The sequence below is a fragment of the Dipodomys spectabilis genome, unplaced genomic scaffold (genome assembly GCF_019054845.1).
Source record: "Dipodomys spectabilis isolate Male_0828 unplaced genomic scaffold, ASM1905484v1 ptg000085l, whole genome shotgun sequence".
NCBI classification, from domain to species: Eukaryota; Metazoa; Chordata; class Mammalia; order Rodentia; family Heteromyidae; genus Dipodomys; species Dipodomys spectabilis.
In genome coordinates, this window is record NW_024870762.1 from 7201752 (window position 1) to 7345930 (window position 144179).

Here is a 144179-nt window from a genome sequence, read left to right on the forward strand (position 1 = left end):
TGTGGTGTCCCTTTCCCACCATCTCTTAATTTCTCATATAACTGCAGCCCCAATAAAAGATGTGGGGAATAGCTAATTTTCAGAGATATAGCTGAAACCCCAAACAGCAATATTCAGACAGTAAATAAAGAGAATTTCCTCACTTAGAAATTACCACCATTTAAGAGAGAATGTAGGGCTGGGAATGTGACTTAATGGTAGAGTGCTTGCCTACCACGCATGAAGCCCTAGGTTCAGTTCCTCAGTACCACATAAATAGAAAAAGCCAGAAGTGGCGCTGTGGCTCAAGTGATAGAGTGCTAGCCTTGAGCAAAAGAAGCTCAGGGACTGTGCCCAGGCCTTGAATTCAAGCCCCCAGACTGGCAAAGAAAAAAAAGAGGATGGAAAGTTTTCAGAATTTTTAATTACTTAGAATGGGACACAAAATACCATGTGACACATGGACCAAAATTTAGTTACTTTTTATTATAGATTTGATGTTTTGTTTCCATGACTCAGTACATTGGCTAAAATTAACTGTTGACTGACTCAATGTAGGAACCATAGGTTGCATTCTTATAAAGCGAGGTTCACAAGAGATAGGATAGAAGGGACAAAATATCACATACAACCAGGAAGAAACTAGGAATTTGTGGTTTAATTTTCTTCTTACTGAGAAGTATGGGAAATAACTATTTTATTAAAAAGTTGCTTTGGGAGACTGGGGATAAAATCTCCTTCCTAGGGTCAGCAGTCAACACTGCAGAGATAGAAGTGATCACTTTTTTCTCTCCCTATCAGTGGACAACTTTTTTATTCTGATCATATAACTTCTCTCATATTCTTACCTCATCTTCAGCAGTTCTTGCACAACTCCTTTCCCTGCTGTCTCTCCAATGTCTGTCCAGTGTCACTGGTGTTTGTCTCTTAAAGTCACCAGCACCACTGGCTTGCCTGAACCTTAGATTCTGGTCCACTGTCTCAGGTCAGGAATGTAGATTCTGATTGCATCTGGGATCATTACTGATGCCGAAAATGAAGCAATGAATAAGGTGAAATTATTTTTTGCAGCCTGATGAAAAGCTCACTAGAGCATTCAGTGTATCAGGGGATAGACTCACATTTAAGAACAAATGGGGCCTTTGTGGAAACAAAGGAGAACTTGACTGCATTTTCTTGACTGGGCCATTGGGAGAGTAAATCCCAAAGTGTCAATTAATGTCCTGCAAGGAGCTGTTTGTGTCAGAAACGTTTCCCAGCAATGTCATCTAAATGTTATGTCAGTTTTTCCAAGATGACAATGGATCAATGATCCAACCATCACTGAGCAAAATGCTTTGAGCTATGTGCACTAGAAAGGCAATGGGTTTATTGGGTTACCGAATATTTCTTCCTAATTCCTCATTACAATAAGGGCTCCTGATTTATTTCTTAAAAACCAGCCTTTAATATTTCAAAAGCATATATTAATATTACATATAAGTAGTGTTAAATATTATATGTAATATTATATAGTATATATATGTGTGTTTCATATATATACTATGTATATATATATGTTCTGACTATCCTGGTCCAGAGCTATTTTCTTCTTCGTGATTTTTCTCACATTTCATTTGCCTGCTGTTCTAGGAAGCAGGAATGGTTTCCTCCATTCAATACATATTGTCAGATTCTTCTAGTCTTCTTCAAGGATCCATGCTTTCACTACTATATATGGACTTCCAACAGAATCTATACCACCAGTGTTATATGGTCTTATCTGAAGCCCAGATAGGACCCAGCCTAGTGCTACCTCAAATTCCCTTCAGAACATTCCTGGCCCTGAGCATGGTAATGTACATACAGCCTGCTGAATGTTGATATCCATGGGAAATGTGCTACCATCTGCAAGACCCTGAAGTATATGACATCTCAAACCACACACTTGGCAATACTCTCATATTCATACTCTAGATATAGATGCTGCCCTACTGTGCATGTAATATGGCACTTCTTTTTCTCTCCACAACGTATCTTCTGGTACCACTTACCACCTGTACCCTCTTTATAGATGTATTGCATGTAATGACTTTATCTTTCATGAAATAAAACCACAGGAAATAAAATCTTCAATGCTTGTATTTCCCTATCATCATCTCTTATACACTATACCACAAGGTAAGTAGTAAATAATAGCATCAAGTAGATTGAAAAAATAAATGCAATTATTATTACACATGCCTGTCTAGCACACAATCCTTTATTGCCAAAGAATTCTTTTGAACAACTACTAAGTCAGTGTACCAATCCTTAAGAAATTATCTGAAAATTGAGCAGAAAGAACATATTTCACATCATGTAATAAAATACATGTGATTCTGGTGTAGAATTTTTTAACAACCATACTGTCACCTGTAATTTTAATACTAATACACAGTCACACAATAATATCTACATGAGATAATGAGGTATTTGTTTGACTGTGGTAATAATTTTACTATGCATAATATATCAAATCATAGATATATCAAAGCATCATATTGAGCACTTTAAATATATATATAGTTTTATGTGACTCACAGCTCATACTTCCAAAAATAAAATAAATATAAACAATTTTTGAATTAATACTAATTGACCAAAGAATTATATTAAGAGTTCATTGTACTATATGTCTGAGACAAGCCGAGCGGTCAGATAAGTTGATGTTAGACGAAATGAACCCCAAGATAAGGATTCAAATGTTTTTTCTTTCTTGAGATTGTTTCTAACATATTTATAAGATGATTTCTTTGTTGCTTTGTATGTCCCTCCTCCATGGTATTACCCCTGTTTTCACTGTTGTTGATGTTAGTATAATTTGTGGAGGGGAAGGGAAAAAACAAGTTGTTTAAATAGGGATACAGGTGGACCCATTGCAACAATGAGATGTACAAGACGTTATCAAAATAAGAACTTTATAACTTTGGCGGGGGGTGGGGAGCAGAGGGAGCAGCGGGAGTTGGGGGGGAAGATGGAAAGCAATGGGAAGGGGAAACAAAAGAGGAGGCAACAATGTTTGATAAAAAATGTACTCATTACTTTGACCAAGTAATTGTAACCCCTCTGTACGGTATTTTCACAATTTAAAAAAAGAAAAAAAAAAAAGAGTTTGAACTCTTGGCTTTCTCATAGCTGGAGCTGTACCACTTGAACAATGTCTTCAGTCTGACTTTTTGCTGCTTAATGAGATATGAAGTTTCATATTTAATTAATTTCATAATGAGATATTAATTTTCTGCCTGGGATGACTTGAAAGCTACCTTAACTTACCAGCAGTATTACCAACAAGTCAATTCATATACAAACACTTCAACTTTTATCTGATTATGCAATTGCTGCGAAAGGCATATTCTGTTCCTACAAGGAAGACCTTATTTGAACAATAACTAATGCATAAAAGGGCCTTAGGGCTTGCTTAGCAATCATGACACTCTGAGTTCAAATCTAGTACCATACAAGAAACAGATTTAACAAATGAAGTAAATTAAAAAATACTACATAAGCAAGTAGATGGATGAACAAATCAATAATTTGAGCAGATATCTTTTTGCACTGTCAGAATTTTGAAAAGGTGATTCATCAAGACACATTGAATTCATAAACTGCATTGTTAAATGGAAACTCCTTTGTACAATTACTTAAAGATAATCACATTTTTTAAATACAAAAAACTGATGAGTTAGATCCAGTAAGTTTCTATCTTGAAAACATGTGTTTCACCTAATAATTGTCCCATATGCCTGTACTACATATAGTAGATGGTTAATTCAGTGTGTTTATTGCTTGCTTCTATTATCTTTACCTAACTATAAGGCTTGTCCAATAAGTAAAATCTCTTTTAGCCCAAGTCTTTCCAACATCACTCAGTGTATGGCAAATTCATAATTTTTGGGTTTTCTATATCCATTCAGTCAGTCATTCAGTTTCTTTAAATAGTTATATAAAGGGGTTGTCATTTAAGAAAGCAGTTTGTGAATATAATTTATCTTGATCAATGTCACACCTTTCAACATTCTCACCCATCTCTCCCCATCCACCTCTCCCCTTACTCTTCTTAATTTTGTAGGATGTGTACTCAATTATTGATTGCATTTTCACCCTCTTCTCTCTTCATTTGTTTATCCCTTTCTCCTCAACTCCACCCCACCTCTTTTGAGTCCTTGCTTCCTGATATTTTATTTTGCTGAACTTTGATTTTTGCCTTTTAAAGGAATTGCATCATTTGAGATATCCCTTGAATCTACTATATTTCAGCTAACACATTTGTATACACCTTCATGCCACTGAACACATTATATAATTTTTTAACTGATTTTTAGAAAGACCCAAAAGTTTGTAATACTTTCAAATATTTTTATAATTATCTTTTCTTAATGACAACATACATTAACATATATGCTAATATGTGTAAATGTACACATATATGTGTGTATATATACATATGTGTGCGAGTATCTATATAAGCTTCATTTCATAAAATAGAAATAGGGAACTTTCTAAATAAAAATTGATAGTGATCAAAATTACAGCTAATGAGTACATAAAAATGATACTAGCTTCCAAATTAACCAACAGAAATGGAAATTTTTGAGCTAATGTCATCTATGCTTGATAGTTGTGCACCAAAATTTCAAAGGAGAAGTCATCCACCAAGATTCTCCAGAGAATGGGAGAATGGGCAGAAACTGGGGGAAAGCAAAGGAAAGGGTAACATTGTCCAAAAAATGTACTCATGACCTGATTTATGAAATGGTAACCCTTCTGTACAACACCTTAATAATAACAATAAAATGATTATTTTTAACTGGAGGATATATGACTTGAGTTGCATCTCTCACTCTCGTATAGTTAGTCTCCTTACTGCCTCTCTCACGTCTTTGTTTCTGAGGGTGTAGATGAGAGGGTTGAGGCTAGGTGTGACAACTGTGTAAAACAGGGCAATGAACTTATTTTGATCATAAGAATTTTCTGTTGGAGGCTGGAAATATATGCACATGACTGGAATAAAAAAGAGGGACACCACCATGAGATGGGCTCCACATGTCCGAAAGACTTTCCGAAATCCAGTGGTTGATTGCATCCTCAGTACAGCCCGGGCAATGGCACCATAAGATGTCAGAATGAGAATGAGAGGTACGACAACAAAAACCGAGCTCATGACCATAAGAGTCAGCTCGTTCGCATGGATATCGATGCATGATAATCGCAGTAGTGCTGGAACTTCACAGAAGAAATTATCCACTTGGTGATGACCACACAGGGGCACAGAGAAGGTAAACAAGGAGTGCAGTGCTGACGCAGTGAAACCACTTACCCAGGAGGACAGAGCCAGCAAGTGGCAGAAGCGAGGGTGCATGATGACAGTGTAATGCAAGGGTTTGCACACAGCTGCATAGCGGTCATAAGACATCACCACCAGCAGCACACACTCCGTGCTGCCCAGTGCAAGGAAGAAATAGAGCTGAATCATGCATCTGGCATAGGAAATGGTCTTATCAGGGCCAGAGAGATTGAACAACAGCTGAGGAATGGAGCTGGTGGTGTAACAGAGATCCACAATGGAGAGGTTCGAAAGGAAGAAGTACATGGGAGTGTGGAGGTGGGAATCCAAGTATGCCAGGATGATGATGAACAGGTTGCCTATCAATGTTATCAAATAGAAGATCAAAATGACCACAAAAAGAACTACTTCCAAGTGAGGCCATTTAGAAAATCCCAGTAGAATAAAATAGTCTTCAGAAGTAGCATTGTTTGCAACATCATTCATTTTTTTCCTGTTTCTGAAAAGAAAATCATATATACTTCAAAGGGTGCCCACACATGGTCAAATATTTTCAAGCAGTGGAAGAAAAGGGTATGCCACCGAGCCAGGCACTGGGGGCTCACGCCTGTAATCCTAGCTAGTCTAGAGGTGAGATTTGAATTTCATGGTTTACAGCCAGCCCAGGCAGGAAAATCCATGAGGCCCTTAACTCCAATTAACCACCAAAAAAGTCAGAAGGGGAGCTGTGGCTCAAGTGGTAGAGAGCTAGCCTTGAGCAAAAATGTTCGGAGACAGTGCCTAGGACCTGAGTTTAAGCCCAGGAATAGCAAACACACACACACACACACACACACACACACACACACACACATACACACACACATACACACACACACACACACACACATACAGGAGGTATGCCACTTAAAAAGATAATGCTGTGTGCCTTACAGTAGTAAAATCTTTATCATTTTCTTTCCAAGTCTCATTCAGAAACATGTCTTGTAGCTACTGTAAATTCCTTAACCAGTTCTTTTCATAATCTGCAATCAACATTTAGATATTGGAACAGCAAGGTATTTCATGACTAGAAAGGACAATGTTTTATTAAAACTATTTTATAGGAGTGTTAAATTTATTCTCCTTTTACACTTAGAAGTGATTTTAAATTTGCAATGACAAAGAAAGGAGTGTCTGTAGACTTTATAATTATAGATAGATGGATAAATAGAGAGATGAAAGTTTCCAATGTGAAAAAATGAAATTTGGAATTAACATTCACTGAAAAAAATGAACAGTACTTGAATATAAGAAAAAGTAAAATATCAATTTAGTCATTTTAACATCCTTATTCCAGATAAAAACAATATTCAAATAGAAGTATAAACAGGCATGCACACACACACATATATATACATACTAACTCGGTCATTTTCATGATATAAGCAATGCTAATTAATAGAGAGCAGTTAAGCCTAGAGAAACTAGTTCATCAATGTTTGCAATATTGAATATAATAATATTAATAGTTAATATGAAATGTATTTTTAGAGCTTGAAAAAATGTAGGGAAAGGCAAGAAAAAAATGGGAGGATTTTTGGTTTTTTTGAAGTCCTGGCTATGATATGGACAATCAAACTGAATATATCACTGGGCTGAGACCTGCACAACAGGACTTAAAGATAATTTCTTTTAGAAATGTATATGCCAGCCGGGCACTGGTGGTTCATACCTGTAATCCTAGCTATTCAGGAGGCTGAGATCTGAGGATCGAGCCAGCCCGGGGAAGGAAAGGCCGTGAGACTCTTATCTCCGATAAACCACTCAGAAAACCAGAAGTGGCGCTGTAGCTCAAGTGGTAGAGAATTAGCCTTGAGCTGAAGAACTGAAGGACAGCATGCAGGCTCAGAGTTCAAGCTCCATAACCAACCAAAAAAAAGTATATGTTTCAGGGTAGTGACTGGACCATAAATTCTAACCACAATTTGTACTTTATGTGTTTCAGGATTTGTTGTTTATAATGGAACTTCTAACTTAATATTTACTAATACTAAAAATAATTTAATACATGTGACCATTGTATGTAATCCTATGAGAAATTCATCTTGTCATTATCCTTTTGTAAAAAAAAAAAAAATACACGAATAGTTTGACTTCCATTGCTTATTTTCTACTGTGCATTATCAATCCGTCTTAAGAAAGGTTAAACAAGTTATTTTCTTCAATACAGCAACCCACAATTTAAATATTCCTAAATAGCTGTGTTATGCCAATTGTGCTGTCTTCCTACCATATCCAGATTTTCTTACTGAACTCTGGAACAATATGGGAATAAAATCTCAATGGCAACACACTCACTTTCAGTCTTTTGAGGAAATACATAAAACTCAAACATTATAATTTTGACTCTAAAATGTAAAATGTACGAAAGATGCAAGGAGCTAATTGCAAAATGCCTGAATTCAAATGTTGTGTGTATATTCTCAAACATAGAACCTTTTTTTCCCCTAGTATAGTTGCCTGAACTCATTATTTTAATTGAAAGAAAGTGACAGGTACAATATTTCTTCATCTCTTCTATGATTTGGGTTGTAGAATTCTTCTAGAAATAAGAAATGTTTGTACATTTTTTAGCAATTTGAAAGATAGTAGCTGTCTGCTTAATTATTAAGAATATTCCATAAACTCCTCAGTACTGACCTTCTACTTTGTCCAGGATTCTTGTCATTCCCTCCTGTCTATGATCTCAGAATTTGTAAAATGATGTACAAGCTCTCTGCCTGCTATGCATGCTGCAAACATCAGCCTACTTGCTTTTTTACGCTATTTTTGGAAGCAAATGAATGTAACTATGGAGAGAAGAATATGAAAATGACTGTGACATCATTTCCACAGTTGGGGGAGCTGACATTCTCTAAAAGATGTCCAGAATGATGGGTTACCTCAAAATAGTCAGGACATCAAGTTGTCGAGGCCCCTTTTCCCAGTGCAAGTGAGCCCTTTATAGAAACACAAAGAAGAATGGAAATTTCTTCTCTTGACTGGGGCCTTTGGGAGGGTAATTCCCAAAGTTGCAATTAGCATCCTTCACAATGCTATCCTGTTTAAAATTATTTGATGTTCACAGCATTCAACTATCAGGGACTCACCTTCACTATGGATAGTCTTCCTACTGAGGACCTTGAGCTTACTGTTATCCACCATGGGAAATGTCATTTGACGTTCTCTCCCAGTTCCCAAGCAAGTGGAAGCTCAAATTTACAAGGAAATCCTCTAGAAGGAGGAAAGTATTTGTGAAGAAATGAATTCTGAAACTAACCACGTAGAATACATAAATATTACATAGATTTCCTCCATCAGGAAGTTGTTCTTTGAGAGCTGGCTTATACTGCTTTCCATTCCTGATTGCTCTTATATTTCATTCCAAGTTTATTTCTGCAAAGGTCTAGAAAAGAATCCAAATATCAATCAAAGCATTCACATGTTATATTCATTGATAGTACTTTGAAGTACTACATGATGATTTTTTAAAAAGGATCATATTAAGCTAGGCACCAGTGGATCATACCTATAATCCTAGTTCATCAGAAGGCTGAGACATAAGATCAAGGCTTGAAGCCAACCAGGGAGCACAACCCAAGAGATTCTTATCTTTAACCAGCAAAATGTTGGAAGTAGAGGTGTGGTTGAAGTGTTAGTGAAAAAGGTAAGAAAGAATGTGAGGCCCCGAATTCAAGCCTCAAGCCCCAATGCCAGCACACACACACACACACACACACACACACACACACACACACACACACACACAAATGCATATCATATGGAATGATTAAGTAACACTACTTAATGTAGGCTTCATGTTATATAATACTTTTGTAGTGAGAACACTTAAAAATCTCAATAATGCCAGGCATCAATGGCTCATGGCTACAATTCTAGCTACTCTGGAGGCTGAAATATGAGGTTCATGGTTTGAAGCTAGCCTAGGCAGGAAAGACCAAGAGGCTTTTCGCTAATAAATTACAGAAAAAGCTAGAAGCTGAGCTGTGGCTCCAGAGGTAGAGCAAAAGATGCTCAAGGACTGTGCCCAGGCCCCAAGTTCAATCCACAGGACTGGCAGAAAGAAACCTCAATAACAATTTAGAAATGTAAGTATATATAACACGTATTAGTATTATTAGCTGTTGTCAATAAACTCTTGATGTTATTCCTAACTTTACTCTTTTTCTGTTCTTTTTTATTGCGCTATTCACAAGGCTTGAACTCAGGGCCAGGATGCTGTCCCTGAGCTTTTTTGCTCAAGTCTGGGCTCTACCATTTGAACCACAGCTCTACTTCTGCCATTTTGGTGGCTCATTGGAGATGAGTCTCACATACTTTCTTGCCCAGGCTAACTTTGAACCACAATCCTCAGATCTCAGCCTCCTGAGTAGCTAGGATTACAGGTGTGAGCCATTTGGTGCTCAGCTGATTTGACTTTTTACCATTTGACCAACATCTCACATTCTCTTTATTCCTTTGTTGATGGACACATGGGTTCCTTCCATATGTAGACTACTTGGATAATGCTTCAATGAAGTACAGACATCTGATATCTGTAGTGAATTCTTACATTTTATTTTACTTTGGCATGTATTTTCAATATAAATTGGACTTCCTTCTACTTTAAGCATGCTCCATAGTGTGTGGTTGTTGCCATCTTCCCAGCCTCCGCAAGAGTGTCAGTCTCTATGTCTGCCTTATACAACTGTCTCCTACAGAACACTTCTCTGAGAAAACTAGACTTTCCTTTGATCACCCCGCCCCTCCCTCACTCCCCTGCTACACTATCATGGATGGAATTAAAGGATCACTGCAGCATGCATGCATCACTCCTCAGTTTTAATACAGCTGATAAATTCTTATGGATTTCTCTAAATTGCCTTGTGCAACTGCAGATAGTTTAAGTATTAAGCATTGTTATAGAATGTGTGATTGTTTAGTAACATGGCTGGTGTTTTACATACCATTTTTTGTGGTATATAGAACTGAACTTGATCATATGTGTTATTCCTTTTGTAACTTTATATAAAAGTATCTGAAAACCTTTGAAGAAAATTTAAACATTAAGAATACAGTGAATGTCATTAATTGAAGTGTGCTGCTTTTTTATAAAGTCTTTATACACTTTTTCCTTTTATTACTTAAGATGGTAAAAAGACTTCCTTTCAAACTTATATTAGCATGTGTTGGTTGTACAAAGAGGATTCGCTGTGATATTCTCTGTTCCCTCTATCATGCTCTCTCCCTACTTAAAATAATTTCATCAGTTTCCATTTTTCTATTTGTACACATGTTTATGAGGGACATTGACAAAATTAACCCTCCCTTACTCTCTCCTTTAGTCTTCTCCCTCTAGCTGGTGCAGACTCACGTTTATTTTTGTGTGTATCTGTACCAAGGTTAGAACCCAAAGCCTCATGCTCTTCTTCAGCTTTCTTGCTCATGCTGAGGCTCTGCTACTTTGAGCCATACCTTCAGTCCATCATTTGGCTGGCTAATTGGAGAGGGAGTCTTGCAGACTTTTCAGCCCAGGTTAGCTGTGAACCATCTTCTAGGTATCAGCCTCCTGAGTAGCTCTGAGTAGCTAGAATTTCATATATGAGCCACAGCATCCCACACTTCTCATTGCTTCAAGGACTAGATTCAAGGTACTGAAGTAAGCTAAGCATGCACAGTACATTCTCATGAATGTTGATGTGAATCTGTAGTCAGAAAGTAATTATAATTTATATAAAATATTTAATAATTTTTGTTCTTCTATATATATTGATACAACATTTTGAGGCCACATACTATCTTATGTCTTAAACTTGACTACTAGACTAGATTTACTAGTCAGCTTATAGGAACTCAATGTATTTTAAAGGCTTTGAGTGTAGTAGCCTGAGTATTTACATTTATGTAGGAGAGTTAAAAAGAATGATTAGACAAAGGGTGAACCAGTGCAACTGTGATACCCACTAGACACTATTTTGGAAATGAGCTTTACAACTTGGGGAGGAGGAGAGTTGGGGGGGTGAGAGTGGGGGAAAATGAGAGAGGGAGGTAACACTGAAAAGAAATGTATTTGCTACCTTACAGTAACCTCTCTGTACATAACCTTTACAATAAAAAATGTGTGATTATATTGGAAGAAAGTGGTATAATTTGCCCCCTAAATGCAGAAGTGACAAGCCAAAGAGGAGGAAAAAATAATTTATATACACAAAAAACCAATTAAATATATAAAGTTAAATGTTCTAAATGTCCATAATTACTGTATTTTTGTTGTACATAGACTACTGAGGTTAATAAATGTTTTAGTATATCTCCCATTACTAATTATAAACCTTATCAGAGTAAGAATACACTTCTAAAATGTAAAAGTAATTGAAGAGGGGCCCTAGACAACACATATTACAATGAGAGAACTTATATTATCTCTATAGAACACTTTTATGGGCAGATGAATTCTTTCAGAAGGCAATTTCTAAAAGAGATAAGGACACTGATAACAACCTATATCATAGTAAACATTTTTGTAAGTCATTTCTAGGTTGTTTTGACTAAGCAAGCAAATAATTTTCCTACTAACAATTTCCTACTAACCCTTTCAGGAATTATTATCATTAGTAAATAATGGAGCCTCTTAGAAAAAAAGTATCTGACATATAAAATATCAAATATTAATGCAAAAGTCATATTTCCCATAAAAATTACAACGTCGTGGTAAATCAAAGTCAACAGGATAATCTTTGAAATTCCACTACATCATCACAATCTTTCCACATTTCTCAAAATTTACATAAAATCTTTGAGTCTACGGATCTAAGCCCAAAGCATTACATAGATAATACTGGTTATCAACCTGTTGAAACTAGAATGTTCACAGAAGGGGATTTTTATGCATGAGTCAGGAACAAAGAAGTATACATTGTCACTATTTTAAAACTCTTAATCCTATCCCACTTCCCTATAATATGCTAAAGAACTACTACATGTAATCAATAAAGACACTTTAGGTGGAGGAGGGAAGGGATAGTGGGACAATAACAAGGGAAGGGGTAACAATGACCTACAAGTAATGTGCTCATTGCCTTACTCGTGTACCTGAAACCCCTCTGTACAGCATCTTACAATAATTAAAATTAAAAACAAAATAGACACTTTACACAATTGATATCAACTTTCATCGAAAGAGCTGTAAATTGAAATCATGTGGTACTTATGACAATTACTGTCTCAGGGGCTACCGTCACCCAAGCCAAACACGTTAACGTTTAGATAACAAGACAGAAGATTTGGCAAATGAAATAAAAACTATTTACTATAAAATCCAAATTTATATGGACCCATTCATTCAGTTCTATGTTTCTGATGTCCAAGCATTGGGTTTAATATACAAAGCTTAAGAGCTAAGACAGTTTCTTTGGGGCTTTAGAATAAATTAAATGGATTTACTTTATGTTTACATTCTCTGTATCATAAAGCAGATAAAATATTATTAATGACTTACTTTCCCAGACCCATGTGGTCAACTTGAAGCATAAAGATAATGCTGCTTATATGCACAAAATGTTTTAAGTTAAGAACTATTGAAAGTGGCTCTGTGGTTCAAGTGGCAGAGTGCTTTCCTTGAGCTGGAGCTCAGGGATAGCACCCAGGCCCAGACTTCAAGCCTAAGACTACCCCAAAAAAAAGAAAGAAAGAAAGAAAAAGAAATAAGAACTATCATGTTAATTCATCTTTATGATCTAAGTATTAAAGATTAGAAAACATGGTTCATTCTTTTATTTATTCAAATTCATGACATCACTTCAAAGTTTTCTTCAGCTTTTCAGAGTCCTGGTGAACCCTCATCAGCTTCTTCAGTGCGTCTTTCATGTCCTTATTCCTCAAGGTGTAGATGAGAGGGTTGAGACTTGGAGTGATAATGGTGTAAAAGAGGGTGAGGAACTTGCCCTGGTCCTTGGAGGCACTGTTACCTGGTTGCAGGTACAGGTAGATAATAGCTCCATAAAATATGGACACCACCGTGAGATGAGATCCACAGGTGTTCACTGCTTTGCGCCGTCCTGCCTTTGACTTCATTCTCAACACAGCTTTGGCAATGTAGCCATAGGATATAAGGATAAGGATGAGGGGGGTGAGGACAATGACAATGCCCAAGGCAAAAACAGACATTTCCACCGTGGTGGTGTCTACACACGCTATCTTCACCATGGCCGGCAGCTCACATAGGAAATGATCCAGAATGTTGTTTCCACATCTAGGCAAATTCACAGTGAGACTGCATAATACTACAGAATTGGCCAAACTAATACTCCAGACCATGATAATCATCTTGAGACATAGTTGTGGATTCATGATTATAAAATAATGCAAGGGCTTACAAATGGCTGTAAAACGATCATAGGACATGACAGCCAGAAGAAGACACTCAATGGAACCAAACCACATATAAACATAGAGCTGGATGATACAGCCCACATAGCTGATGGTCTTCTCAGGGCCCCACAGGTTAACCAGCATCTGAGGGACGATGCTGGTTGTGAAACATAGGTCTAGGAAAGATAAATTCCTGAGGAAAAAATACATTGGTGTGTGGAGATGAGAATCCAGGAGAGAGGCCAGAATGATAGCTGTGTTCCCCACCAATGTAATAAAGTAGAAGATGGCGACGACTCCTGACAGGATCATCTCCAGTTTGGGATGGTCAGAGAAGCCAAGCAGAATAAACCCATGTAAATAAGTGTAATTGCACGGTTCCATGATTATCCAGAGCCTAAGCCCTAAAGTGTAAAGAAAGGGAGGAGTTGGGGTTGGAAGAGAAGGAAAAGGAAGAAAGGAAAGAGAAAGAAAGGAGATTGGTAAGAATAGAAGAAGAAGAAAGACAAAGAAAAGATGCAAGAATAATAAATGAGAAGGAACAGAGGGAAAGAAAGAAGGATGAAGAGAGGAAGGGATTGAAGGAGGGAGGGAAGAAGAGAAGCAGTGATTGATGAAGAGAAATATTTTGTCTACCTGAACTATAATTACATGGGGAATATAACTGAAGAAAGAGATAATTTATGTTTAAATTGAAATAAATTATAGACGAAATGGAAGTATTTGTCAAACAATTTATCTGGTGATAGATTTAATATAAATTTTATGTTAATATGTATATTTGTTTATATTATAAATATAATTAATATAATATTAATAAAATTTGGTATAAATATAATAAAACAGAATCTACTTTTCTTCATTCTATTTATAACATCTAAAGAACTTTAAGTCAAATTATAAATATATAGTACTTATCAAACTTGTAAAGTTCATCTTAAACTCAATCTGAATTTCCTCACATATAAATTTGAAAGGCTAAAATTAACCTGGTTCTAAATTGAAATAATTCTAATCTTTCTTATAAAGATAATTAGCTCCATATAATAAAAATTTTTTCATGTTTAGTGCTTTCAACTATAAAATATTTAAATATTAGTTTTTAAATAAAATGTTTTTAATAGTTCACTTATAAAATATTTAATATTTAAAATATTAACCAAATGATTAATATCAAAATAAAGACTGGTTTTCTTTTCCACATATTAGCAATTAGCACTCTAAAAATCCCTGCTTTCTGTCAGAGATCTGACATTCACCCTGAGCACTTTATTTCTCTCATCCTCAATACCTTTCTTGTCATTAAAACTGGCAAATTCACATGCAAAAATGTATCAGTTGTGATCGCATTAAAAATGTCTATTACGGGGCTGGGAAGGTGGCTCAGTGGTAGAGCGCTTGCCTTGCATGCCTGAGGCCCTGGGTTCGATTCCTCAGCACCACATAAGCAAAAAAAGAAAAAAGCCGGAAGTGGCGCTGTGGCTCAAGTGGTAGAGCGCTAGCCTTGAGGTGAAGAGCTGAGGGACAGCGCCCAGACCCAGAGTTCAGGCCCCACGACCGGACCCCCCCAAAAAAAATGTCTGTTACTATTATTCTCATTCAGACCAATAAGCTTCTGGAAATTATTACCATTCCATGGATCTACTATTATGCCTTGAAATTATTACAAGATTCTCTGAAATCAGGCCTTTGTAGGCTTAACACATCAACTGCCTTCCAATTTATTTAACAAATCTTCCTTCTTTGTTTTTGTTTTTTGCCAAACCTGGGTCCTGGGTGATGTCCCTAAGCTTTTGCGCTCAAGGCTAGTGCCACTTGAGACATAGTTCAACTTCCAGCTTTTTGTGATTAATTGGAGATAAGTGTCTCACAGATTTTCCTTCCAAGGCTGGCTTTGAAGTCTCACAGATTTTCCTTCCAAGGCTGGCTTTGAACCACAATTCTGAGTAGCGAGGATTACAGGCATGAACCACCAGCACCTGGCCAAATATTCTAATTTTTAAGGAAGGTTTTTTTTTTTTTTTTTTTGGGGTCCGGTCGTGGGCCCTGGGGCTGGGCGCTCTTCAGCTCTTCAGCTCAAGGCGAGCACTCTACCACTTGAGCCACAGCACCACTTCCGGCTTTTTTTCTTTTTGCTTATGTAATGCTGAGGAATGGAACCCAGGGCCTCAGGCATGCAAGGCAAGCGCTCTACCACTGAGCCACCTTCCCAGCCCTAAGGAAAGTTTTGATTAGCTTCCTTTGAGCTCATTCTTATGACCCATTTTCTTTTACCCTTCTTTCAGCTTTTCAACATGACAATGTCCATTCCAGTCTAACACCCATGAAATTCTTGCTCTTATGGATATTTTCTACTTATGCTTGGACCACTCCTTGCTTAAATAGGGATTCCTGGAACTCTTAATCTCCTTTTTGTCTGATATATTGTATTCTGTAGGCAATCTTGTACAGAACTCCTACAGTTTACCAACAGAAGGTCATATTGAACTTATATGTATCTTATGTCTGTTCTTTAGCAGTATATATATATATATATGAACATAGCATGATGTTCTTGCTTTGCTCATGTATGAAAATGGTGAAAATAAAAAGACCTAGAGTTGGAAATATAGATCAAATAATAAATGCAAGATGTGTAGAACATATTATGCCTCAGTATTCTTTCCTTATCTGAACTATAATGAGATTATAATCATGAACCATATTGATAACTGTTTAACACTATTTCTTTCACACTAGTTTAAAATCTGTAAGAAAACAGAAAATCTACTTTTTGCATTCTATTTATGACACCTAAACAACTATTTTTAATCAAATTATAAATACATAATATATTTTAATAACTGAACATTTAAGCTACACTATGAATAGTGATGAAAATCGCTGAGAGTATAGTTAGCTTTTTAATATTAAAAATGGGTGGTATTTTGTAAAAGTAACTAGTAGAAGGAGATGAATGGGCCAGAAAGATTGTGATTTATACAGATGGTAACAGCAATATTTACTCAGTTTGGTTAAAAAATAAATAACTCCTGAAAGGATTAACAAGCAGATGTATTCAATGGTGGTTCACAGGTACAGTCCCTGTACATATACATTTGTATCTCAGGACTGACAAAATTTTAATAATTAAACAGATGATCAACAACTAATCACAGAATGCAAAATGGTAACTTCTTACCACCTAGGGAAAAATAACATCTAGACAAGTTTCATTCTGTAGTATATAGAGCACCTGTTTTCTACAAGGATTGATCCTATGCTAAGTATTCTTATCACAAGACTAAAAAGGAATGGGAGATCGGGAAGTTTTGGAGGTGATTAATAGCCTATGGCATAAATAGTAGTGATAATTTCACAAGTATTTATTTGCAAATTCACTGAGTCACACACAACAAATATATACAGCTTTCTGTATGTTAATAATGCCTCAATGTGTTTCACAAAAACTAAGAAAATATTTCACTGAGAAATAAAAGGACACCTCTCTTCCTGTATGTAGATTAAGTGCAGAATTGTACTATCATGTCATCTGAATTATATATCTTGATATTATGAATAAATTTCTTTAAATTGCAAACATGTCTCTGAATATATTGGTTGCAATAGCTGTTGTGCTTGATTCACTGGAAGATTTTTCTTAGAATTAGCTATTTAAAAATTATTGAATCTGAGTTCTGCAACCGACCAACTTAGGTACTAAAATATGTTGCAAGCTGCCATGAACCATTACTGTACACATTATATAGTACTGCATAAATTAATTTAATTTTATAGGTCACTTAAAAATAATGAAATTTGAACAATCTAAAAGAACTTTATAATGTCTGAGCAGAAATAAAAATATTTACTTTAATAAAAATGTTAATATATGCAATTGAACTTAACTTCTCAATAAGACAAGACTTTATTTAAAAATTATTATGTAAATCAAAAGAAACATTCTTTTAAAACTGAAATCAGCCTCACACTATTAAGTTCTTAATAGTTCTCATTATCACTCTATCTCCCAAAGATTAATTTTAAAAATTAATTAATTTTAATTAAGTAATTTTAAAAATTCTTCTGACTATCAAAAACTGAAATAATCTTCAAATAATTTTCAGATATATTATAAAATTTAGAAGTGGACCGAGTCCTTCCAAGTGTCATAATCTTCAAGCCTAAACTACTTGCATTCTTCATTTTCAAGCTAATATACGTTTCTGCTGGGTTATTAAAACTGTCAGGAATTACAAATCCAGAAATAGTTCCATATCCTTTTCTTTTTAAAGACAATACATTTACTATTTCTCTCCTGGTCTGTATAAAATGTAGAAATCTACAGTACGTATTCATTCTTAGATTTGAAAGAAAATCAGGAGAATCAGTCCACACAGTTTTAAATTCTTTTCTTTTACTTTCCACATTTTTTTTTTTTTTTACCAACCCAAGCTCACTATTTTCCAAGAGATATTAATGATCAACTTTACCGTAATTCAGAGAGAGTTCCTTTCAGGTCACATTTTTTAACCACTGTAGAATCTAGAGTGTGGAAATATTTCTGGTTAAGCATCTGCTCTCCAGTCTTGTAGCTCTCTTGTTTTCCTGAATTGCTATGGAAAAAGAAGTTTAAGAGGTCTTGTATAGTATGGTGACTATAATTAATGATGGCAGGTTATAGTCTCTAAAAATGTAGAGAACAAGTGGTTGTTAAGTGTTCTTATCACAGAAATAATAACCAGTTGTTACATAGCTAGTTAACACTCATATCTATATATGCATAGATATACATATTTATTCAAAACTTCATACACTATATGACAAATCAAAAATCAAAGGCTTGGCATTAAAATTCTATGTAACCTAAAATAAAATAAAATAAATACAACATTAGCTATCAGCATAAAAATCTGAGGGAAAAAATCTCTTGGACAGGGAAATAAAAAATGTATTTTAAGACATTTTTCTCCAGGTAGTAAATATGTACAAATATTGTTTCTTAAATAAAGTACATTTCCAACATTAGAATGCTAGCATACTAGTCTAAATATGATAATCTTATTTTTAAACACCCAGATTGATTGGAAATGAAAATTTTCTATAGGCAATTATCATTTAAATAAGTTACCTCTATTAGTTACCTCTGATAATCAAGTTCAAAACAGTTGTCTTGGAAAGAGATGTCGTACTTAAAAGTCCTAGACTATAAGTTTGTGATCTTAATGTTTATATTCCTATTCAGTTGTCATGGTGACCAAGAGGTATGATTCAAATACTTCTGTGCCTATGACCTTTTTTTTTTTTTTTTTTTGTCTCAGAGGTCACTATTTAAGTACCAGATCCTGGAGTAAGTACATACTCTGAAAACTTTTATGAATTGGTTGATGATAAGTTATAATAGCTCATTGAATTAAAATTCCAAAACATTTTATTAATTTTTGAATTTTAAATAATGCAAATATTATTTATAATAAATAAACACATAACTAAAAACTGGCTGCCATATGCAAATACATAAAAGCAGACAACTTTACATCATGCTGATTTATAAAATAGATTTAGCTGTTTCCTTCTATATGACAGTAATTAACATCACCCACAGTTTACATATAGTATGAAAGATGGTTAGATTATGGAACCAGAATATCTAGGATAGTATCTTGATGGTTCTAGTAAGCAACTTGGGAAATTCATTCTGTCTTTCAACACCTTAGATTTTTTTTTATCTGGAGTCAAAGTGTAATAAATAAAGATTTAGCCTATAGTTATTTTAGAGGATTTTTTGTTTTTGAAGATTCTTTAATTATGAGTTAAGTTGAACTAGAGTTTGGTTCTATGTAAATGTATAACTTATTGAGCCTAGCTACAGCTAATTAACTTATGAGTTCTTGGGTTTGGGTTTGATTAAAAAATATATATATATATACTTATTTATTTTAAAATATACTTATTAAAATAGCTTAAGGTTTATGGAGAGAGAAGTTCATGAAATTAATAATACATGGTGAAAATTCTGCACATGCATACATAAACATGTACAAAGACAGAGCTAAAATTTATATTCGCATTGACCATGAATACCTTATGGTTAACGATACTGGTATTTCATTTAAGCTCAGCTTATAATTCAGTTGACTGTATTAAGGGTCTAATGGCCATGATGTAAATCATACATCCTCTTATCTGGAAAAATGCCAAACGTGTCACACCACAGCTATGTGTGGTTATAGGCTGTGCACTCACCATTCCATTGACATTTCTTATAGATGAAACTGAGTGGAGATGTCAGGTGACGTGACTCTGGGGTGGGACCCAGACACCAGTTACAGTTAATTTCACATTAGAAATTCCCATACTAGCTGTGGTGGCTCACGCCTGTATTCCTAGCTACTGAGGAGGATGAGATCTGAAGATCGTGATTCCAACCCTCCCCGCCCCCCCTCCCCTACGACAGGAAAGTCTGTGAGACTCATCTCCAATAAACCACCAGAATGCGGGAAGTGGAGCTATGGCTCAAGAGGGAGAACCTCGCCTTGAGCTGAAGCACTCAGGGACAGCACCCAGGCCCACAGTTCAAGCCCCATGGTTTCCCTTATTTGCAATAGCTAGTGTATGTCTGAGACAAGCAGAAACGGTCAGATACGTTGATGTTAGGCGAAATAAACCCCGAGATAAGGACTCAAATGTTTTTTCTTTCTTGCTATTGTTTCTAACATATTTATAAGATGATTTCTTTGTTGCTTTGTATGTCCCCCTCCCCCCACGGTATAACCCCTGCTTTCACTGTATTTGATGTTGGTATAATGTGTGGTGGGGAAAGGAAAAAAACAAATCGTTTAAATAGGGTTACAGGTGGACCCATTGCAACAATGAGATGTACAAGACTCACGTCGAAAAACGAATTTTGTAACTTTGGCGCGGGGGTGGGGGGCGGAAAATGGGAAGGGATAGGAAGGGGAAGCAAAGGAGGAGGCAACAATGCTTGATAAGAAATGTGCTCATTACCTTGCTCATGTAATTGTAACCCCTCTATACGGTATTTTCACACACACACACACACACACACACACACACACACACACACACAAAATCCCACATAGTTCTGGAGAGAGTAAAAAGGCTTACAACTCATATAAGTTGCTGGTTTTTCATAGCATGGTTGGTGGTAATATGCGTGGTGGTGGTGATACGAATGTCGATGAGAAATTATTGAAATGAATGTGCCATGTGTGATTAGTGATCTTTTGTAAAATAATGGACTTAATATGTTGAACAATAGGCACATCATCATTCTGCTCCTATACAAATACCATGTAATACATTATGTAATGTAAATAATGTGATACATATCACTACAAAGAATACTTTATTGTTTGATTAACCATGTTTATTATATAATTGAAATGTACGTTTATTATCATGAATGAGCATTAATCACAATGTATGTGGTGTTGCTGAATTTAATCTGCTAGTTATGCTAACATAGTACATGAGGTTCCTTTATGTGTTCTCATGTAGGAAATGAATGGCATAAATGAAAGTTCCATTCAGTTGGGGTACAGATGGCAGAGAAAATGATTTTTTTCTTGATTGCTCTGGGGAGAAATATTCTCCATTTTGTTATACAAGACTAGTACTGTATAATATACTATAGAGACTCCTCATTTAACAGTTATTTCCAATTAAGCTGGTAAATGACATTAATATAAGGATAAATAAGGATAGGATAATATTGTCTAATAATGATGAAGCATACCTCTCCTGGCTGACCTCCAAACCGTGTGATGTCACAAAGTCAACTATTAGGATTCATAATGAGCTTTGGTAAAGGTGTTGGAATATTAGACTTTATGGCTCTGACAATTCAAGTGTTGGAACAATTGCTGAAATTAAGATTGAGAAAATTAAGAAAATGACATCTAATGTCTTAGGGATAAGTTGTAAAAATGTATAGGAAGTTAGTATATATTGCTGACACCATGAGCTTTAGTACTTTAGAATTTTCACTGGCATATAATTGTATTGGTCTCTTAAAATTCCAGGGCAAATGTGTTATATCTTAATAATTTTTTAAAGAATAGTATTTTTAATTGACTCTATATTTACACTCAGTTGGATATTTACCCTTTTTTATATTTATTCTTTGTTGAGTTGCATATTTGAATGGAGACATAGCTATCATTTACTTGGAAGAACTAATAAGAAAAATAAAATGAATTAATTGTAATAGGTTAGCTATTTTTTTGCATGGGGCTTGAACTTAGCCCTAAGTGCTATCACTTGAGGTCTTTCACTCAAAGCTAGCACCCTACCATTTTGAGCCACAGTACCACTTCTGGTTTTCCGGTGGTTATTTAGAGATGTCTCATGGACTTTCCTACTGGGGCTGGATCAGATCTTAGCCTCCTGAGTAGCTAGGATTACAGGCATGAACCATGAGTGCCCGGACTAATTTTGAACACTGTACACAAAGAGAGGGATAGATAGGAACATAAATTAAAGATAAACTAATTTTTTAAAAGATAAACTAATTTGTATTAAATTAAAATCAATTATTTTTCCTAAGATATTAACAACTTTAGTTGAAAGGCCATTTTATTTATGACAATTTAATATACAACATAGAAACATAGAAACAACATAGAACAACATAGAAAAATATTTTTAACCTTTGAAAACCTCAAAATGAGGCAGGAAACACAAATATTTTAACAAAAATAATAAATCTGTAAATAATTTCTGTAAATATTTCATCTTTCCATAGTACACACAAAAAATTATATCTATATGGAAGAACAATGTTTCTAACAATATAAGACAACGTATAGGAAAGTGGCCCCATAAGATGATAATGAAGCTTCATGATTCCTGTAGTCCTGTGACACTGTAGCTATTAAAGTGTCATGGTGTGGTATAGTATTTGCATGCTGCTCTAAGCAAACCTGTGGTACTGTCAGTTGAATGGAAGCCTGGCACATAAATTATGGGCAGCACATAATGCTTCATAATGATAATAAATGATTATGGTACTTATTTATGTATTTACCCTACTGTACTTTGTATTATTATTTTGAGATGTTCTCCTTGTTTTGAGTTTTACTGTAAAAAATGAAAGTATGCCATGTTCCATTGATTGCAATCAATCTTACACTTGCTGACTGTCCTGTGTCATTCTGTTATATTCTCTGTGCGTTGACTTAAGTTCTTGCTGTGGTATTTATTCAAGGTCGAAGGAGAAATAGGCTGCACAACGAAAGCTCTGTGTGTGGGTACCAAAGGATCAAAGTGTATGTATGGAGACACGATAATGTTGGCCCAATAAGAAAATTAATGATAATTTCTTAGATATTAGCCGCCTTGTTAAATGATACACAACTGTACACAGAATATACAGTAATGAGACTATTTTTAAATTAAGGAGTCACTATTTCATAAGTATATATTGTTTCAGCTGACTTCTGAAAGAGTACAATTAAGTTGGAAGCAATGTGATTGGTTGGTTATTAAGGCTAAGATTAGATCATGAAAGATCTTTGGCTCTTCGATGAGTATTTCAAATCAGTACTACTTCACAATATTTAAGATTTGTGGGCATACAGAATAGTTTTAAATAGCATTTGCCAAGTATTTGCCACAAGTTAGGTAATAGAGAAAGGAGACACTAAAATGGAATCAAATGCAGTTTGGAAGGAGGAATGTGCAGAATGGGCATAGGAGAATCTGAGCTGTCCTTTAAGGCTCAATACCAGACTTGGTACATTCACATGGGAAGACCAACATTAAAATGGCCTATCAGATTTGCCCCATGTTGGGAAGGCATAGCTTGTATCTATAACCTTCTTTGACGAGTCACTGATTATTTGACATGCATTGGTGAGGTGAAGCTGATGCAGATTCTGAAGGAGTGATTATTGAAAGCCAGCTACGAATGGTGCTCCCAGCAACTGGGCACAAGCTCTTCCTGAATGGGGCCGCCCCTAAGCTGTGCACCTCCATGTCCACCTCACCTAATTGGCTGCTCAAATGTGAGACTCTCTACAAAACTCCACTTGCTTTTTTAAAAATAAGGTATGCTATTGGGAGAGAAATATTTATCTCAACTTTTTTTGTTGTTGGTCATGGAGCTTGAACTCAGGGCCTGGGCCCTGTCCCAGAGCTCCTTTGCTCAAGGCTACTGCTCTACCACTTTCAGCCACAGCGCAACTTCCAGTTTTTGAGTGGTTAACTGGAGGTAAAAGTCTCATGGGGACTTTACTGCCTAGCCTGGCTTCAAGCTACAATCTTAAGATCTCAGCCTTCTGAGTAGCTAGGATTACAGGTGTGAACCACCAGGCGCCTGGCTATTTATCTCAACTTTTAAACAAGCAGCCAAATAAATGTAGCTTATCATATATTCTCTGTGTTGTCTTTCTGAAAGCATTCTTTAGAGCCTATTTTATTAACCTCATTGTCTTTTCTACATCTGTTCTTTCCAACTTCCTAAGTGATACACTCGCCATACTCCACAGGACACCAGAATGGGTGGACCTTTGGATACTATATATACATATATGTGTGTGTGTGTGTGTACTATATACATGTGTACATATGTGTATATATGTGCTATATATGTACATGTACATATATGTGTGTTATATACGTATATGTATGTATGCACATAAATGATCTATCTACCATATATCTATGGTATCCATATATGTCAAATATATATGCATATATATTGGCTATACATATTGCACACATATATCTATATCTATAGCATACCCTCATGATGCAGAAAACAAAGTGAACAAAGATGAAGGTTTACATGGTAGAGAAAGTCTAGTTCCTGTTACTTTCTTCTACATGTACAGCATATAAGAGCCAGATAAATTCTCTCAGAGTATAACTTGATCCAGTGAAGGAAGAATAGAATGACCATAGCTTAGGGAAGAGGAAAAGGGGGTCAATAAAAAATAACTACAGATTTATACTAATTCTCAAAGCAAAATGAATTCATAATGGCATCTCTTTTCTTTTGTGAGCAGACAGAATGTGTGATAGTTGTCCCAGGTCAGGAATTCCTTTGGAATAACAACAAAAATTCTGTTTAAACTTTTAGAAGGAATGACAATTGGATAAAAACAAAGATTTTTTTAAATCGAAGTGTTTTGAATTTGATATAATCTGATTCGCATTGCCAGAAAATCACCAATTACAATTACCAACTAAGAGGTTAGAGCTGAGAAAAGAAGCGAGAGAAAAAAACACTTTAGAGAAAACCTAAAATGAGATCTTAAAGGAATTAAAACATCTGTTTCTTTCTTGGATCTTGGATCTGTTATACATTGCTCCATAAAAGAATTATCTAAACTCACTCTTTTCTTTTTTTTTTTTTTGGTCCGGTCATGAGGCCTGAACTCTGGGCCTGGGCACTGTCCCTCAGCTCTTCAGCTCAAGGCTAGTGCTCTACCACTTGAGCCACTTCCGGCTTTTTTCTTTTTGCTTATGTGGTGCTGAGGAATCGAACCCAGGGCCTTGAGCATGCAAGGCAAGCGCTCTACCACTGAGCCACCTTCCCAGCTCTAAACTCACTCTTTTCTGATTAGATTGGATAGTTCTTTTTTCATGTGGATTGGTTTAGCTGACCACGGTTGGGCTCTCTCATATGAACTCATTATGGTCAGTTGAAAGTTTGGTAGGTAGCTGGGTGATCACGAACAGCCTCAAATTCCAGAAGCTTCAAGGTTGTTATATGGGCACCTCTTTCTTTTGTTACTTGTCCTTTCCTGCAGGCCTGTCAATCTCATTCATTCGTTTTAGGGCTTCAAGTGCAGTAAGAGAAGTGACATTAATATGTAGGCTTTCATAAAAGAAATGCAAATCAAAACAACATTGAGATTCCACCTCATCCCCGTTAGAATGGCTATAATCAAGAAATCTGATAACAACAGATACTGGAGGGGATATGGCCAAAAGGGAACCCTACTGCATTGTTGGTGGAAGTGTAAACTTGTTCAATCACTTTGGAAAGCAGTATTGAGATTCCTCAGCAATCCCACTTTTGGGTATTTACCCAAATGATCACAAACAAGGCCATACTAAAGCTACCAGCACAGCTACGTTTATTGCAGCATTATTCACCATAGCTAAGATATGGAACCAACCCAGAGGCCCCTCTACAGATGAATGGATCAAGAAAATGTGGAATTCTATGCCTCCATCAGAAAGAATGACCCCACCCCATTTGTTAGGAAATCAAAAGACTTGGAAAAGTTATATGAAATGAAGTAACTCGGACCCAAAGAAACATGGGTCCCATGGGTTCCCTTATTTGTCATAAGTAGTATATGTCTAGGATAATCTTACCAGACAAGCAGAAAAGGTCAAAAACTATGTACATGTGGCCATATAAGATGATGCTAAGTGAAATGAACCCCAAGATAGGGACACAGAGATGTTTTTTTTTGTCGCTGTTTTTGATTTTAAGATTTTTATGATTTTTTTTTGTTTCTTTTGTATGTTCTTCCCCCTATCGTTTATCCCCTGTTGTCACTGTATTTGATCCCAGTGCCCTGCATCTTGTATATACATTTTTTCTAATTTGGAGAGGGGAAGGGAAATAACAAAATGCTAAAACAAGGACACAGGTTGACTCATTCTAACAATGAGATCTACACGACACTGTTGAAAACAAACTTTTCAACTATGGGAGGGGGGGTGGGCAGGCAGGGGTGGAAGAAATTGAGGGGGTGGGAAGGGAAGGGATAGTAGGGGAAAAACAAAGGACAAAGGAAGGGGTAACAATGCTCAATAGGAAATTACCTTACTCATGTAACTGTAACCCCTCTGTACAGTATCTTTACAATAAAAATATTTTAAAAATATGTAGGCACTATTTAACCCTCCACTTGTCTCACAAATGTTAAGAGTTCATTTGGCATGAACAAGACAGGTGGCCAACCTAGAATAGGATTAGAGCATCTGAGCACACTCAAGAGTAAAGCAAATCCCTAAGCTGATGATGTGGTCACTGAGTAAACAACAAAACTAGAACATTATTTTAAATATTCTCTTCTTTAATATTGCTTTCACTTGAAACTCAGCTGACTGAGGCACATGTTCTCCAGAGGAGAAAGATTCCAAACTATATCAGTCTAAGAGCTGGGAATCTAAGAATATTTCCACTCATGATATTGGCTGCAAAGATTCCATATTTTGCTAACAAGGCATTTCTTTTTTATTTGTTTTTATTAGCATGAAGGAATGGGATCCATTATATTATTTTCATACATGCATCTAATGTACTTTTGTTATATTCAAGCCTCTATTACCCTTATTTTCTTTACTTGTAAAAATGGCTATAGATTTATCATACATAGACTTTTTTATGTTAAGTAACTTACTCTTAGTTTCTTCAGAGTTTTGTTCATGAAAAAACATTAGATTCTGCATCTATTGAAATGATGATATGATTTTGTCCTGGATTGTATTTATATGATAGGTTGTATTTATTGATATTTATATGTTGAACAATCCTTGCATTACTGGTGTAAAAAATATTAATCATGTGTGTGATGATTAATCTTTATATTAATCTTTTAAATATGTTGTTCAATTTGGCTTCAAAGCATTTTATTGAGTTTTGTATCTAAATTTACTAAGGATGTGGGTCTATCATGGATGTTTTATGTGTCTTTATTTTTCTATCAAGGTATTACTGTTTTCATAGAATGAATGTGGAAGCTCTGCATTTCTTTCTATTTTGTGGAATTGTTTGAGGAACAATCATGTTAGTTCTTCCTTGAAGATCTGCTAAAAAAAGAACAAACAAAAAACCAACTTAGTGCTGGTGTCCTGTCCTATGGGTGTTTTTCTAATTGGAAGAATCACGTAATGATTCAATTGTATTTCTCGTTTTATATCAAAGTAGGATTTTGTATCCCTCTGATTAAATTTGTGTATAGAAATGTATCCATTTCTCCTAGATTGTATCCATTAGAGCATAATTTTTGAAAAGATTTCCTAATGTTCTCTGCATTTCACTGGTGTCTATCATAATATCTCATGTCCCATTTCTAACCTTAATAATTTGCATCAACTCTCTTTTACATTTGGTTAGTTTGACTAAGGGTCTTCCAACTTTATCATTTTGAAGACCCTTCTCTGTTTCATTGGTCTTTTGCATGGTTCTTTTGTTAATTTCTTTTCTGGTTATTATTATGCCTTTTCTTCTGTTCTTTTTGATTTTTGGTTGATTTTTTTCTAAGATGCTGATGTGCATCAGTATGTTATTTATTTGATATATATCAGATTTTTTTAAAAAAAATCAGGCACTTACAGCTATTAACTTCCATCCTATGATTGCCTTCACTGTATCCCACAAGCTCTGCTATTTATTTTTTTTCACTTGATTCCTGGATGTTGTTCATTTTTCCCTCTGTTTTTTTTCCAATGGTCAAAAGTACATTTTTTTTGAAATTTTTTTAATTGTGAAAATACTGTACAGAGGGGGTACAATTATAAGGGCAAGATAATGAGTACATTTCTTATCAAGCATTGTAGCCTCCTCCTTTGTTTCCCCTTCCCATCCCTTCCCATCCTTCCCCCCTACCTCCCATCCAATCCTCCTCCCACCCCCCACCAAAGTTGTAAAGTTCGTTTTTCCACATAAGGACTTGTACATCTCATTGTTGCAACCTGTATCCCTATTTAAACGATTTGTTTTTCCCTTCCCCTCCACAAATTATACCAACATCAAATACAGTGAAAGCAGGGGTTATACCATGGGGGAGGGACATACAAAGCAACAAAGAAATCATCTTATAAATATGTTAGAAACAATCGCATGAAAGAAAAAAAACATTTGAATACATATCTTAGGGTTCATTTCACTAACACCAACTTATCTGACCTTTTTTGCTTGACTCAGACATATACTAGTTATTGCAAATAAGGGAAACCATGGGACCTAAGTTTCTTTGGGCCTGGCTTACTTCACTTAAAATAATTTTTTCCAAGTCTTTCCATTTCCTAACAAATGAGGTAATGTCATTCTTTCTGATGGAGGCATAGAATTCCATTGTGTATATATACCACATTTTCTTGATCCATTCATCTACTGAGGGGCATCTGGGTTGGTTCCATTTTAATATTACATATTTCTATGTTTTATAGCTTCTTTTGCTATGTGTTCCCAGATATATTCCATTATTGTTAATATATAAAAATATTTCCTGCATATTTTTGGTATTTGTTAAAATGTACTTTATAGCCTAAAATGTGGTCTATTTTGGGAAAAGTCCCCTGAGCTGCTGAGATATTTGTATATCCCTCATCTGTGAGATGTGCTGTTATGTAGATTCCTCCTTAGACTATTTTCTCTGTTCAATTTAATTCTGAAATACCTTTGTTAAGTTTTTGTCTATATGATCACTTTGCTGATTAGAGTGGGATTTTGAAATCTCCTATAATTCTTGTACCTGGAACTATTTGTATCTTTATACCTTCAGGTTTATTTTCTAATCAACCTAAACAGAAAATTGAACACATCACTGCACTACTTTCTCACGACAGATATTTAAAATGTTGAAATAATAGTATTGTTGTTACATCATGGAGAGAAAAGTAACTGAAATGTTTTATAAACTGCTACATCAGCAGTTTTTACGTAAAATTAAATTCTACTAATAAAATTCTGACTAGTTCCTATGAGATTACTTGACTGCATATTCTCACTGAAGTCTGTAAGTTTGGCACTCTCAAAACAATGGCTTTGAACCCAAATTTGTTCAAAAGTGAATTTGTTTTCCCCTTTCTTTTACCTTAAAAATGCATCATTTTATATGTAGAAGACAGAAAACATATATATTTTTTAAATAATCTGGTAATTGCTTATCCAAATCAATTGAAAATCACTTTGAATTTTGACAACTTATTCTTTTTTCCTGTCCTCTATGTGAAAAATCTTTTCTCCTTAATTCCATGAGTAGTTGCTTTACATTTCTTTATGATGGTTATTCCCTTAAGAAGGAGAGAAGAAAGACAGTAGCATTAGGAATTTGTGTATTGATAGCCACCCTCACTATTTTTTGCAGTATTAAAGCTTTGTTCCATTTGATCATGTAATCTCCCTGAATGAATACGAATAATCTTTACAGATCCAGATATAGAACATTTTTTGTAAAGCCAAAGAAGTAGTTAGGGAAATGTTTTAAGTACTCAATTTTTTTTCTAACAAGGAAGGCAATCTCTAGGGATCTCATTACTTTACAGCCTATATACAGTGACTAATAGTAATGAACTCATTTTCACTATATCCCCAGGGTTTCTGTTATACACTGGAATAGTAGAGCTGTTTAAATATGTTTTATTCCCATGCTCAATATAGCCATTTAAAAGTTTCCAGTGTTTATACTATTTCATCGTGAGATCTCTAGGGTGATATCTCTGGGATGAAAAGAGATAATGAGGAGCTATTTGTTGTACAGGGTAATGTACATATCTTATTCCATGTTTTTTTGGTAAACAGCATTCAGAACACAATCGAACAGTGGGTCATCACTCCAATATAAAGATCAACTTTTAATTCTTGAATTTTTCAATGAAATCAGTATCATCATTTATTCCTTTAAATTGAGAAAGAGGAGAAAGAGTTAGTAGGCACCTCTGAGAAATAGGCCTTAAAATGGGCATTTTCCTGTGATGCATTCCAGAACAATGGACACAGTGATCTTCAGCATATAATTATTCTGCTTACCAGAGTAAGCATCTTTCACGACACAATCTAGGTGACCATGTAAATTATTTACTAAAATAGAACATTTTTACAAGGGGAACATTATTGAAAATATGTGTAAAACTGAATACTGAGAATTTTTAAAATGTACTCACCATGATCATTGCACTTACATGATAGACTAACCTTGTACTGTAGCCAGAACGTATTAAACTGCTCGGGAAAGCTGTTTGAAGATTTCCTCAAGAACTTAACATGGCACTGCCCTATGATCCAGTGATATCATCTCGAGCATTTGTCCAAAGGATTACAAGTCAGGATAGAGTAAAGCCACTTGCACAACCATGTTCATTGATGCACTATTCACTACATCCAAAGCATGGCAACAGCCCAGATGCCTTTCAATTGATGAATGGATCAAGAAAATGTAGTATATCACATTGAGATTCCATCTCACTCCAGTTAGAAAGGGTGTTATCAAGAAAATAAATAGTAAAACAAAGGAGGAGGTAACAATGCTTGATAGGAAATGTTCTTATTACCTTGCTCCTGTAACTGCAACCCCTCTATACAGTATTTTACATTTTAAAAAAGTATAAAAAATTTTAAAAAGAAAATAAATAGTAGATACTGGTGGGGATGTGGCCAGAAAGGAATGCTACTTCACTGTTGGTGGGAACGTAAATTGGTCCAACCAGTCTGGAAAGCAGTATGAAATTTTCTTATGATCCAGCAATCCCACTCCTGGACATTTACTCAAATGATCACAAACAAGGCCACACTAAAGTTACCAGCACAACTATGTTAATTATTTGCCATATTTACCATAGTTCAGATATGATAAATATCAGTATATGAATGGATAGAGAAAATGTGGCATATATACACAATGTAATTCTATGCTTCCATCAGAAAGAATGACATCCCCCCATTCATAAGGAAATGGAAAGACTTGGGGAAAAAATCATATTAAATGAAGTAAGCCAGACCCGAAGAAACATAAGCTCCATGGTTTCCCTTATTTACAATAATTAGTATTATGTCTAGGATACTCTTAGAAGAGGATCACAATAGCTCACTAGCTATGTACATATGACCATATAAAATGATGTTAATCAAAATGAACTCCAAGATATGGAAACAAGAGTATTTGTTTTGTTTTTGTTTTAATGTATTGTGTGAAGTTATTTCTTTTTTCTTTCATTTTTTCCCTTTGGTTTATCCCCTGTTGTCACTGTTTTTGATTTTGCTACCCTGTGTCATATATATATATATATATATATATATATATATATATACGTTTATTTAATTTGGGGAAGAGGAGGGGAATAACAAAATGGTAAGACAAAGGACAAAGGATGAATCAATGCAACAGTGATACTCACAAGACACTATGTTGGAAATGAACTTTACAACTTAGGAGGGGGAGTTGAGGAGAGGGAAAATGGGAGAAAATGAAGGGGGTGGTAACAATGTTTGACAAGAAATGTACTCACTACCTTACTTACGTAACTACAACCTCTCTGTACATCACCCTTACAATAAAAAAGAAAATGTGGTATACATACACAATGGAATTTTACTCATCCATTAGGAAAAATTGGATGGACATGAAAAAATTAAGTAAAGTAAGTCCAGCACAGAAGGACAAAAGAATGCAGGTTCTCTCTCATTTGTGGAAGCAAGATGTAATCTCTAAATATACAAGTAAACACACCAGAATCATATGCTAATGTGCACAAATATATTAGCTGAAGTATATGCAGAAGTAAATTCAAATGGTGTAATTTACTTAGAAAAAGCAACTCAGGATCCAAAAGAATGAATATCAGACGTCTAGTATTTGAGATGGAGGGAGATCAAGAAGAGGAAGGTAGACCAAGGAAGACACAAACTGGGAGAACGCAGTCATAAAATTCAATGTATATCCTGTGAAACTAGGAAAATTGTGGGGTGGGGTTGTACAAGTACTTAAAGGTAATAAAAATATAATTTTTTAAAAAGTTCTAGACTCCTGATCCACAGATGCTGTAAGTTAATAACTTCTTTTTTTGGATCAATGCTTATAGTATGTTGCACATGTATATACAGTCTTGTGTGTATATACATATTATCTGTATACATATACATTGTATTATTTTTCATATTTTATCTGATACATATTTTTTGTTGGTTGTGGGGCCTGAACTCTGGGCCTGGGTGCTGTCCCTCAGCTCTTCAGCTCAAGGCTAGCATTCTATCACTTGAGCCACAGTGCCACTTCCAGCTTTTTGTGCTTATGTGATGCTGAGGAATTGACCCCAGGGCCTCATGCATGCAAGGCAAGTATTCTACCACTGAACCACCTTCTTAGCCCCTGATACATTTTCTTAAATGAAGTTTTTATTTTTTCCCTGACTCAAAATCTCATTGTTCTACTTCAAATATATTATTTGATATTCTACTTGTTCAGATTTGCTGGACTCCTTGGGTGGTAAATCTCTCATTTCACTCATATTTTTAAACTACTGAATTTCCTTTTCTGGCAAAGAACTATCTATCACTACAGGTTCAATGTTTTTAAGAACACTTCTGCATTCTTTGAATCAGAAGCTGGAGCTGTGCGTTTCAATATTTTGTGGAAGTAGCTAAGTTTATTTGGGAATTAAGTAATCATGGGTGGGGTAAATCGCTGAATGCCTTAAATGGACTTTGTCACATTCTGGATTATCATATAGACTTATATATAAGTCTAGCATGGTATTTGGGGACCACTGACAACTTCCCTCAGAAGACTTACAAAATACACAAAATGGTACCAATCACTTGCCATATTGCTTTTTAGTTTCTGATGACTTTCATAAAACTTAGCTTGAGAAGCCATCCAATCACATGATTATGGCACCCAGCCTACAGCCTTGTCCTCTGGAGTTCATCCAGGATCACTGCCTACCAGGAACAGCAGACAGTTATAATCCCTGATGAGGCAATTGCAGAACACAGCAAGGAGATTCACATGATTTTAGATCTATCAAATAGTCTTAGACCATCAAGGAACAAAGAAAGCAAGTCCAGCCAACCTCATCACCTGATCAATGGCCCAAACAAACCAGAAATCAGGCATCAAACTCAACCTACTTGTAGAGATTACCAGGTGTCCCATCAAGAGACTGTAAGGACTAAATGGAGATGATCTATCCCCACAAAATGAATTTGTCTAACAGTACAGTGTCTTTTGAGTTCAATCTCTTGTACTAAACAACAAAAAACAGGAATATTGTACCTGGTAAAGCTATCCTTTAAAACTAGAAGCGAGAAATCCAGGCTCATGCATGTAATCCTAGTTACTAAAGAGGCTGAGATCTGAGGATCATGGTTCAAAGCCAGCTCAAGCAGATAAGTCCCTGTGAAACACTTATCTCCAATTAACCATTCAAAAAGCCAGAAAGTGGGGCTGGGCCTAAAGTGGTAGAGAGCTAGCCTTGAGCAAAAGACAGGGACAGTGCCTAGACCCTGAGTTCAAGCCCTACCACTGACAAAAAAAATAGAAGAGAGATAAAGTATTTTGCAAATAGTGAGAATTTTTCTCACTATTGGATAGGCTTTATATGAAATCATAAACTGATTTCTTCAATGAGAAATGAATGGATACTACCAACATAAAAACTCACCATTTAACAATGTAAAACTTACCAATAACAGCAAGGACATAGTCATAACCAGATTTCTGTAATATTTTAATAAAAATACATAAACTCAATGCTGGTATAAAGTTTTTTAAAGGGAAATAAATAAGACACAAAAAATGTATTGGCTTAACAATGTGAGGGCAAGGAAAGAAGTAAAACTATAGAGACTTGACTGTGATCAAAGTCATCTTACTGTGATCTTAATTAAAATAGTATAACCAGAAGATACTTTATACAAGTCATATTGTAACTAGAAAAGAGACGTTTGAAACAAATTAATATTAAAAGAAAAAGATCAAAGTATATCTACACAAAATGCATCAAATTATAAGAGAAAACAGTAAGAGAGATAGAAAGGAACAGAGGAAAGCCAAGCACCAATGGTTCATGCCTGTAATCCTAGCAACACAAGAGGCTGAAATCTGAGGATGGCCGTTCAAAGCCAGCCCAAGCAGGAAAGTCTGTGAGACTCTCATCTCTAATTAATCACAGAAAATATTGGAGGTGTTGCTATGGCTCAAGTGGTAGAGTACTAGCCTTGAACAAAAGATCTCAGGGACTGTGCCAGGCCCCAGGACTGGCAAAAAAAAAAAAAAGGAATAGAGGAACTACAAAACAAGAAACAACAAAACACCAGTAGTGAGACCTTATCTATGAATGATTACTTTAGAAAGGCTGAGTACATTGACTCATGTCTGTAAAGACATCTACATGGGAAGGCGAAGGGAAAATATAGCAATCTAAGGCCAGTCCTTGGCAAAAGAGAAGATTCTATCCAAAAAGTAACTGAAACAACAAAGAACTAGGAACATGACTCAAGTGGTAGAGTATCTACCATTCTTCAAGCAAGCAGGAAGCCCTGAGCTCAGACCTTAAGAGTTCAAAAAAGTTATATTAGATATTATAGATTCAGTACTCCAATCAAAATACATAGAATGATTGCATAGATAGTTGAAATAGCTAACTGTAGGCTGCCTAGAAGAAACCTAGAAGAGGCTTTAAAGGAACACATAGATTTCAAATAAAATATTTTTTAAAAAGATATCCAATACAAACAGAAACCAAAAAGAGCAAGGATAGCTACACGTAACACAAAATATCCAGTGAGACCTTAGAAAAGACAAAATATGAAGGTGAAAAGACTTGGTCACTATACAATGACTAACATATCAACTCACTAAAGGAATATTTCAATTTTAAGTATGTTTGCATGAAGAGCTTAGGTATCAGTTCACCAAAGGGACATTTCAATTGTAAATACATGGAATATCACTTAAAGAAAATATTAATAGATATTAAAAGAGAGACTGACCACAGCTCAATACCCTACTTTCCACAGACACAAATCCTCCCAATAGGAAATCAATAAAGGAACACTGGATTTGAACTATACTTTAGAATATATGGATTTATCGATCATGTGCATCACACACCATCCATGCACAACAAAACCCATATTCTTCTCAGAGTACATTGTCCAGGACAGATTCTATGTTAGGCTATCAAACAAGTCTTTCAGTAATAAACTTGTACTTAAATTTAAAAGGTAATTAGGAATTTTCAATTGATATAGGTCATCTTTCAAAGAGCACCTTCCATTTTTATATAGAAAGGCTTTTAGTTGGACATAAAACCTTGTAAAAAGAATGTAAAAATGAAAGAAAATAATAAGATATTAAAATATTATCTACATATTGAGATTTTATTATTGCAGTAAAGGAAAACATCATTTTTTACAAAAATATTTCTGTCTTAATAGAGTTGATGCCTCTATCAAAAATACTTTTAACAATTAAAAACCAGATACCAGTGGTTCATGCGTGTAATCCCAGCTACTCAGGAGACTGAGATCTGAGGATTGTGGTTTGAAGCCAGCCTAGGCAGGGAAGTCCATGTGACTCTTTTTTTTTTTTTATTGTAAGAATACCCTACTGAGGAGTTACAATTACTCGGGCAGGCAAGATAACGAGTACATTTCTTATCAAGCATTGTTACCTTGAGACTCTTATCTCCAATGAACCACCAGAAAACAAGAAGTGGAGCTGTTAGTAATCAAAACAGCTTGGTATTGGCATAAGAACAGACCTCAGGCCCAGTGGAATAGAATTGAAAACCCAGAAATGAACCTACAGACCTATAGATATCTAATCTTCGATAAGGGAGCTAAAAAAATAGAATGGAAGAAAGACAGCCTCTTCAGTAAATGGTGCTGGCAAAATTGGTTAACTACATGTAGAAAACTAAAGCTAGATCCTTATATATCACCCTGCACCAGAATCAACTCCAAATGGATCAAAGACCTCGGAGTCAAAGCAGCCACTCTGAAAACATTACAGGATGGAATAGGAGAAACCCTAGGTCTCCTTGGCTCAGGCAGAAATTTTCTGAATAGAGACCAGGAAACACAACAAATCAAAGAAAGGTTGGACAAATGGGATTGCATGAAGTTGCAGAGCTTCTGCATGTCAAAGGACATAGCCAGCAAGATCAATAGAAAGCCCACGGATTGGGAGAAGATCTTCACTAGCCATACAATAGACAAGGGTCTCATATCTAAAATATACTTGGAACTCCAAAAATTAAATCCCCCAACAACAAATCCTCAAAGAAACAACTGCCCAATAAATAAGTGGGCGAAAGACTTAAAGAGAAACTTGTCTGAAGAAGAAAGAAGGATGGCCAATAGACACATGAAGAAATGCTCAACCTCCCTAGCCATAAAAGAAATGCAAATCAAAACAACATTGAGATACCACCTCACTCCAGTTAGAATGGCAAAAATCAAGAACTGTAACAACAACAGATGCTGGAAGGAATGTGGACAGAAGGGAATCTTACTTCATTGTTGGTGGGAATGTAAACTTGTTCAACCACTTTGGAAAGCAGTATGGAGGTTCCTCAAAAGACTTCACATAGAGCTCCCCTATGACCCAGCAATCCCACTTTTGGGCATTTACCCAAATGTTTACAAAAAAGACCACACTAAAGCTACCAGCACAGCTATGTTTATTGCAGCATTATTTACCATAGCTAAGATATGGAACCAACCCAGATGCCCCTCAGTAGATGAATGGATCAAGAATATGTAGTATATATACACAATGGAATTCTATGTCTCCATCAGAAAGAATGGCATTGCCCCATTTGTTAGGAAATGGAAAGACTTGGAAAAAATGATATTAAGTGAAGTAAGCCAGGCCCAAAGAAACATAGGTCCCATGGTTTCTCTTATTTGCAATATCTAGTATAGGTATGAGTCAAGCGGAAAAGGTCAGATAATGTGATGTTAGGAAAATGAACCCTTAGATATGTATTTTAATGTTTTTTCTTTCATGAATTTGTTTCTAATGCATTTATAAGATTATTTCTTTGTTGCTTTGTATGTTCCTCCCCCACAGTATAACCCCTGCTTTCACTATATTTGATGTCAGTATAACTTGTGAAGGAGATGGGGAAAAACAAGTCGTTTAAGGATACAGGTGCACCTGTTGCAACAATGAGAAGTACAAGTTGTCATGTCGAAAACGAGCTTCACAATATTGGCGCGGGGGGTGGGGGGTGGAGAGGGGGAGAGGATTGGGTGGGGGGTGGGGGGGAGGCTGGGAAGGGATGTGAAGGGTAAACAAAGGAGGAGGCTGCAATGCTTGATAAGAAATGTACCCAGTATCCTGCCCATGTAATTGTAACCCCTCTGTACAGTATGTTCACAAAAAAAATAAAATATTAAAAAAAAAGAACTGGAGCTATGACTCAAAGTGATAGAATGCTAGCCTTGAGCAAAAGAGCTCAAGGAAAGTGCCCACACGCTGAGTTCAAGCCCCACCACCAGCAAAAAAGCAAAAAACAAAAAAACCACAAACCTTTAACAATTAAAAAACAGAAATGTAAGTGCTAATTGTATCATAAATGACTCCCAAATGGGGAAATCATATGCAATGCAGTCATTATGTATTCTAAGTTTTCTACTTTGTAGACCATTAATAGGCAATCCAGCATTCAAACCTTAGCCTAATGTAGAATTGAGGCAGAAAATGAAACGATTTGGTACAACTCATGCCTTTCACCATTAATACAACACCCAGCATACAGCTCTTCCTGCCATGGTGACAAAATCCTCACATCAGTGGGAAGATGACATCACACTGAACGTCTGTCGGTGAAGAGTTTTGTGGGAAGGTTGAGCCACGGACAGCTCCTTGAAAGGCATTAATTGTAACTGTGGGATTTATTGTCCCAAAACCCCAGTCCAAAAAAATAAAAAGGCCTATTATTTTCTGTGTTTTTATAAAGGTCCAACTTGCTCTGGGATATTGGATGTAACCCCTGGAGCCTTTTATACCCTAAAGTGTTCCACGTTCTGCTAAAAGCAATCTTTGGGACAAACTCAGGCTTCCTTCGTCTCTGACAATGATGATTTTTCTCTTCACAGCAAGATTTATTACATTAACCAAAATGGCATAAGAAAGCAACTAGCCTGATGTTCTCAGGTTGCATGACAAGCAGAGAACTCACACACTTAAATATGCTGGGGTCATAGACAGAGGAGAAAACAACAGAGAATGTGGACAAAGTGGAAGGTCAGTATCAACACCACACACTCAACTCCTGTACTTCATATCACTCAAAGAGCAGATTTTTAATATTATCATTATAAAAATTAAGTATGCAAAGTGATGATGTTAGTTATCTTGAAATAGTTGTTTCACAGTGTATACATATATCAAGACACCACACGACATTGCACTGTATTCTGTATGTGTATAAAAGTATTACTAGTAATTAAAATTATAATAATCCCATTCGAAATGAATATAGTAAAAATTAGAAAACTGTCTTATTATGATACTATGGAACTATAAGTAAGGGTTAAGCCATTTATTTGCCCTGTAGTGGTTGATTTCAAAGTAGAGAGAAGTACACCTAATAATGTGATTTAAAAGTAGAGAGAAGTACATCTAATAATGTTTTCATTTTCATTTTTCTACCAAGGAGAAAATCAAAGCTTCATTTTTTTTCTACATAGGGTATTTATTCATTTATTTTTGCTAACTTATTTCCCATCTCTTTTTTATAAATAAGAGAATGCTAGAAAACAAATCATATAACAGATGAAGTATCACACTGCCACTTGTTTTAAACTAATATAATCAAGCAGTGCTCACTTCAGCAGCACATACACTAAAATTGGAACGATACAGAGAAGATTAGCATGGCCCCTGCGCAAGGATGACATGCAAATTCGTGAAGCATTCCATTTTTTTTAATGAAATGATGCTAATTGAAATTCCAAGATATGGAAACAAGAGGGTTTTTGTTTTTGTTTTGTTTCGTTTCGTTTCAATGTACTGTGTGAAGTTATTTCTTTTTCTTTTTTCCCCCCTTGTCATTGTTTTTGATTTTGGTACCCTGTGTCTTGTATATATGTTTCTCTGATTTGGGGAAGGATAGGGGAACAACAAAATGGTGAGACAAAGAACAAAGGGTGAACCAATGCAACAGCAATACTCACAAGACACTATGTTGGGAATGAACTCTACAACTTGGGGGGGAGTCTGGGAGGAGGGAAAGTGCAAGAAAACTGAAGGAGGGGGTAACAATGTTTGACTCATGCAACTGTAACCCCTTTGTACATCACCTTGACAATAAAACTAAACTAAAATTTAAAACAGGCAGCTCAAAAAGGGAAGAAAACTATGCTTCATCAGAGAAAGTATACACTACCATTGAAGTTGTTTGTTTGTAGACAGTCCCTTGTGTCTTAGCCTGCCCTTATATCTTCTTTAAGAGGCAAAAATACAATTTTTGACTCTTAAAAATAACCACAAATACAGAAGGTTGGTGTGCTGTGATTATTTTCATCTTTCCTGGATTTTACCAGAATATAACAAAAATGAAGCTGTGGCAGGAGGCGAGAATAATTTGCATGACAAATCCACTTACTGATATTTAAATAGTGAAGTACTATATCACATCGAAAGACTAATGAAAGATTTTTACCTTTCCCATGGAAGATTAAAAACGTACAAGAGAAAATGGGCAATTGAAAGTCATAGTGTCAGTGCACATTTGAATTTCTTCTTTACTTTTTTTTTAACAAAAGAAAATCTAAAAGGTAAATCTGTCATTGAACTTTATACAAAGGTTTGCATATGTTTAATTGATTTAGTATTAATTAATATTTAGTTAAAATCTCCATTATAAGTCACATAAAACCTGAAGTATACAAACTATAAATTCTGGCTCAGAATTTAAGTAATATCTCAACATATATATGTATACATATATATATATATGATTTTATCGTTATGGTAAAAGTGAAGTACAAAGAAGTTAGAGTTATATAAATCAAGTAATGAGTAAATTTTGAGGGAAGGGTTAACACTGTTCAATTACTATTTAAAATTGTGAAAGGTGGCTGGGAAGGTGGCTCAGTGGTAGAGCACTTGCCTTGCATGCCTGAGGCCCTGGGTTCAATTTCTCAGCACCACATAAGCAAAAAAGAAAAAAGCCAGAAGTGGTGCTGTGGCTCAAGTGGTAGAGCGCTAGCCTTGAGCTGAAGAGCTGAGGGACAGCACCCAGGCCCAGAGTTCAGGCCCCACGACCAGACCCAAAAAATAAAATAAAATAAAATTGTGAAAGAATAGGGAATTTTATGGTATAGTTCTTTAATTCCTATTGTCTAGGTCTCTAAGCTCTGTGATATATACTCTTTCAACTCTGGGAACCACAATGTTAGTTCTCTTTTCTTTCCTGTGTCGAAAATTCCTTGTCTTCTCTTGCCTGCCTCCTCCTTTTTCTTACATTCTGTAATAATCACTGTCTTCCATCATTAGCATTAATTTCATTTAACACTGGAAGCTTTGCATCAATGAGTTCTGTGGTCTTTATCATTCTGTAATTATCAGCTTTTGCTCATATAATGGAACTTGATAAATTGATGTATATGTGTATATGTTAGCATGAAATGCTATTTAAAAACAAATTAAAAGCGAAAGGAAAGTTACATATTATATCTACAGAGAGCAAACATGAATGAAACAAAAAAATGACAAAAATTTTACTGCCTTCTGACACACACAGAATTGCATTTCAAAGTGGTATACTTAAAAAACAAAAACCAGATGATCAGTGTTTGACAATTATGGACAGCTTTTTGAAGTTAAGTGATCCTTTCTTCAGATACAGAAGATGATGAATGATGTTGGAAAAAATGCTACTTCTGAAGGCTATTTTATTCTACTGGGATTTTCAAAATGGCCTCAGCTGGAAATAGGTCTCTTTGTGGTCATCTTAATCTTCTACTTGACGACACTAATAGGCAACTTGTTCATTATCCTCCTATCATGTCTAGACACTCATCTCCACACTCCCATGTACTTCTTCCTCTCAAACCTCTCTGCTCTGGATCTCTGCTACACCACCAGCTCCATCCCCCAGTTGCTGTTCAATCTCCAGGGCCCAGACAAGACCATTTCTTATACTGGCTGCATGATTCAGCTCTACTTTGTCCTTGCTCTGGGAAGCACAGAGTGTGTGCTGCTGGTGGTGATGTCCTACGACCGCTATGCAGCTGTGTGCAAACCCTTGCATTACACTGTCCTCATGAACCCTCGCTTCTGCCACTTGCTGGCTCTGTCCTCCTGGGTAAGTGGCTTTGCTGCATCAGCACTGCATTCTTCCTTTACCTTCTGGGTGCCCTTGTGTGGCCATCATCAAGTGGATAACTTCTTCTGTGAAGTCCCAGCATTGCTACAATTATCATGTATCGATACCCACGTGAATGAGCTGACTCTCATGGTCATGAGCTCGGTTTTTGTCGTCGTACCTCTCCTCCTCATTCTGACTTCCTATGGTGCCATTGCCCGGGCTGTACTGAGGATGCAATCAAGCACTGGACTTCAGAAAGTGTTTGGGACATGTGGAGCCCATCTCATGGTGGTGTCTCTCTTTTTTATTCCAGTCATGTGTATCTATCTCCAGCCTCCAACTGAAAACTCCCAAGACAAAGGCAAGTTCATTGCCCTGTTTTACACAGTTGTTACACCTAGCCTCAACCCTCTCATCTACACCCTCAGAAACAAAGATGTGAGAGGGGCAGTAAGGAGGTTAATAGGGTATAAGAATGCGATATGACATGTGTTTCTAACGCATTTATAAGATTATTTCTTTGTTGCTTTGTATGTCCCTCCCCCACAGTGTAACCCCCGCTTTCACTATATTTGATGTCAGTATAACATGTGGAGGAGATGGGGACAAACAAGTCGTTTAAGGATTCAGGTGGACCTGTTGCAACAATGAGAAGTACAAAATGTCATGTCAAAACCAGCTTTACAATGTCAGTGGGGGGGGGGGTATGATTGGGTGGGAGGGTGGGGGGAGGCTGGGAAGGGAGGTGAAGGGTAAACAAAGGAGGAGGCTGCAATGCTTGGTAAGAAATGTATGCATTATCCTGCCCATGTAATTGTAACCCCTCTGTACAGTATGTTCTCAAGTAAAATAAAATAAAATTTAAAAAAAAAAAAAAAAAAAAAGAATGCGACATGACCACATTCTTCAACTGTTGTACAAAGTCTGGTGCAACCTAGAAGAAAATAGCTCTGCTTTTTTGAGATATCTCTGCTTTTTTAAGATTTACGTTTTGGTTAACAAATTAACAAAATTAGTTGAGACTTGAAATTGTTGTTTCTTTTATCAATAATCTTGAAATATTGCTTAAGAATCAATGTTTTATTACTATTTAATTCTTAAATATTTCTGAAATTCCATGGAATGAAGTGTTAACATATATCAGGATCTATGGGGGGGATGTATCATTAGGAAAAGATTTTATTAAAACCACTTGAAAATATATAATATTCTTTGACTCTTTTCAGTATAAATTTATATACTAATTTATGAACCTCCATAGAGAAAGAGGAAGATATTGGAAAGACTTAGCATAAAGGCTTTTTTCCCATCAAGCAGACCTTAAAGTTAGTCCAAAATATCATAATAGACACAAATGGTAAATAGGATGAATGATGTAGTCTATTATATTGTACAAGCATATATGTTAATTCCTTTGGTGAAGAAATAAAGTTTTAAGTAATAAAATTATATAAATAATTTAACCAGTGGGTCTATGTAACTTGTCACATTGAATATTGTAAACAAATACCTATTCAAAGTACATCTCTGTTCATCCTGCTTTTCATGAACTTATGTTTCAATTATTTTATTAGCAATGTCATTTTTGGACATTTTCTCTTTCTCAGATTGCTTGATTCTTGCTAAGATACATGAATATAACACATCTTTTGTCTGAACAGAACAAGGGCAAGATAAGATTGAGGAATTACTGTATATGTATTAATTTGTCACTGGGCACAATGGTAAGAAATTAAAGTTGCTTATGAGAACATTCCAAGAATTTGGGCTGGTCAGTGAAATCAAAAAAATGATAATGGATTTAATTTGCTTTGATTGGCTAGTTAGTAACATATTTCAGCTATCTTAATCCTCTTTTCTTTTCTTTTTTTTTGATGCCAGTCATGAGACTTGAACCCAGGGCCTGTGTGTTGTCCCTAAACTTTCTTCTTTGCTCTCTTGCTGTTTTATAAGTACAGGATCACATTCTGCCCAGATTTTCTCTCTTAGTTGCATCTCTCCAGAGGTTGTAACCTATATATTTCACTTCCACACCGTATAGCATTGACCAGGGTGTTCCAGATAGTTTCAATAGAAAAGCAAGAAGCAGGAATCCTCACCTACCTGGGAATTTTAAGGGAAAGTATTTAGGGTTTTTGGTGGTGGTGGTGGTGGCGGTGTGTTTTTTTTTTTTTTCTACTAATTATTATGGTTGGGCATAATCCTGATAGGTGTCCTTTTCCAGGTCTTGGAATATAACCAAAGCAAAAATATCTAGAGTCTAGATTAAAGACAGGGACTTGTAAGTTCCAGTCATTCCCATCTCTGAAAAAAACATAGCCCCCATGGTCAATGGGTGATGAAGAATCACTGGAGTTGGGCTTGGGGGAAATCAACAAGAAATCTGCACTGGTTATAGCAATAAAGGCTTACTAGTAAGAGAGAAATCTGTAATTTAAAACTGCATATTTTACTATATTATTCTACAATCCAATGGCCATCTACCTTGTGGTAGCATAGGAGAGATACAATTTATGGAAATACAAATGTTGATGGTGTTATTTTTTCGCATCAGGTATAATGTCAGTACATGAAAATCACCTATATGGAAGATGAAAATGAGCAGCTCAAAGACAATGGTAGTTGGGAACACAAAAGCTTCAAGTGCCTTATTATCCACACGGTAGGGTAGAATTCCAATGTGAGAATAATGTGTGTGAGTATACCTTGTCAGCAAGGCAGAGTTTTGTAGATAGCACTTTTCCCATAGGTAGTGACAGTTAAATAAGATTCATTTCATTCTACTGACTCCCAGGAAAGCACTGATAGCAAATCTAGGTAAAAGTAGGTTATGGGGCCACAATATTGAAGGGATGGAGTCTGTGGGGAATCCCACATCTAGTAATGAAAGCATGACCCCCTGCGTGTATGTTTGCACGGGGAGCTGTAAATCTAAGATGAAAGTAAGAAAAGATCCCACTTTCTCTGGAAAATACACTAATATAATATGCCAAAAATCACCAGGAGAGCCAACTCTATGCAAGGATAGTTGGAGGAACACAGATTTTAATGCTATGATACAGGCTTGTTTTTTATATATGTTTTTATTGTAAAAAAAAATACTATACGGAGATGTTACAGTTACATGAGTAAGGTAATGAGTACATTTCCTATTGAGCATTGTTACTTCCTCCTTTGCTTTTCCCCTACCCATCCCTATCCTTCCCACCTCCTCAATTCCTCCTCCTCCACCAAGTTGTTAAGTTCGTCTTCAACATAGTAGCTTGTACATCTCATTGTTACAATGGGTCAGGTTGTTGTTGTTGTTGTTTTAATCCTCTATTATGTTTTTAATCTCTTATGAAGAAACTGAGTGTCTGTGAAGTGGACACAATTTGTAACTTTGAAATGACCATGAGAATAAGTGAACAAGTGAACATCAAACTGGAAATGTCATCGAAGGGACATTAGATAATACAATGTCTGGAAGGCACAATATTTTTGTGCAGCCATTGTTGAATAATTGCTTATCAGACATGTTAAAATTTTACCAGAACAATGTAAACTAGTTCATAGTAAGTGGTTCTCTTTGGGCTAAGTGTTGAATCACAGAGTAGTAGATGAAGATTACATGGACCATATCTGTGACATGTGTGCTGAGTTCTGGAAATAAATACAAAAATGAAAACCCTTACAGTTGATTATTCTAAATGATTATAAGTGATGAGGGGTAAAAAGGTTGTTTTTTATTTTAAATACTTTCAAGTCTAAAGTAAACATTATCAAAAGTAATGTATGATTTCACAAGTATCAGTCTTTAATTAAAATTTACCCTAATGGTACTAACAGCTAAAATGCATGGAATGGCTATGCTCTCAGCTCAGTGAAGAATTTTTACATTTGTTTCATATTGAAGTTTCAATTACTTTCTTTACTTTTACATTAACATGTATTAATGACACAAATTATTGGGGTTTAGTGGGACATTTTAACACACACATATATAATGTACACTGATCACCTGCACAATTTTTGTCCACTCACTCTCTCATTCTTCCAACCTCTAAAAGTCATTATTCTACATGCAGGTAAAGACCACAAATTCTTTCTTACACAAGGAAGGTAAAAACATTGATACATTGAGTTTTTATAGCAAAGAAGACTATGGAAGCTGAAGACAATTTACTGTTATTTCTGTTGCACAGAAAGTACCAGAGCACTCTCTAAAGAGTTAAATTTTATGTGTAATTCTATTTTAACTTAATATGATTTTCCCTACCAAGACTTTCTCTGGTAAAACCTACTATGAATGGACCAAGAAGATGTGGTATATACATGCAATGGAGTTTTATGCTTCCATCAGAAAGAATGGCATGGCCCTATTCATGGAAAGATTTGGAAAAAATTATATTAAGCAAAGTAAGCTAGACCCAAAGAAAAGTGGGTTAAATGGTTTATCTTGGTTAGAATAAGTCTATGATATTTTTTTTTCTTTTTGTCGGTCATGGGGCTTGAACTCTGGGCCTGAATACCATCCCTCAGCTATTCAGCTCAAGGCTAGTGCTTTACCACTTGAGTGACTGTGCCACTTCGGTTTTCTGAGTGGTTTATTGGAGATGAGTCTCATGGACTTTCCTGCCTGGGCCAGCTTTGAACCACGATCCTCAGATCTCAGCCTCCTAAGTAACTAGGATTACAGGCGTGAGCCAACGGCACCTGGCTTTATGATATTCTTAATGGGATTTCAATAACCCAATTGCTAAGTGCATAGGACCACATATAATGAAGTGTATCAACATGAACTCCAAGAATGGGAAACAAGAGATTTGTATTATATACTGCATGTAGTTATTTCTTTTTTTCTGTTTTATTTACAACTCTTTGTGCTGTATATAAATTTTTTCAATCTGTGGAAGGGAAATAGAACCACAGAAACAGCAAGACAAAGGAGGAACTAATGCGACATTGATATTCACTTGAAGCTATGTTGGAAATGAACTTTACAACTTGGGGGTAAGGGAGTAGAAAGGGGTAAGTGGGAGAAAATGAGGGATGGGGTAAAAGTATTTAAAAACAAATGTACTCATTACCTTCCTTATGTAACTGTAACCCCCTGCTCATGACCTTTTCAATAAAAAATTTTAAAAAAATCAATCTACTAGCTGAAATAACAAAATCCTTTATAAAGTCAAGACAATTATTGTATATAGACTATCAATATCAACTTCCCTTAGTAATATATCTTGATGTCTTGAAAAATATAAAAAATACATAAAATGTTTTGAAAATATTAAAATTTTGTTAAAATATTTTGAAGATTTGATAGTTAATTTCTAAGCAAATTTTGAACAGTCTTTAAAGTATTTTCTTCATAATTGAAGAGCTGAATTTAGCCTGATTTTAGGCATATCAGGTAGACATAATTAAAGAACTCAAATTAACCAAGCAAACATATACAGTTTAAGCTAGGTACTAGTGGCTCATGCCTATATTACTAGCTACTCAGGAGGCTAAGATTTAAGAATCACCGATGAAGTCAGGCCTGCCAGGAAAATCCACCAGACTCTTTTATCACCAATTAAGAAGCAAAAAGCCAGAAGTGAAGCTATGACTCAAGCGGTAGAGTGCCAGTCTTAAGTACCAAAGTTTAAGGACAAACCCAGACCCTGAGTTTCAAGACCCAGAATCAGTCTACACACACCCCAAAAAAGAAGTTCAATTTTTTTAAAAAACTTTATACTTTTTCTCATTAGCAACTTATTCCAAGTTTAGCTCTTAATAAAAACTTAAGAAGAAACATTCAGGTATCTCAAGTCAATTCACTCTGTGCCTGGTAATCATAGCCTAAAGCATTTTGCTCAGTGATGATTGAAATTCAAATACTGTTATGTTGGTGTGGCTGCTGACCACATTTCTGAGAAAGAGTTCTAATTAAAACAACGCCTTACATGGCATCATTATTCAACACTTTGGGATTTACTTTACAAATTACCTCGTCAAGGAAATCAAGTCATATACTTTTTAGTTTCCATGAAGGCCCCTTTGGCCCTAAAGAGTCCATCCCCTGATAAGCTAAATGCTCTGATGAATCTCTCCTTTGGGCTAACCACTTTTAAGACTCACACCTCTTCTTTAGAGATGACAATCACAGATTCAGATTCAACTTTCAGATTAAACTTTATTAACTTGATGTGATCAATTAGCCATTTATATTGGTGACTCTAATAAGATCAACCCCAGTGATGAAGTCATCCGCACAGGTGAGGAATAGATAGGAGAAAGAACAAACAGTAATTGCAGACATAACTACTGCCTAAATACAAGGTAAGAATATTGAAGAAGTAATAGGGCCAAGAACAGAAAATATTGCTTAATGATGAAAAAAGTTAAAAATAAGCCACTACTTTCTCCTCACAATGTTCTTTTATTACCCTAAAGAGGTAAAATTATCCACAGCCTCCCAAAACAACTTTGATAAGCATTATTTTCCATACTTTATGTAAGAAGAAAATTAAACCACAAATTCCAAGTTCCTTCTTTATTGCTTCTGGTATTTCCCCCTTATCTCTTATCCCTTTCTAATCTCCTTTTATAAGACTACTAAAGATTCAATAAAGATAACTCACAGTTTATACTTTGTTGTACACAATATACTAAGTCATGGAAACAATTGTCTGTAGAAGTTGAAAATTATATCTGCATGAAAGGAGGAGTTGTAACTCTTTGATCCATACCTCTCATAATGTATTGTTTTCATCAGAATGTTCCCAATTTTTTATACTGAAATACAATCAATTAGCTATTCTGACATCTTTTACAAGAGCTGCATTTATAGAATTGAACAACTAAAAGAACCCCAAAACAGGAAACAATAGGTGGCTCTATTTTTATTTCTTTCTTCTCATGCCTTAGTGTAGCATCATAGAATACATTGGTTCCATAAGGAACTAGAGTCAAAGAATGTAGCAATGCTGGAGTGGGCAGATAATTCAAAGAGAAAAGAGAACATTGAAATGCTGGGTTACTATGCATTGTCACCCATTAACTACAAGACAAAGCCCAGATGAAAAATTAAACACATAAAAGAGAAAAGGAGTCACCTACAAATCATAACTCTTTGTGAAATACGATTTATTTCTAACCAAACAGAAAACACGCTGTGCACAACACATTAAAGTGATAATGTTTATGGATTCAATAAACAGTCTTATTTCTTCTCCAAACATAAGACTAAAATGTATAGTAATTAAGATTTATGCTTAGAATTTCAGTGCTGCGGTTATTGTTCTAGAGAAAAATCTATCATGTAGAAATTACCTTCAGGGCCTGTGTTTAGCTTTCTCAGTCCTGTGATTTATGCACCTCCCTAATATTATCATTACCTTCTCTTGCTTGTCCTCTCTCACACAGCTTTATGTCCTATTTTCTCTCACTGAATTTATTTTATTTTTAAATGTATTTATATTCCCTCATCCTTTAGGAAGAATTTCAAATGTTCTTATTCAGATTCCCATTTTCCATACCATTATTAGTTGCAAGTTACTATGCATGTGGCTATGTGTCTTTTGTTAGTCTTTCTCTACAGTTTATTTTTCAGGTAGAAAAAAAATATTTTTCTGTGAGAGCAAGTAAACAATGCAAATCAAGTTTCTTTCGACTAGGACATCTGTTTAAGGCTAAGTGTTTTCACCTTGCAAAAACAACTTGAACTCACTAAATTTGATGTTTTTCTTAGAGTATTTAAGTCTATATGTCACAATATAGGAATTGCAATTATTATGCTTTTATCATCATATAAGTAATAACAATTTGAAAATTATGAAAAGAAAACAGAGGATACTGATTTGTTAAGAAAAACGCTTTGTTTATTGTCTTCTCTAGCCACTTTTAGTGTTTCTTCAATAGTCATTTACTCAGATTTCACACTAGAGGGAAGGAATTGCACTTAATAGACAATTTTTCTGTAAAAATAAAAATATTTAAATGAAATATAAAATTATTTTGGACTTTCTTTTGTAGCATTTTATTGTGGGGGAAAATCGCAGACTTGCAAAATATAAAAAAATAAAAAGTGCAAAAACACACATTTACACTTCAAGTCTTAGCTTCAATAAATATTATCCTTGAAAAGTTTTATCTGTCTATCTATATATCCATCCATCTATCTATTTTTTATCTAGCTGTTCATCTATTATCCATCTATTTATCTCTATCGATCTAATCTGTCAATATGTGTCTCTACAATCTGTCTACCTACATATCATCTATCTCTATTTCTGGACCATTTGAGAGGAAGTGGAGATGCAATACTTTTTACCATTGGCTAAGTTAGTATTTCTTTTTAAAGAACCAGGATAGTACTTCACATAATCTATGGATAGTTTAAAAAACTTAGGTAAATCAACTTGAGGACAATATTCAGATTTCTCCAATGGTCTAAATAATTTGCAATAGCTTTTTTTTTTTTCAGCTGTGGGATTACACATTTAGTACTTTGTCTTTTGGGCCTCATTTATCCTGGACCAGTCAATGCTTCAGTCCTCACTGCCTTTCCAGATCTTGAGTTTTTGTAGATTATAGGTAAGCTGTTTCTTTTCTCAGTTTGAATTTGGCTGATATTTTTTATTATAATAAATAGACTATGGGGCTGGGAATGTGGCTTAGTGGTAGGGCTTCATGCATGAAGCCCTAGGTTTGATTTTTCAGTACCACATTAACAGAAAAGGCCAGAAGTGGCACTGTGGCTCAGTGGTAGAGAGCTAGCCTTGAGCAAAAGAAGCTCAGGAACAGTGCCTAGACCCTGAGTTCAAGCCCCAGGACTGTCACAAAAAAATAGACTGTGTATTGGGGGCATAAATATCACTTTGGTGATATATCTTTTTGAAAGCATAACATCAGTAGACACAAAAAGTTGGTTTATCTCCACATAGCTGTGGTGACTAGTTAGAGTCCAACAGATTATTCGTCTGTCAAAACAATTCCTTTTCATTTTGTCATTAAACTACATGAATAATCTGCTGCCCATCAAACTTAGTTTGCAAAGCTACTAGTTTTATATCCACTAGTTAGTATGTTTTCTAACTCCATTATCATTTTACCCTTTAAATTTCTAAAGTCTGAAAAAATTCTGTCTCCATCAGTTAGAGAGTCTTATGTTGTTCAGTCAATCCCTGAAATAGTACCTTTTGATTCCCAAATCTCCCTAGAATTGAATGGAAAACACAGCAGAAAATGAATGAGGATGGCAAACATCAATATGACTTCTGAAAGCTACTTCATCCTAAAAGGGTTTTCTAATTGGCCCCACCTGGAAGCAGTTCTCTTTGTGGTCATCTTGATCTTCTACTTGATGACACTGACTGGCAACCTGTTCATCATCATCCTGGCATACCTGGACTCCCACCTCCACACTCCCATGTACTTCTTCCTCTCAAACCTCTCTGTTCTGGATCTCTGCTACACCACCAGCTCCATCCCCCAGTTGCTGTTCAACCTCTGGGGCCCAGACAAGACCATTTCTTATGCTGGTTGCTTGGTCCAACTTTACTTTGTGCTTGCTCTGGGAACCACAGAGTGTGTTTTATTGATGGTGATGTCCTACGACCGCTATGCAGCTGTGTGCAAACCCTTGCATTACACTGTCCTCATGCACCCTCGTTTCTGCCAATTTTTGGCTATGGCTTCCTGGGTATGTGGCTTTACCAACTCAGCACTTCATTCCCTCTTTATTTTGTGGGTACCCCTATGTGGACATCACCAAGTGGATCATTTCTTCTGTGAAGTTCCAGCTCTGCTGCAAATAGCATGTGCAGATATACATGCTAATGAGATGACCCTCATGGTCACAAGTTCAATGTTTGCTCTCATACCACTCATCCTCATTTTCACTTCCTATGGTGCCATTGCCCAGGCTGTACTGAGGATGAAATCAACTACTGGATTTCAGAAAGTTTTTGGGACATGTGGAGCCCATCTCATGGTGGTGTCCCTCTTTTTCATTCCAGCCTTCTGCATATACTTCCAGCCACCCATGGGAAATTCCCAAGACCAAAATAAGTTCATTGCCCTGTTTTATACTGTTGTCACACCTAGCCTCAATCCTTTAATCTACACCCTCAGAAACAAAGATGTCAGAGACGCAGTTAAGAGACTAATGGGACAAGAGTAACCTGTATATCTGTGATATTAAAAGTATAATGGTGCATCTCTTCCCCTATGGTTATCAATCCTCCATTTATCAACTTTCCTTTTACTCAATGAGCAATTATTGTGAATCTATTCTCATAAAGTTCCAAAGATTTTTGGAATGAATATAAGTAAAATGTAGTATAAATACCAAACACTTTTGATGAAATACCACCATTGAATTTTTTCCATATCACTATATAACAGATCCAAAGCTTTTCCTCAAATAAGAATGAGATGAAAGCTTTATTGCAAATTGTGACAAAAAGAATTTTATAATGCCAATGGAAATATGATATTGTCCATTTAGCAATCTCAAAAGACCTAATGACATGCCTGAAATGTTTTGTCCAATTTTGATATTCTTTGTTGAATAGCAATTATTAATAGGAATTTGTTCCATAACGTTTCAGATGCCATTACTATTAGTGAAAATGCAATTGTGTGAATTATTGTAAAACGTATTTGACATATATTATTAGAAATAATCACATTTACCCTTTTCACAAGATATTAAGAAGTATAAATTATAGAAGATAAACACAATGCAGAAATTCTGATATATAGCTTGTCATGCAATAGTTATCACTGATTGCATATAATTATGTGATAGAAATGCTTCAAGGTCCCTACAGCCTAGGGAGACATCTGGAATGCAAGAGATTAATGAAGAGCTACAGTCAGAAATGACTGTAAAGCTAATGGGTTTTTCAAGTAACTATTTGAAAATAATTTGGAAAATTATTTGTGGTAAAGCTATTATGTATGAAAGGTTATTTTTCTTTTTAAGTTTGGTTTAAATTTAGCATTTGTGATAAATAATTATGATATGGTGATCAACTTACAAATTTCCCAAATAAATATATTTTATAAAAGAAATAATTTCACATTTATAATATTTTCAACCATCACTATATGAAATAATGATCTATGTATGTCTCCCTTGGAACTTTCAGGCATATTAATTGCACTGGACTAATGATCAGAGGAAAATGCGATATAAAGTAACATCTTGGCAATGCTTGAATTTTGTCCATAAGTCAAATATCAACAACAGTCTTTAGGGCCTCTAGAATTTAGTTATTGCCTATTCAAGTATTACTTTCTTTTTTTTTTTTTTTTGGTCCGGTCGTGGGCCTGAACTCTGAGCCTGGGCACTGTCCCTCAGCTCTTCAGCTCAAGGCTAGGGCTCTACCACTTGAGCCACAGCACCACTTCCGGCTTTTTCTGCTTATGTGGTGCTGAGGAATCAAACCCAGGGCCTCATGCATGCAAGGCAAGTGCTCTACCACTGAGCCACCTTCCCAGCCCGTCAAATGTTACTTTCTAATTATAAAATAAACCTGCACCCAAAACTGCCCCTCAATGGGTTGCAATTACACTGATGCTGCTCATGTTTTCTCTTTCTGTGTTTGTAACTCTTTCTTTATCTCTACCTTGTCAGGAATAATATGGGGCATATTCTTTTGTCTTGAATGTACTACCAATGAAGACCCAGAAGGTGTGTTTATAGAAGTTTTAGTACTAAGACTACATAGAGTGAAACAGCACATAGTTATAAGCTGTGTAAATATTTAAAATATAACTTATTATATTCATACATCTTTCAATGTGAAAGTTTTAGAGAATTTGTGCAGCATCTTGGTCTTTTACAATCCAAATTTTTCCTGCCAGGTTGATTAAGGTATAATTGACAAAAACTGTATGTATTTATATTGTACAATGTCATGTTTTGATATATATATATATGTATGTAGATATACATTAACTGACTTGAGTAATTTCTTTATAAGTCATTTAATGTTTCTGTCATTTCATTTGCTCATCTTTTTTGTAATAAAAACATTTAAGATCTATTAGTATTGTTTCATGTATATAGTGGCATTAATAATAGTCACCATGTTATTGAATACATCTCAGTAGATCAGCTATTTGCCTGAAACTTTGTATACCTTTACTAATATTTTCCCATATCCATTAAATCTGAATTACCAAGCCCCTATGACAATCACAATTGTGTTTTTTCTGGATCAACAGTTTTAGATTTACATATAAGTGATTACCTGTGCTATTTGTCATTGTCTACAAGCTTAGTTCATTCATATAACATTCTCAAAGTTTGCTATGTTGTCACAAAATCAAGATTCGTTTATTTTTAAAAGTATTCAATTGTGTTTGCATGTATACATGCATGTGTGCATGCATGTATATATGCATATATGTTTTGCATTTTATTTATTCACTCATATATCAATAGGTTTTTCTCTCCATTTCTTAGCTTATTGTGAGTAATTCTTCAATGAATCCAGACCTGAAAACATCTCTTTGACACAATGATCTCAGAAATTAAGGGTGGGAAGGTGACTCAGTGGGAGTGCTTGCCTTGCATGCATGAGGACCTGGGTTCAATTCCTCAACACCACATAAGCAGAAAAAACAGAAGTGGTGCTGTGGCTCAAGTGTTAGAGCACTAGCCTTGAGCTGAAGAGCTGAGGGACAGCACCCAGGCCCAGAGTTCAGGCCCTATGACTGGCAAAAAAGAAATTGAATCTACAAGGTAGATCTATTTTTTAGTTTCTTTTAAGAATTTTCATATTATTTTTCATAATGACTTAATTTTTTACTTTACAGTGGCTTAATAATTTAACAGCAGCTTGCAAGGTTCTGTCTTCTCCACATCCTTGGCAATACTTGTTACCTTTTATTGTTTTTAATAATAGATAGCTTACCAGGTATAAAGAGTAAGGAAATAAGTACTAGAAAGGAAGTAAGGCTGGAATCCAGCTCATGAGGTGGGGGAATGGATTTGGAGCCTGGTCTGTGGGATTCCAGACTAGATATGCATGTGCTATTCTGGATTCAGGTTTTGGGGAAGAAGCCTGGGTTCTAGAGCCAGGGACTGGCCTGTTTTAAGGTTTCTTTTGAGACTGATTGGTACTATGATAGACAACAAGGTCAAATGTACACTTCACTGTCCATTCCCCATTCAGGAAGGTCGTTCTGTCTTTGCTATGTTGACTCTGGCCCTGGAGGAGGGGGTAATTGGTAATGTGAAATGATTCTTCCTATTCTCAGCATGGCTATTCTTATTTCCTTGCTAAACTAGGTACTGGATTCCTACATTGCTGAGAATGAATTTTTTTTCATATGTGGTATATGAAAGTTGTTTGAATTAATGTTTCTGGAGGCATATGAGAGGAAATCCTTCTTTACCTCCTGTTACTCTATTTTTTTTCAATTTAAAACTTCTTGTCTTCTTGTCTTGTCCCTATTTGCTTACAAAACATATAAATTCTTTTCTTCACTTAGATATATTTTTCTTTGGAATGCTCTTATTATAATACATATGGTTTTGAAAAATAGCCACATTTACATGATACCCTTTTCAAGTTATAATAAAAACAGAGATCAGTTGTCATGACTCTCTTGATATTTAATAAGGAAGTATTATTTTTGTTTTGTTTTGCACATTTGTGAGCAGTTACATAATAAGGAATAGGGAAGGTCAGGTGTCATTGAAATAAACAGAAATTTAGTGTGATGATTTTATTGCACTTTCTATCTCAAATTGGGTGATGGAAGGTGCTTATTTTGTTATGTTTAAAAATAAATGCTTCATTGTTAAATATTTAATGATACTATTTTATTTAATTTTATTGTTGGTCCTTGGGTTTGAACTTGGGGCCTGAGCACTGTTCTGGAGCTTTTTTGTTCAAGGGTAGCTCTCTACCACTTGAGCCACAGCTCCTTTTTGGTAGGGTTTTTTGTTTTTGTTTTTGTTTGTTTGTTCGTTCATTTTGGAGATAAGAGTCTCATGGCCTTTCCTGCCCAAACTGGCTTTGCATTGCAATCCTTCCATCTCAGCCTCCAGTGTAACATGGATTACAGGAGTGAGCCACCAGTGCCTGGTTTAGTTATACTTTTTAAAAAGAACAATGGCAGTAAGGTCATATCTCACGCTCAACAAGAGTTCAGTTCTGTGCCCATGATTTTATCTGTAGCCAAATTTGCATTTTCTTCTTCATGTGTTAACTTGAAATTTTCCAGGCCTCATATATACGGATTAAAGAAAAGGTATCATACAGCCTGGGTTTCTGCCACATACAATTTATTTGCATATCATAAATGGGTTAGAACATCACACACCAATTGCTTATATGCTGCACACTTTCCTGCTCAAGCCTAGCCTTATGTGTGACATGTATATTCTATTACATGCCCAACTTAATGATTTTGTAGGTCAAACCACTCATTTTAGTACATGGAGTTCAGTTTGTTACATTGTGAACTAGGTTGGCTTCCGGTTTGTTCAACTGTGGATAGCAAGTAGAAACTCCTTTCCAAGTAGAGAGTGATTATCAGCATAAGCTGTCATTCTCAGATGAGACCTGCACTTTGAATTCTGCATTTAGGTTTTTTATGGGTTGCCAGTATCAGGTGTGGTATTATGTTCTGATGCTTGTCAGCTGTATCCACATTGAAGGATACCTGCCTATGTCACACTCAGATATATAACCAAAGCAACAAACATCTGCTATTCGGTGGGGTTTTTCCAAAGCTATAGCATGTCATAAGTTATGTGCATTAAATGCATTTTGAGTTATGATATTTTCACCTTTTATGTTTTATCAGAATGTCTCACATCATATATTGTGGCGGATCTGTATATTACAGAGAACTTATTCCTCTGATGAGAGTACAAATCAACTATCTGCTACTATATCAGTTGCTATTACCTTGGTGTTTAATTCTTACACCTAAAGGAGAAATTATTACACAATTAGCATGTATCCCATTCAAATATGTGTGGTAGGCAGATGATCATGGCCTGAAATTATCTCTGCTTCTTGACACATACATATAGGTACAATCCTCTCATTTAAAACAAATTATTTTTATTGTAAAATGTTGTACAGAGGGGTTACAGTTACATGAGTAAGGTAATGAGTGCATTTCTTGTCGAGCATTGCTACCCTCTCCTTTGTTTTTCTCCTACTATCCCTTCCCTCAATCCTCTCATTTTGGGTGTGTATAAAACCTGTGACTAGCTTTTAACTAATAGTATATTCAAAACGTGAATGGACTTACATTATTATGTGATGTTAGATTGTCTTTTTCTGGCTTTGATGAAATAAAGAAGTACGTTGGAAGAACCCATGTGGCAAAAAAAAAAAAAATTGAGAACAATCTCCCCTACACACACAAAATGCTAAAAACTAAAGACTTCTAACTAGTAACTTTAATTAAGGGTAAGGTCTTCCTACTAATAAGGTATAAAAAACTGAGTTTGTAATGAGCCTTAAAGAGCTCTTTCCTCAGTTTGCAGCCTTTGTCAACACTTGACAATCGTTTACAGATGAGACCCTGAAGCAAAGGCTGACAGTTGGTCTACAGTTACTATAACCTAATAATCACTTGTTGTTTTGAGAAGAGAAAATGGCAAAAGAGGGGCGAGGGGAGGGAGAGGAGACAAGAAAAGAGACAGAGGAGAGACAAGGAGAAGAGAGGAGAGGAAGAGTAGAAAGGATGAAAAGGATGTATACATACAAATATCCATGGAACTGATATGAAGCAGACACATAGACCAATACAACAAAATAGAGTAAAATTGAATCATTGTCTCACACTGTATACAAAAATTAACTCAAAACAGATTAACATTTGGAAATGAAACAGCAAATAAAAGAGAGATAAAACCGGCATGTCATTAGCCTCCACAATCACATTTAGATAAAATCCCAAAGGAGCACCTAATAAAAGCACAGATTATACAATAGGATTACAATCAGCCAAAAATGTTCTTGATATCCAAATAAAGAATTAACAAAGTGAGGGCAGCCTACACAATGAGACGAAATATTTGTAGAATATACATCTAATATACATCTATATAATATATAGGGAAATGCAAATCTCAATAGCAAAAAAGAAAGAAAAAGAAAAACATTTTAAAGTGAGTAATAAATCTACATGCAAGCCATACAAATGGCCAACAGGCACCAAAAAAAATGCTCAACATCACCAACCATCAGGAAAATCAAAACAACATTGACATCTCCTGATCCAGTAAGTATGGATTTAGGGAAAGTACTCCAAACTAACCCTCCTTTCACTCTGTAGTCCCTAGAAGGTGACTTCCAGTCTCTTGACCTCAACCAAAAGCCAGATATCAAGAAGTCCTCTTGTTACATCCTTGAAGGGGACAATGCAAAATTAAATGACATTATACAGCTGTTTAGAACTGAGTTCTGAAACTGTATTCCAACTGACTAGACCAAGGCATAATATAATCACTCATCAAATGTCACATAATCAAGCATAACTTTAAAGAAATAGGTAAGATCCTGTCAAAAAAAAGGTGTATTACCCCAAAATCAGGAGGTCCCATTCTATATAAGTGAGTATCATTAGGAAATCTCCCCTGTTCCAACACTCTATAAATAGAAGAGGGAGAGAGAGAAAGAAAGAGAGAGAGAGAGAGAGACCTAATATCAACCAGTCCTCTTTTCCTAGCATTTTATTTCCTTGTCCTCAGCTTACAAAGTCCACTATTACTGCCCTTAGATGGTGATGTCATTCTATTCTAGAGAATGGAAGTTTCTCAGGTTCACTAATCACGACTGTTGATAATAAAAGGTGTACAATGAGACAGAGAATAAATCTGTGGAAGAGGAAAGGAGTAAAAGAAAAAATATGTGCCTATGAAATGAAAAAGAATATGCATTCATAGGGTTTTATTATACAAAGGAGTATAAATTATATATCATAGAGGAGGTTATGAGTAGAAGGCACTGTTATTTCTTCTTTTCTATAAATTATTAAATAGTGTAAAGTGTTTCTTTTAATTTTAAGTATCCCTTGACTGTTTCATACTGAAAGATCTCTTTTATTTTCTTCTCTTTTAGGCTGAGTTTATGCCTTCCATTGTCATAACTAGGAATAATAAAGTCTATGGTGAGCTAGTCTAAAGAATTGATGAAATAAGATATTTAAGAAACTTTGATATCAATTCTCCATAATCAATTCTGCAAGCATACTATTTATTTATTGTTCAGTTGTCTTGATTATTTTTAATTGCATCCCATTTGAAGCTAGTATAAACTATGCTGGAAATTTGAATGAGTTTATTTTAGAATACACAACAACAGAGGAGACTTCCACTCAAAATCTATTCAGTGTGTAACTAATTGTACATAAGAAGTAGGATATCCATGGAGAGCTCAGCCCCAAGGAAATTTCTCTACTAACACACCTGGGAGAAGGATAAATGAATGGCCTGTAGGAAAACAATGTCTGAGAGGTGTCAGGAAAAATCTACAAATAGAATACTCACAGGGCACATTCACTGTTTTCTCCCATTGTCTTCCTAACCTGGATGTTTTTGTCCTTTGGCATGTGTGTCAAATGAGAAGATAACATTTGTGAAACTAATCTTAACGATGTCTTTGGACAACAACTTTTCTTTTCTTTTTGAAAGCTAGAAATTGAAAGTATATCCTTTCACAGTTGCTTGTGTGTGAAGAATTTTTTTAATAAGGTAAGAATAAGTGAATGTGTAAGATCATAGAGTGCCTATCTATGTATGTAAGAGGGCAGGCTTTTATTACAAATAAAAATCAATTCATTTCTTCAATCACTACAATGCTAAATGTGCTAGAAACATAAATTGAATACATTGTGTGATGAAAATGAAGTATGACTAAGATACACTAGAATAAACTTGTGAGTGGAGATTCAAAGATGTCAGAAGGAATTGGCTCAGTAGGAATTTATTGAAATGGCTTTAGACATTTGTGTATAAATATAGTCTTGAAGAAATTAGAATGGAAAAATGCATAGAAGATACAAATGTAATGGAATTCAATGGCTGAAAGTATGAAAGATGAGAATATTATGGAAGCAATGAAAGAGATAATGGTATAATTAATACAATTAGTGAGATTAAATGTAAATCTTAATGCATCTCACTGAGAGGCACAAATGCTGTGTCTGCAGGGAAATAAGAGAGGGGAAGGGCTGAGTACCACTCACAGACAAGACTTCACTGAATAAAGCAAATGATAAATAAATAGAATATTTCATCTGCACTAGAGAGATCATTGTCATTGCAATGCAGTTGAGAACATAGATCATGGAATAATTATTTCCTGAAGGATCAAACCCAGAATTGCTCTTTAAAAATATGAAGAATGGCCAGTTATAAAAAGAAAACAATGTAAATACAGCAGAATTAAGTGAACAGATACTTTATAAGGTAGGTAGATTGCAATGTTTAGCAAATTTAAGAATCTAATTTATCCCATCCTTAATACAGAATTTTTCTCCTCACCAAGAACATCAGTTAAAATACTCTTAAAAACTCAACTTGTAGGGAGGGAAGGGAGAGAGGGAGAACAACAAAGGAGGGAATAATAATGCTTAATAGGAAATGTACTCTGTACCTTACTCATGTAACTGTAACCCCTCTGTATAAAATCTTTATAATAAAATAAAATTTAAAAAGAAAAAGTTGTGCTGAAAAATTGAATAATGCCTGCTAAGTGCGTGACTGGAACCAAGCTCTTTCGGGGAACATCCTCACAGTACATATACTTTGGAATCTTGAAACTCTAATCCCATAGGTAGTCTCGGTATCTCACTATTACCTTTAAGGTATTGAATGATTTTTTATATAGAGAGCTCACTAATTTTAGCAAACTATAGGAATTCATAATCGTAAATATTCTAGAGTATGAATGCTAAAATGTTATGTATCCTATGACTTGGGGATGCTTTTGTAGGTGTAAAAAAGCTTCTTGAGTTGCTTGGCCCACAGAATCATTCAGGACTGATTGAAATAATTGTTGCTGTTGCACTATTGACTAGGACAATGCCTAATTTTAGCTGTTGGTGGCTTTGAGGATTTGATGACCTAAAAACAGTGAAACCTCTGCTTTCCTTCCTCAAGAATATAATTTGGTACCATAAAACTACTAATTACTAACATACCTCAAATTTTGGCACATTATGCCATATTAACTTCCCATGTGACTATCCCCAATCATAACAGAAGATAGTGAATATCATGAAAATGCACTTCACCACTGAAAGATAGAACAACATCAAAAAAAAACTGATTACTTCATCTTTCTTTCCTCTATTTACTGCTATAAGTCAGCTACTTGAATTTGTCACTTCAAATGTACTTTCTAAATGAAAACAAGACAAGATGACCTGAAAGTATTGAATTACTTTGATTCAATTTGATCCCAATAATCCTCTGAGGCTGAACTCAGGTACCAATAGTCAGGATCCTGAGACCTAAGATAAAAATGTATTCACGGTTATCACTGACAACGGTTCTAACTCTTCTATTAAAATAAGACTATTAAGACTCTTGATAAATGAAAATTCTTTACATATGGATAAATTAATTCACACGTGACATGAAGAGCAAATGCTCTTTTAAGTAAGTAGTTATGGAAGAAAAAAAGGAAACAAAAACACATTCTTGGTGAAGAAAAATCCTTTTTCTTTGCAGTAACATGTAGCACTTCAATTTCCATGTGAGGAGACAAATGTTAAAATTGTGTGGATTTCTTGCATAATCAAATAATGCTAGAACAGATTTGTTAATCCAAAGTGTACTTATTCCCTATTGAGGTCAAAAGTCTATTCAAGAACATAAATGTAAATAGGATTCTCTTAATTCTCCCAGCTCCAGGTCATCTTTTCCTTGTCTTCCTATTTCTAATCTTGACGCTTCTTCCGTTTTTACTGTTCCTGTAATGTCTTGTAGCCGTTTCCTGAATAGAAACCATCAGGTTCCAAGATTCCATGTTATATCTACTCTTACAAAACACCTAGAGAGAGAATTCGCAATTTTCATTTTAACAAGTTGAATTTTAGGCCAACGAAAATTGGCAGGCCTCTCTTTTTAAGTTTCTCTGTCACAACCACTCGACTTTTCATTGAATCTCTCTCAATTCAAGGAGATAATTATGGCCAAGTTCATTATACAGTTCAGGAAAATCTGTACTTGTTAGCATAAGTATTTTGTATATGCCAGTACTGGGTCTTGATCTCAGAACCATGGCATTGTCCATGGGATTTTTGTTCTTTCTCAAGGCTATCCTTCTACCATTTGAGCATTGTAGCTCTACTTTTGGCTTTTTAGTAATTAATTGGAGATAAGAATCCCATAAGCTTTCCTACCTAGGCTGGCTCTAAACCATGATCCTCACATTTCAGTAGCTAGGGTTACAGGCATGAACCACCAGTGCTAGCAACATAAGTTTGTTTGTGTGTGTGTTTGCTTTTTGTTGACCATGGCCTTTGAACTCAGGGCCTGGGTGCTGTTCCTGAGCTTGCTTGCTTGCTTTTTTTGCTCAAGGCTAGTACTTTGAGCCATAGCTCCACTTCTAGTTTTTCCAGAGGATAATTGGAGTTTCACAGACTTTTCTATGTCTGGCTTCAAATCACAATCCTCATATCTTAGCCCCCTGAGCAGCAAGGATTACAAATGTAAGCCACAGGTGCCAGACAAGAATTTTTCATTTTAATGTTATGAATGGGAATTTGATCTCTGGTGCTAGATTTTTGGATTCTTTTCCCAAGAGTTCATGCAAAATGTATTCTAGATTGACACTCAATGTATCATATGGTTTCTCATTCCTCCCTTGTCTTTCTTAGGTAAAAGAAATTAAAAGAATGTCACTAAGTAATGAAAGCCACCCTGAGGAGTTCATTCTACTTGGCTTTGCTAACCATCCTTGGCTGGAGCTTCCTCTATTTGTTATTCTTCTGATCATATACCCCATGGCCATGATGGGAAACATCGCCATTATAGTGGTATCCAAGGTAGATCCCAGACTCCACAGCCCCATGTATTTCTTTCTCACCAACCTCTCCTTTTTGGACATGTGCTACACCACCAGCATCGTCCCTCAGATGCTCTTTAACCTGGGAACTACTAAGAAGACCATCAGCTACACTGGGTGCATCATTCAGCTGTATGTCTTTCATATAATGGGGGGCACAGAATGTTTGCTCTTGGCTATTATGTCCTTTGACCGCTATGTGGCCATTTGCAGACCTCTACACTACTCCCTCATCATGAACCAGCGCCTCTGCATCCTATTAGTGTCCATTATGTGGCTGACAGGAGTGATCTTTGCTTTCTCAGAAGCCACTCTTACATTGCAGTTGCCCCTGTGTGGTATTAACACGTTGGATCACTTGTTGTGTGAGATTCCAGTTCTGATCAAGACTGCCTGTGGTGAAAAGGAGGTCAATGAGCTCGCACTGTCTGTTGTATGTATTTTTATATTAGCTGTTCCTTTATGCTTGATTCTGGCTTCTTACGCTAGTATTGGACGTGCTGTAGTGAAGATGAAATCTTCTGAAGGAAGGAAAAAGGCTTTTGGGACATGTTCCTCTCATCTCATTGTAGTTTCTTTATTTTATGGCCCAGCCATTAGCATGTACATTCAGCCCCCCTCCTCCATCACAAGGGACCAGCCTAAGTTCATGGCTCTCTTCTATGCAGTGATGACTCCTACCCTCAACCCCTTCATCTACACTCTGAGGAATAAGGATGTGAAGGGAGCATTAGGCAAGCTATTGAAGAGTGTGTTCAAGTTCAAGTGAATATTTATTTATATCAAATTAAGTTATTACACAATTATAGCAAGTTTATATGATAACTCATTCTTGTTTCATAATCTAATCCAATGTTACATATTTTCCCTTGCCAAATTGTCTTATTTCTGATATTTTTATAATCTGATTGAGTATGGATGAGATTCAACTAATTAGCACCAATTTACAAACTACATTGGTGAAAATACAAAAACAAATGACTGCCCTGGTTGATATATATAAATTGAACTAGTAACTGTGTTACATAATAGAAGAAAATAGTAAATATGAATTTGTTAGCTGAAGGTAGTCATCAAAAAACTGTACCACATAAAACAGAACAAATGGATTTCCTATCAGTGTTGTCTTAGAAATATTGCAGCGTCCTTTGGTATTTGGCCAATGTGTGGACAAGATGCCTTTATTTTTTGTTCAGTGTGAAATGTTCTATGTTCATAGTGCTGTTATGAGCTGATCAATCTCAGCTATTCAGGTAGATGCTGTTCTTTTCATTGATGAAAGTGGTGACATTGTATCGTATTCATAAACTTTTTGTTCACTGAGAACATGTTTGTACAACTACTTAATGCTAATTAAAATATACTTTAGAAAAGAATCTGAACTCAGAAAAAATCATTGTTATTATTAGTTGGTTGGTGTCAAATATGTTGTATGCTTAACTAAAGAACATTTTAAATATTCAAGTGAATGGAATGAGAAGTAGGGATGTAGGTCAGTGATGGATTGATCACCTTCCTGAACACTCACAGTGATCCAGATTCAATCCTCATACAACAAAACAAAATGAAAAATAAATACAATGATTAGACTATGGATACAACAACTAAGATTAAATTTTAAGTTTCTTTTAACATCACAAACTTGATTCTTGCAAAGGAATGAGAAAGCAATGAAATGGTACTAATAGTGCATAACTTGGAAAATTTCTCTATGAAAATTGGAACAGCCACAGATTTCTCTTGAAACTGGGAAAGAATCAATATAAGAAAGTAAAACATTGATGTTGTGGAATAGAAGTGACCAAGTTACAGCCATAAGAAATATAGGCACCTTATATGAACACAGGTTTTATCATAACAAATAAGTTATGAAAATTCACTGCAGAATTACACCTAAAACTTTAAAGTTTGCATTGAACTCAGTTCTTTTTTATGAAACCAAAGCCACAAATGTATGTATGATCATGAATGCACATCGTGAAAACATAGACCTTTATTTTTAAAAGTAAAATATTTGTTTTCTAAATGCCTATGGTATGATCATTATTTGAACCAAAGTTGAAAGAAAAATCCTATAACCAAGGACAGAAAAACAGATATATTCTTTGAAAACTACTGTATCAACCCACTTGAGTGTTATGAAAATATGGTTTCTGAAGAGATTTTAATGATATAATGACATTAAAATGGATCAGGAAAATATGGTATATATATATATTCAATGGAGTTCTACTCTTCCATCAAAAAAAGTGATATTGTACCATTCCTAAGGAAATGGAAAAACTTGGAAAAGATTGTATTAAGCAAAGTAAGTCAGACCCAAAGAAACATAGACTGCATGGTCTCCCTCATTTAAGGCAACCAGAATTTGCACATAAATTTAAAGTAAGTACACTGGATAGTAAAAGACAAAAAATTATACTTGGACATGATAAATTATACAGGTCTCTAGACATTCACATAATGACACCAAAGGAGGGCATTCTTAGGAGAGGATCACAAAGGCTCAATAACTATGTGCATTTGATCATACAAAATCATATAAAATGATGTCTATCAAAATGAATTCCAGAAAGATGCTGAGGAAGAGATACTTGGCACTATTACAGGGAAACAAAATATACAACAAAGAACCTAGAAAGTAACAGATGAACTGAATGCACTTTGCATTATGAGTGTGATCCTTTTGGAAACCATGAGCAAAATGTTATGACTTAAGGAGATGTGATTTGGCGTCAAGTTCACAAAAGATAGATTCATGATGATTAACCTTGATTGTCAATTTGATTAGATTGAGAAGTACCTCGATTAGTAAAACAGGTGTTTCGGTATGTCTGTGAGGGTGTTTCCAGAAAGGTTTAAGTAATGGACCCTCTCTGCATGTGGATGTCACAACTGTATAAATTGGAGGCCCAATGTAATAATGGAGGTAAAAGGATAATATTTCTTCGTTCTCCTCCAAGACTTCCATGATGTGGTATGCTCAGCTGTATCCCATACTTTCTACCTTGGTAGCCTGAAACCACCAGGCAAAATAAATCTTTCTTGTTTTTAAAGTTTTCATACCAAGTAATTTGTCATAATGACAAAATAAACCCAACATAGTACTCACTTGATAATCCATTAATATAGAAAATACATAAACGATAAAACCAACTCAATAACAATTGTTAAAATATAATTAAAAGCTGGCAAGGGCCCAGAGTACACTTTCTAAAATATTGACATATAGTCAAAAAATACTTAGAAAAGAAATTCTCCACAGAATAAAACGTTTGATAAACAAGCAGGCATCACACATAGGTCAGAATGACTACAATTCCCCATGTATACCAAGTGAAAATGTTGCGCTGTTTAAATTAGTATCCAGAGGTTGAGAAACTGAAAACATTTAATGAGAGACTTGCTTTCGTCTCAATTCAATTAGGTAAAAACTTGTAGACAAGAAGTATTTCCACAATGAATTATGTCCCAAAGAACTGTCTTTGCCAAATCATTTGGGAGGAGGATAAATGAGTGGTCTGTGTGAAAACAAAACCCAGGAGTTCTCAGCAAGAGTGTACAAATAGCATGGCCACAAAGCAGTGTGTCATTTTCTAGTAATCTTCCTAGTTCATGCTTTTTCCTCTTTGGTACCCTGCATCAACTGGAAAACTAGGAGTTCTGCAGGTTGCTGTTAAATATGCACCTGTAAAGAAAAAGTCTTTTTCTGTAAGTAATTCCTTTTTACTATATAATATTTACAAAAATAGGAAAACTAAAAATACACTTATGGTTAAAGGCTATGCATTCTCAGGAAGGGCAGGGATGGGTAAAGATCATTGTATATGATACATATACAAGAGATGCTAAGCATTGTACTTCACATAGCTTCTGCTAAACTGTGGTAATTCTTCAGTGGCTTTAGAAACAACTAGTCTTATCTTTGTGATTAATCTCTTACCAAGCCTCTTACTTAAATCAACTTTAAAGGTATTTACAATTAACACTACATATCAAAGAGTTTAATTTGGCTAAAATGAAACATGAGCTTTAAATATAACAAAAACAGAGTCACCAGGTGACTGACGATAACAAAAACAGAGTCACCAGATCACTGACCATTTATATCATATCTCTTACCACACCTAATAGTTTATATCTGCTAGTCAAGGTGCAATTGCACTTTAGCATTCTCCAAAATCATCTACTTTTTCTGATCCCACCATACTGTTTGTGAAATAAACTAAAGGCAATGACACTCATGAATGAAAGCCATCCTGAAGAGTTCATTCTACTAGGATTTGCTGACAGACCTTGGCTGGAGCTTCCTCTCTTTGTTATTCTTCTGATAACATACCCCATAGCTATGCTGGGAAACATCATCATCATCCTGGTGTCCAGGTTAGATCCCCGGCTCCACAGCCCCATGTATTTCTTCCTCACCAACCTCTCCTTTCTGGACATGTGTTACACCACCAGCATTGTCCCTCAGATGCTGGTTAACCTGAGAAGTTCTACAAAGACAATAAGCTATACTCGGTGTGTGGTTCAGCTTTATTTCTACAGCATAATGGGAGGCACTGAGTGTCTGCTTTTGGCCATTATGTCTATTGACCGCTACGTGGCCATCTGCAAACCTCTGCGCTACACCCTCATCATGAACCAGCGCCTCTGCATCCTGTTGATGTCCATTGTGTGGCTGACTGGAATTATCTACGCAATTTCTGAAGCTTCCATTACACTCCAGTTGCCAATGTGTGGCACCAATAAACTGGACCACTTGGTGTGTGAGATTCCAGTTCTGATCAAGATTGCCTGCGGCGAAAAGGAGGCGAATGAGCTCGCACTCTCTGTGGCGTGCATTTTTGTATTAGCTGTTCCTCTGTGTTTGGTTCTTTCTTCCTATGCTAGTATTGGACATGCTATACTGAAGATTAATTCTTCTAAAGGAAGGAAAAAGGCCTTTGGGACATGCTCCTCTCATCTCATTGTTGTTTTGTTATTTTATGGCCCAGCCATTAGCATGTACCTTCAACCCCCATCGTCCATCACAAGGGACCAGCCTAAGTTCATGGCTCTCTTCTATGGAGTGGTGACTCCTACCCTCAACCCCTTCATCTACACCCTGAGGAATAAAGATGTCAAGATGGCATTAGGAAAGTTAGTGAGAATAATTTTCCGTTCTAAGTGATATTTGTAGACATCAGATGATACAATTTAAGAATTATAGCAGGCTTATATGTAGGATTCTCCATTAACTCATTCTTGTCTCATAGATCTCATGTGGGTTGTTGTTTCAGAATATTTCATATTTCATCCTCAGTATGATGTTTGGAAAGGACTAGCTAAAATGGATTAGGGTGAGTATTGTCTTGTGAAAATATATTCATTTGTCCATTCTGGTTCTTACCCAGTGAAATTGTAGCTGTTAAGTAATTAAAACTTTGTAATATGAATTATAATGCAAATGAATTACTTCCAGCTAACCATTGTAAAAATAGCATGGCATATGGTCATCATTATAAGATCCTGTCAGATTTGCCAGAGGAACATTCTGTGTCTCTGCAAGTTTAGCCCAAGTCAATAAATGTATCATAGCTACAAACTGGCATTCTGTATGAAGTACTCTAATCTTGCAAATAATTTTGAGTCTTATATGTTTATTGACCTCAGCTATTAATACACATAGCAGATACCATTATATATATACCATTGCTTCTTTAAAAATGTGTTGTATTGGTTCTCATGAGACACTGTTAAAAATGAACCATGCAATCACCTTGACAATAAAAGAAAGATAAATAAGTAAATAAATAAGAAATATACTTGTTACCTGACTTATGCAACTGTAACCCCTCTGTACATTACTTTTATAATAACAATAAAAATTAAATACATTGTAATTAATTACCAAACATTATGTGCTATTTCTGTATTTTTATTTTAACTTTACATCATTAAATATTAATAATAGAAGATACCCTGTGCACATAAGTTTCTTAACATTCTTTCATATACCATAAGCATAAGTCTTTGAATCAATGAGAACATACAGAAACGTTAAAATGATTTGAATCCTGGCACCATTTCCTTGCACAAATTGGAAGAAATTTGATGTGCTTTTTAAATACATGAAATAGTTAATGTATAAAGAAGCTATATTTCTAGAATGAAAAGCAACTTGATTACTTCAGGAAGTTGAGTGCGTTTTAAAAAAATTTGTTTGGATACAAATAATACTCAAAAATGTGTTAATAATGCTATTATATTCATTAGGTAAAATGCTAAGACTTATTTCTAGCTCTGACACTCTGCTTTTTTAATGTATCTCTTCCAAAATATGTGAATTATAGAGAAACCTTTAAGAGGCAATAAAGTCATTGTAGCAACTCTTACTTGGGCTCTCTGAATGCAGGCTGTGAGTCATGAATTGATATTGTGTATACATTACCCACTATTCAGTATTTTGTTATATAGAAGAATACATGGATAAAGACATACTCAGATTTTGTATATCATCACAAATCTTTATATAATTTTTAATATCTTTAAGTAGTTGTACAAAAAATGTTTCCATTCAACATCAGTTTGTGAGTGCAATCCTTGGAATTATCTCACACCACTAAGAATGGCCATCATCAAGAATACAAACAACAATCAATGCTGGCAGGGTGTGAGGGGAAAGAAACCTTAATGTAATGTTGGTGGAAATGTAAACTGGTGCAATTACTTTGGAAAACCATTTGGGCATTCCTCAGAAAACCTTTAGATCTGCCCTATAATTCAATGATACCATTTTGGGGCATATGTTCGAAAGATCACAAGTAAGGATAAAGACATTTGCACACCCATGTTCATTGCTGCATTTTCATTATGGAAACATCCCAGATGATCTTCAGTGATATTATTTCATTTGCAAGGAAATGTATAGACCTGAACAAAATTATGCTAAAAGTAGGTCATCACAAAATGTGTACATAGTTATGAGACCAACTTAGGAACTTCACAATTAATTCAAATTGAAGTTGAATATATATATTAAGATTTCAACATGATGTTGGACAGTGAGAGAAATCAATTCCAAAATAAAAGCAGATTAGTTGGACTTATCTGACATGACTCTTCTTATGATCAAGCTGTAATCAAACCATTGGAAGAAAAGTTCTACGTTATCATGAACTGCAAACCAGATCTTCTCTCTAAAAACTGCTTGTCCTATTGTCAAGAATGTTGGGTTATAATTGTATGGTTAGTTGGGAAAAGACTCTAAAAAACCTTGAATCTAACTGGTTTCTGGATGATATGTGGCTAATTATTAGAAAACATTTTTAAATTGTGGATACAACAAATGTATATGAAATAGAATTTTTGAGATGTTAAATGATGTGATGTATTATTTTCATTAGTTAATGTATCTTTTGTCTACATTAGTCTTTCAAGGTGAAAAGCGAAGTATTTTTAGTCTGCAAGGCAAAATGCACAAGATATGTACTAAAAGTAAGGCCATGCAGACTGGTTACAGTTTTTCTGTCTGCATTCTTAACTGATCCTGTATCCTGAGCTCCTTGGGGAGTATGTTCCTTTCTAGCCTTATAAAATTTACTCATCTTACAGATGTGAGAAAAACCCAGGCCCTATGAAAAATAACTTTAAAAGAATATATAGAAAAATCTCAGTGCAACACACATTGACATCAGAGGTAGTAAACACCTGCTACTAAAATGTCTTATTTTTACTAAACCATCTTCCGTTTCCAGAGTCTGTAAGGTCAGTGTATTCTACCATGAAACTTACTATAGTTCGCTTTTAAGAAGCTCTATGAAGGAAAGGCACATAGGTAGCTGAAAGTGACAGTGTGCTTTACTTTGAAATAAAGCATGGTAGTCCTGGCTCTGCCTTTTCCAAGGAGGTGGTTTACAGCTTTTCTCCTTTTCCCAAGCAAGTATTTCCTAAAGAGCAAATTGGAAACAGTAAAGCATATTTAGCAATTAAAAAATAGACATGATGCAGATATATATTTAGAATGCTTAAGGTAGAAATTAAAACATTTTAACAATGGCTTCCTCCACATTAAAACGTTGTCTGGGCTGCATGACCCAACAATACCCACAAGGCAGGAAGTGTATCCTGTCTCTGAGGGATGACTCAAATAAAGGCATATTTTGATCCAGTGTTTACCAAATTATGATTCTTAGAATTCTACTGCTTTGAATGTGTTCCAAAAGCCACTGAGAAATGGAAATTTGGTAGGAAAACATTACACAAAACACAAGGTAATTAATACATGTCAGGTGTTATTTCAAGAAAGGGAGCTGGTGGCTCATTCCTATAATCCTAGCTATTCAAAAGGCTGAGATCTGAGGATCATGGTCTGAGGCCAGCTCAGGAAGAAAATTCCATGAAACTTTTATGTCCAATTAACCACCAAAAAGCCAGAAGTGCAGTTGTGGTTCAAGTGGTAAATCACTAGCCTTGAGCAAAAAAGTGGGAGGACAGCACACAAGCCTTGAGTTCAAGAACTCAGACAGGCATACACAAAAAATTACAATAGATAGAAACATAGATGAATATTGTCCAAGTATTCTACTATAAAAAGTGGCCATTGTTTTATTTTTATTTTTATATTGTCATCAAAATATGTTTAAACTAAGTTCTCTGTTATTTATGTGCATATTTGGTAGCAGTCATTATGCTTCCAAAGTTATACACATAAAATGAACTTCAGTGAATAGTGATAAGTCACTTAATTAGTTAAGAATTTATTGCAAACTCTAATAACAACAGATGCTGGAGGGGATCTGGACAGAAGGGAACTCTACTGCATTGTTGATGGGAATGTTCAACCACTTTGGAAAGTAGTATGGAGGTTCTTCAAAAGACTCCACATAGAAGTTCCCTATGACCCAGCAATCCCACTTTTGGGCATTTACCCAAATGATCACAAACAAGACCATACTAAAGCTACCAGCACAACTATGTTTATTGCAGCATTATTTACCATAACTAAGATATGGAACCAACCCAGATGCCCCTCAGTAGATGAATGGATCAAGAAAACATGGTATATATACACAATGGAATTCTATGCCTCCATCAGAAAAAAGGACATTGCCCCATTTGTTAGGAAATGGAAAGACTTAGAAAAAATTATACTAAGTGAAGGAAGCCAGGCCCAAAGAAACATAGGTCCCATGGTTTCCCTTATTTGGAATAACTAGTATATGTCTGAGACAAGCAGAAAAGGTCAGATAAGTTGATGTTATGTGAAATGAACCCCAAGATAAGTATTCAAATGTTTTTTTTCTTTCATGAGATTTTTTTCTAACATATTTTCTAACATTTTTCTAATATATGATGATTTCTTTGGTGCTTTGTATGTCCCTCCCCCACGGTATAACCCCTGCTTTCATTTTATTTGATGTTGGTATAATTTGTGGAGGGGAAGGGAAAAAACAAACCGTTTAAATAGGGATACAGGTGGACCCACTGCAACAATGAGATGTACAAGTCGTTATGTTGAAAAACGAACTGTACAACTTTGATGGGGGGTGGGGGGAGGATCAGGTGGGCGTAGGGGGGGGAGTATGGGAAGGGATGGGAAGCGGAAACAAAGAGGACGTAACAATGCTTGATAAGAAATGTACTCGTTCATGTCAAAACCAGCTTTACAATGTCGGTGGGGGGGGTACGATTGGGTGGGGGGGAGGAGGAGGCTGGGAAGGGAGGTGAAGGGTAAACAAAGGAGGAGGCTGCAATGCTTGGTAAGAAATGTATGCATTATCCTGCCCATGTAATTGTAACCCCTCTGTACAGTATGTTCTCAAATAAAATAAAATTAAATTAAACACACACACACACACACACACAAAAAGAAATGTACTCGTTATCTTGCCCATGTAATTGCAACTCCTCTGTACAATATTCTCACAATAAAAAAGAGAAAAGAAAAGATGAACTTTACAACTTTGGCGGTGGCGAGGGGGAGAGGGGGGAGATGGGAAGGGATGGGAATGGGAAACAAAGGAGGAGGAGGCAACAATCCTTGATAAGAAATGCACTCATTACATAGCCCATGTAATTGTAACCCCTTTGTATAGTATTTTCACAATAAAAAAAAAACTAATCATAATAGTAAAAAAAAAAAAAAGAATTTATTGCAAGGTCTGAACACCTTTATTTTCATTTAGGTTGGTATCAGGATTAAATAAAAGATTCTTGAATTCTCATGAATCTGAAACAGAATCTCAGACATGTGACTTCAGGCAGATGTAGGTGTTTTAGAAAGACGTGATAGGGCTCCATTACATAGTTTCAGGAAATCTGGCAATATTAGCTCTATGGGGAAAATTTTAATATAGAGCATTAAGCAAAATAGGAGTGGAAGATGGTGCAATAAATAAAAGAAAAGAAAAAAGCTTTTTTCAGAAGGGAACCCACAGGCACACAAATTGACATTTTTATGTGTATTTTTATTATCTTTAAGAAGTTGTACAAAGGAGTTTCAATACAACATGACAGTTTATGTGTACAAGTCATCTTGATAAATATCACTCTTTTCAACATTTCCCCCTCCCTGCAACCCCACTCAGCCCCTCAATTTTCTTAGTCTAAGATATTCATTAAATATTTTGCATTCTCCTCACTTCCTCTCTTCATTTGGCTACCTATTTCCCCTTGAATTCTCTCTTTCCCTCCCTCTTCCCCACCCTCTCTCTCTGTCTCTCTCTGTCTCTCTGTCTCTCTATCTCTCTCTCTCTCTATCTCTCTCTCTCTCTCACACACACACACACACACACACACACACACACACACACACACACAAAGCACCAGATCCCTGGTGTTAGACTGTTTGTAAGTCTCCCTGAGTCATTACACCATTTGAATTCTCCCCTGTATATACTATAGTTTGGTTAATGTATTTGTGTTCATGTGAGTATGGCTGTTTATGTTTCCTTATATATTTATAAGCTAAATCTAACTTCCACATATGAGAGAAAGCATACATATTTTATCTCTCTGAGCTGACTTACTTAACATAAGTTTGTCCAGGTCTCTCCATTTCCATTTCTTTGTAAATGATGTAATATTTTTTCCAAATGGATGGATAAAGTTCATATGTATATATATATATATATGTATATGAAATCATATTTTCTTGATCTATTTGTCGATTGAATGGCATCTGGGCTCTTTCCATACCTTGGCTGTGGTGAAGTGGCAACAATAAACATGATTGTGAGTGACTTCACTGTATCTTGACTTGTAATCTTTTGGATTATTGCCAAAGACTGGTATTGCTGGATCATATGGTAGTTCCATATTAAGTTTTTTGAGCAATGTCCAAACTGCTTTCCACAGTGGTTGTACCAGCTTACATTCCCATCAGCAGTGTATTAGGATTTCTTTTCCTCCACATCTCTGCCAGCATCTGTTATTGTTTCTATTCTTCATGGTGGCCATTCTTACTCAGTAAGATGGATTCTCAGATTTGCTTTGGCTTGCATTTCCTTTATGGCCAGAGTTGTTGAGCATTTCTTCATGTGTCTACTGGGCATTTTTCCTTTTTCTTCTGAGAACTATTTAGCTAGTTTGTACATTTATTAATTGAGTTGTTGATTCTTTGAAAGTTTAGTTTCTTAAGCTCTTTGTATATTCCAGATACTAGGCCACTGTCTGAGGTATTGTTGGCAAAGATAATCTCCCATTATGTAGGCTGTTTTTCATTAGCTTTTAAATACATCCTTTGCTATAAAGAAACAGGAGAATCACAAGTTCCAGATTATCTTGAGTTATATAAGACTCTCCAAAATAAAATGAACAAACAGGTAGGCTTGGGTGCCTATGGCTTTTGCTTGTAATCCTAGCTATTCAGAAAGCTAAGATATGATTATCATGATTCAAAGCCGGCCTGAGCAGGAAAGTCCATGAGACTCTTATCTCCAAATAGATACAAAATATGGAATTGTGGCTCAAGTAGTAGTGTGCTAATTTCAAGCAAAAAAGCTCAAGGACAGTGCCTAGGCCCTGAATTCAGGACCAGACTAGTGGAAAAACAAAACTAAAAACAAAACAAGAACTGGAGTTGTAGCTGTTATAAAATACTTTTACAAAGCATGAACCAGGCACTGGCTCTGATCCAACCCAATAAATAAACTATCTATTTATAATATTTATTGATAAAAAATCAAATTCTTTTTAAAGTCCATGATAAAAACTATTTTTATTTTATACTGAGTTCACACAAATTAAACAGGAATTTCTGACTATTCAGATTCATATACAGAAATATGTCCAGGTTGTTTTATTTATTAAGTATATGATTCTCTTTTTCACATTGCATGCATTTACACTTAACGATATTTTAAAGAAATATTTAAATATACATCTATACAATTTTTCTTCTTTCTAGTCATTTTAATATTTGTTATATTTAATTAAAATGTGAAAGTGGTACCTATTTATTTGCTAAACATAATTTATAATGCATTCTAAATAAGCAATATGTGTTGGCATTACTCAACTCAATTCTTCTAAAGCATAGAATGCTTCACTAAGCAAACTACCCACATAGTCACAAACTAAACACCTACAGGGAAAGTATAATTTCTCAGTTGACTGATAGGAAGCCAATGAATAGCTTTGATGTCATGATATTTTAAAATGATTAGCCTGAACTTTTGAGATATATTACAGAATTTTTATTAAATATATAGATACCATTTTAATATGTACCAAAAGGAATGGAATTTATGTTTTAATATTTGAAATACTATATGCATTCAGAAGATGGTTACATGCTAATAAACCTTGCCAACCCTAATTAGGAAACATGACTATGACAATTTGAAAGAAAAATGTATTTGATTATAAGACAAGAATGAGTTATTAAAGAACTATAACAAAAATTATTCTGGTAAATAATCGCAAATAATGTCTACTTGGAATGCAAAATGGTGCTCACTAGCTTAATTAACGCCCCCTTCACATCCTTATTCCTCAGGGTGTAGATGAAGGGGTTGAGGGTAGGAGTCACCACTCCATAGAAGAGAGCCATGAACTTGGGCTGCTCCCTTGTGATGGAGGAGGGAGGCTGAAGGTACATGCTAATGGCTGGACCATAAAATAACAAAACGACAATGAGATGAGAGGAGCATGTCCCAAATGCTTTTTTTCTTCCCTCAGAAGATTTGATATTAAGCACAGCATGTCCAATACTAGCATAGGAAGCAAGAATTAGGCATAGAGGAACGGCTAGCATAAAAATGCATACCACAGAGAGGGTGAGCTCATTGGCCTCCTTCTCACCACAGGCAGTCTTGATCAGGACTGGGATCTCACACAACAAATGATCCAGTTGATTGGTGCCACAAAATGGCAACTGTAGTGTAACTGTGGCCTCTGACACAGCATAGGTAATGCCACACAGCCACACAGTGCACACTAACAGGATGCAGAGGCGCTGGTTCATGATGAGGGTGTAGTGCAGAGGTCTGCAGATGGCCATGTAGCGATCAAAAGACATAAGACCCAGGAGCAGACATTCTGTGCCCCCCATCAAGTGGAAGACATAAAGCTGAACCACGCACCCCATGTAGCTGATGGTCTTTTTAGAGCTCCCCAGGTTGAACAGCATCTGAGGGACAATGCTGGTGGTGTAACACATGTCCAGAAAGGAGAGGTTGGTGAGGAAGAAATACATGGGGCTGTGGAGCCGGGGATCTAACCTGGACACCAGAATGATGGCGATGTTTCCCATCATGGCCAAGGGGTATGTTATCAGAAGAATAACGAATAGAGGAAATTCCAGCCAAGGATGATCAGCAAAGCCTAATAGAAAGAATTCTGCAGGGTGGCTTTCATTATTTTCTATCATTCTCTCCAATTTGTCCCACCTATAGTAACGAAGTGACCAAAAGGAAAGTTATAAGTAATAATGAATATAGTTGTGTATTAGTCATCTAATCATAAAAGATCATAATACACTATACTGTGACATATATAAATAAGTAACTGAAGTATGGTAGAGCTCAAATATTATAATTCCAGAGAAAGACAAAGTTAAAGCCCAACAAAATAAGCACCAGGAAATGGGTACTTGCAAAGATGGGAGTGGAGCCATGGGGAGAGGAGTAGACAGATAAGGGTAAGGGGAGGTGGGGATATGGTGGGGAAGGCAGTCAAGAATTCATTGTATATTCTACAAAATTAAGAAAAGGGAAGGAGTGTGTAGAAGGGTGGTGAAAATGTTGAAAGGGGTGACATGATCAAGATGCGTTGTAGTCATAAGCTGCTTAGTTAAATGGCAACCGCTTTGTTGTACTATTTAAAGGTAATAATAAACATATAGTAATATGCAATATCTGGCACCAGACCCTTTTGACACTACAAATTAAAGACTAATCTCTTTAGCAGTAGCCTACCTCTTCTGAAACTAAATTTCTTTCTTTGAATTATAAGGCTGAAAATAACCATATTCTCAAATTATGATAAAAATTCAATGAAAAGTAAAAGTGATTGTATTTTGGAAACCTTATAATAATGATTCACAAATTCATACTGGTATAAAAATCCAAGGAAAAGGCCTATTTAAAGATAGTTGGCTTTCTTTGTTTTTTGGTTTGGGTTTCATTTTTGTTTCTATCATTAGGCATCTGGTAGAGTAGATGTGATATGGGGCATTGAACTAAGAAGGTTTACTTTCAAGAGCAGCAAAGGCATTATGGAAATATGAAGAGCAAAACTACTGAAGTGTCAACGGTCCAAGATGAAAGAACACATAGCTGAGAAGATTATTAAGATAAGCTTGACCAGTTAATTGAGTAATCATATTATCTTAGAGCATCTGTACTTGTCTGGAATTTCCCTAATGATACCAGAGATATAGCTCATGAATGTAACTGACACTTGAATAACTTTAAGCTCTGTGATTCCATCCACAGACCTCTCCTCATTCCATGTCATGCTCATATTTCATTACTTTTTCTCTTGATTCCATCTCGCTTTTGGATCATTTACTTCCAGGGCTTTTACATTATGATTTCAGTACACATGAACCTATTTATTCACAGTTGCTTGAAGCCATGTTAAGTGCCAGACACTATTGATGTAGACCTTTTCTTTATATCTCCATTTTAAGTTTCATACCTACTTATTATGTTTTTCTTATCACATTTGATTCATACTTTGTATTTATTGTATTTTATAGCTTTTACAATGTCTTTATAAAATTCATTGTATTTTATACTTATTTCATCATAAAATATTTTATTACTATAACAATGTTAGGTGTATAAAAGCAAAATACAGTAAGATGGAAGACATTTTTATGGCACTAAAACATGTAGATGAAATTCACAGACAAGTCAATCCATGAGTTTTTGTCATATATTAAAATACTCATTCTTATGCTCAGATAAGGATCCCCAAAGACCACCAAAGAGCCGATTCTGATGTAAGCACATGAGAGTTTTTTATTACAAGCTCGAGCCTGGACTCACAACTATCACGGAGGCAGCGGGTCAGAATTGAGAGCCCCGACCCTTCCTCTAGCAAGGTTTTTATAGAGTTTTTAGGGACCTCTATGCGTCATTGCAGCACTTAACAAACTATATCACACGGCGGGAAAATCATAAAATAATTCTAAAAGATGATTAGCATGGCCAGTGCAGGAACCGACCAGGTACTGGGGATTGGCTGGTTCATGGGGTTGATGCTCTTCGAAATGACTGGCTGGAGCAGATGATCTGAACCCTGACGGAGTGTTGCTTAGCCTGTTATCTGCTGATTAGCTGTGGTTAGCGGATTTTTCCGTGAAGGGGGTTGTTCCTGGAATTTGGGCTCAAGGGGAGTTACTGACACAGTTCCCGGACAAAATGGAATCCAAACCTAAAATTGCTATATTTTGTTCAGGCTTCACATCATGAAACGGGTACATACAATTGAATGAAAGCTTCAATTTTCATTCAGGCATCTAGTATCTGTCAGATATAATACATTAAATTTTAAATATTTTAAATTCAGCTTGTTAGGAACTGGGAGATTGTCTAGTTTTTATTCTAGAGCCATTATAGATGGCATTTCTAAACTTGGAGAAAATCTGCTGAAAGAATCTTTGCCTTTCATATATGCCTACACACAGGTGCGCCTGCGTGCAAGCGCGCACACACACACACACACACACACACACACACACACAAATTAGACATCGGAGGCATCGGGGCAAAGGTCCTGCACCTGGCACCAGACACAGGCGATGGTTTTCAGGAAGTGCCATTCGTGCTCCTCCTAGTTAATCGTGTAGAACACTGCCTCAAGATTCTTTTCTTGTTTTGTAATGGAACCCCACCTGCACCTTGCTTCCTCTTTTTATTATCTTGAACATTCTTCCAGCTCACTGATTAAAGGTTGCTAATTGTCCACATTCCCCCAAAACAGTTTAAGGTCAACTTTCTGTCCTGTGATTGTCCTGTGACCACACTCACCTTCTGTGCCCCTATGCCCTATATAAGTGTATGATGTTTTAATAAACTTTATCTATATCTGCAAGGTATGGTCCCTTTCTGCCTCCCAGACACTGTGTTCCCAGGTCTCCCAGTGGGAACAGCAACAATATATATATATACATACATATTAGGCACTATAATTTACATACAGTTTAACTTTCATTGAAAATGAGGGATATAATCCATAAACAGATGAAGGAATAAAGAAAATGTAATATATGTACAAAATGTCATTGACATAGGTAAAAGTGAAATCTTGCTATTTGCCCCAAAATTTATGGAACTTTAAGAATAAGAAACAGAATAATTAAGAAACAGAAAGACAAGTATTGTATGTTGTCCCTCACACATGGAAACTACAACCCACTGACATGAAAGGTAGATTGGTTGCTATGAGCAACTTCGAAGTGGTAAGCAGTAAGTGAGAAAGGATGGTTGGATAGATCAAAACATTATATATTGTATGGTCCCACTGAATCCAATTAGTATGTGAAATATTAAATGTGCTCTAAAATATGTTTCAGAAGCACAATTTTGAAGGTAAATGCCTAACCTTAATAACCAAGCATTCATTTACCTTTGCTTACCTTATTTTCCTAAAGACTGCTCAAGGAAAAGGAATTCATGAGAAGTTTTCAAACTTCCAGAGAAGAGTGAAGAGACATCAATATATAGAGGAGTGTTTTTAAATTATTTACAGAACTTGCAGTGTATCAATTGATAACTAGTGCCAAAAATACACATGGGCCTGGAAGACAAGAATAGAAAATAACAAACACTCTCTGAGTATGTTTTTGTATGCTTTTTCTAAGATCTCCTGGGCATTGTTTTCACTAAGGTCATTCATTATTCTTCTCCCTAATGGGTTAGCAGAGAAAGTTCCTGAAGGCAGGCTTCTCTATGGAAATGGTGAGAATATATAATAATTTACCTATTGAACTGAGGTAGGAAGCAAATCTCTCTCTTGTTAAACCTGTCTTAAATTCAATTTTCCAGTACACTACACATTTTGAAATAAAATACATTTAACTATAATTAAATTGTATACAATTAGCAATGGACAATGAGCACAATATTCTATGCTTCCTAATCAGAGTTAATGTAAACTGAATGTACTACATTAAAAGGTATGTGTCTGTTAAACCAATATGACTATTTAGAATAGGACCATAAAAAATAATCTGCCAAGAAATTATTGTCTTTAACAACTTACCAGCTAAGTCATGGAATTTGAGATGCATCTTTGGATTTGCATGACATGACAGAAAGCATCAACAACATGTTCTTTTTTCATATCTTTTAGCTATTTATTACATTAATATATTCATATATGTAAATCATTAATAACAAACTTAGTAACAACTTAATGTTAAATGAATAGCTAAATGTATAAATAGATACATCCAATACAATCAAGGGAATTTATTAAACAATAGTCTTTTTTTATCACCAGTGCTTAAAAGAGATTACATATCCCATTTCCCTTCTATATCCATAAAATCTTTAGTTGTTTCAAAGTAGATGTTTGTGAATTCATTTAGTATTTCATCTGTTATATACAAACTTAAAGACCTTTACCTGATCCTACTAACAGAAAGAGACTACATTGTCACTTCAATGGAAAACTACTTATTTTAAAATATAAAATTACAATAATATTTATTGTTCTTACTAAGAGTTGTGCTTGTGCAAATGGAATAATTGAGGGAAATTTATTATCTCAAAGGTAACATCTTCACTGAATTTTTAAAAAGTACAACAGTGCTATTGATGCATTTAGAAAAGCTGTGAAAACTCATATGGCCAGTCTTGCTAAAATGAACTGTGAGATGAGCCCTTTCTCTAAGGATCACTAGGTAAGCACAGTTTTAATCTTTAACTTGTACTATTTCCTTCAAATAGTGTCAAGGAGAAAACTAGAGGATTTGATACACTAAAAAATTTGCACTCTGAGATAATGAATCCACTGAGAGTAGAACGTGAAATCCCCATAGCTTCTTAACTAGATTGAGTTTGCTCCATGGGAACCATTGACATAATAAGAAAAGAAAATTTATAGGAGAAAAATGGTTTCTTTGTCAGTGCATTTGAATCCCTCTTCCTCTCCCTTAGCCATTTGTTGATACTCACTCTGTCCTAATACTAACCTCACATTACTTATACACAAGGAACCTTGAATCTGAAACTAAATTTTTTCTCACATACTTTTATTTAACTATGAAGAACTCTCCCAGAGAACAAATTTTTATACTGTATCACTTAAAAGTATCTGCAGGCTTGGAGGTGTGGTTCAAGTACTAGATCATTATCTGTGAGCCAGAACACAAGACCCTGAGTTCAAGCCTTGATACCCCCCAACACACACAAGAAGTAGTGTCCACAGAAACTACTGTTGCCCAACTTTATATTGTCTGCACTTAATTCTTAGTGAAATATATGTTATGAATATGCTAGTGCATTGTATTCATAAATTTTATCGTAAGACATTAGAACATGCTAAATGATTTGATGTTTTAAATGTCTCCAAAAACAAATGCTATGATTTATGTTATGATCACCCTTCACATCTGAAATCTTCTTTAATAAAAACTTTTTTTTTTGTAAATTTCAGTCCATTTGTTGTAGTAGGTATTTGTGAAAAGCCAGAAATGGAAATGTACCTCAACTAGTAGAGCATCAGCTTTGAGCAAAAAAAAAAAATCTCAAGGACAACATTCAGGCCCTGAATTCAATATTTATGTTATAGAATATGATAGTCTATGAAAAAAACAGAATATGTATAGATAATTATAACAATCTTTTGATGGCCATTTATTATTGGCTTTTTAATTGTGAGAAACAATTGCAAGCCAATTTCCATTCAATTGAAAGCAATTACCAAACATTTTATCACAAAGGTGATGTACAGAGGGATTATAGTTACATGTGTCAGGTAATGAGTACATTTCCTTTTGAACAGTGTCACCCCCTCCCAGGTTTTCCCTTCCCAACTTCCTTTTCCCTAAAGTTGTATAGTTTGTTTCCAACATAGTGTCTAGTGGGTTTCACTGCTGAATTGGTTCACCCTTTGTCCCACTGTTTTGGTGCTTCCCCTTCCTCTCCCCAAATCAGATAAACTAATATGCAAGACAAAGGGTACAAAAATAAAAACCAGTGACAGAAGGGAATAAACAAAAGAAATAAAGAAAGAAGAAGAAGAAAAGAACCACAAATAGCATAATAAAAAAACTCATACTTCCATTTCTTGGAGTTCATTTCAGTAAGCATCATTTTAAATGATCTTATGCATGTAACTATTGAGCCCTTGTGATCCTCTCCTAAGAATATCCATGTTTTTTCTGACTGTGTGAATGTTTAGGTTGCTGGAGCAAACAAATTTTTGTGCAATGAAGACTTATAACCAATTGGCCATTACAAAAAAAATGACATGTGTAAGAACAAAAGAATGTAAAGACAAACAAAAGAGAATTATTGCTACAAAAATATAGCCTAGAAAAGAGACCATTTTATTGCACATGAAATCACTTTATGTATTACATTTTAATAGAATTTTGTGCTATAAAACATATGGCTATACAATTAATTTTCACAAAATGACATTACGATGTTAAGATCCAACAAAAGTTAAATTTCCATTTAGATCAAGATGTTAAGATCCAACAAAAGTTAAATTTCCATTTGGATCAAGAGTAACAACATTTGAATGAAAGAACCAACATGAATACACCAGCAAGACAAGGCATCATATAGTTCCTAACCCAAATAACTGATCAGCCATAATATTTTTTGTTTTCTAAACAACCAAAACAGGAAATTAGTTGAGCATGTTGGTATACACATGTAATACCCAACACATGGGAAGCAAAAGCAAATGGATCACAAGTTCAAGGATAGCCTGAGCAATGTAGTAAGATCATATGTAAAAGTGGGGAGAAAGATAGAAAATACCATTTAACATCTCAAAAATTTTATTCCACTTATGTGTGGGTTGTGTCCAAACATTAAAAACTATTCTGTTGAGACAAAGGACAAAGGGTGAACCAATGCAACAGTGATACTCACAAGACACTATGCTGGAAATGAACTTTACAATGGCTGGGGGAGGAGAGGGAAATTGTAGGGGAGGGAAAGTGGAAGAAAAAACAGGGAGACAGTAACAGTGTTTGACAACAAATGTACTCATTACCTCACTATGTAACTGCACATCACCTCCAAATAAAATTAAGTAAAAAAAAACATTTTCTAACAATTATGAGCCTCCCAGAAATCAGGCAGTTTTTAAAGTTAAGAAGGCTTTTTTCTTATTTGTGATTATCTTTAAGTACATGTAAAAAAGGGTTTCTGTACCACATGTCAAATTATGAATATAATGCATCTTGATCAATGTCACCTCTCCCCTGCATCGCTATCAACTCAATTATTCCCTCAGTTTACCTGTTTCAATTTTCATACATGTAACACTGAGTATTATGATGTTATTTATCCCCATTCACTGTTCTTTCCATTTGTCAGTCGAGGTTTATTGTTAGATTTTTTTAATATAAACTAAATATACCATAGGCCATTGCTCTTCAGGTTAATGGATTTTTTTCTTGCACTAACTTATTTATATATATTTTTGTTTCTTTAAGATAAGATCTCACAATGTAGTATAACCTGGCTTCAAAGAAGTCGTTCACTCAGCCTCTTTAGTGCTGGTATTTCAGACATGAATCACCGAACCCAGTTAACTTGCTTATTTCTTGATCATACCAAAAGATATGCCAGAAGAAAAGCAGCGTATAAGTGATAAGACTTTTTAGTGTGTGTGTGTCAGTGTGTGTCTGTGTGTGTGTCTGTGTGTGTATGTGTGTGTGTAAAAGTGGCTTGTGATGTAGCATTGGTTGGACTTGAACTTATGATCCTCTTGCCTCTACTTCTATTTTTAGCTTCTAAAACTACAATTTTTGACCATTATTAGAATCTAAAATTTAGATTGATAAAATTATCCATTTGTTACTTGTTAAAATAATTAAGATGCTTTAAAGCCCAGTTATACAAACCATTTATTTCTCGTGTGCATTTTGCATGATTTCAAAAGACAGGACTGGCTCTTCTGAAATTTAAATGTATTGTCAAGGTGCAGTTCATGATTAACATCACTTCTAGGGGTCTTAGTGATTCAGAAGATGCATGCTTACAATATTTATAAAGGAAGCTAGGGTTGGTTTATAAATATATAAGTAAGTACCTTGGGTGGTATGCAAGTATACATAAATGTAATCATTGAAATCCAGTCGATTTGGGGAGAACTCACACAGTGTAATTCCTTCGAAAGGAAAAATCATAGTTTAACAAAATAAACACCAGGAATGTGTACTTAAAAGGGGTGGACTGGGATAGAGAGGAGCAGTGGACAAATGAAGAGAAGAAGGGAGGGAGAATGCATTTGGAAATCCATGTATTTTGTCTAATCTGGGAAGGGGAAGGGGAAAACAAAATGCTGAACCAAGGACATAGGGTGTCCCATTGCAACAATGATACCCACAAGACAGTGTATTGGAAACGAACTTTTACAACTTTGGGCGGAGGTGGGGTGAGGAGGAGTGTGGGAGGTGGGGGAGGGAAGGGATAGTGGGACAATAAGGGAGGGAGTAACAATGATCGACAAGTAATGTACTCATTGCCTTACTCATGTAACTGTAACCCCTCTGTACAGCATCTTTACAATAAAATAAAATAAATTTTAAAGGCAAAAACTACATTTAGTTTTAAGTTTAAAAAAAAGGAATGCAGTCTTACCTGATTTATATGACTGTAACCTGTCTGTATACCACCTTCACAATAACAATAAAAAATTTAAAATATTAGGATAAAAAATGGAAAAAGAAGAAAAGTAAGGGAAAGGGTTGTTGGAAGGAATGGGTGAGAATGTTGAAAGGGGTGACATTGATCAAGATGCATTGTATTCATGAACTGCTTTGTGAAATGGCAGCTCCTTTGTACCATTACTTAAAGATAAAAAAGAAAAGAAAAAAGCAACATCGATGGAAGTTATCTCAACATACTGCTTTATTCTGTTAATTATAACATTTAATGATAAGTAATAAAATCCAAAACATTGCAGACTTGCATGTTAATAATTAGAAAGTATGCTGAAAAAAGCAATAGCACTCATGTGGACTAAGGTTAATAAGCTTATAAAATTCAGTACACTTTAATAGCAAAGAATACATTGCAAAGAATGCTCAATGCACCAAGATCTTTTACTGAAATATGAATCAAATCATCAAAGCAATGAATTCTTTCTAAAGTGTCAGTATAGAAATGCCATTAGTGAATGGTTGCCATTCTATTTTTACAATGATTAGACAAAACTAATGAATTTTGTTATTTTAATGCCAATTATTAAACTCCTTAACACTGTTACTATATCAACTTGTAGCAAAGAAAAGGAAAGTTTTTTAATACTTTTTCAGGGTATATATACTGATGAGTATTAGCTGAGTATGGTCCATATCTAATGCTATTTTAAAGAATGCAAGGAACAGGATATGTGTTTCAAGAACATATAGCATGAGACTTGTAAGACAAGAATAAGTTGTTAGAAAGATCCACATAAATCTTATTGTGAAATCGCATGATTTGATGTCTGCAAGCTGTTATTTGCACCTGATAATGCTCCTTCCCAGTCTGCTTAAGGCCCCTTTGACATCCTTGTTCCTCAGGGTATAGATGAAGGGGTTGAGGGTAGGAGTCACCACTCCATAGAAGAGAGCCATGAACTTGGGCTGGTCCCTTGTGATGGAGGAGGGGGGCTGAATGTACATGCTAATGGCTGGACCATAAAATAACAAAACTACAATAAGATGAGAAGAGCATGTCCCAAAAGCCTTTTTCCTTCCTTCAGAAGATTTTATCTTCAATATAGCACGTCCAATGCTAGCATAAGAAGAAAGGATTAAACACAGAGGAATAGCTAGCATAAAAATGCATACCACAGAAAGAATGAGTTCATTAGCCTCTTTTTCACCACAGGCTGTATTGATTAGAACTGGAATCTCACACAACAAATGATCCAGTGTATTGATACCACACAGGGGCAACTGTAATGTAAGAGTGGCTTCTAAGAAAGCGTAGGTCATTCCACCCAGCCACACGAAGGATACCAACAGGATGCAGAGGCGCTGGTTCATGATGAGGGAATAGTGCAGAGGTCTGCAGATGGCCACATAACGGTCAAAAGACATAAGGGCCAAGAGCAGGCATTCTGTACCTCCCATTATGCTGAAGAAATAAAGCTGAACTACACATCCAGCATAGCTGATTGTCTTGATTGAAGTCCCCAGGTTGAATAGCATCTGAGGGACGATGCTGGTGGTGTAACACATGTCCAAAAAGGAGAGGTTGGTAAGGAAGAAATACATGGGGCTGTGGAGCTGGGGATCTAACCTGGACACCAGGATGATAGCGATATTTCCCATCATAGCCATGGGGTATGTGATCAGAAGAATAATGAATAGAGGAAGCTCCAGCCAAGGATGGTTAGCAAAGCCGAGTAGAATGAACTCTTTAGGATATGTTTCATTGATTCGTGGCATTATCATCTATTTGTATTACCTAATAAAATGGAGACAAGAGTAAAAGTATGAGGATTGGTAAAAATGTAATTATCCATTAACCACTCAGTCATAGAAGACACAGTATGTTAAAAGTATGGGAGAAACAATACAAAGGTCTAGTTCCCAACAATTACATTTCTTCAAGGCACGATAAATGAAAGGCAGCATCCTTTTAACAGGTAACATAACTGTCCCAAAACTGAATTTCTTCCTCTTTATTTTAAGAATGTCAGTAGGAAATAGAAATGACTATGTTTTGGTAACTCATATTAATGGTTTTCAAGATTGGTCTTGGACAAAAGTCAGCTGAAGAAGATGCTAAAAGGAAGTTTTTTGGGTTTTTTTTGTTTTGTTTTTTATTATCATTTCTGTCTCAAAGCACTCATCTGAGAAGATGTTATACTGACTGGGACAATGAATCCTATGACTCACTTTCAGAAGCAAGGCTGCAAGGAATTACACAAAAATCTAGAAAAGTCAAAGCACTGAGAAACCAATACCAGATGAGGTAAAAAGCCCACAGCAATAAGAAAAAAGAAAGCCTGTCCTGAACCAATCAGTCAGTGGATAATTATATCATCTTCATGGGAATAAAATGCATTTGGTGTTAAATAATCTCTTTCCTGTTGGAACTCAGCAGGACACTTAAATACTTTTGATGTTAAGATAGAGTGTCAGCCAGGAGTGATGGCTCATGCCTGTCATCTTAGCTACTCAGGAGGATGAGATCTCAGGATCTGTTTGAAACTAGCTCAGGCAGGAAAGTCCCTGGAATGCTTATCTCCAATCAACCACCAAAATGTTGAACTAGAGCTGTGGCTCAAGTAGTAGAAGGTCAACTTTGAGGAACAAAAGCTAATGGGCTCTGAGTTCAAGCCCCAGTACTGGCATAAACACATGCATGTGCATACACACACACACACACACACACACACACACACACACACACACACACGTTCTCACTGTGCTACCTATCCTGGTATTGAACTCATGAGTTGAAATGGTCCTTTTATTTAACCTTTGAACTAGCAAGTAGAGAGAACTACAGTCATGCACCTCCATGCTCAGTTGACCTGTAACAGCTTCCTGAAAGGAGTAAAGCTACACTGACATGTTTTCCTCCAGGATCAAGTATTGTGTTTTTTTGTGTCACTTCTAGCTGCCCAGGTCATCTGATTGTTCAATGTTAAATTCTATTCAGTGTAATCATCTTGTACCAACTTTTGTTTTACTTAGTAGAATTGTCATTCATTTTTGCATGTTGGGTTGGGGTAGTCATCAGTGTCCTGGTATTTATGTAGAGTTAGACACTTTGTGCCAGTACTGGAGCCTGTTCAGGGCTTCATGCCCTTACTTAGCTCTTTCCCTTATGACTGATGCTCTACCACTTGAGCCACACCTCTTATTTCTGGCTTTTTGTTGATTATTTGGAAATAAAAATCTCAAGGGTTTGTCTTCCCTAAGCTAGCTCCAAATGTTGATTCTCATATCATGGCCTCCTGACTAGCTAGGATTATAGTTGTAAGCTACCAGCTTAAACACATTTTTTAAACTCCTTGTCGAGAGAAAAATCAAATTCCCGATTCAATTGGTTCAGACATTTATCCAAATTCACAATTTATTTTACATTTCACTTTATATGCTTATTGTTTTAAGCTAAAATATACATTGGAAAGGGCAAAATTGACTTGAATAATGCAGAAGTTAGATGAGCAATTAAGACAGCAATTTAGTATATCTTGAATAATGGCACATTCCTACAATCTTGGCTACTGTAGAAGTGGAGGCAGCAAGATACAGTTTAAGTCTAAGTAGGCAAAAAGTAGTGATGCTGTGTCTCAAATACAAAATAAAGCTGGGCACTGGTGGCTCACACCTATAACCTAGCTACTCAGGAGTCAGAGATTTGAGGATCATGGCTTGAAGCCAGTGAGACAGGAAAATCCATGAGACTCTTATCTCCAATAAAGCCATAAATAACCAGAAGTGGAGCCATGGCTCAACATTCACTTAACAGTGTTGTAATCTTCACGTTTGACATAGTTAATTATTCCTTCAACAATTTAACTTTTACTATTTGGTAACTTTTTATATTATACACTTTATTTTACTTATGAAATATCACCTCTGTCAAAAGACAAAACTATGCCAAATTTAGTTATAGACCTAAAAACTCAATTAATTCTTGAACCAGGGAAACCTCCATTCTACAGAAGAGAATGAAATTTTTAATGGGTAATAGCAGAAATGTGAGATTCATAAGAAAAGAACCATATAAAAGAAAAATACTATGTACTTAGGGTGGCTTTCTAGAAAGATTAAGGCAGAGAGGACTTTATTATAACAGCAATTGGGTTGATTAAAATGACTGTTTTCAGAAAAAGCTCTGTTTGGCTGGTTTCATTAAGTGGCATTTAGCACAAATGATGTCAATTTGGGTTCATCTAGTCTGTTGGTATCATATGCAGGAACTCAAGACACCTCAGCAGAAGTGCCCATGTGATTTGCTATGAAGTATATTTAAGCTTTCTAAGTCTATCCTTAGCTCTCTCATCTTTCCCATGTCGTTCTCACAAAATCTCATTATTTTTAGGTCTTGGAATCCACCTCTTTTTGAGTCTTCTACTTCAGTATTGGTTTATTTTTATTACACAGGAATCTATTGATTGACAAATATTTAAAGTCATTTTGCTAAGTACCAAACTCTTACTCTTCCATTTTTTAATTTTTATTTTATTGTACAGATGCTGTACAGAGGGGTTCCAGTTACATAAGGTAATGAGTACATTTCCTGTCCAGCATCGTTACCCCCCTCCTTTGTTTTTCTCCTACTATCCCTTCCTCCTTTGTATACATCAGTAGTATCAGTCACATTTTCATTACAGTATATATGACTCATAATTCATTCTCATCACAGTATTTTATGTGTATGTTCAGGCCCTTTTCGGTTTTTATGTTGTAAGATTCTTATTAAAGAATAAATATATTATTTTCATGTAACAAGATAAAAAATAAAACAACTAGATAAAAATAAGATAAAATATAAACAAATCACTTCATGACATTTTGTCAATATATTTAGAAAGTTTTCACATGATTGAATGAAGGCTTCCTACTGCATTCAGGTATTTCACATCTATCAGATACTGTGTTTACTGAGACATAAATGCCTCCAAGCCTGGCCTAAGTGAGAAGGTAAGAGACAGAGTAATTACAGAGAAATTCATTTTTCATACAGGCACCTCGCTAGGTATATCCAAAGCTTAAAAAAGGTTTCCAGAAAAGAAATACTTTCTACTTTTCATTTATACATTAGGCACAGCCATTTGTGCCCATTCTTACCTCCCCACAGAATGCATGACTTGGAAAATAAGTGTCATCTTTCTTACCTTATTTTGATAAAGATACTTTAATAAAAAAAGGAATTATGAAGGAATTACAGAGAAGAATGGAGAAATGACTGTATACAGAGGATTATTTAAGAATTATCTTGAAAATTCCTAATTTTTCAGGTAATAAGGGGTATCGGAAAAGAAAAAAACACAGCATGAATTAAGAAGACAGTCATAGAAAAATGCCACAAACACTTTGTGGGCTTACTATTTGTATGCTGTTTCTGGGACCTCTTGGGCATTGTTTTACAAGGGCACTCATTTATTCTCCCGGATGATTTAGCAGAGACTGTTCCTTAGGACAGAGTTCTTGATGGAAATTCTTCTACTGTGCAATTAGCTCCCCACTTAACATGGCTTAGTCACAATTATCTTCTGTTCTATCTTGTGTTCTATCTTGTTCTGTTCTATCTTGTATTCTAATTTCTCAGCACAATGAACACCAATGTTAAGCAGCACAGAAGTATCTTTTGGTTTGCATAGGAAGTATTTTCCAAGACTTCTAATGAGCAGCAAAATCTGTGTATGCTCAACTCCCTTCCATAAGATGGCATAATATTTGCATATAAAATAATGTAAATACTGTGTAAGTAGTCAGTGTGATGCATTGTTTGGGGGAATGGTGACTAAAAAGTCAGCACACATTTGTGATCTATACAATAGTGCAACCTGCAACCATTGCAGGCCTAATTAATTCAAAAATCTACTGTGAGTTGCTCCAAGGAGCAGAGATAACCTACTGAGCAATTGAATAAATAAATAAGAAAAAATTTGAAGTAAATTGGATAAATCTCTTGGGAAATTTGAATATAAAAATCATTTAATACTTAATTTATTCTTGAATATTTATTTTAAGTTGAAGTAAAAATGCACAAAATAAATTAAATAAGAAATATGATAAAAATGATCATTCAAATTAAAAAAGGATGTTCTTCTCAAAATGATAGTATTTAACATTGCTAGAAGGGAAAAAAACTGAGTCTTCAGTCAACTTTTACTCACAAATTTAGTTGTGGTCCTTTCGGAAAGTTCCTTACTCTCAGAATCTATATCTGATATTGATAAAATGGTTATTGTATAGATGTAAAATAAGTCCTTCATGCACAATTAGTTACCAAACAAAAGTTTTCTATTCCACAAATGAGAAAGATGAATTCCTATGTAAATGGGTGACTTTGCATGAATTTTGCATCTTCATTGGAGAAAATTAAATACATTGGAAAAAGTTAAGTACATTTAGCCTATTTAAACTGTCCTTATGAACCAATTTTTGTTGCCAAGTATATACATTTATCATTTCCCTTAACTGCCACATTTCCTGCCACTCTTGCTATTGTAGTGAATACTTCATAATGCTTTCTACCTCTTTCTCTAGAAAACAAAGGCACTGGATCTGGGTCTCCAAAAGAGTTATCTATATTGAGCACTAGACTTTGGATTCAGAGAAATTATATGACTATTGTATTAAGAATATAGGTAGGAATAATGAAAACAACATAGAAAATTGTTATATGTTAGTAAATATAATTGTATTTAAAAATGGGAGATTTGCCTTTGGTATATCAAGGCAGCAACTCCCAATATAGCCTCCAGATAGATTGGAGAAAGTCTCCAGGCCTGTATTATGCTAAGCCTGCATAGTGCTAGGCCAGCACCAGCATCTCCTAGGTCCAAGTCAGTCCTTGTGGACTCAGACTCAAGACTCAGTCCTCACAGCCCCATACTTCAGTCCCAGTTCTGTACAAGGCTAATCCCACTGTTCTAGGGCTGGCATCACACTTCCAGCATACAGGCAAACACAGATGGGTCCATACCCCCAGTTCACTGCAGAGCGAGGTCAGTGCCTACAGTGTCCACATTGGCTGCCACAGATGCAAATTTCCAGGCCACCTAGTTCCATAGCAATCTCTAGGGTCCAAAACTCTTGCAGATCTAAGATCAAAGCTTGCTTAGCAGACTTGGAGTCCAAACCCATTCCAATAGATTCCAACACCAGGTCAGCCCCACCCAGAACCAGAGTCTAGAACCTCTCCTGAAGAACTAGGTGGTAGGCCTGACCCAGCAGGAGGAAGGATAAATACCACATGATCTTATACATAGGTGGCATATAAAAATGTTGATCGTCCATGGTTTCCCTTATTTGCAATATCTAGTATATATATGAGTCAAGCGGAAAAGGTCAGATAATGTGATGTCAGGAAAATGAACCCTTAGATATGTATTTTAATGTTTTTTTCTTTCATGCATGTGTTTCTAACGCATTTATAAGATTATCTCTTTGTTGCTTTGTATGTCCCTCCCCCACAGTATAACCCCTGCTTTCACTATATTTGAAGTCAGTATAACTTGTGGAGGAGAAAGGGAAAAAACCAGTTGTTTAAGGAAGGATACAGGTGGACCTGTTGCAACAATGAGAAGTACAAGTTGTCATGTCCAAAACGAGCTTTACAACGTCGGTGCAGGGGGGAGGGGGTGGAAGGGGGGGGAGGAGAAGGATTGGGATGGGGGGGAGGGGGGAGGCTAGGAAGGGAGGTGAAGGATAAACAAAGGAGGAGGCTGCAATGCTTGGTAAGAAATGTACGCATTATCCTGCCCATGTAATTGTAACCCCTCTGTACAGTATGTTCACAAATAAAATAAAATTAAATTTAAAAAAAAAATGTTGATCGTATTGAAGTTGAGAACAGAGATGGTGGTTACCAGAGGCTGGGAAGAAGGTTAATAAGCAGGCACTAAATACAATTAAATCGCAATAGTGCTAAGAATGTTGACTCCTTTTTCTTGTTTTTTTTTCTCCCTTCAAATGACGTGAACTATTGAGAGAAAGACACAGTTACTAGAATGTTCTAATAACTTGTTGCCTCAAATATGGAGCAACTAGACAAGAAACCCCTTGAGAGACAACTAGACTGCCTCCAATACAGACTGACTGCTTTACTTCCTCCACTGTCACTCTGAGGAATGCTTTACTTCACCTGTTAGGACTACTACCACTAAAGCTAGGACTTATGCCCAAGAAGGCCTTGCTCCAGTTATGACTGCTCCAGACACCCTGCACTGGCCTTAGAAGCCATCAAACTAAACAAGCCTCAGTGAGTTCTATGTGATTCATTCTACAACTACTCCGCTCAGGGTACTGGGGGAAAACCTTATGATTGATGCAATGTGAGACCTGTAATTGGTCCATAAGTAAGGCCTGTGAGTGGTTCTTTTACAAGGCCTTAATTGGTGTAACTGAAAACAGTTCTGTGATTGGTGGAAATCTAATCCTTCATTTGGATGCTATTCCCATGCCACACACTCCTGGTTATTTAAACAGGCTGTTCATCTTACCTTGTGAAACTGTGCATTGAAAACTATAAAACATTAATGAAAGAAACCAAGGAAGACACAAATAAATAAAAAGATGCCAGTGTTCATTGATAGGAAAAACTAATATTTTTAAGTTGTTCCATGCTACTCTAAATGATCCAGAGATTCAATGCAATCTATGTTTTTAAAAGTCCAATGACATTCTATTCCATAAAAACATAACAAATAATCCTAAAATTCCAATGGGATTATAATAAAAACTCAAATAGCAAGCAGTCATGACCAAAACTAGCAAGTTTGGAAGAATCATTTGACCTCATTCAAACTATTCCTTAAAGCTACAGCTTAAAAAGTATAATATTGATTTTTTAAAAAACACTGATATATTTTCATGTAAGATAGAATAGAGGGGCTAGGAAGATGGCTCAGTGGTAGAATGCTTGCCTTGCATACATGAGGCCCTGGGTTCAATTCCTCAGCACCACATAAGCAGAAAAAGCCAGAAGTGGTGCTGCCGCTCAAGTGGTAGACTGCTAGCCTTGAGCTGAAGAGCTGAGGGACAGCGCCCAGGCCCAGATTTCAGGCCCCACAACCTGACCCAAAAGAAAAAAAAAGAATAGAGTTCACATATAAACATACATCTATATATAGTATATGCTAATTGATTTTCTCAGTTGCCATTAATTCATAATATTGTGAAGAAAGCTTAACATTCATATATAGAAGAATGAAATCAGGCTTTTAATAGCCAACTTAAAATGGATTAAATAGTTAAGCAAGACCAGGAATCATAAATCTAGTAGGGACAAAATATCTGGGAATAACATTGGTCTGGCAATGACATTTTAACTATAACACTAAAAAATCCAAGCCACAAAATGAAAAATACACTAATAGGATAGAATAATTAAAAATCTTTGTACAACCAAGAAAATGATAAATACAATGAAGAGACAATTTACAGAAGAAGAAAAAATATCTGCATATCATAAATCTGGTAAGAGCTTAAAATTCAAAGCAAATAATAAGCTTAGTAGTAAGAAAACAGAAAACATGTTTTTAATAGGCAAAAATCTATTAATAAATTCTTCTTAAAAGAAGACCTACAAATGTTTACTTGAGATAAATCTTTCCTTATTTTACTAAGTCCTTATATAAGTACATACTGAATCAATTTATTCCCAAAAACTAATCCTGTGGCAATTTCATATCATCTCTATTTTTTTTCTGCCTCATGATTTTGACTGCTCATCTTCAATTTCAGTGTGCTACATCTTAATTCAGTGTGTAACTGTGTTTGATACAATATCTTAGCTTGGTCTTCTCTGACAAGTGTACTTCAAAATTACACATTGCAAAAATCAATAAAGAACAAAAATATTATTTTCATCTTGGCACCAGTGGCTCATTTATAATCTTAGTTACTCAGAAGACTGAGATCTGAGAATTTCAGTTCACATTCAGCCTGCGCAGACAAATCCATGAGACTCTTACCTCCAATTAACCACCAAAAAGCTGAACTGGAGGTGTGATTCAAGTGACAGAGCAAAAGCCATTAATAAAAATGCCAAATAAAGCCAAGGCCCTTAGTTCAAACTAAGTACAGTACAGATGTGTATATTTTTCACATAAGTAGTATCATATTATTTTACACTGAAACTATTTAAGAGGAATTATAGGTCTGTGAGTTTACTTACACATTTTCTTTCTGTTCAAACAATTCTAAACTTATTTTTATATTTCATGGTTTATGTTTTATGATCCTAGTGTTCAAATGACGTATAGAAATTATGAAACACCTTTTGTGCCAGTACTATGCCACTAACATAGTTGGAAACAGTCATTGATTGTCTCTCTGGACGCACTGACCAATTAAACTTGAGGGACCTTGAAATCCCTCAGGATAGAGGACATCATTGTATGAACAGTAGTCCCATAGTAAATATTCATTGCTTTTGAAAAGGCATCAATGTTGCTAATGTTTTCTTGAATCAGCCTCTCAGTATAGGAAGCCATTGAGATCCTAGTAAAGAGAGTTCATGACAAGATCTGGAATTCACTTGACTCTCATCATAAGAATTTTCCCTTCTTATATGATCTTGATGCAGCCCCAGTTGCATCTTAATTTTATTCTTGGTTGGAGTGCAAAAGGTAGCTGAATAAGAAAGTCACAATGGCTGAAAACTCTAAATGTCATTACATTTATCAATCTGCCTTTGGACCAGACCTCCTTCCACACATGGTGCAAAGAAAGGTGCAGCTCTGTCTTTGACACTTAGAAAAAGAAGGTGAGTGGTGTACCTACTACAGACAATTATGTTATGGTAAATGAAAAAGGTCTCTCAAGATCACCTCGCCCACATCTTACAGTGCATTAAATAATCAGTGTCCAATGTATTTCGAGGAACCAATTAATTTTAATACTTTCGCCTGTTGAAGTGAACATTTATGCAGTGTATCTCTGTATATACTGCCAATGAGAGATCTTTAAATTTATGTGACACTTCAAAACAGTTTAATATCTATCCTTCTCTAATGTGCTGTTGAAGGTGTGTGGCTAATGTTTTTTTTTTCTTTCTTGGTTTATCTTTTTGTCAAGGTAATGTACAGAGCATTTTCAGTTACCTAAGTAAGGTAATGAGTATATTTCTTGTCAACCTTGTTACCCCTTCCCTCCATTTTCTCCTACTTTCCTTCACCCCATCCCCCAAGTTGTACAGATCGTTTCCAACATATTGTCTTGTGTATATCGCTGTTACATTGGTTCCCCCTTGTCTTTTGTCTCACCATTTTGTTGTTCCTCTTCCCCTCCCTAATTCCAATAACTGTATATAAAATACCAGGGTACCAACATCAAATACAGTATCAACAGAGGATATACCATAGGGGGAAGAACATTCAAAAGAAACAAAAAAAATCACATAGTACATAAAAAACAATATTATGTATGTCTTACATTTGTATGTTAATAAATATGAATACTGCAAGTCATCTCAAAGATATTATGTTTAAAATGCAAAGTAGTTTGCAGCAATTTAGGTGAGCTTAAGCCCTAAAACCAAGCAACTGTTAACTTCTGCAGAATAAAGGAAATCAACTAGAATATATGATTTTGAATGGAGTTCTTATTTTAATTTATGATTACTTTTGTGTAATATGTGTTATCTGTATGTTTGTGGGAAAATATATACAAGGAAAGAAGAATCTATTCATTCTAGGTTTGAGGCTTGGCATAACCTTTACTGAGTGTACAAGTTTTTCTTACTGATTCACAGTAGCAATAAAATGTATATTGTGCTGTGTGCCAGTGGTTCACACTTATAATTCTAGCTACTCAGGAGGATGAGATATAAGGATCTCAATTCAAAGCCAGCCTGGCAAGAAAAGTACTCAAGGCTCTATCTCCAATTAACCAGCAAAATGTTGGACTGAAGATATGGATCAAATGGCAGAGCCCCAGCTGTGAGCAGAAAAGCCAACCAAAAGCCTGTGTTCAAGCACCAGTACTAGAACAAAAGGAAAAAAATATAATGAATACCTACTGTGAATAAGAATTAGAAAGAGTGTATGTTAGCTACTGAGAAGTTTCTGTTATGTTATATAAAAAAATATGGGTGGAAGTAGGAGAAAAATGAGGGAAGCAGCAACAAGTTTGACAAGAAATGTACTCATTATCATACTTATGTAACTGTTACCTCTTTGTACATCACCTTGACAATACAAAAAGAAATTTAAAAGAAAGGATATCAATTTTAATATTTTCATCAAAGTACAGTTGCAGACTGAGAGCAAAGATATTTTTGGTCACTATTTCATTTTGTGAATTAGGAAGTTTTTACCATAAATCAAAACATCTAATATCCATGATTGTTCTTTGAGGGCTGAACATGCATAAAAGGTAATTAAGAGAAAAATACAGTTCAAAATTATACCATAAAGATAATACTTAAAAGCAGAATTTCTTTTTTTTTCTTTATTTCAGAATGTCTTTAAGTAAATCAAAGATTAAAATACAACTCATATAGCCTCTATCTTACTTAGCATTTCAACCTAACTTTTCTGAATTGATTAAAATCAATACTTATTTATAAAATGTGTATTGAGGTGGGTGAAGAGGTAAGGAGAGAGAAAGAAGTGGAAATGCACTGAGGACTTATATTCACACTTTATGCACATAATTTTTTATATATTTTATAAGATTTAAATCTAAATATTTCATTAAAAAAATAACTCAGGGACTATTTACTATACCAAGGAATATAGTGTTTAACTGAAGACCTGGATTCAATCTTCTCCTCCCCAGCAAAAAAAAAAAAAAAAAACATTTTAAACAAGTAATTTTAACACAACTTTTACTAAAATAAGAGTTGTTATGATTTCACCATGAGATAAACATAGTGTATTTCCTGAGGCTTATTTATAAATCCTCTTCTGTGTTTAGAAATACAATTTCTGTTCCAATAAGAGCATTGAATAAGAACTTACTGGCTGCATTTTTCTTGTATCTTTTAGGAATAAAAAAGAAAAGAAATTCACCATCATGCATTGGACAAACGAGAGTTTCCCAAAAGGATTTATACTCCTTGGCTTCTCAGAAAGGCCCTGGTTGCAAATACCTCTTTTGGTGGTCCTCTTACTATCCTATACATTCACCATCTTTGGTAATGTGTCCATCATGATAGTATGCCTCCTGGATCCCAAACTTCATACACCCATGTATTTCTTTCTCACTAATCTCTCCATCTTAGACCTCTGTTACACCACCACCACAGTCCCTCATATGTTGGCAAATATTTGTCACAACAAAAACACCATCAGCTATGGTGGCTGTGTGGCCCAGCTCATCATCTTCCTGGCCTTGGGTGCTACTGAATGTCTCCTCCTGGTGGTCATGTCCTTTGACAGATTTGTGGCCATTTGTCGACCTCTCCACTATGTAGTCATCATGAATCGTGCATTCTGCCTGAGGATGGCAGCTTTCTCCTGGCTCACTGGCTTCAGTAACTCGCTGTTGCAGTCTTCCTTAACTCTGAGTATGCCGCGCTGTGGTCATCGGGAGGTGGACCACTTTTTCTGCGAGGTCCCTGCTCTTCTCAAGTTGTCTTGTGCTGACACTAAGCCTATTGAGGCTGAGCTCTTTTTCTTCAGTGTCTTAATTCTGCTAATTCCAGTGACATTGATTCTCATCTCCTATGGCTTCATAGCTCAAACAGTATTAAAAATCAGGTCAGCAGAAGGAAAGCGAAAAGCTTTTGGGACCTGTGGATCCCACATGATTGTTGTGTCTCTCTTTTATGGAACAGGCATCTATATGTACCTCCAGCCACCTTCATCCACTTCCAAGGACTGGGGAAAGATGGTTTCTCTCTTCTATGGGATCATCACACCCATGTTGAACCCACTAATCTACAGCCTTAGAAACAAAGACATGAAGGATGCCTTCAAGAGGGTGATGTCCAGAATCTTTTTTTGTAAGAAATAAGAAGTACACCATTGTGAGGACATCATCAGAGCCATCATCCACTGAAATAGAGCTAATGTTTTCAGAGATTTTCTTATGGTCTAGGCTCTCGTGCTTTTGTTGATTTCTACCAACAGAGAAAGCATTCTCCCTTTATTCAAGATAAATGAAAAGACCATATTATTGGTTAATTTAAAATCCCTTGGCCACCCTGAAGTCCTTACATGCACTCTGCTGCTTTGGTCTAAGTCAAGTTAATTTCTGCCTACCAATGTCATAGGAGTCACCGTATTTGGATGTTTAGCCTTTCCACTTGTTTTCTGTTTGCTCTAGAACCACCTTTTCTGTTCCTTACTTAAGGATTGGCCTGTGTTTTAATGATTAAATAATTGGGGATCTCAACAAAAGTTTTCCACTTAGAATCCAAATCTTTAATGACTTTTGTACTCATATATCCTTGCTAAGATCCATTATGTGTACTTTTTCAAAACTGTTCTAATCATGTAGTTTGACTCAAATCAGGCATGCCTTAAGCTAGGTTAGTGTACATTTTCCTCTAGAAACTCATATCGGCTACATTTCACCACCAACTATATTTTTTTTTAATTTAATTTAATTTTATTTGTGAACATACTGTACAGAGGGGTTACAATTACATGGGCAGGATAATGCGTACATTTCTTACCAAGCATTGCAGCCTCCTCCTTTGGTTTACCCTTCACATCCCTTCCCAGCCTCCCCCCTCCCCCCCAATCCCAATCCTTCTCCTTCCCCCGCCCCCCCTCCCCTGCACCGACGTTGTAAAGCTCGTTTTGGACATGTCAACTTGTACTTCTCATTGTTGCAACAGGTCCACCTGTATCCTTAAACGATTTGTTTTTCCCCATCTCCTCCACAAGTTATACTGACATCAAATATAGTGAAAGCAGGGGTTATACTGTGGGGGAGGGACATACAAAGCAACAAAGAGATAATCTTATAAATGCGTTAGAAACACATGCATGAAAGAAAAAAACATTAAAATACACATCTAAGGGTTCAGTTTCCTGACATCACATTATATTTTTAATCCATCCCTTTACTTCTTTTTTTATTGTGAAAATACTGTACAGAGGGGTTACAATTACATGGGCAAGATAATGAGTACATTTCTTATCAAGCATTGTAGCCTCCTCCTTTGTTTCCCCTTCCCATCCCTTCCCATCCTCCCCCCACTCCCCCACTCAATCCTCCCCCCTCCCTTTACTTCTATGGATACTATTTCTCATTGTTCCTCCTTTGTCAAATGCCTTTTGTTTTCTAAATTCTATCCCAAGTATATGTAATGTCCCCTAAATTATAAAACTATGAATACATTTGTTAATAACAATTTTCTCATACAGATATGAGTGGATTTATTCTTAATTTTATGAATCATTATATACTTTTTTTGGTTATTGTTGGTTGTGGGGCTTGAACTCTGGGCCTGGGCAGTGTCCTTCACCTCTTCAGCTCAAGGCTAGCGCTCTACCACTTGAGCCACAATGCCACTTCCTCTTTATTTTATGTAGTCATTCAATGTGCATTTGCTGTTTGTGATATAGTAGCAGATCTGAGGGGGAAAAAAACCTCACAGTTCCACAGATGAAAATCTCTGGTTCTTGAAGGAAGTAACCCTGAACCTAAAGCTCTTAAATAATTATTCAGAGTTGGCAATATAAGGTCATAGATGAGGTGATATTTTAGCCAACAGAGCAAGTATTACAGGTAAAGCATTTCAGAAATTATAGATAATTTTATATAGTTTATATATTTTATAGATGATTTTTACAGTACAAAAAACATGAGATACAATTATAGGTTTAATTTCATTCAGTAAATACGGCTGGAAAACAGAAGTATACGGGGCAGGATCTGCAGTAGAAACATCACTGAAAACGTAAAAAACAAAACATAGCTCATATATGTGTGTATATCTGAGATGTAATATTTTAAATACATAGAAAAAGGAGATAATTTGAATATGTAATGTTTAAAAGTTTTCTCCAAAAGAAATAAATACAGCACACTCAAAGCAAATGAAAGCAGTTGTAGTTTTCCAACACAGGTGTAATTTAAAATTTTTTTCTAAATGTAGAATATACCATTGAGATCTCTTGTTGAATACATGTAATGCATTTCAAATTCAATACATCCAAAAGCCAAACACCCCTCCCCTTCCTCCACAAAACCTTCTTCTAAAGCTGTTTTAATGTAAATCAGAAACCATGAATATCTCAGTCAGATCCATGATTGCCATTCTCAAGTTCCTATCTTTCTTTTCATTTCTATATTTCTACTATATTATTCTATATATTCTATTTTTCTATATTACTATTCTTAATGTTTATGCACTACTCCATATTCTGTCAAGAGAATTTATAATTTATTTTCATGGATTTATGTTCTCTGTGTGTACTAAATCTTAAAATATACCCGAATATTTCTGAAAGCATAACTCAAACAGTTACAAATTGAATTTCCCCTGCAGGTATACAAAATTCATTTGGCACTTCTGTACTGTTAAATATTTAAATTCTTTGTTTTGACCACTATAAATAATACATAAAGAAGTCAACACACATGAATCAGGCTTAAAATGTCATCTCATATACTTAGAAATTGTATTTCTGGTTCAAATTATACTTTTCTTTTCTTTTGTTGATCATGGGGCCTAAACTCTGGTCTGGGCACTGTCCCTTAGCTCTTCAGCTCAAGGCTAGCGCTCTACATTGTGGCTAGAGCCACAATGCCACTTCCAGCTTTTTCTGCTTATGAGGCACTGGGGAATCAAACCCAGGGCCTCATGCATGCTAGGCAAGCACTCTACCACTGAGCCACCTTCCCACCCCCAAATTATACATTTCTCAGAAAACCTAAGCATTAAAATACAGTGCCAAATGGCACTGCAAAATTTGTATAGCTTTCCTTCCACATTCCTACAGACTCTGTACACAGCACAAGAGAGTGTTTAGTTCATGACTTTTTGCAAACTCTAAGAGATATCTTTTGAGACATTTGCCAGTTTTATTCAGAAATATTATCTAGCTCCTGTTTTATTTCTTACAATGTTTTGAAGAGAATTTTTCATGTGTGGGAAATGGATGGTCATAAATATTTGATTTCCCCCTCCATATACACATACACACACACACATACACACACGCCTCTTTCTAGAGAGACAATGGAATTGTATTTACTTGCCCTATTGTATGCACACTCAGTTGCTTAATTTGTTTCCCCAACAAAGTGTAAACAAAATTGTGTGGGTCATTTCTTGATGATGACCTTAAAGATCTATATTTTCTTTCCCTCTACTAGCCAAAATGAAGTTAGAGAGCCCTTAAGGACTCCACGCCAGATAGATGACAATGTAAAGTTCTATATTGATAGACAAGTAGCATCAGTGAAAAGTAAACTTTCATTATTTCAAGTAGCTGAAAGTTCAGAAGTTTTTATTAATAAGTTTTTATTAATAAGTTCTAACTTAGCAAATGCTCCCAATTACAGAAAGTTGTAAGAGTAGTATGATTCTCATATTAATGAAATATAGTATAAGAGACACCACCCAAGGATCAGCTGGCAGATGGTAAAGATATTGATATTAAAAAGTAAAACCAGTGGGTACTAGTGACTCACAGACAAAGCAATGTGGAGCAAGAATAAAGCTGGAGTACCATACTTACATATAAACAGACATAAAGGCCAAATGGAAAAAACAGAAATAAATTCATACACAATCAAATAATTTTTAAAAATTTTTTATTGTGAAAATACTGTACAGAGGGGTTACAATTACATGGGCAAGATAATGAGTACATTTCTTATCAAGCATTGTAGCCTCCTCCTTTTTTCCCCTTCCCATCCCTTCCCATCCTCCCCCCCCACCCTCCTTTTCCCTCCACCAAAGTTGTAAAGTTTGTTTTCGACATAATGACTTGTACATTGTTGCAATGGGTCCACCTGTATCCCTATTTAAACGATTTGTTTTTTCCCTTCCCCTCCACAAATTATACTGACATCAAATACGGTGAAAGCAGGGGTTATACTGTGGGGGAAGGACATACAAAGCAACAAAGAAATAATCTTATAAATGTGTTAGAAACAATCTCATGAAAGAAAAAAACATTTGAACACATATCTTAGGGTTCAATCAAATAATTTTTATCATTATGACAAGAACGTACATATGAGCAAAGACATAGTCCTTTAAAAACATAGTACTGGGAAAATGGATGTGTGTGTAGAAGAATGATACTGGATCCATCGCTCTTATCATAAACAAAAATGAACACAAAATGCCTTAAAGTCTTAAACATAAAGCCTAACACTAAAAAAGTATTAGAAGAAAATATAGGAGAAATACTCTGTGACACTGATCTCAGCGTTGGACCACAATGTAAAAGCATAGGCAACAAAAGGAAAAAAAAATCAGTTATGTAAAGTATATGCATAGCAATGAAATTATCAGTAAATTGAACAGATTATCTACAGGGTTAAAAAAAGAAATTGCCATCTATTTGTCCAATAAGGAACTAGTATCTACCTAGTATCTTATGACTGGTATTAAGTTATTTAGTGGTTAGAAAAGTCATAGTTATCAAGGAAAGATGGAGTTAGTGTTCTATTATATGTAAGGTGGTAATTGTTTAAAAATCATATAAATGAAAATAGCTAGAAAAGATTTTGAATATCTTTATCATAAATAAGCAATAAACTAGATGATGGATAACCTCAGTATCCTTGGCTGATCAAAACATAGTATATATTATGTACCCAAACACCACACTGTGCTGAGTAGCAATATGATATTATTAATCAAAAGTGAAATATATACATTCTTACATAGATACATAAGTAAGATACAACAAGTAGTCAGTAACAGGGAATTGAATTCATTTAAAAACACACCTAACAATTGGAGATACTTTCTTCCAGTATAAATCAGCAGGTAAATAACTGTATTTTCCATAAAGAACTCTGTCCCAAGGAACATTCTCTGTTAATTCAACTGAGATATACATATATAATGGTCTGTTAGAAAACCATTCCCAAGAGGTTTTAGAAATAGCATACTAATAGCACACACACAAAGTCTCCCACATATTTTTTACTATGATCTTCAAAACTCATGTCTTTCCTTTTTGGAATCCTTTATCACTTGGAAAGAATGTTTTTAAGCTAATTTATAAATATTATGCTCATCTATGCAGTTAAGGTTTCTTAATTCTCATATGAAAAATTCTAATAAATTCCTTCATGTTTTCTTGAAGAATAACTCTCAAAAAATGGTAAGTAAAGTGATTTGTTTTCTAGATCATGCATTTTCACTTTCTTTTATCTTTACTTGTACAGATGAGCTACCATTTACAGTACCATTAATAAAGCAGTTTATGAATGAGATGCATCTTGATCGATGCCACTCCTTTCAACATTCTCACTCTCCTACTCATCGCTTCCCTCAATCTTCTTAATTTTATAGGCTATCCACTGGATTCTTGACTGCATTCCCGGCTTCTCTTTATTTGTCTAACCTTATCCCTTGACCCCATTCCACCCCTTTCCAAAACCCACTTTCCACTGTTTATTTTGTTGAAATTTGCCTTTGACTTTCTAAGGAATTACACTGAGATCTCACTTGAATCTACCATATTTCAATTAATACATTCACATACACTTGCAAGGAACCCAACGTATTTATTTGTATGCATTCTGAAGAAAGGTCCAATTGTGTAGATCAGAATGCTTATGACGTATGTGAAAGACAGGACATTGCATTTAAAGGGATCTTTCCTAAACTTAGGAAATAACTACTTCAGTGGCTTCTTTGACAACTATATTTCTTTTCATGACATACTTTCCTTTTCAGTCTCTCATTTTTAACAATAGGAAAAGAATTTAAATTTAAGTTTTATTTGCAATCCATGAGCATAAAATGGAATAAAGCTCTTTCTGGACAATAATAGCCCTGTGGCTTTTGTCAGGTAAACAAGGAAATACAACAACATACCAGATCAAACCAAATTAGAGTTGCTGATACTAAATACCACATAATCAAACTGAAGTTTTGAAAAGCAGACAGATCCTTCACTGGATCAGAGTTTTTTGAAACAGGAGAACTACTGTCTACCTAAGTTGGCAGAATAAGAATATCCTCTTTGGTTTTTGCATTAAAAAATTACAGAAGTGAGACACCGGCGCACAGCCAGCCACATGTTTTTCAAATGTAATATTTCCTCATTTACCTCACAAAATGGACTTCTCAACAATTATCCAGTTTGCATAAACTGCAGATAAAGCCAGTAGAACATAACTAAATGTGTTTTAATTTTACTTCTGACAGAGTGATGTCCATCTCAAGAAAAAACTGCAATTCACCTAATAATTAATAAGAAGCATAATTAAAAACAATACAAATTTAATAAAATTGCTGAAAGAATATTTCATGGATCACAGTCATTAATGGTAGGTATAAATGAGTATGAAGAGTTCACTGAGGAAAGTCTACAATTGCTCTTTAAATTTTTTCAATATAGCTGGGTGACAGTGACTCACATTTATAATCCCAGCTACTCAGGAGGGTGAAGTCTTAGGATCACATTTCAAAGCTAGCCTGGGCAGAAAAGTTCCCATAAGACTTTTATCTCGAGTTAATCTCTCAAAGCTGAAAGTGGAGATGTGTCGCAAAGTGGTAGAGCAATACCTTGAGCAAAAGATCTCAGGGACAACACCCAAGCCCTAAGTTCAAGCTGCAAAACTGACAAAACAATTTTTGGAAGATGGTTTATGATCTAAAAAGATGAATTTAACACTGTTAAATGAATAGACAATAGATGTCATAGATAAATTTAAAACTAATGTGGGTAGATTTGAAATACTTATTTTTGAAATTGTATGCATATCCCAACTACAAAATAGAATTTTTACTATGAAAACAGACTGATAAGTTCCTAAACATTTGCTAAAACAACATCTTAATAATATCAAGTAAGTCTGTTTGCCTATTCTGCACAACGCTCTGTATCCTCTGTATTATCTTTCTAGCAAGATATTTTTAAAAAGTTAAGACAGAGTAGTCATGTTCATTCAGGAAACCTTCTTAGAGATGCTTTCTGTTTAATCTTGAAACTAAACTGTTAGGCTGGATATTTTATTCCCTTCTTTAAGGCATTCATAACTATTTGATATTTATGGTTTTCTCAGTGGGTATCAGAATATAAGAATGAGTGATTACAAACATAGTGAAACATATATAATAAAATTTCATTCAAGTTTTGAGTAGGTACTAATTGATTGAATTGATACAAAACCCTTATTAAAATATTTGACGAACAGATTATTAAGATTAGTTGGGATCATTATTGTTATTGGACACCTCTGTCTAGGACATTGTATAATCAAAATACACTGAGTCGCTTTGTGTGGCATATCACAGGATGGTTTTGAACATTCAATGGAAAAATATCAAAATGTACTTAGAGACAATAATAATGTAACTGGCTTGAGGGTAACTTGGAGTTTTGTCATTGAATGCTATCTTTCCTTGCCACCTGAATGTCACACACATGTGGCTTTCACAAAACACTTCACCATTAAAGGATTAACACAATATAAACAAAATCCTTCATTACTTCATTTAATTTCACACAATGCTGCCTTACACAAGTACTAGATTTTGATATTTCAAATGTGCCTTTTTTTGCTAAAAAACAAAGGAATATGTGTGTCCTCAAAATGTAAAATAGCTTGTGGATCTGAATGACTCTGAGCTGAGATACTGGTTTATCCAGTTACCTGGTTATCTAGTTACCTGGAGTTCACAACTGCAGACTTAACTACATAATCAGTGGTCATAATACTGCCCAACTCATATGAGAAACAAGATGATGAGCCAACTGAATCAATGAAAATTCCTACAAGCTGGATGAATTTATTCAAATTCAATATATAAAATCAAATATCCAATGTTCGAACTAAGTAATTATGCAAGAAAAAATTACATGAAAGTCAAATCCTTGAGCAGGGCAAACCTTCTCATTGTAGTCAACTGCCTCTACTAGAGATAGAGAAAAATACTGGCTAAAAGTTTTCCATCCCAAATAGCTTAGGTAGATTGTTTACTAACAAAGAATGTTTAACTCCCTATGGATACAATTACTACACTGAGTGACTGAGGTTGGACAGAGCTTTCTTGAGGGTTTTTTTGTTCTGTTTTGTTTTGTTTTGTTTTTAATAGCGTCACGGTTTCTTCTAGTTTTCCTCAATCATTTAACTTTTCCTAATAGTTTAGCAATGCCTTAGAGCACAGCAATCAAAAAGCTTGAGCATAGAAAGTAATATTTTTTCAACTGCCTATTGTCCTAATTTTTTTTTTAAATTTAATTTAATTTTATTTGTGAACATACTGTACAGAGGAGTTAGTTACATGGGCAGGATAATGCGTACATTTCTTACCAAGCATTGCAGCCTCCTCCTTTGTTTACCCTTCACCTCCCTTCCCAGCCTCCCCCCTCCCCCCCTAATCCCAATCCTTCTCCTTCCCCGCCCCCCCCCCCCCCCCGCGCACCCTCCCCCACCCGCACCAACGTTGTAGAGCTCGTTTTGGACATGACAACTTGTACTTCTCATTGTTGCAACAGGTCTACCTGTATCCTTAAACAACTGGTTTTTCCCCATCTCCTCCACAAGTTATACTGACATCAAATATAGTGAAAGCAGGGGTTATACTGTGGGGGAGGGACATACAAAGCAACAAAGAGATAATCTTATAAATGTGTTAGAAACACATGCATGAAAGAAAAAAACATTAAAATACATATCTAAGGGTTCATTTTCCTGACATCACATTATCTGACCTTTTCCGCTTGACTCATACATATACTAGATATTCCAAATAAGGGAAACCATGGGACCTACGTTTCTTTGGGCCTGGCTTACTTCACTTAATATAATTTTTTCAAGTTTTTCCATTTCCTAACAAATGGGGCAATGTCATTCTTTCTGATGGAGGCATAGAATTCCATTGTGTATATATACCACATTTTCTTGATCCATTCATCTACTGAGGGGCATCTGGGTTGGTTCCATATCTTAGCTATGGTAAATAATGCTGCAATAAACATAGTTGTGCTGGTAGCTTTAGTGTGGTCTTGTTTGTAAACATTAGGGTAAATGCCCAAAAGTGGGATTGCTGGGTCATAGGGGAGCTCTATGTGAAGTCTTTTGAGGAACCTCCATACTGCTTTCCAAAGTGGTTGAACAAGTTTACATTCCCACCAACAATGAAGTAAGGTTCCTTTCTGTCCACATCCCCTCCAGCATCTGTTGTTGTTAGAGTTCTTGATTTTTGCCATTCTAACTGGAGTGAGGTGATATCTCAATGTTGTTTTGATTTGCATTTCTTTTATGGCTAGGGATGTTGAACATTTCTTCATGTGTCTATTGGCCATCCTTCTTTCTTCTTCAGAGAAGTTTCTCTTTAAGTCTTTCGCCCACTTATTTATTGGGCAGTTGTTTCTTTGAGGATTTGTTGTTGGGGGGTTTAATTTTTTGAGTTCCAAGTATATTTTAGATATGAGACCCTTGTCCGTTGTATGGCTAGTAAAGATCTTCTCCCAATCCGTGGGCTTTCTATTGATCTTGCTAGCTATGTCATTTGCCCTGCAGAAGCTCTGCAACCTTATGCAATCCCATTTGTCCAACCTTTCTTTGATTTGTTGTGTTTCTGGGTCTCTATTCAGAAAATTTCGGCCTGAGCCAAGGAGACCTAGGGTTTCTCCTATTCCATCCTGTAATGTTTTCAGAGTGTCCGCTTTGAGTTCAAGGTCTTTGATCCATTTGGAGTTGATTCTGGTGCAGGGTGATATATACGGATCTAGCTTAAGTTTTCTACATGTAGTTAACCAATTTTGCCAGCACCATTTACTGAAGAGGTTGTCTTTCTTCCATTCTATTGTTTTAGCTCCCTTATCGAAGATTAGATGGCTATAGGTCTGTAGGTTCATTTCTGGGTTTTCAATTCTATTCCATTGGTCCTGAGGTCTGTTCTTATGCCAATACCAAGCTGTTTTGATTACTATGGCTTTATAGTAGAGTTTGAAGTTTGGTATTGATATTCCTCCAGCAGTGTTCTTTCCATTCAGGAGCGTTTTTGCTATTCGGGGTCTTTTATTGTTCCATATGAATTTTTGGATTGCCTCTTCTATTTCCTTGAAGAATGAGGGTGGAATTTTGATAGGTATTGCGTTGAATTTGTAGATAGCCTTGGGAAGTATTGCCATTTTCACGATGTTAATCTTTCCAATCCAGGAGCATGGGAGGTTTTGCCATTTTTTAAGTTCTGTGTTGATTTCCTTTTTCAAGATTTTAAAGTTTTCATCATAGAGGTCCTTCACTTCTTTAGTTAAGTTAATTCCTAGGTATTTTATTTTTTGTGGGGCTATTACAAATGGAGTTGCTTTCCTAATTTCAGCCACACTTTTCTCATTGTTGGCATACAGAAAAACCATTGATTTTTGGGGGTTAATTTTATAACCTGCTACTTTGCCAAAGTTTTGAATCAGCTTGAGTAATTTGGGAGTGGAGTCTATGGGATTCTTTAAATACAAGATCATGTCATCTGCAAAGAGGGAGAGTTTTATTTCTTCTTTCCCTATTTGGATCCCCTTTATGTCTGCATCTTGTCTTATTGCTGTAGCTAGGCATTCTAATACTAGATTGAAGAGAAGTGGAGAGAGTGGGCATCCTTGTCTTGTTCCTGAGTTAAGAGGAAATGGCTTTAGTTTTTCACCATTGAGTATAATGCTGGCTGTAGGTTTGTCATATACAGCCTTTATTGTATTGAGGAATGTTCCATGGATTCCTAATTTTTCCAAAACCTTCATCATAAAGGGGTTTTGGATCTTGTCGAATGCTTTTTCTGCATCTATTGAGATAACCATGTGGTTCTTATTCTTGCTCCTGTTGATGTGATTAATAATATTAATTGATTTGCGTATATTGAACCAGCTTTGCATCCCTGAAATGAATCCTGTTTGATCGTGGTGTATGATTTTTTGGATGAATTGTTGAAGTCGATTGGCCAAAATTTTGTTGAGAAGTTTTGCATCAATGTTCATCAAAGAAATGGGTCTATAGTTCTCTTTCTTTGATGAGTCCCTGCCTGGTTTTGGGATGAGGGTTATGATGGCTTCATAGAATGTGTTCGGTAGTGAGCTTTCTCTTTCAATTTCATTGAAGAGTTGGAGGAGTATTGGTGTGAGCTCTGCTTTGAAGGCCTTGTAAAATTCCGCTGTAAAACCATCTGGTCCTGGACTTTTCTTAGCTGGGAGGTCTCTTATTGCTGTTTCTATTTCAATGCTTGATATGGGCCTGTTAAGATAGTTTACCTCATCTTGGTTTAGTTTTTGCATGTCAATATTTGCTAGGAAAAGGTCCATTTCTGTCAAGTTCTCAAACTTATTAGCATAAAGTTTTGAGAAGTATTCCCTTATAATGTTCTGAATCTTGATTGTTTCCATGGTGATGTTTCCATTCTCATCTCTGAGTTTATTAATTTGGATGTGTTCCTTCTTTTTCTGATAAGATTTGCTAAGGGTCTGTCAATTTTGTTAAGTTTTTCTAAGAACCAACTCTTGGTTTTGTTGATTCTTTCTATAGTTTTTTTGGATTCTAATTCATTTAATTCTGATTTAATTTTGATTATTTCTTTCCGTCTACTGGATTGGGGTTTATCTTGCTGCTCTTTTTCAAGGAGGTTTAGATGTGTCATTAAATTGCTAGTTTCAGATCTCTCCAATTTGTTGATGTAGGAGCTCAGAGCTATAAACTTGCCTCTGAGTACTGCCTTTGCTGTGTCCCAGAGGAGCTGGTAATTTGTGTGTTCATTTTTGTTGAATAGCATGAACATTTGAATTTCCTTTCTAATCTCTTCCATGACCCACTCTTGATTCAGCAGTGTGTTGTTCAGCCTCCATGTGATACCGGGCTTTCTTTGGTGGCTTTTGGTGTTGAGTTCTAATTTTATTCCCTTGTGGTCAGAGAGAATGCAAGGTATAACTTCAATGTTTCTGAATTTAGACAAGTTTGCTTTGTGGCCTAAAATGTGGTCTATTTTAGAAAACGTTCCATGTGCTGCTGAGAAAAACGTGTATTCTGATGCTGCTGGGTGAAATGTTCGGTAGATGTCTGTTAAGTCTAGTTGATCTATGCAGCTGTTTAGATCTGCGGTTTCTCTGTTGAGTTTTTGCCAAGTTGATCTATCTAGTGGGGAGAGTGGTGTGTTAAAATCCCCAACAATTAATGTCTTTGGATCTATATGGGATTTGAGGGAAAGTAGTGCTTCTTTGATAAATTTGGGTGCTCCATTGTTTGGCGAATAGATATTTAGAATTGTAATATCCTCCTGAAGGAGAGATCCTTTAATTAGTATGTAGCGACCTTCTTTATCTCTTCTCACGAATTTTAATTTGAAGTCTATTTTATCTGATATTAGGATTGCAACTCCCGCCTGTTTATGGGGGCCGTTTGCTTGGTAGATTTTGTTCCAGCCTTTAACATTGAAAATGTGTTTGTTTTTACGGGCAAGATGTGACTCCTGCAGGCAGCAGATAGAAGGGTCTTGTTTTTTAATCCAACTAGACAGTCTATGTCGCTTAATTGGAGAGTTCAGTCAGTTAACGTTAAGAGATAGGACTGAGAGGTATTTGGGAGTTCCTGCCATGTTATCCACCTTCTTGGGGGCTGCAAAAACTGGGTTCTTCCTATGGTTCTTGGATTCTCAGTTTGGGTGCAGTTTCTTGGCCTTTGTTGCGGTCTTGTTGGTTTTCTATGTGTAGGACATCTTTAAGAATCTTTTGTAGGGCTGGTTTGGTGGAGATGTATTGTTTCAATTTTTCTTTGCTATGGAAGGTTTTTTTTTGGCCTTCAGTTATGAAGGAGAGTTTAGCTGGGTACAGTATTCTTGGTTGATAGTTGTTTGTTTTTAGGGCATGGCATACATCATTCCAGGCTCTTCTTGCTTTGATTGTCTCTGCTGAGAAATCTGAGGTGATTCTAATTGGTTTCCCTTTATAGGTGATTAACCTTTTCTCCTTGACAGCTTTAAGGATCTTTTCCTTGTTCTGAGTTGATCCTGTGTGGATTATAATGTGACGGTGGGATGTCCTATTCTGGTCTGGTCTATTTGGGGTTCTAAAAGCTTCTTGTATCTGAATAGGCCTATCTTTTTGCATGTTTGGGAAGTTCTCTGCTAGGATCCTGTTAAACAAATTTCCTAGACCATTAACTTCTGTTTCTAGGTGCTCCTCTACACCCATTATCCTTAGATTAGGCCTTCTGATGGTGTCTTCCAGGTGTTGGATAGATCTATCATACTTCTTGGACTTGTCTTGGATGGTTGTATGTTCTTTCTCTATAGTATCTAGGCTGTCTTCAATCCCTGAGATTCGATCTTCTGCATGGTCTAACCTGCTGTCAAGACTCTCTACTTTGTTTTTTATCTCTTTTCCTTCTAATTGGTCAGCTTTGATGGCTTCAAGTTCTTTGTTGAAGCTCTGTTTTAGGTCTTGTATGAATTTCTTTACTTCCTTAATTTGGTGTTCAGTGTTTGTTCTCAAATCACTTAGTTGATTGGTTATGGTTTCTTTGGACTCCCATTCCTTCTGTTGGGTTCCATTCAGCATTCCCTTTGTGGTCTCCCTGACTTCCTTCAGCTCCTTGTTAATGGATTCCATGAATGCCTTTAGTGATCTTTGTGTGTTCTCTACCTGGTCTCTCAATTCCTGAATTACTCTTTGATTAGCTTCCTCCCGTTTGTGGGATTCCTGCAGTTCTCTTTCCTCCCGTTCGTGGGATTCCTGCAGTTCTCTTTGAGTGTTCTCAGCCTGCTCACGCCATTCCTCCCTTTCTCTTTGAGTATTCTCAAGTTGTTCATGCAAATCCTGTATCAGTTTTTGAGTAGCTTCCTCACGCTTATGATATTCCTGTATAAACTTTTGGGATGCCTCCTCTCTCTCCCTATCACGCTCATACAGAGTCCTTTGTAAGTTGTCAAACTTCTCATTTATCATGTTTGCCACCAGTGTTTGTAGAGCTATTTGGGAACTCTCCTCTGGATTGTTCATTATCTGATCTGACCCCTGATTATCAAGATTGGGAATTGAGATACCCGGATTTGCCATTTTTCTTGTGTTTTTCCGGCTTACTCTGCCCATTTGAGATGAAAATAGCACCAGTTTTGTGCTAGAACACTATCTTAAGGCAACCATCAACCAACGTTTGCATTTATACAGTCAATAGTCTACAGATACAATCTAGTTCAACAGATACATCTATTCAACATCAAACAACTATATGTTAATGGGCTTCGAACCGCAGAGAAGAATTTGGAAAACCAGAAATTTTTAGGGTTAGGGAGAGATGTGGGTAAAAATTAGGAATAGATTGGTGTGGGGAGGCACAGGGAGAGTTAACTATGTCCTAATCTCAATGCAGGAAATAGGTTGGGTAGGATGCAAGTAGAGAGGGAGAGAAAAAGAAGAAAGGGAAAGGGAAATGAAAAGAGACAAGAAAAAAAAATTAGAAACGTAAAAATTAATATAGTTATGGAGATTGAAAGACCATCTATGTAGAGAGGAATGTGAATATAATGAGAAAACAGGAGGGAGATAGAGGAGATGTGAAAAACTTTAAAAATGCTTAAAATATTATATAGGTATAAAGAGGTAGTACTGCTATTAAGGAATTTAAGTCTCAGAGGTTTTGGATTGAGTAATAAATTGGTGGATTAAGTGTGTACACAATGGGGGATAGGGTGTCCTAATTTTTATATAGTCAAAGTTTGAAACATATTCTTTGCCAGTTTTCAGCAATTTCTTTACATCCAATCCCAGTTGCAATTCATGTAAGTAGATTTATTATACAGAGGAATGAATTTCATTTCAGAGGGTTCATGTTATTTGTTGAAGTTAGCTGATTTTAATTGATAATGTTGTGAGAAGAAATGAGATAACTTGGTACAAGATCATTGACACTATTTCCCAAAGAGTCATTACAATCTAGCCTCTAGTAATGGACAACAGATATGTTATAGTGCATTCCTGTCGCTCATAACTCCTTCTTTCCATTTCTGTACTATAGGAAAAGCAAAATAATGAAGATGGTATTCATTAATGAAAGTCATCCTCAGGAGTTCATTCTATTAGGTTTTGCTGACTTGCCATGGCTAGAACTTCCTTTATTTGTAATTCTTCTGGTGACATACCCCGTCACCATGATGGGAAACATCGCCATCATTTTGGTGTCCAGACTGGACCCCCGGCTCCACAGCCCTATGTATTTCTTCCTCACCAACCTCGCCTTTTTGGACATGTGCTACACCACCAGCATCGTACCCCAGATGCTCTTTAACCTGGGAAGTTCTAGGAAGACAATTAGTTATGTGGGTTGTGCTCTTCAGCTTTATTTATTCAGCACAATGGGAGCCACAGAATGTCTTCTACTGGCAGTTATGTCCTTTGACCGTTATGTGGCCATCTGCCGACCTCTGCATTATAACCTCATCATGAACCAGCGCCTCTGCTTCCTATTAATGTCCATTATATGGTTGTGTGGAATTACCTATGCCATTTCAGAAGGGACTCTTACATTTCAGTTACCCCTATGTGGCGTCAATCAACTGGATCACTGGTTGTGTGAGATTCCAGTCCTGATCAAGACAGCCTGTGGTGAAAAGGAAGCAAATGAGCTTGCGCTCTCTGTGGCCTGCATTTTTATAATAGCTGTTCCTCTGTGCTTAATTCTTGCCTCTTATGCTACTATTGGACATGCTATATTGAAGATTAAATCCTCTGAGGGCAGGAAGAAAGCTTTTGGTACATGTTCTACTCACCTCATTATAGTTTCCTTATTTTATGGCCCAGTCATTAGCATGTATCTTCAGCCCCCTTCTTCCATCTCAAGGGACCAACCAAAATTTATGGCTCTTTTCTATGGCGTTGTGATCCCTACACTCAACCCCTTTATCTATACTCTGAGGAATAAGGATGTGAAAGGCGCCTTAAGCAACCTGGTGAGGAGCATCTTCAGCTCCACATGACAGCTGGTATTCATCAAATGAACTTGTTTATCTGGATTTCCTTAATGACATTTTGTCTCATACTCTAATCTCATGTTACATGTTCTTCCTGAAAAACATGTAACTTTTTTATAATCTATAATCATTTTAGGATGGTATTCAGATACTAAGCAATGGTATGGGATCAGCGGCTCTTATTGCTCAAATAGCAATTACTTATCATGAGTTTCATACATTATCTCCAATTTACCTCTACTAGTGCTTTTTCATTTTTTTCTTTTTCTTTTTTTTTGGGGTGGGGGGAGGTGGTGGGGCTTGAACTCTGGGCCTGAGCGCTGTCCCTCAGCTCTTCATCTCAAGGCTAGCGCTCTACCACTTAAGCCACAGCACCACTTCCTGTACCAGTGCTTTTTAAAGAAAATATTTATAATTCCTTTTTAATACTTTTTTCCATGTCCTGGAACATTATAATTCTTGCTTAATGAATAAATATAATAATCTATACTAAAACACTGAAGTGAATTGAATAAAGAGAATAGTTTGAATACATTAACTTCCCCATCAAATATCATAGGGATGAGTATTGAAAATCAGTGAGAAGGCAAAGTACTATTAACAATGATGGGAAATACTTCTGTGCGTGTAGTAGAACAGGTGGAAGGCATTTCAATCCAAAAACATCAGTACTAGAAAGAAAGTATTTGTGTTTCTGGGATGGAAAGCAACTTGCTTACTTCAGTAAGTAAATTGAGTATTTTTACTTAAATTTGCAATGCAAATGATGGTCAATTTGTAATCATTGAATAATAGCACTAAAATTTAGTGCTAGGACTAATACTCCACTTTATTTTTGTACTCCTCCAAAATTCTTATGTTGAATCTTAACATCCAACATGATTGTGTTAAGAGAGAAATATATAGGAGATTATTAGTTCATAAAGACTCCCCACTCATGAGATTAAGGCCCTTAGGAAAGAGGGTTGCCACAGTTTTTCTTTGTGTGCCCGTCTACCATCTACCACGAGAGAACACAGTGCTTTTGGCCTCTAAATTACGCAGCAGTGAGTTGCCATCTAGGAGCTGAGACTGGGTCCTTACCAGAGATCACTTTGTTGGCAACTTATCTAGAACTGCCAACCTTCAGAACTGCACAAAATAAATTCCATATACATTAATCAGTTCCCATTATTTTGTTACAGCAGAACGAATGGACTAAGAAGAAGGTTCCAAAATGTAAACAAGAAATAGATACATGCATACAGATAGAAGTCACAGTATTTTAGAACTCATTTTTCATACTTGCACCAACATAGTTACAAGGCTACTAGTACATCAACCTATTCTGAAAGAGATAATGTAAATAAATGTAAAGCAGGACTGTAATCAATATGTATTTTTATGACTTCTATAACTGCTAGTGTACTTTTCCAACCACTATACTCAGAATTCTAATGCCTTGGTGGATCCCTAGAGGTGACAAGAGCATGAATATGGGGTAGAGAAGCATTAGATTAGTGGAATAAATAATGTACATGTTGGATTTCGCTTGAAGACAAGATACCAAATAGAAACAGAAACATGTTATTGTAACTTGAGAAAGAAATATTTTATTAGCTTTACAATTACAGTATTTATTTTGAGTAAATGCTCAAATTTTTATCTGAGCAGAATTAAGCACATAAGTCACATAAACACAAAATACCGCTTAAATGTGCAATGAGTCATTTAAGAATTTAGTCTATCACCTAAAGTCCAAACTCCCTTATATAAAGATTTTAAGCTCATATAAAAATTTTACTATTTGAAGGCAATGAAAAAATATTTTGAACTTTTTTTTTTGTCAGTTGTGGGGCTTGAATCTGAGCTTGGGCGCTATCCCTCAGCTCTTCAGCTCAAGGCAAGTGCTCTACCATTTAAGCCACAGCACCACTTCCGGTTTTCTAGTGGTTTATTGAAGATAAGAGTCTCATAGACTTTTCTTGCCTGGGCTGGCTTTGAACCATGATCCTCAGATCTCAGCCTTGTTAAGGATTCAATGTCCACAAACTAGATTTAATATTTTACAAAGATAGAGAGCTGATGTAAATAATTGCCTGAGAATTACTGCATTTCATGCACAACTACCCATTACTCTTCATTTTCTTTTTTTCGGGGGGGGGGGGGGGAAGGGTAGGGTCCGGTCGTGGGGCCTGAACTCTGGGCCTGGGCGCTGTCCCTCAGCTCTTCAGCTCAAGGCTAGCACTCTACCACTTGAGCCACAGCGCCACTTCCGGCATTTTTCTTTTTGCTTATGTGGTGCTGAGGAATCGAACCCAGGGCCTCATGCATGCAAGGAAAGCACTCTACCACTGAGCCACCTTTCCAGCCTTACTCTTCATTTTCAAAAGCACAGTTACACTTGTCTTAAAATGGTCATCAAATCTGATATGAACAACAATATATTGACATTTCTGTTTCCTTAACCCTTCCCTGTTTATTTGTTTTCAATAGATTGTTCCAGTTTTCCATTTTTCTAATTTCTACTTGATCATGAACTATAATAGAGAATGCAAAAGGAGCTCAAAAGGAAACTCAGGAAAGGGGTGGGAAGGTGGCTCAGTGGTAGAATGCTTACCTTGCATGCATGAGGCCCTGGGTTCGATTCCTCAGCACCACATAAGCAAAAAGAAAAAAACCAGAAGTGGCGCTGTGGCTCAAGTGGTAGAGCGCTAGCCTTGAGCTGAAGAGCTGAGGGACAGCGCCCAGGCCCAAAGTTCAGGCCCCACGACCGGACCCCCCTAAAAAAAAAAAAGAAAAAGAAAGCTCAGGAATATGTTTTTGGAACATTTAGTATATATAGTCAGTATATATAATTCCCAATAATGGAGACTTAAACATATTTTCTAGTGATAGAAATACACTGCGATATATAGAAACCTTCTACAGGGCTATTGCTATAAGCACAAATACACACATGCACACACACGTGTGTGTGTGCATGTGTGTGACCTTCTGAAAGAATACTGTAATAAAGGATAGGTATAGGAAAAACCATTCACAATTATTATAAAGCTAGCATGAGTTAGTGAATGTTTTATACACTTTGCATTCAAGCTCTTACATAAACTTTTTTATTTTATTGTCAAGGTGATGAAAAATGGATATTAAAGCAGAACTAAAGAAGTAGAAAATTTTTCCATGCTTCTGGATGGGGAGGACTAACATTGTGAAAATGGCTGCTAAAGGCTATTAACATACACTTTTAAGAACCTTTCATGGTATGTATTATCTAGCTTTGAGAACTAATAAAGTTGTGCTTCACTGATTATTTTTTTTCTTTGTCTGTATGAACAATATAATTGGTATAAAGAAATATAAATGGAGGGGGGGAGGAGGGAGGCTGGGAAGGAAGGTGAAAGGTAAACAAAGGAGGAGGCTGCAATGCTTGGTAAGAAATGTACGCATTATCCTGCCCATGTAATTGTAACCCCTCTGTACAGTATGTTCACAAATAAAATAAAATTAAATTTAACAAAAAAAAAGAAATATAAATGGAATAAAGGATTCACTGTGGAATTCCCATACATGCATAAAGCAGTAATTCTATCCAACCACTCTTATTCCACATCTACCTCTACCCTCCACCATTCCCAGGACTTCATAAGAAGCATCCTATATTCTGGTTGACTTTTATTTCCATATACAAGAGAACACGTGATACTTGTCTTTCTGTGTCTGACTTATTGTGCATAATAATCGTGTCCTGTAGTCCTATCACATTGGTTGTAAATGACAGGATTATTTTTCACTTTATGGATCAATACCATTTCATTGTCTATATAGACATTTTTATTCATATATTAATGGGCACCTAGGCTAATTCTTCATCATAGCTATTATAAATGTCTAATAAATAGGAAATTATAGATACCTTTCTTTTTTATATTGGCCTTGTTTCCTATGGTCATTCTATTGTCTTTTTTTTTGTTGTTGTTGTTGATCATAGAGCCTGAACTCTGGGCCTGGGTGCTGTCCCTCAGCTCTTCAGCTCCAGGCTACAGCTCTACCACTTGAGCCACAGCAACACTTCCAGCTTTTTCTGCTTATGTGGTGCTGAGGAATCAAACCCAGGGCCTCATGCATGCAAGGCAAGCACTCTATCACTGAGCCACCTTCCCCGCCCATCTATTGTCATTTTTATCTGGAACCCCCATATTGTTTTTCCTAGATATATTTAATCCTTGCACGTGAATATATTGTTCAAAATACTACACAGAAAAGTATACAATTTTCTGTCAATTAAAAAAGTAAGAAATCTAACTGGGTGCTGGTGGCTCACACCAGTAATCCTAGCTACTCAGGAGGCTAAGATCTAAGGATCATGGTCCCAAGCCAGCCTGGGCAGGAGTGTTGGTGAAACTCATCTCCAATTAACCATCAAAGTGATGGAAGAGGAGCTGTGACTCCAGTGGTAGAATGTTAGCTGTGAGCACAAAATCTCAGAGACAGAGCCCAAGCCCTGAGTTAAAACCTCAGAACTGGCACACATACAAAAATGTAGCTAGTCTAATGCATCATATTATGAGAATTAATTAAAACAAACTACTCAATGACCTCTTATTCTATTTATTCAAATAAACTCGTGTTTTATTGTATACTGTTTGTGTATTTGTTTACCTTTGTTTATTATTACTATCTTGTTTAAAAACCAAAATTTAGCGTTTGGGGGAATTGAATTAATTTATCTCAGTTACATCTAACACGAGATTTGCCCTGATCCTCAAGCCATTAAGTAATTATTTGTGGAGGAGAAATGTTTTCACAAACACCATTTTCCCAAGGAACTCTCTCTGCTGCCTCTTCTGGGATAAAGATACATGAATGGCTCATGTGAAATAATGCCCAGGAGATCTCAAGAAAATTCATACTAATAATGTACAATAAAGCTGCTGACTTCTGCTATTGTCTTCATAACCTCCCACCCATCGTAGCTACTATACTAACTGAAAAGCTAACAGTTCAGAAGCCAATTCTTAAAGCTGTATCTATGGACCATAGTTTCTTGGTTTGAAAAATCCAAGCACATTCCTTTGGTTCCTTTTTTTTATTGAAGAACATTTTTTAGAATAAGGTAAGAGAAAAGAGACTTGTTTTGAAAGCTTACACATTCTGAAGAAGGTAAGATAGGATGTAGAACAGTATCTTACACAAATACAAATGTAAAGAGTTTTTCAATTCATGGATTGGGCTCTAAACTTTGGAAATACCAGTTCAGTGGTTTTGAGAATGCTGTGAAATAGAGAAGATCAAAACTGCCTTGTGACCAGAAGGTAATAATCTGACACCTTTTACAAATAAGGGACTTGTGGAGCAACTCAGATTTTTTATTATTGTAGAGTTGATATAGAGAAAGGTTATAGTTACATGAATCAGGTAATGAGTAATGAGTACAACTCTTTTTGAACTATATCTCCTCTTACATCACTCTCTCCTGATTTTTCCCTCTTGCCCTCAACCCACATGATGTCAAGTTCATTTTGCCACACAGTGTCCAGTGAGTACTACTCTTGCATTTGTTCACTCATTCCACCTTTTTTCTTTTAAACTATTATCCTTTTTATTTTATTATAAATATGCTGTACAGAGGGGTTACAGTTACATGAGTAAGGCAATGAGTACATTACTTGTTTATCATTGTTACACCTTCCGTTGATGTCCCACTATCCCTTCCCTCCACCTCCCATGCTCCTCCTCACCCATCCTTCATTCTTCATCCCCACACCCCTCCCAGCCCGCTAACCCCTCCCCCTCCCTGCCCAAAGTTGAATAGTTCATTTCCAATATACTGCTCTATGGGTATCATTGTTTGCAATGGATCACCCTGTGTCCTTGTTTCACCATTTTGTTATTCCCCTTCCCTTCCCCAGCTTAGACAAATGTATATACAAGATGCAGGGTACCAAAATCAAGTACAGTGACAACAGGGGATATACCATAGGGTAAAGAACATACAAAGGAACCAAAAAATGCACATAGTACATTTAAAACAACAACAAAGACAGACCTCTTGTGTCTATATCTTGGGATTCATTTCACTTAGCATCATCTTATATGATCATCCGTACATAGCTTTTGAGCTTTTCAGCTCATCTGATCCTATACATGTATATCCTATACATATACTAATTGTTGCAAATAAGGGAATCATGGGACCTAAATTTCTTTGAGACTGGATAACTTCACTTAATATGATATTTTTTCAAGGGGCGGTGTTGTTCTTTCTGATGGAAGCATAGAATCTCAGTGTGTGTGTGTGTGTGTATGTGTGTGTATGTGTGTGTGTGTGTGCCAAATTTTCTTGATCCACTTATCTACTGAGGGGCATCTGGGTTGGTTCCATATCTTAGCTATGGTGAATAATGCTGTGATAATGCTAGTAGCTTTAGTATAGTCTTGTTTGTGATCGTTTGGGTAAATGCCCAAAAGTTGGATTGCTGGGTCACAGGGAAACTCTATGTGGAGTCTTTTGAGGAACCTCCATACTACTTTCCAAAGTGGTTGAACAAGTTTACACTCCCACCAACATTGCAGTAGGGTTTCCTTCTGGCCATATCTCCTCCAGCTTCTGTTGTTATTAGAGTTTTTGATTATAGCCATTCTAACTGGGGTGAGGTAGAATCTCAATGTTGTTTTGATTTGCATTTCTTTTATGGCTAGAGAGATTGAGCATTTCTTCATGTGTCTATTGGCCATCCTTCTTTCCTCTTCAGAGAAGTCTCTCTTTAACCCCCCCCCCACACACACACACACACACTTGTTGATGGGGGTTGTTTCATTGAGAATTTATTTTTAGAGGATTTAATTTTTTGAGTTCTAAGTCTATTTTAGATTTGAGGCCCTTGTCTTTTGTATAGCTAGTGAAGATCTCCGAGTTCGTGGGCTATAGAATGGCAATGCTGCTAAAGGTTATCTACAAATTCAATGCAATATCCATCAATATCACAACATCATTCTTTAATGAAATAAAAGGAGCAATCCAAAAATTAATATGGAACAATAAAAGACCCCAAATAGAAAAAATAATCCTTAGGAGAAAGAACAGTGCTGGAGGAAAATAACAAGAGCAGACTTCAAATTCTACTACAAGGCCATAATAATCAAAACATCTTGGTACTAGCACAAGAACAGAACTGAAGACCAATGGAATAGAACCAAAGACCCAGAAATGAACCAGCAGACCTACAGCCACCTAATCTTTGATAAGGGAGCCAAAAAATAGAATGGAAGAAAGACAATCACTTCAATAAATGGTGATGGTTAAACACCTGTAGAAAACTAAAGCTAGATCCATATATATATATATATATGTGTGTGTGTGTGTGTGTGTGTGTATATATATATATGTATATATATATATATATACATATATATATATATATATATATATATATCACCCTGCAACAGAATTAACTCCAAATGGATCAAAGACCTCCAAGTAAAAGCAGATAACCTGAAAACATTACAGGAAGGAATAGAAGAAAATCTAGGGCTTCTTAGTGCAGGCCAAAATTTTCTTAATAAACACTCACAAACACAACAACAAATCAAAGAAAGGTTGGACAAATGGAATTGCCTGAAACTGCAGAGTTTCTGCATGGCAAAGGACATAGCTAGCAAGATCAATAGAAAGCCCTTGTTCCACCATTTATGTGCCCTCTTTTACCCTCCCAAATATATACTAACAAACAAGACTAAAGGAAAAGAAAAAAAATATCAATGGCAACTAAAAAATGTCTCTTCTTTTTTTGTGTTCATTTCATAGAATATTATTTTATCTGATCATCTGCACATAGCTATTGAACCTTTGTCAACCACTCCTATGCATATCTTCCTTTAGACTCAGTATGTGAATTCCTAGAGACTTACGTAATTTATCAGGTCCCAGTGTATATGCATATATATGTATATATTTTTTAAATCATTCAGCATGTTTACTTGTAGATTTATAGGCACTTTCTAGTTACCACAAATGAGGGAAAACATGTAGCCTAATGTTTCTTTGGCTTACTTTGCTTGCTATAATTTTTTCCAAGTCTTTCCATTTCCTTACAAAAAGTACAATATCATTCTTTCTGATGGATGAGTAAGAATCCTTTGTATAAATATACCATATTTTCTTGATCCATTCATCCACTGAGGGACATCTATGTTGATTCCATGTCTTGGTTATGGTAAACAATACTGCAATAAACATGGTTGTACTCGTGGCTTTAGTGTGGCCTGGTTGCTGGTCCATTGGATAAATGCTCAAATGGTGCTGGCAAAATTGGCTATCTACGTGTAGAAAACTGAAGCTAGATACTCATATATCATCTTGCACCAGAATCAACTCTAAATGGGTCAAAGACTTCAATGTAAGGCTAGATACTGTGAAAATATTACAGCAAGGGGTAGGGGAAACCCTAGGCCTTCTAGGCATGGGGCAAATCTTCCTAAATAAAGATCTAGAATCATAACAAATCCGAGAAAGACTGTATAAAGGCGACTGTATCAAATTGAACAGCTTCTGAGTGGTAAAGACATAGCTAGCAAGATAAATAGAAAGTGATCTGTAGGTAGTTCATTGGTAGAGTACTTACCTAGCATATGTGAAGCCCTGAGTTTGATTCTCAACACTAAGGTAAAAAATAAAATTGAACCCTCTTTTTAAAAAAAAATACATAGAGCTGAGAGCCAGTGGCTCATGCCTGTAATCTTAGCTACTCAGGAGGCTGAGATCTGAGGATTGTGGTTCAAAGCCCGCCCAGGCAAGAAAGTCCGTGAGACTCTTTTTTTTTTTTTATTGTGAACATACTGTACAGAGGGGTTACAATTACATGGGCAAGATAATGAGTACATTTCTTATCAAGCATTGCAGCCTCCTTTGTTTACCCTTCACATCCCTTCCCAGCCTCCTCCCAAACTCCCACCCAATACTCCCCCACCCCCCACCAAAGTTGTAAAGTTCGTTTTCGACATGACAACTTGTACTTCTCATTGTTGCAACGGGTCCACCTGTATCCTTAAACGACTTGTTTTTCCCCTTCTTCTCCACAAATTATACCAACATCAAATATAGTGAAAGCAGGGGTTATACTATGGGGGAGGGACATACAAAGCAACAAAGAAATAATCTTATAAATGCATTAGAAACAAATGCATGAAAGAAAAAAAAAATTTAAATACATATCTAAGGGTTCATCCGTGACACTCTTATCTCCAATTAACCACCAGAAAAAGAAAACTGGAAGTGGTGATGTGGCTCAAGTGATACCTTCAGCTCAAGTAACTTGAGCTGAGGACCTCAGAGACAGCGCCCAGGCCCAGAGTTCAAGCCCCATGTCTGACAGGGGGAAAAAATCAATAGAAATCCCACAGAATGAGAGAAAATTTTTCACTAGTTATGCATCAGAAGACAAGGACCTCATATCTAAAATACGTTAAAAGAGTTCCAAAATTTAAGCCCCCCAAAAATAAACCCTCAAAAACTCAACAACCCAGTCAATATATGGGTTAAAGACTTAAAGAGAGTCTTCTCAGAGGAAGAAAACACAATGACCAATACCCACATGAAGAAGTGTTCATCTCTGACCGTAAAAGAAATGCAAATCAAACAACACTGAGATTCTACGGCACTTCAGTTAGAATGGCCATTATCCAGAAAGCTAACAATAACAAATGATGGTGAGGATGTGGCCAAAGGAAACTCTATTGCACTGTTGGTGGGGATGTGAACTTGTTCAACCACTCTGGAAAGTATTGTGGAGGATCCTTAATAGACTAAACATAGAATTTCCTGATGACCCAACTCAGAATTTTTGCCATGGTGCTGGCGTCTTATTTTCCTATAGAATCCTTTCATCTTACAGAATCCTATGCATTTTAAGAAATAGACTTCACTACTAGCCAATGCAACAGGAATACTCACAAGACAGTATGTTGGAAATGAACTGTACAACTTGGGGGAAATCGAGGGAAGAAAAAGTGGGAGAAAAATGTACTCACTACCTTATATATGTAATGCCAACCCCTCTGTGCATCACCTTGACAAAAAAATTAAATTTAAAAAAAAAATACAAAATAAAGTACAGCCTTTATTTTCCTCATTTATCTTTACAAAATGCCACCTTATTTACCTACTTAATTTTGTTGCTCCAGCATGGCATTTAGCTGAGAAACAAAGGAATATTTATATCCTGAAAATGTAAAATAATAGGTGAGTCAGAATAAGCCTCTAAGCTTGAATTGGAATGTCATATTCTCTCCTGAATTTAGTTACATGCAGTTCTAAAAATAAATATAGAAATCTATATAATCAATTGATCCCTGATAACTGCCCAAACTAGAATATGAAAACAGGATAAGCTAACTTTATAATGGAAAAGTCCTTAAAGACAAACTAATTAAAATTTAACATAAATATCGAAAGAAAAAATGAATTTCCTCTGCTTTTTAATGTCTACCTATAAGTATTTCCCTAAGTTTTGATGAGGATTAAGTATACAATCAAAGAAAGTGTGTTTTCTAAAATAGAGGGGGAGGGGGAAAATGAAAATAAATTCTTAATAATGGAAATCTTATGTCATAAATTAACTATCTTAATACTTTAAAAAACCAATGGTAAATGGTTGGAATTTTGCTCAATAACAAAGAGCCAGGACATAGTTACTTAAACTTAAGTCCTTTTCTTTTCCACAGAGAAAAGAACATTTGAACAACTATTTGAGTTTGGAAGGCTATCCTAGTGTCTCTGATAGCACCAGAGTTTTTCTTTCTTCTTCTGCTACTATTGCTATCTGAACATGTTTTTCTTCTAAATATTTAAGCCATTCTCCCAAGGCCATATCTACTAGGTCAAAGGCCTAGGGATAGAAGATCATAGCGTCATTTTTAACTACTCCTTAGCTGGTTTTTGTAGCAATAAAAAGAAAAATAATTGTTGTTCAGAAATTTCAAAAGTATGTTCATGTGGATTATTCATTTAATCCTCAATAAAACGAAAGCAAATATCCACTGCCAGACTTATGATAACATTTGAAATTCACTTTTAGAATGAATGGCTAACATACCAGAGGTAATTGGTGTACATAAATCATATTTTTGCCCACCCATTTTTGCATCCTTTCTTCAATGAGTACATAATGAAGGTGTAAATCATCATGTTATATCAGTGTTCATGACTCTTCCTTTTCTTTTCCTTTTATCTTTTTAAAATTTTATTTTATTTTAAAGATGCTGTACAGAGGGGTTACAGTTACATGAATACTGAGTACATTTCTTGTGGAGCATTGTTACCCCTCCTTTGTTTTTCTCCTACTATCCTTTCTCTCCCCTACCTCCCTCATACACCTACCCCCAGCAAGCTGTAATGTTAATTTTTAACATAGTGTCTTGTGAGTCTCTTTGTTGCAGTGGGTCATCCCGTGTCCTTGTTTCAGCATTTTGCAATTCCCCTTCCCCTCCCCAAATTAGATAAATGTATATACATGATGCAACGTACCAAAATCAAATACAGTGACAACAGGGGTATAACATAGGAGGAAGAACATACAAAAGAAACAAAAAAAATCACATAATACATAAAAACAGCAACAACAAAGAAAACCTCTGTGTCCATATCTTGGGGTTCATTTCACTTAGCAGAAAAGCTCATATAAGACCTTATATGGTCTTATGTACATAGCTTTTGAGCTTTTCTGATTATCTGATAAGATTATCCTAGACATATATTAGTTATTGCAAATAATGCTTCTCCCTTTTTTGCCACATCCTTATTTTAGGTGAAACAAGTTGAAAAGAATGGCAGCTATTAATGAGAGTCACCCTGGAGAATTCATTCTACTAGGCTTTGCTGACCAACCCTGGGTAGAGCTTCTTCTATTCATTCTTCTTCTGATAACATACCCTACATCCATAGTTTAAAAAGCCACGCACTGTAATCTTAACTATTCAGGAGGCTGACATCTTCGGATCATGGTTTGAAGCCAGCCCCCATAGGAAAGTGTGTGACACTCTCATCTCCAATTAACCAGCCAAAAATAAAAACAGAAGTAGAGCTGTGGTTCAATTGATAGACAAGCTAACCTTATGCAAAAAAGGCTCAGGACAGCTCCCAAGCCACAAGTTCAATCCCCAGGACAGGCATAAAAAAACCAAAACAAAATGAAAAACAAGTTCATTCATTCAAAGTAATCCTCACAATAACATTTGTCAATGGTTTCCTGTCAATGTCACTGGAGAAACAATTCATTATTAGAGAATTGTGTGTCTATGTGTACAACCTTGGCTGCTCTTCATGCTCTGTTTTGAATAAATCATGAATCTGATCCTATAGTAGCTTTCAGTTAGATTTGTTTAGTCCACACCAAGCCGACTATATAACAGCAATATGTATTGACAGATTCTGAGTAGATATGCATATTTTAACACACACACACACACACACACACACACACACACACATACAAATCACCACTGTAAAGTAATACATATGTTAACCACTAGGTTTATTCATTATACAATAGTCGTGTTCTCAAAATGTCATATTACACAATGTTGATATGTGAATTCCTTGCCAATTAAAAAAAGTTTTAATCTGAAAGGGGAGAAATGATCTCAATTGAGAATAGAGAACCAAGCCACCCTAGTCACAACAGAAAATAGACCAGACTCACCAAACTAGATGTGGATGGAAGTTTAGTAAGGGAAGCATTTAGGAAACAGTAGGGAAAACTTTGGAGACACAAGTCAGGTTTGTGGGTATATAATATCAATAACTTCCTTGTAGCTACCAATCCTGGGGAGCTTGTTCCCAAACCAATGGCTAGAATAACAAAACACGTCATATTGGAAATCAGATCCATAATGCCATCTAATGGAGCAGTGACTACTGATTGAACAACAGAAGAAGCTTGGTGTGTTTGGCTGAGAAGGAGCTAGAAAGCCATATCTCATCTAGCTGTGCTCTATCCTCTAAATCTCAGCTGAAAACAATCAAAAATCAGAGATTGAGAAATCCTCTTGATTTACCCTCTGTGAGAACACAATATAGAAACTATTTTTTAAGTATGGAAGCCCATCCAGCTTTGCCCCAATATACCAGATCAAACCACAATGCAGTCACTCATGCTACAGGTCATATAATTTATCTAAAACATTAAGATAGATTAGTCCCAAAGAAGACCAGTTTCTCCTGAAAAGATAAGATACTGGGCTATCTCATATAATGAAATAGGAGTGTGTGCTCCATTTTACCCACTCCCCACACGATAAATAAATAAATAACCTAAACTGAGAGGAATTAATGTACTATGTGATTTTTTTTTGTTTCTTTTGTATGTTCTTTCCCCTATGATATATCTCCTGTTGTCACTATATTTAGTTTTGGTACCCAGATATTGTATATATGTTTATTTGAATTAGAGAAGAGACGGGGAACAACAGAATGGTGAAACAAAGAACAAGGGGAAAACCAATGCAAGAGTGACATACATAAACAACAACAATACGTTGAAAATGATCTGTACAACATGAGGGGGGTTGGAGAGGAGGAAAGTAGAAGAAAAATGAGGGAAGGGGTAACAAGTTTAACAAGAAATGCACTTATTACCTTACTTATGTAACTGTAACCCCTCTATACATCACCGTGACAGTAAAAAAAATAAAATAAAAAAGAAATGCAAATCAAAATAACATTGAATTGCATCTCACCCCTGTTAGAATGGCCATAATGAAGTAACAAACGCTAGAATGGATTTGGCCAAAAGAAAACTCCATTACATTGTTGGTGAGAATGTTCATTTTTTCAACCACTCTAGAAAACCTTATGGAGGTTCCTCAAAAGACTAAACCCCAGGCCATTTGATACAACTCTATTTCTCAGGATGCAGATAAAGGGGTTGACTGTAGGAGTCACCTTCTATAGAAGCAATGACCTTGGGTTGGTCCCTTGTGATGGAGGAGTGGAGGCTGAAGGAGCTGATGATTCACACCTTTAATGGTTGAATCAGAACATAAGAAAACTATGAGGAAATGAGAGGAACATATCCTAAGTGCCTTTTTTCTTTCCTCAGATTTCATCTTCAATACAGCATGTCCAATATTTCCATATTAAGCAAGAATTGAGCGTAGAAGACAGCTGCTATGAAAATATTGGAACAGGGAAGGCAGTTCATTGGCTTTCTAATTCACCACTGGTGGTCTTTGTTATAACCAGACTCTAACAACACAAGTGTTTCGGCTTGTTCTAGCAGCAAAGTGAAAATTATAGTGTGAGAATGACCTCAAAGACAGCATAGGGAAATCCACTCAACTACTGGGAGGACACTAATAGGATGCAGAAGCACTGAATGCTATGAGGGTGTACTTCAGGGGTCTGCAGTTGGCCACATAGTCTTCAAAAGATCTAACAGCCAAGAGCAGGCATGCCATAGCCTCCAATGTACTGAACCACACACCCCATGTAGCTATTGGTCTTCTTAGAGCTCCCCAGGTTAAACAGCATTTGAGGAACAATATAGCACATGTTCAAAAAGGAGACGTTGGTGAGGAAAAAATACATGGGGTTTTGGAGATGAGAGTCTAACTTAGATACCAGGATGATGGTCATATTTCTCATCATGGCCATGGACTGAAGAGTATCAAACAGAGCTAGCCAAGATTGGTCAGCAAAGCCTCATACAATGAACCCTTCAGGGAATCTTTCATTAATTGCTGTCATTCTTTTCACCTTGTTCAATTTATTCCCAAAAACTAATCCTGTGGCAATCTCATATCATCTCTATTTTTTCTGCCTCATGATTTTGACTGCTCATCTTCAATTTCAGTGTGTTACATCTTAATTCAGTGTGTGACTGTGTTTGATACAATATCTTAGTTTGCTCTTCTCTGACAAGTGTGCTCCAAAATTACACATTGCAAGAGTCAGTAAAGGACAAAAGTACTATTTTCATCTTGGCACCAGTAGCTCATATCTATAATCCTAGTTACTCAGAAGACTGAGATCTGAGAATTTCAGTTCACATTCAGCCTGCGCAGACAAATCCATGAGACTCTTACCTCCAATTAACCACCAAAAAGCTGAACTGGAGGTGTGATTCAAGTGACAGAGCAAAAGCCATTAATAAAAATGCCAAGTAAAGCCAAGGCCCTTAGTTCAAACTAAGTACAGTACAGATGTGTATATTTTTCACATAAGTAGTATCATATTATTTTACACTGAAACTATTTAAGAGGAATTATAGGTCTGTGAGTTTATTTACACATTTTCTTTCTGTTCAAACAATTCTAAACTTATTTTTATTTTTCCTGGTTTATGTTTTATGATCCTAGTGTTCAAATGACGTGTAGAAATTATGAAACACCTTTTTGCCAGTACTATGCCACCAACATAGTTGGAAACAGTCACTGATTGTCTCTCTGGACACACTGACCAATTAAACTTGAGGGACCTTGAAATCCCTCAGGATGGAGGACATCATTGTATGAACAGTAGGCCCATAGTAAATATTCATTGCTTTTTGAAAAGGCAGCAATGTTGCTAATGTTTTCTAGAATCAGCCTCTCAGTATAGGAAGCCATTGAGATCCTAGTAAGGAGAGTTCATGACAGGATCTGGAATTCACTTGACTCTCATCATAAGAATTTTTCCCTCCTTATATGATCTTGATGCAGCCCCAGTTGCATCTTAATTTTGTTCTTGGTTGGAGTGCAAAAGGTAGCTGAATAAGAAAGTCACAATGGCTGAAAACTCTAAACGTTATTACATTTATCAATCTGCCCTTGGGCCAGACCTCCTTCCACACATGGTGCAAAGAAGGGTGCAGCTCTGTCTTTGACACTTAGAAAAAGAAGGTGAGTGGTATATCTACTACAGACAATTATGTTATGGTAAATGAGAAAGGTCTCTCAAGATCACCTCGCCCACATCTTACAGTGCATTAAATAATCAGTGTCCAATGTATTTACTTGGAACTAATTATTTTTATCTTTTCACCTGTTGAAATGAACATTTATTTGCTGTATATCTCTGTATATACTACCAATGGGCTATCTTTAAATTTATGTGACAGTTCAAAACAGTCTAACATACTATCCTCTTTTATTCTGCAGTTGAAGGTATGCAACTGATGTTTACCAAGAAATAATGTATGTCTTTAACTAAAACCCAAAATTAAAACCACAAATTTAAAAAGCAATTAAAATTTGAAGGAGATTAGTCTTGAGACATGTTGATACATCATTATGCATGATGAAATACCTCTTCATGCTTAGTCATCATTTGTGGTAAAATACCAAATGGTCTTATTTTATCTTGTATCTTATATTTGTATGTTAATAAATTTGAATAGTGCAAGTCATCTCAAAGATATTCTGCTTAAAATGCAAAGTAGTTTGCAGCAATTTAGGTGAGCTTAAGCCCTAAAACCAAGCAACTGTTATATTCTGCAGAATAAAAGAAATCAACTTGAATATATGATTTTTGGCAGAGTTCTTATTTTATGATTACTTTTCTGATGTATGCAGTCATTTTTGTGCTATCTGTATGTTCAGGGAAATATTATACAAAGAAAGAAGAATCTCATAATTCTAGATTTGTACTGTGTCACACAGTACAAATAAAATATTTATTGTGCTGGGTGCCAGTGGTTCATGCTTATAATTCTAGTAATTCAAAAGATGGGATATTGAGATATCTCATATTGAGATATGAGGATCTCAATTCAAAGCCAGCCTGGTACACAAGACTCTATCTCTAATTAACCAGCAAAATGCTGGACGTGGAGGTATGGATCAAATGGCAGAGCCCAGCCACGAGTAGAAAAGCCAACCAAAAGTCTGTGTTCAAGCCCCAGTATAAGAACAAAAGAAAAAATGTAAAGAATACCTGCTGTGAATAAGAATTAGAAAGGGTGTGTGTTAGCTACTGAGAAGTACCAGTTTTACTATTTTCATCAAAGTATGTTTGCTGATTGTAAGCAAAGGTATTTTTGGTCACTATTTCATATTGTAAGTGAGCTAGAAAGTTTTTACTATAAACCAAAGCATCTAATATCCATGATTGTTGTTTGAGGGCTTGGACATGCCAAAAATGTACTTAAAGGAAACATACAGTTCAAATATATACCATGAAGCTATTACTAAAATGCAGAATTTCTTTTTTTTCTTTTTTTCAGAATGTATTTAAATAAATTGAAGATGAAAATACAATGTTTATAGCCTCCACCTTACTTAACATTTCAACATAATTTTTTTAATGTAAAGATGCTGTATAGAGGGGTTACAGTTAGATGAGTACATTAATGAGTACATTTCTTGTCAAGCATTGTTACCCTCTCCAAATTTTTAATTGATTAAAAGCAGTATTTATTTATAAAAAGTTTATTGACATAGGAGAAGAGGTAAGGAGAGAGAAACAAATGGAAATGCACTGAGGACTTATATTCACACATTATGCACCTAATTTTTATATTTTTTATAACATTTAACTTTAAACACTGGATAACTCAGGGACTATTTACTATATCAAGGAATATAGTGTTTATCTGAAGACCTGGATTCAAGCTCCAGTTGCCCCCTCCCCTGCAAAATAAACATTTTAAACAGGTAATTCTAACACGTTTTACTAAAAGTAAGAGTTGTTATGATTTTCACCATGAGATAAACATAGTGTATTTCCTGAGGCTTATTTATAAATCCTCTTCTGTGTTTAGAAATACAATTTCTGTTCCAATAAGAGCATTGAATAAGAACTTACTGGCTACATCTTTCTTGTATCTTTTAGGAATAAAAATAAAATAAAATAAATTCACCATCATGCATTGGACAAACGAGAGTTTCCCAAAAGGATTTATACTCCTTGGCTTCTCAGAGAGGCCCTGGTTACAGACACCTCTTTTGGTGGTCCTCTTACTATCCTATACATTCACCATCTTTGGTAATGTGTCCATCATGATAGTATGCCTCCTGGATCCCAAACTTCATACACCCATGTATTTCTTTCTCACTAATCTCTCCATCTTAGACCTCTGTTACACCACCACCACAGTCCCTCATATGTTGGCAAATATTTGTCACAACAAAAACACCATCAGCTATGGTGGCTGTGTGGCCCAGCTCATCATCTTCCTGGCCTTGGGTGCTACTGAATGTCTCCTCCTGGTGGTCATGTCCTTTGACAGATTTGTGGCCATTTGTCGACCTCTCCACTATGTAGTCATCATGAATCGTGCATTCTGCCTGAGGATGGCAGCTTTCTCCTGGCTCACTGGCTTCAGTAACTCGCTGTTGCAGTCTTCCTTAACCCTGAGTATGCCGCGCTGTGGTCATCGGGAGGTGGACCACTTTTTCTGCGAGGTCCCTGCTCTTCTCAAGTTGTCTTGTGCTGACACTAAGCCTATTGAGGCTGAGCTCTTTTTCTTCAGTGTCTTAATTCTGCTAATTCCAGTGACATTGATTCTCATCTCCTATGGCTTCATAGCTCAAGCAGTATTAAAAATCAGGTCAGCAGAAGGAAGGCGCAAAGCTTTTGGGACCTGTGGATCCCACATGATTGTTGTGTCTCTCTTCTATGGAACAGCCATCTATATGTACCTCCAGCCACCTTCATCCACTTCCAAGGACTGGGGAAAGATGGTTTCTCTCTTCTATGGGATCATCACACCCATGCTGAACCCACTCATCTACAGCCTTAGAAACAAAGACATGAAGGATGCCTTCAAGAGGGTGATGTCCAGAATCTTTTTTTGTAAGAAATAAGAAGTACACCATTGTGAGGACATCATCAGAGACATCATCCACTGAAATAGAGCTAATGTTTTCAGGGATTTTCCTATGATCTAGGCTCTTGTAGTTTCGTTGATTTCTACCAACAGAGAAAGCATTCTCCCTTTATTCAAGATAAATGAAAAGACCGTATTATTGGTTAATTTAAAATCCCTTGGCCACCCTGAAGACCTTACATGCACTCTGCTTCTTTGGTCTAAGTCAAGTTAATTTCTTCCTACCAATGTCATAGGAGTCACAGTATTTGGATATTTAGCCTTTCCACTTGTTTTCTGTTTGCTCTAGAAACATCTTTTCTGTTCCTTACCTAAGGATTGGCCTGTGTTTTAATGATTAAATAATTGGGAATCTCAACAAAAGTTTTCCACTCAGAATCCAAATCTTTAATGACTTTTGTACCCATATATCCTAGCTAAGATCCATTATATGTACTTTTCCAAAACTGTTCTAATCATGTAGTTTGACTCAAATCAAGCAGGTCTTATGCTAGGTTAGTGTGCATTTTCCTCTAGAAACTCATATCGGCTACACTTCATTTCCAAGTCTATTTTCAATCTATCCTTTTATTTCTATGAATACTATTATTTCTATGAATACTCATTGTTCCCCTTTTGTCAAATTCCTTATTTTTCCTAAATTCTATCCCAAGCATATGGGATGTCCCCTAAATTATAAAACTGACTATGAATACATTTGGTCATAACAATTTTCTCATACTGATATGAGTGGATTTATTCTTTATTTTATGTAGTCATTCAATGTGCATTTGTTGTTTCTGAAATAGCAGCAGATCTGAGGGGGAAAAAACCTCACAGTTCCACAGATGAAAATCTCTGGTTCTTGAAGGAAGTAACCCTGAACCTAAAGCTCTTAAATAATTATTCAGAGTTGGCAATATAAGGTCATAGATGAGGTGATATTTTACCCAACAGAGCAAGTATTACAGGTAAAGCATTTCAGAAATTTTAGAAAATTTTATATAGTTTGTATATTTTATAGATGATTTTTACAGTACAAAAAACATGAGATACAATTAGAAATCAATTTTATTCAGTAAATATGGCTGGAAAACTGAATTATAAGGGGTAGAATCTGTAGTAGAAAAATCACTGAAAACCTAAAAAACAAACCATAGCTCATATATGTGTGTATATGTGAGGTAATATTTTAAAAACATAGAAAAAGGAGTTAATTTGAATGTGTAATGCTTAAAAGTTTTCTCCAAAAGAAATAAATACAGCACACTCAAAGCAAATGAAAGCAGTTGTAGTTTTCCAACACAGGTGTAATTTAAAAGTTTTTCCAAATCTAGAATATACCATTGCGATCTCTTGTTGAATACATACAATGCATTTCAAACTCAATACATCCAGAAGCCAAACACTCCTCCCCTCCTCCACAAAGCCTTCTTCTAAAGCTGTTTTAATGCAAATCAGAAACCATGAATATCTGTCAGATCCATGATTCCCATTCTCGAGTTTCTATCTTTCTTTTCATTTCTATATTTCTAATAATATTCTTAAAGTTTATGCACTACTCCACACACTGTCAAAAGAATTTATAATTTATTTTCATGGATTTATCTGTTCTCTGTATGTACTAAATCTTAAAGTATACTCCAATATTCCTGAAAGGATAACTTAAATAGTTACAAATTAACTTTCCCGAAACATAGGTCCCATGATTTCCCTTATTTGCAATATCTAGTATATGTCTGAGTAAAGCAGAAAAGGTCAGATAAGGTGATGTTAGGAAAATGAACCCTAAGATATGTATTCAAATGTTTTTTTTCTTTCTTGCGATTGTTTCTAACACATTTATAAGATTATTTCTTTGTTGCTTTGTATGTCCCTCCCCCACAGTATAACCCCTGCTTTCACTGTATTTAATGTTGGTATAATTTGTGGAGCGGAAGGGGAAAAACAAATCTTTTAAATAGGGATACAGGTGGACCCATTGCAACAATGAGATGTACAAGTCGTTATGTCGAAAACGAACTTTACAACTTTGAGGGGGGGAGCAGGGAGGATTGGGTGGGGAGACGGGGGGGGGGGGGGGGGGGGGAGTATGGGAAGGGGAAACAAAGGAGGAGGCTACAATGCTTGATAAGAAATGTACTCATTATCTTGCCCATGTAATTGTAACCCCTCTGTACAGTATTTTCACAATAAAAGAAAAAAAAAACAAATTAACTTTCCCATACAGGTATACAAAATTCATTTGGCATATCTGTATTGTTAAATATTTAAATTCTTTGTTTTGACTGCTATAAATAATGCATAAAGAAGTCAACACGTGAATCAGGCTTAAAATGTCATCTGATATATTTAGAAATTGTATTTTTGGTTCAAATTATACATTTCTTAGAAAACCTAAGCGTTAATACACAGTGCCAAATGGCACTGCAAAAATTGTATACCATTCCACATACCTACAGTCTCTGTACACAGCACATGAGAGTGTTTAGTTCATGATTTTTGTAAACTCTTAATTGGTAACTTTTGAGACATTTGCCAGTTTTATAAAGAAATATTATCTAGCTCCTGTTTTATTTCTTTTTTTTTTTTTTTTTTTGGCGGTCATGGGGCTTGAACTCTGGGCCTGGGCGCTGTCCCTCAGCTCTTCAGCTCAAGGCGAGTGCTCTACCACTTGAGCTACAGCGCCACTTCCGTGTTTTATTTCTTACAGAGCTTTGACGAGTATTTATTTTTCATGTGTAGAAAATGGATGGCCATAAATATTTGATTTCCCCCTCCATACACAGTCACACACACACACACACACACACACACACACACCTCTAGAGATATAATGGAATTGTATTTACTCTCCCTATTGTAAGCACACTCTGTTGCTTAATTTGTTTTCCCAACAAAGTGTAAGGAAAATTGTGTGGGTTACTTCTTGATGATGACCTTAAAGATCTATATTTTCTTTCCCTCTACCAATCAAAATGATGTTAGAGAGCCCTTAATGACTCTGATATAGATAGATGACAATGTAGAGCTCTACACTGATAGACAAGTAGCATCAGTGAAAAGTAAACTTTCATTATTTCAAGTAGCTGAAAGTTCAGAAGTTTTTATAATGAGTTCTAACTTAGCATATGCTCGCAATTATAGAAAGTTGTAAGAGTAGTGGGATTCTCATATTAATGAAATATAGTGTAATAGACACTGCACTGCCTAAGGATCAGCTGGCAGATGGTAAAGATACTGATATTAAAAAGTAAAACCATTGGGTACTAGTGACTCACACCTGTAATCCTAGCTACTCGAGGCTGAGTGTTGGAGATAGTGGTTCAAAGTCAACCCAGACAGGAAAGTCTAAAAGATTCTTATCTCCACTCAATCATTCAAAAGCTGAAAGTGAAGTGTGTCTTGAGCAGTAGTGCATCACACTTGAATAAGAACACTAAAGGACCATGCCAGGCCCTAAGTTCAAGCCCTAGAACCAGCATAAAAAAGTTTTTGAAATGATAGTGACCCTGTGATACACAATAAAGAAATATTTTGTCAACTACCACTTGTCCAATTTAGAAAGGAGATAATGAGCTCAGTAATTGTAACTATATGTTCATTACATTTTAGACACCATTGCTAAAGTTTCACAACCAATGTAAACTCAGAAAAAATTCCAGTACAAAGACAGCATATAGAACTATTTATCTGAGTATAGCTTACTTCCCAGTATACATAAGAAACTCAAACAAGTCAATAGCAAAAACAACAATAAAAACAAATCTGATTCGACATCATGAAATATTATGTGAGATATCTTAAGAAAGAAGGATGGCCAATAGACACATGAAGAAATGCTCAACCTCCCTAGCTATAAAAGAAATGCAAATCAAAACAACATTGAGATTCCACCTCACCCCAGTTAGAATGGCTATAATCAAGAACTCTAATAACAACAGATGCTGGAGGGGATGTGGACAGAAGGGAACCTTACTGCACTGTTGGTGGAAAGTAGTATGGAGGTTCCTCAAAAGACTCCACATAGAGCTCCCCTATGACCCAGCAATACCACTTTTGGGCATTTACCCAAATGATCACAAACAAGAGCACACTAAAGCTACCAGCACAACTATGTTTATTGCAGCATTATTTACCATAGCTAAGATATGGAACCAACCCAGATGCCCCTCAGTAGATGAATGGATCAAGAAAATGTGGTATATATACACAATGAAATTCTATGCCTCCATCAGAAAGAATGACATTGCCCATTTGTTAGGAAATGGAAAGACTTGGAAAAAATTATATTAAGTGAAGTAAGCCAGTCCCAAAGAAACAGGTCCCATGGTTTCCCTTATTTGTAATAACTAGTATATGTCTGAGACAAGCCAAAATAGTCAGATAAATTGATGTTAAGCAAAATGAGCCCCAAGATAAGGACTCAAATGGTTTTTTCTTTCTTGCGATTATTTCTAACATATTTATAAGATGATTTCTTTGTTGCTTTGTATGTCCCTCCCCACAGTATAACCCCTGCTTTCACTGTATTTGATGTTGGTATAATTTGTGGAGGGGAAGGAAAAAAACAAATCGTTTAAATAGGGATACAGGTGGACCCATTGCAGCAATGAGAAGTACAAGACGTTATATTTGAAAAACGAACTTTACAACTTTGGCAGAGGTGGGGATGGGGAGAAGTGGGGGAGGGCAGGGATGGTAAGGGAAAACAAAAGGGGAGGCAACAACGCTTGATAAGAAATGTACTCATCACCTTGTTCATGTAATTGTAACCCCTCTGTATGGTATTTTCACAATTAAAAAACCTTATTAATATTAAAAAAGAATAAAAATCATTTATTTAAACTATATCTGCTTAATTTTTCCTGATTCTTTATGTAATTGTGGAATTAGCCCTCCAAGTTTATGAATTCTGTAACAAATAATTCAACACGTGCAATATAGTTAGGCTGTGCTGAACTTGTCATTATCCCCTAGAACTTTTGAATAATAACTGTCTACATGAAATTTGCACTTGCTGAACATTTAAATTAATTTAGATATAATTGAAACCATATAGGAGAACGTGTATAGGTTGTATACAAATGTTGTGCCATTTTACGTAAGGTACTTAAATTTCTCGATTTCCGTAACTAGGGTCCTAGAATCAGTCTCCCCATATTTGAAGTTAGTGTTCAATATCATACTTGGCTGATATAGAAAAAGAATTTTAAAATTTATATGGAGCCATGAAAGATCCAAAGCAGCCAAAGCAATGTGTAGCAAGAATAAAGCTGGAGTATCATACCGCTGGATTCAAAATATACTAAGAAGTGCAAGCTGCAAAGAGCATGATACTTACATATAAATAGACATAAAGGCCAAATAGAAAAACCAGAAGTAAATTCACACACAATCAAATAATTTTTAATCATCATGACAAGAATATACATATGAGCAAAGATATACTCCTTTTAAAAAATGGTACTGGGAAACTGGATATGTGTTTGTAGAGGAATGATACTGGATCCATCGCTCTTATCATAAACAAAAATGAACACAAAATGCATGAAAGTCTTAAACATAAAGCCCAACACTCTAAAAGTACTAGAAGAAAATATAGGAGAAATACTCTGTGACACTGATCTGTGCATTGGACCACAATGTAAAAGCATAGGCAACAAAGGAAAAAAATATCTGCATAGCAAGGAAATCATCAGCAAAGCGAACAGATTATCCACAGGGTGAAACAAAGAACCTGCCATCTATTTCTCCAATAAGAAAATGGTATCTACCTAATATCTTACAACTAGTACTAAGTTACTTAGTGGTTATAAAAGTCATATTTATCAAGGAAATAAAGAGTTAGTGTTCTATTGTATAGAAGGTGAAAATGGTTTAGAAATAATATAAGTGAAAAGAGCTAGAAAATATTTGATTTTTTTTTTTTTTTTTTTGCCAAACTTTGAGCCTGGGCACTGTCCCTCAGCTCTTCAGCTCAAGGCTAGCGCTCTACCACTTGAGCCACAGCGCTACTTCCAGCTTTTTCTGCTTATGTGGTGCTGAGGAATCAAACCCAGGGCTTCATGAATACAAGGCAAGCACTCTACCACTGAGCCACCTTTCCAGCCCTTGAATATCTTTATCATAAATAAATGATAAACTAGATGATGGATAACTTCTGCTGATCAACACATAGTATATGTATGTACCCAAACACCATACTGTACTGAGTAACAATATGATATTATTAATCAAAAGTGAAAGAAGTGGCGCTGTGGCTCAAGTGGTAGAGCGCTAGCCTTGAGCCGAAGAGCTGAGGGACAGCGCCCAAGCCCAGAGTTCAAGCCCCATGATGGACCAAAAAAAAAAAAAAAAAAAGACAAGTGTAAGCCAAGCGCCAGTGGCTCACACCTGTAATCCTAGCTACTCAGGAGGCTGAGATCTGAGGATTGCAGTTCAAAGTCAGCTCGGGCAGGAAAGTCCGTGAAACTCTTATCTCCAATAAACCACCAGAAAACCAGAAGTGGCATTGTAGCTCAAGTGGTAGAGCGCTAGCCTTGAGCTGAAGAGCTGAGGGACAGCGCTCAGGCCCAGAGTTCAAGCCCCATAACAGACAAAAAAAGTGAAATATATACATTCTTACATAGATACATCAGTAAAATATAGCAAATGGTCAGTGACAGGGAATTGAATTCATTTAAAAACATATCTAACAATAGGAGATAGTTGTTTCCAATATAAATCAGCAGGTAACTAATTGTATTTTCCATAAAGAACTCTATCCCAAGGAACATTCTCTGTTAATTCAGCTGAGATATACATATATAATGGTCTGTTAGAAAACCATTCCCAAGAGGTTTTAGAAATAGCATACAAATAGTACATTCACAAAGTCTCCCACATATTTTCTACTATGATCTTCAAAAATCATGTCTTTTTTTTTTGGAACAATTTATCACTTGAAAAGAACAAGTTTTTAGGCTAATTTATAAATATTTTGCTCATCTATGTAGTTAAGATTTCTTAATTCTCATAAGAAAAATTCTAATAAATTCACTCATGTTTTCTTGAAGAATAACTCGAAAATGGTAAGTAAAATGATTTGTTTTCTAGACCATGCATTTTTCACTAACTTTCTTTTATCTTTTCTTGTACAAATGAGTTACCATTTTCACTATTTATCACTAACCAGTTACATTTATATGACCATTGATAAAGCAGTTTATGAATGAGACGCATCTTGATCAAATGCCACTCTTTTCAACGTTCTCACTTCCCTCTCCTACTTAACCCTTCCCTGAATCTTCTTACTTGTATAGACTACACACTGAATTCCTGACTGCATTCTCCCCTTCTTCTCTTTATTTGTCTAACCTTATCCCTTGACCCCACTCCACCCCTTTCCAGAACCCACTTTCTACTGTTTATTTTTGTTTTACTTTGCTTTTGACTTTCTAAGGAATTACACTGAGTTGTCACTTGAATCTACCATAGTTCAATTAAAACATTCATATACACTTGCATAGAACTCTATGTATTTGTCTATAAGCATTCCTAAGAAAGGTTCAATTGTGTAGACCAGGGTGCTTAGGACGTATGTGAAAGACAGACCATTGCGTCTAAGGGTATCTTTCCTAAACTTAGGAAATAACTATTTCAGTGGCTTCTTGAACAACTATATTTCTTTTCATGACATAGTGGCTTCTTGAACAACTATATTTCTTTTCATGATATAGTGGCTTCTTGAGCAACTATATTTCTTTTCATGACATACTCTCGTTTTCAGTCTCTCACTTATAACAATAGGAAAAGCATTTAAATTTAATAGTTTTATTTGCAATCTGTTCATCAGAGCAGACTCTAGTCCATAAAATGGAATACAAGCTCTTACTGGACAATAGTAGCATCGTGACTTTTGTAAGGTAAACAAGGGAATAAAAAAACATACCAGATCAAACCAAATTAGAGTCACTGATACTAAATACCACACAATCAAATTGAAGTTTTGAAAAGCAAACAGATCTTCAAATGGATCAGAAATTTTGAAACAGGAGATTACTGTCTACCTGAGTTGGCAAAATAAGAATATCCTCTTTAGTTTTTCCATTAAGAAATAATAATACCTTACATATTAGCTGCCTTTTTTCACATATAACATTTCCTCATTTACCCTACAAAACTGATGTCTCAACTGTTATCCAGTTTGCATTATTGAATGTAGTCTATCCTGATTCATAAACTGCAAATAAAGCTAGTAAAACCAGAACTAAATGTGTTTTAATTTTATCTCTTGACAGAAGTGATGATCATTCTCAAGAAAAAGCTGCAATTAATACAGTAAATAATAAAAAGCATAATTAAAAACAATATAAATTTAATAAAATTGCTGAAAGAATATTTTACTGATCACACTCATTAATGGTAGGTATAAATGATTATGAAGAGTTCACTGAGGAAAGCTACAATTGCTCTTTAAATTTTTGAAATATAGCTGGGTACCGGTGGCTCATGCCTATAATCCTAGCTACTCAGGAAGCTGAGTTTTTAGGATCACAGTTCAAAGCTATCCTGGGCAGAAAATTTCCATAAGACTCATCTCCAGTTAATCACTCAAAAACTGAAAGTGAGTTGTGGCTTAAAGAGGTAGTGCAATAGCCTTGAGCAAAAAATCTCAGGGACAATAGACAATAGACAATGGATGTCATAGATAATTTAAAAGCTAATGTGGATAGATTTGGAATACTTAAATATTTATTTTTGAAATTGTATTCATATCCCAACTACAAAATAGAATTTTTACCATAAAAACAGACTGAAAAGTATCTAAACATTTGCTAAAATAACCTTGAATAATATCAAGTAAGTCTGTTTACCTGTCATGCACAAGGAAGACTCTGGGTTCTCTTCCTAGCTGATATTTTTAAAAAGTTAAATCAAATAGAGTAGTCATGTTCATACAGGAAGCATTCTTAGAGATGCTTTCAGTTTACTCTTATTTTTATTTTTAGGTGGATGGGGCAAATTCTAGAAATCTCTTCAAAAGCATCCTAAAGGAGAATGCAACTTTGGAAAGTACCAAAAGTGAGAAAGAATAATGCCCAGTGGCTGTCTGATATAGGAAGGTAATTTTAAGGCTTTACTGTGCAAGATAGAATATATAACTGTGTATATGCCTTGGTTGATACCATGAAATCTGAATGAACACTAACTCATCAAAAGGTCAACATTACCAAAAACCTAAAAAGTGAAGAAGACTCTTCCATTGTAACTCTAAACTCTTAGGCTGGCTATCTTATTCCCTTCTTTAAGGCATTCATAACTATTTGATATTTATAATTTTCTCAGTGAGTATCAGAATATAGAAATGAGTGATTATAAACATAGTGAAACATATATAATAAAATTTCACTTATCATAAGTTTTGAGTAGGTGCTAATTGGTTGAATTGATACAAAACCCTTATTGAAATACTTGACAAACAGAGATTCCTAAGATTAGCTGGGATCATCATTGTTATTGGACACCTCTGTCTAGGATGCTGCATAATCAAAATGCACTGAGTCGCTTTGTGTGGCGTATCACAGGATGGTTTTGAACATTCAATGAAAAAATATCAAAATGTGCTTAGAGACAATAATAATGTAACTGGCTTGAGGGTAACTTGGAGTTTTGTCATTGAATGCTATCTTTCCTTGCCATCTGAATGTCACACACATGTGGCTTTCACAAAACACTTCACCATTAAAGGATTAACACAATATAAACAAAATCCTTCATTACTTCATTTAATTTCACACAATGCTGCCTTACACAAGTACTGGACTTTGATATTTCAAATGTGCCTTTTTTTTTTTGCTAAAAAACAAAAGAATATGTGTGTCCTCAAAATGTAAAATAGCTTGTAGATCTGAATGACTCTGAGCTGAGATACTGGTTTATCCAGTTACCTGGTTATCTAGTTACCTGGAGTTCACAAATGCAGGCTTAACTATACATAATCAGTGGTCATAATACTGCCTAACTCAGTATTATGACCACTGAAAATTCCTACAAGTTGGATGAATTTATTCAAATTCAGTATATAAAATCAAATACCCAATGCTCAAACTAAGTAATTATGCAAGAAAAAATTGAAAAGTCAAATCCTTGAACAGTGTAAACCTTCTCATTGTAGTCAACTGCCTCTACTAGAGATAGAGAAAAATGCTGGTTGAAAGTTTTTTGAATCCTTGTTCCATTCCAGATAGCTTAGGTAGATCATTTACTAACAAAGAATGTTTAACTCCCCCTGGATACAATTACTACACTAAGTGACTGAGGTTGGACAGAGCTTTCTTGAGGTGTTGTTTTTTTGTTTTTTGTT

The 144179-nt window shown here is 35.7% G+C and overlaps 10 protein-coding genes, 1 non-coding gene and 1 pseudogene across 11 annotated transcripts; 8 read left to right on the forward strand and 4 right to left on the reverse strand.

The window, feature by feature from the left end:
- Nucleotides 1–4837: 4837 nt before the first annotated feature.
- On the reverse strand, nucleotides 4838–5770 carry LOC122111216 (olfactory receptor 2J3-like). The gene has a single exon (XM_042683941.1). It carries the CDS (start codon nucleotides 5768–5770, stop codon nucleotides 4838–4840), a length of 933 nt encoding a protein of 310 aa, XP_042539875.1.
- Nucleotides 5771–13099: 7329 nt separating this feature from the next.
- Nucleotides 13100–14059, reverse strand: LOC122111217 (olfactory receptor 2W1). Its single transcript, XM_042683942.1, has one exon. It carries the CDS (start codon nucleotides 14057–14059, stop codon nucleotides 13100–13102), a length of 960 nt encoding a protein of 319 aa, XP_042539876.1.
- A 25137-nt stretch (nucleotides 14060–39196) lies between these two features.
- On the forward strand, nucleotides 39197–39303 carry LOC122111566. The gene has a single exon (XR_006148017.1). It is a non-coding gene; the product is annotated as a U6 spliceosomal RNA (small nuclear RNA).
- A 1927-nt stretch (nucleotides 39304–41230) lies between these two features.
- On the forward strand, nucleotides 41231–42175 carry LOC122111218 (olfactory receptor 2J3-like). Its single transcript, XM_042683943.1, has one exon. It carries the CDS (start codon nucleotides 41231–41233, stop codon nucleotides 42173–42175), a length of 945 nt encoding a protein of 314 aa, XP_042539877.1.
- An 8724-nt stretch (nucleotides 42176–50899) lies between these two features.
- LOC122111479 lies at nucleotides 50900–51836 on the forward strand (annotated as a pseudogene).
- Nucleotides 51837–62542: 10706 nt separating this feature from the next.
- LOC122111448 (olfactory receptor 2B11-like) lies at nucleotides 62543–63481 on the forward strand. Its single transcript, XM_042684286.1, has one exon. The coding sequence runs from the start codon at nucleotides 62543–62545 to the stop codon at nucleotides 63479–63481; it is 939 nt and encodes a 312-aa protein (XP_042540220.1).
- Nucleotides 63482–66946: 3465 nt separating this feature from the next.
- LOC122111463 (olfactory receptor 2B11-like) lies at nucleotides 66947–67885 on the forward strand. The gene has a single exon (XM_042684306.1). It carries the CDS (start codon nucleotides 66947–66949, stop codon nucleotides 67883–67885), a length of 939 nt encoding a protein of 312 aa, XP_042540240.1.
- Nucleotides 67886–75628: 7743 nt separating this feature from the next.
- Nucleotides 75629–76567, reverse strand: LOC122111439 (olfactory receptor 2B11-like). The gene has a single exon (XM_042684275.1). The coding sequence runs from the start codon at nucleotides 76565–76567 to the stop codon at nucleotides 75629–75631; it is 939 nt and encodes a 312-aa protein (XP_042540209.1).
- A 9270-nt stretch (nucleotides 76568–85837) lies between these two features.
- On the reverse strand, nucleotides 85838–86776 carry LOC122111432 (olfactory receptor 2B11-like). The gene has a single exon (XM_042684266.1). The coding sequence runs from the start codon at nucleotides 86774–86776 to the stop codon at nucleotides 85838–85840; it is 939 nt and encodes a 312-aa protein (XP_042540200.1).
- Nucleotides 86777–98041: 11265 nt separating this feature from the next.
- LOC122111486 (putative olfactory receptor 2B3) lies at nucleotides 98042–98983 on the forward strand. Its single transcript, XM_042684339.1, has one exon. The coding sequence runs from the start codon at nucleotides 98042–98044 to the stop codon at nucleotides 98981–98983; it is 942 nt and encodes a 313-aa protein (XP_042540273.1).
- A 15154-nt stretch (nucleotides 98984–114137) lies between these two features.
- On the forward strand, nucleotides 114138–115076 carry LOC122111219 (olfactory receptor 2B6-like). The gene has a single exon (XM_042683946.1). The coding sequence runs from the start codon at nucleotides 114138–114140 to the stop codon at nucleotides 115074–115076; it is 939 nt and encodes a 312-aa protein (XP_042539880.1).
- Nucleotides 115077–132887: 17811 nt separating this feature from the next.
- Nucleotides 132888–133829, forward strand: LOC122111412 (putative olfactory receptor 2B3). Its single transcript, XM_042684235.1, has one exon. The coding sequence runs from the start codon at nucleotides 132888–132890 to the stop codon at nucleotides 133827–133829; it is 942 nt and encodes a 313-aa protein (XP_042540169.1).
- Nucleotides 133830–144179: the final 10350 nt, after the last annotated feature.

Coding starts and splice junctions, on each gene's coding strand:
- LOC122111412 (XM_042684235.1), top strand. CDS start 132,888: ATGCATTGGACAAACGAGAGTTTCCCAAAAGGATTTATACTCCTTGGC.
- LOC122111218 (XM_042683943.1), top strand. CDS start 41,231: ATGATGAATGATGTTGGAAAAAATGCTACTTCTGAAGGCTATTTTATT.
- LOC122111217 (XM_042683942.1), bottom strand. CDS start 14,059: ATGGAACCGTGCAATTACACTTATTTACATGGGTTTATTCTGCTTGGC.
- LOC122111432 (XM_042684266.1), bottom strand. CDS start 86,776: ATGCCACGAATCAATGAAACATATCCTAAAGAGTTCATTCTACTCGGC.
- LOC122111463 (XM_042684306.1), top strand. CDS start 66,947: ATGACACTCATGAATGAAAGCCATCCTGAAGAGTTCATTCTACTAGGA.
- LOC122111439 (XM_042684275.1), bottom strand. CDS start 76,567: ATGATAGAAAATAATGAAAGCCACCCTGCAGAATTCTTTCTATTAGGC.
- LOC122111216 (XM_042683941.1), bottom strand. CDS start 5,770: ATGAATGATGTTGCAAACAATGCTACTTCTGAAGACTATTTTATTCTA.
- LOC122111448 (XM_042684286.1), top strand. CDS start 62,543: ATGTCACTAAGTAATGAAAGCCACCCTGAGGAGTTCATTCTACTTGGC.
- LOC122111219 (XM_042683946.1), top strand. CDS start 114,138: ATGGTATTCATTAATGAAAGTCATCCTCAGGAGTTCATTCTATTAGGT.
- LOC122111486 (XM_042684339.1), top strand. CDS start 98,042: ATGCATTGGACAAACGAGAGTTTCCCAAAAGGATTTATACTCCTTGGC.